Source organism: Leptosomus discolor, chromosome 3 (assembly GCF_034619465.1).
Source record: "Leptosomus discolor isolate bLepDis1 chromosome 3, bLepDis1.hap2, whole genome shotgun sequence".
Lineage (NCBI taxonomy): Eukaryota > Metazoa > Chordata > Aves > Leptosomiformes > Leptosomidae > Leptosomus > Leptosomus discolor.
This window is the reverse complement of record NC_141393.1, coordinates 74,933,655-75,055,084: the sequence shown is the minus strand read 5'-3', so window position 1 is coordinate 75,055,084 and position 121,430 is coordinate 74,933,655. Positions and strand designations below refer to the sequence as shown.

The window sequence follows — 121,430 nt, the reverse complement described above, 5'->3', positions numbered from 1 at the left end:
AGCTGTACGGTTAGCCAGACCATCCTCTGCTCCAGGCACAAGTTAAACATTTATTTACTCTGTGGACAAGGGCACTAATGCTGACACAAGGAATGGATAGAGCTTTGCTTTCTGGCAGTAGCAAAGCCTTAACCTGACTTAAAACTGATTATGAGAGTGCACCAAAGAACAGAGAAGAAGCCAGTATCAGCAATGAACCGTCAGCAGGAGGCAGTATCCCCAGGAACAAGGAGAGGCAGTGGACTAACAGTGATCAGAAAAAATTAATAAAGACCATATAGAGCAAGATGTCCAGAGCAATAGGTTATAGCTAACCCAGCTGCTCTGCCTTTTAATTCAAAAGGGGAAAATAAAAATACTGTTTAATTTGCTCATGCAACCATTTACCTACGCAGAAATTTAGCAACTGCTATGCTGAAAGACAACCAGCTGCAGGTAACACAGCTCCCAAGACAAGTTGAAGAGATGATGCAGCCTCCAGATACCTTGCCCTTGGAAAAACTGAAGTCCATAGGCTAGTTATCTATCTCACATTAGGAAAGATGCACAGAAACTGGTCATAAGAAACCAATGAACAGATACAATCAGTTTCAACAACCCAAATAAGACACTCTAAGTGTTAACAAGAAAGAAATTGTTTACTAAAGAAGAGGGGAAGAGACAAATACTCCAGTGAAACTTCTCACTGATCATCACAAACCAATGCTAACAAACTTGAGGGGATACAAAAAATTAGGCATTAATAAGAGGGGGTTTTGTACTACATCATCTAAATCCTCAAGTCTTCCATGTTCCTCACAGCTGTATGCCAACTTTTTTCCAAGTAAGTTTTTGCGAGAACATTTGGCTTGGAAAGCATTAGATTATAGCAGCGTGGTTTATTTTGGAACAACAGAGACCTGATTGTGCCAGATGAAATGGCCTAACTTCTTTTTAAAAATGGCTGGGTTTAATTCTCATTTTAGTCACAGAAGACTCCGGTCACCAAGTATTTTGATGGGTCTCATGAAAGACACACCCAGAGACCACGTGCCCACTCTCAGCTAGTGAAGTCCATGGAAAAAATTTAAATCTGGCTTTCAGAAAGCTTTGCTGCAGGAAAGAGAGCAGATAGACACACAAACCCAAAACCAAGACTTGTAGAAAAATGCTTTTTCATTATGTTTTAGCACTGTTTCAACTTGCCCTTTTGGCAACTGAATATGGATTTTTGGTCCCAGAGAAATATTCAACCCTACTCTCGTACACTGAAGGAAAAAGTCAACACAAGTGTAACCAGCAGTTTAGTATTAACATCTTAATTCCCAGCCTCACCTAATGCATCTGCATTTCTCTTTTATTAACTTTTATGGCACTAGTGGGTTTTATACAAATTAAATTAACTTCCTTGCCAAAAGACAAAGTAAAACTCTGGCAAAGTGATACTGAGACTCCCCATCAAAAAACTACCAGAAAAATTCAGACTAAGACCCCCTTTGAAGAAAGGAACCACAAGTCCAGCTTTCTTTTCAACCGGATCGACTGGACTCAAGCCTAAACAGGAAGCCACCCTACACAGCTTCAAGCCTGTCTTAAAATTAATTATTTATATATTCTATTGATGAAAAAAATGAGCTTAATACTCAGGACTTTGCTTAAGAATACAACTACATTAAGTAAAATCTAGCAACTGCAAGAAGTTGCCTTCCATTTTCCATTGTAGTTCTAAAAGAACAGGTTTGTCCTGAACATAAAGCCTTTGCCAATTCTAACACTTAACTTCATTCACTTTATTTATATTGCCCATATAAATCAGGATAAAGGATGATCAGCTCTCTCCATATTTGATCTGGGACTAGTAACAGCACTATTGGGGGCCTGTTAAGAAAAACATAATATAATATCCAAACACAGTCTGGATACTGAACTGCTGAAGAGTCAAAATACACTGATAAGCTCATACATTAACAGCATTATGAAAATATTTAGTGTGCATTTGCTGTCAGAGCAACACAAATAGCTAGAAAAGAACAATAAACCTATACAGAAGATTTTCATGTAATTGATGGGGTTTTTTAGGCTGATGAGCTCAGACTTCTCTTATAAGCATTAGGCTGTCAAAATAATAAGCAGCACTGTAACACTATCATGAAATTCTAAATATACATAGGCTTACACATCAATCCCTATGAAATATATCATTTTTCTGACATTCAGTGGTATGTCTGTTTGTATGTGTACAAATAAAATAATAATAATTAAAAAGCAAAGAACAGGAGGGAAACTCAAGATTAGAGCTCAAGCTGCATCTTTGGTCCATCCCACTATATTGCTTTCTGCCAGCACATATGGCACATAACGTCACAATCTGATCAGCTCAAGCACTAATACTCAAGAATGATTGAAGCACAGCATTAGCTTGAGGTATAAATGGAAGTAAATGAGTATAAGACCTTAACATTTCAGGTGCCTTCTACCAACCAGGTTTTTCCTGCAATCTTTTTATCTTACCCAATCTTTTCAGAAGAGCACTTGTCCACACCTGTTCTCCTTCCTTCCTGCCTTCTCCTTATCCACTCCTCCTTATCATCTTCCCCTACTTCTGTATTTAAAATTTGTTTTCCTCCTAATAAATCTACATCAAGAAAAAAACCCACCTCAAAACACAACTTCTTGCCACAAACCTGGCACATCTTTTCTCTGTAGTTTCAATGGACAAGACGTCCTTTAACAAGCTCTTTGGAACATAGACTACCTACTCCTAAATTTTCCAGAGAGGTTTCACTCTTGTTCTGTTCTTACTCATGTTCTAAGAACATGCCAACAGCAAGAATCCTCTCACAGTGTTATAAATATAGAAGACAATTCTTAAAAAACGAAAATATATATCTGCATTTATGCATATAAATATACTATTTCAGGAAAATGTTTATAAACTAGAAGTATCTAAAAATAGTGTCTAAACAGTCTTTAAGTTACCTCCCTTAGAAGAAATTTTAAATGCATATGCATTCACATGATAGAAAGTTAAAGTAAGGTTTGATATTCTGGAAAACAAGTAAATAGTGAAATTCTAAAATAAGCATTATTCCTATGCTATTTATCAGCTGAAATAGATCACTTGCCAATAGAATATGCATTTACAAAGCTGGGCACAGAATATAAAATCTCTAACTACTCAGAAATATAAGAAAAATATTATAGTTCAAATCTTAAGCATCACACAGAGAGCAGCGATACACATAAGGGGAGAAGCGATGCCTAATTACAAGTGTTGGTTCCCTGGCTTCAGTGACAGCTGCAATGCATATCCATAATCGCGGCATCTTGGTGAGCTACAGCACAGAAAAACTGAATGTGAAGAAGTAACACATATTTTAAAAGCTGGCTGTTTTACATAAAGTTATTTCACCTTTTAATCCACCCCACAGTCACTTACATATGCCTCTTGGGCCTGCCCAGAGGCCACTCCGGAGTTCCGCCTACACAGACCCCACGGGGGGCTCGGGGCCCGGTCAGTACCTAGTGGCTCCGTTTCTGATGTGCCCTCAATCATCTTCCAGTTATTCTCTATCAAAAGAATTTACAAAAAAAAGTCTATAGGCCAAATTTTTTATTACAATCGATTCCCACATGTTAGTGCAACTCACTGACACCCATTTTATCCTACGAGATTGCATGATTCACTATTTCAAATGAACTATATTGAACACATTAAGCACTTAATAGAAAACCTTCACCAAACTTCGTACAGTTGAACTCTATGAAACCTTCTTCTACTCCAATACATAGCCAGTAAGCATCCTCTTACATACTAGCCTTTTCTTCCTCACAGATTTTTCACTGGCTTGCCCTCTAGTAATCCTTTTTTTTTTACCCTGCTTAGATCAGCTGTTGCTTTAGAGCCACCACAGTAATCCTTATCTCACCATGCTTTAGAGGTGACCGGCAGAGCTCTTTGCATTCATCAATTCCTGTTCCAACACGCATACTTTACCCAGAGCAAGCTGCACCATGAATGCCACAAAGGTGACATTAAATTATGCAATACTTACATATTAAAGCGAAAAGGGGAGGCAGAAAAATAAGAAACCCAAACAAGTTGTAGACACTAGAAATGAATGCATTTTGACTAAAAAACCCACCCCCACTTGCTCCAAACCCACCCCCCCCCCCCCCGCCCCTTCAGGTGGTACCCCACACGAATCCACCTCTGCTGCTGAAAGGGTTCAAAACAACCGCACTGCTTAATTACACAGCGCCCAGCCTGAATTAGCATCTCGGGAATGTCAGCGCAGCACCAGCAGCAGGCAGGGCCGCAGAGGAGCCGACGCTCCTTTGAAGCGGCCCCGGAGATGGGGCACACCCCGCGCCCGCCGCCTCGCCCGCCCCGGGGCCGGGGCCCGGGCACGCACCGCGCCGGCCACCGCGGTCAGGCTGGCCCGGCCCGCCCGCGAATGCCACAACAAAGGGACGGCGGCGGTCGGGCGTCGCCGCCGCGCCGGCAGCCGGGGCGATGCTCCCCTCGGCGGGGGAAGCGGCGGCGGGGCCCCGCGCAGCACGGCCGTGCCCGCCCGCCCGGGACGGGGCGCGGGGGTGGGCGGCCCCTCCCCAAGGCAGCCCCAGGGTCGGCGAAGCCGCCGGGCAGCGCCCACCTCGCGGCGCAGCGGCCGCAGCCCCTGCCCCGCCGCCCGGCGCCGACAGCCCGCCCCGGGCCCGGCCCTCCCCTCCCCGCCGGGCCGCCCCCGGCCCCTTCGCAGCGCGGCCCCCTCGCCCTCCGACACTCACCTGAGGGGCCCGGCGGCCCGTTCGCGCTGTCACCAGCGGGGCGTGAGGGGAAGATGGCGGCAGGCCTCGCTGCGCGACGGGGCAGGGCGGGCCCGGGCCCGGTGTCGGGGTCTCGCTCCCGCTCCGCTCGGCGCTGCGGCTGCCACCCGCCCTCACGGCTGACTGCCCGGCGGCGCGGCACCCCAGGACCCTCCCCTCCCCGCGCCGGGGCGGGGTGCCCGCGCCGCTGCCTGAGAGGAAAGCGAAAGGGGGCGGCCCGGGGCCGGCCCGGCTGGGCGTCGCCTGCGCCGCGGGGGCGGGAGGGAGGGACAGATGGTGGCGGCCGCCGCGCTGGGGCGGAGCCCGCTTTGTTAGCGGCGGGGCCAGCCCCTGCCCGCCGGGGCCGGCAGCGCTGGTGGGGACCGGTCGCGCTCCCCCCCGCTCCGCGCCCCGAGGCTGAGGTAACCGCGGGAGGGACGGCGCGGCAGCCGGGCGGGGCCGCAGCTGCCAGCCCCGGCAAGCGCGGGCTCACCGGCGTCCTCCCGCGAAACTCGGCGGCGGCTCCGGGCCCGTCCCCCGCCGCTTTCCCAACCGCCCGGTGCCTCCCCCGCCGGCGGGGCCGGTCCCTGCCGCGGTGGGCTCCCTGACGGTGGGCAAGGAACGGGTTTCTAACGGGGCGGGGTGCCGTGGGGACAACTTGGAAATCCCTCGGGGTCCCCACACAAAGGGCCGACCCCGGGGCCGTGCGCCCCGTGCTCCCCCGTCCAGCCCCGTCCCCTCAGCAGCCCTTCTCCCCTCCTGCCCCTCGGCCCTCAGCGCTGCCCGCCAGGTGCGGCGTGAAAGCTGTCAGCCGGCCCTCAGGTACACACGCCGTGACCCCCCGCTCAAAGGCCTCCCGAAAAGTCACAGAGCAGAGGCGCCTTCTTCCCCTTTCGACGAGGGCTGCCAGCCTGCCATCGCGCTCTGCCACCGCCGCGTTTCCTTCCCTCATGCGGCGGAGCCTTATGGCTCCTTGGCAGCACCTTTAGTTACTGCATGAGGTGCTGCCGCGTTCCAGGCCAGCCCTGCGGGCTTTTTAGTCTGTTTTTGCGGTCTTCCGCCTCTTGAGACTGTTGAAAACAGAACGGGCTCTCTACAGAACTCATATGTATGCCTACATTATACATGCGTTTTATGAGGATGTATTTATATATAATTTGACTTTTGGTTACATTTAATGCCTTTTTGAAACTGTCAGAAGATTGTGGCATCTAAGAATTATCATGGTGAACAGTTAATAAGCTTTCTCTGTGTTTAAATACAGCTGTGAGATGAGATGCAGAAAATCAAGTTAAAATGCCAGCGCAGCACTTGGACAAAACCCCCGGGTGCGTGCGGCAGCGCGTTGGCAGGCCTTGTCAAAATGGAGATGGTGACAGTTTTCTGACAAAGGACATAGCAGAGACCAGGCTTTTTAATTTTTTTTATTTTTTTTTTTTTTTTTTTTTTTTTTTTAAATTATGCATGTGTGACATGCATCGGGGGTCCAGGGAAGGTTGCCAGGGATGTAACCAAAGCTGAACTGGATTCTCTGTCATGCTGTTGGTTAAAAATGTTAAGAACTGCAGTGGGTTCGAGTCTACTTGCAAACTGTTTTGCTGAGGATCAGCTGAAGGGCAGAGGCGAACCACGTTGTTCTCTCTTTCTTCTCTCTAAAAATGAATAGAGAAGTGTCCCGAAGGCCGTCCAGCGAGGAGTGACTTCCAGCTCCACAGCAGTGATGCTGCCAGGGATGAGTGAGAAATGTGGAACTTGACCAAGGTTCCTTCTGTGACACTCGAGTCCCAGCATCACATCCGAGGGGGCTTGATTCACTAGCAAAACACCAAATCCTTCCATTTACTGACAAAGCTATCACTTGTTGCTCAGTTGCCTTTGGAGGTGCTCATTAATAGAAAACTTAATGATAGAAATGAACCTGTTTCCCAATACATATGATATGATAGAAACGATAAATCAGAGGGAGTGCAGAAAACCGAGATGACTTTAGTTGTCTAAACAAAGCTGTATGCATAACTTTGCTGAACATACCTTTGGATAAGAAAAGTCCATTTTAAACTTTGTTTAATCAACAAAACTCTAGATAAACACACATATGCTTTTAAATTTATCTTGATTTCACAACGGTGTTGCTGTGGTTTACCTATCTTTTGTGCCATGGCTTTGTTTTCAGTGGAGGTCCTGAGATCAAATCTGTGAGACTACCTCTGGAGGGCGAGAGTTTTGGGATGACAGAAAGGTAAAGCTTCTCCCCAGTTATAGACCCAAAAGAAAGAGTAAATTCTGAATTTAAAATTACTTTGTTTCCTGCTCAGAATGTTGGGCCTTTCACAAGGAAGTAGCAAATTCCCGTAGTCTGGAAAGAGATTCCAAGAACCCAGTATCCATTCTGGGGAAGATGTATGGAAGAACAGGAGGCATTACTTGATGCACCTGCTTTGGAGGGCAATCACACTACTCTTAAATATTTGGTGACGATACACAGCAGCACCTAGTTGGAAGAGGGCAGCTGGAAGACCCTGTGGTCTGGTTGTTCATAACTTTTCGCTCGGGCGTAGAAAGACGTCCTTGGGATGGTCTCGGCTTGCTTGCAACTCCCTAGTCGTTATTGCGAGGAAGGTAACTCCCATGAATAGCAAAGCTGTTTGGTGCGGGGTTTAGAGAGCCTGAAAATCAGGATTCGGAGAGGAGGAGTTCTGCATTGCCTCGTGACAAGACAGGGCACTGCAGCCTGCGCTTGGAGCGCTTCAGAAAAGAGAACAGTAATTGTGCGACTGTCGTACAGCTGTCGCAGGTGGGCACGGAGCGTCGGCAGGGCTGGGCGCGTCACTGGAATTATTCCCCAGTGCTAACCTTGCACATGATCTGCCAGTGGAGTCCTGCAGTTCATGCAAAGCATCTTTGTGTTGTCATCATAAAAATGGGCCGATTCCCTGATTTTTAGTCATTATAACAGAGCCACTCAACTCTTTACATTTTATATTATGTTTACATGATCTTGTAAAAAATTGCAAAAAAAAAAAAAAAAATTCAGTTTAAAGCTTTATTTCCAGAAACAGTTTTCACTCATTTCAAGAAAGGATTTCCAGAGCTTGGGGGTGACAATTCAATAAAATTCTTGCATAATCTATAGGAGAATTGTTTACGTCACATCATAGCTCACTTTCAGGTAGCTTAAACAGGAAAAATACTGAGCCAAAGTATAATCCGGCTTCAGGTAATTTAAATGATTGCAGGCTTGTGGGGCCTTGCCAGGTCTCGTAATGCAGATATTTAGATCAGTGATGATGTAGAAAGGGTAAGACAGAGCTGTCTTGATGGAAAGCTTCATATTAGCTTTTAGTCTTTCTGCAAAGCTCCATTAACAGTGATATAAAAACGCCTACAGATACTACTTTGTATGTCTCTATAAAGTTCACATACCACTAACTGAAAACTTAAACACATCTTACACGAAAAAAATTCTTTCGGTATCTTGCTTAACAGATTTGTCAATGGATTGTGAATCTCACTAAGTATTTTATACAGCCAATTTTCAAAACATTGAATAAGAGCCCGAAGAAAGTTTTAAATAACCTTTTTCAGTGGCATGCTTAACTCTTTTCTACTGTTTCCTGTCCTTTCCTGAAATCCTAGCTGTTGTTAGCTTTTCTTATCAGAGGCAGTTCTGTCTAGTATGCATGAGTGTTATCCCTCAATTCAGAAGCTTGATAAAAAGCCTGGTGTTAAGAACTCCAACTCCCAGAGTTTGTACTGAGCTCTTAAACACGTATGTTGAATATTGCCTCCCTGCCTCTTACAAAGGCCAGTAGTTCAGAGCGTAAAACAGACACGGGAGAGCGTAAAACAGACAAGGGAGAGCGTAAAACAGACAAGGGAGCTGCTTTTCTTTCTTGCTAAAAGGAAATAAGCTATATTATTATTATTATTATTATTAGGGTTAACCTTTGCTGTGGCTGTCTAAATAAAGTGTATTTCTTTTTACATCTGGGTGTAAGCAAGTAAGTCTGAAAGTACCTGTCCATTTACATGTATGCATACTCAAACATGCTTCACATCTTTTTTCCTAAATGGAATAGTTTGCTTTGAAAAACAACTTGCTTATAAACAAATGAAACTCTGTGCCTGTTAAAAATGCCTTTTTTTTTTTTTTCCCCCTGACATCTAGACCTGGAATAAGATAATTTGTGTGGGTCTTTTGTTGTTGGTTTTAATTTTTTTGATTAATTAGAAAACATAAAAGCAGATGTAAAGGGCTGTGGCTGTCAAGACGGATCTTCACAGCCACAATTCCTCAAAATGCTTATTCAGCTCGTTAAATTAGTTCAAGGCAGCAAAGAAATGCTAATTTGCTACTTGAAAAGATGTAAGTAGTTAAAGGTTTACCCCTTCTGAAGCAGTGTCTTTAAGCTGCTGGAAAAAAGGGATCTGACATCTACACCTGATCAGTACAGCTGGATTTGAGAAACAGAGCTGTTTTTCACACCACCTTTGTGTGGCGATTGATCCAAAAGCTTAGGTTCCAAGTGTAACCAGAGATGATTATTCTGCAGTTGGCGACACCAGATCTCTGCCCCGGATCCCACAGCAGCACCAATTTTGATTCAGAAATTCTGCACAAGTTCAGACAGGCAGTACAGTCACATTCTGTCAAATTAACCAGGGCGTGATCCGAAGTTTCTCAAGTACGGCGTTCCTTGCTGAAGGAAAGGGAAGAGGAAGCCTGTTCTAAAGGCTGGCTGCACAAAGGCTGGGTTTAGATGAAAATTTTGAGCTGGGCTCGCCCCTGAAAAAATAACTTTACTGGGTGCAACTGGGTGTTTGTGTTCCAACATAATTCCTTGCTTGTGTCAGCCTGTTTGTGATGCCGTACAGGGAACCGATGGAGCTGGCTGAAAAATAACCCGTTTTGGGGGAGGAGGGAAGGCTACGTATTTTCATCCACATTAGCTTTCGATTCAGTAGTGGAAGCCCTACTATCAGATTTCCGGTGTTCCTGAAGCTGCCCTTTGAATAGCTCTGAAATGTAGATTCTTTATCTGTGTAAGTTAGCCCAATAATTCAGTCTGCCTGTTGACAGTGCAGTGATGTCATGTCCCCTTTCAGCAAGGCCTTGCCTTTGCAACCCAGCAGGACAACACAAAACCCCGAAAAGGCACAATTTGGACTGGAAAAAAATTGCTAATTTACAATCTGGAAAACAGACCTTATTTTTTTGGATAGTATTTCTGTTCAGGATTGAACCATTAACAAGTACAAGTTATTTCACTAAAAGTCGTATTCTTTATTAGCTGTCTTGATGAAGATAAGACTTCAGTTCCTCTTGAAAACCTGCCCATCTGAAGCAATCCTGCTACATCGACCAGTAAGTTCCTGTGGTTTTGGAAGAATGGAAGGTAACCAGGGTTATCAGTTGTCTTACGACTGTGAAACTCGCTTCTGAAGAGAACAGGGTAACACCAGGTTGTCCTCAAGAATGAAATGAGAAGCCTAATTCTTCAATAGCCTCCTTCTGATAACATCAGAAAGCTAGGTTAGATGTGAGAGTAAGACAAACAATGGGGAACAAAAGGAGAAATAAATATGCTGCATATTTCCTACAATTTTTATGTTGCTGAAATAGGAGAAGAAACAAGATTTAAACATTAATGTGAACTTTTTATCATTTCAGTTCATATTTAAATGTAAGAAAACCAAAAAATGTAGTTTTGGTGCCATGCTTTTATTTAAATGAAAGGAAAAAACTACACTGTACCACATAAGTAGCAATGACAATATTTTACAGCACAGCATTTGAAAAAATATGGAAGCTATGCTCCATAGAAGTGGACAAGTAAGCACACAATACACTGTACATTTTTCAACAGTGCCCATTAAATCATAATTAAATAGCTGAATTTGGCTTTAAACAGCCAAATAATAAAAACTAACAGTCATACTAACATTAAAAAAAAAAAAAAAGAAAAAGATTTCAGTAGCTATTATGACTGTTAGAATATGAAATTTTGCTCCAAAAACTAAGACGAGAGTTTGGCAATTCAGTCGTAGCAACAATAATAATACCCCTGATGAAAGCACCAGTGTGTTCTGAAAAGGTCAGTGATAAATACTGGCCTTTATAGAAAGCTTCCTCTTTTTTTTTTTTTTTCTTTTCTTTTTTTAAACATGATCCCAACCAAAGATCCACTGTAATTAGAAAATTTGCAGGCTTAAAAAGGAAAAGCATATCTAGCTTTACTTTTCCTGTATTAAGTAAAACTTTATACTGCGAGCAATGAAATTTTCAGCTGCATTATTCACATTCTGCTTTTAGACACTGCACAAATCTGTAACCTGTTGACAAACGTAAATTTCATAATACATTCAGATATATTTAAAACGACTCAAAGAACTCCTGCCATGTATTTAAGTTAACGTTGATTAGATCGATGCGTGTCTTTCTATGGTGTTGCAAATCTTCAGTTAAATCATAGTACAGATTTTAGAAATAAAAAGCCTCCCACGATAAAACTTCTTTTGAAGTTATTCACCATATGTGTATCAGTTAATTCCAACCTCCTGGTTTCTAAAATCACTGTATATTATACACAGTTTCATATTGTTATTCAAGATGTTCCCACAATGGTTATTCGTAGGAACTGTCTAACAGGCAGAATGTGCAAACCCTCTTTCCCATTTTTTAATATTATTTATATCCTATATACACAGTATGTATACACTTGAAATATAAGAGTTACATATCCTGGTGATATACATGCAAACAGTAGGAATCAGCTAACCACAAATAATTTTGAGCCACATACATATTAAACATGTATTTTAAAGTGTTTTTTCTTTTTTTTTTTTACAGTTTTAACAAATATACATAAATATAAGAACATAAATTACAGTAAAACTGACAGCATTTTTGAGAAAATGTTTATAACGCAGATGCATTGATGCCTAAGGCCTTATAATAATTTAAAAAAAGTACTGTTCTAAACTGCTTAATGACATCTCATTCCTGTGCATCTTTTATATAAGTAAATGAGCACATCGTAGTAGTGAGGCATCGTTTCTCTCAAAGCAGTTTAATGAGAGAAATATGAACATTGTTTTAGTCTCCCCATGAAACAGAATGGACTACGTACTTACAGCACAATACTGTCTTATGTTAATGTAGTTGTCACAACACTGAAACAGAACAGAATCACAAATCATTCAAGTCTTTTCCTGAGAATGAGATTTTTTCCCCCAACAAATCCTCTGGTGTACATTATCAAAATAGCCACAGATTCAGGGGAGGCTTCAAGTTTGTAGTTTCTTTTTTTTTTTTTTTTTTTTTTTCAGAACAGTGCTATGTTAAAAGCAAATTATAAGAGAAACAACACTGAAACGGAATAGTGATCTATAAAGTAATCCAACACTGTTTTGAAATAAAACGCAGCCCTTTATAAATAATACTGAAATATGCCTAGAGCTTGTTTTCTTAAATGGTCATATTATAAATTTATTGAAATGTCGTTTAAGCTTTTTTGCCATGTGTATTTAAAATTGCTAAGTGTCACAAGACATTGTCTGTTAGATGGTGTCAAGAAAACAATTTACTAAGATGCACTGAAAATTCTTATCAGATGCCTATTCCCTGGAAAACTGATTGAAGTCTGAGCTGGCAGATCTGAAGGCAGGAAGAACAGACAGTGGCCTGGACCTTAAAAATCAATGGGATCAGATACATGATTTCTGAAAGACCTGTGACTTAGTGAATTCTGTGATTCTTCTGTGTATTTTTAGTGTTCTGTCAGGCAAACATCAGGGATCTAGCTCTGAATGTTTCACAAGTTCCTATTTCTTCCTTGGAGAAGCAGTACCTGACCGTGTGCTCGCCCTTCATCTGGAACGATGCGAAATAATGCACATTTGCTTAAGCTGTTTTAGAGGTCTGCTGAGTCTTTTTGCTTTGCATTTTAATGGTATTATGAACACACACATGGTCAGTCATTATATCTCTGATGGTAACTTACTGAAACAGGAATAATTGCATCACCCAACTATACCCTGAGTTGTTGAATAATTCTTTTGAAGGAAGCTTCAAGCAGTTCAAAGGTTTTTCCTTTACCTTGTAGTCTATAAGCAAATCAGTATTATTTCATTGAAAAAGAATTATAAATACTTAGGGGAATGAATCTTGATTTTGTTACAGCACACAATAAAGATCTTGCAGAATAGACCCATTTAGCTGTTCTTCAGTGACATACAACTTATCATTTAGTCTTTACTGTAAGTCAGTATGTGAAGTTCAATGGTACTGAGAATATTGAGAAGTATTTCTTTAGTGAAAGAAAAAAATATTTCAAGACAAGCACAAATACAAACATATAAGGCAACAGATGTAAAAAAAATGTAGTTTGAGTCACAAAAGAGGAACATTCAGTGCTTCAGTGTATCTAACCAAAATACAGAGCAAATATACTCTATATATTGTATTAGCACATACAAATCTCCACACAAGTCAAACATTTCCGTAATCACTCATAATTATTCACCTAAGCAATAATCTTCTGCACTCCTAAACACTGTGTTTACATTCCAGTTGGACATGATAATAGAACTTGGCGTCCAGTTTTAAGTTCTAAGAGTCTTGTTGGCAACTAGAAATCTATCTCCTATAGGCAGTAAAGATGAAGTGCACGTTTATCATAATTGTCTGAAGCAAATTTTTTCCCATCTACTATGCCTTGGTGGGTAAAAGTTTCTTAGGAGTTACTGGTCTCTTGGTTTGCCACAAATGGCTGTGAATGGTAATTGCATCAACACTGGCAGACAAAGTTTTAGCAGGTATGTGGCTAAATTGCTTCCTGTCAGAGTTGTATTTATACAGTCCCTCTATCATTTTCTTTGTGATAGATTTGGGACCTATTCCCGTTAATTTATTGATTTCTTCAGTATCAGGGCAGTACGTATACAGAGATCTGAACTGGCAGCCTGAATCCCGGAACAAGATTAAGAAATTATTGGCATCGGATTTTTCCATTTCCTTTAAAAGAAAGAAAGAAAAAGATTCACAATATGAATTTTGCATTGTAGTTAGAAAACATTCAAAATCATTGGATTGTTATTTTGAATTTGTTTTCTACCAGAGCTGAAACTTGTGTCTAACTCTGTCCATTAAAAGACCTTATTTTCAATCATTAGAATTTGCTAAGCTTCCCCTATCTGAATTTTGATAAGGTAGCTATCTTTCTCAAGCAAAACTTTATTTATTTAGACATTTTCAGCTACACTTGTTTAGCTTTACCTCCAGAACAGGCATCCTAACAAATTTTATGTAGACCAAATAAAAATTCTTTGATCTATTTCATCAAGCAGGTCTAATCATTGCAAGTTTGGGAACAGGAAACTTAGATATGTCTAGATGTGCCTGAAAGATCCCCCAGTGCTAAAATGTGGTTTCAGTCATCCTTAAATCCATTCGAATTTGGTCAAACCATAAAGTCAGCCAAAGTATATTAAGCAAAGGTTGTTTATTAACTGAAATCTTCAGATTCCTATTCCATCCAACACAACTTCTACAGGACATGTGCCCTGAACACGTACAGCTTCTACCAAGTGACATGTGCTGTTATCCTAGAGTTAAGCATAACGCTTTTACAGCTGTTCTTTCCTGGGATTTGTGTGGGTTATTATGCTCACAGTTACTCAAACTGAAAGAGGCTGTTTTGATTTCTCACTTGTTATTTCCAAAAAGTAGCTGCAAAGACAGAGAAGGCAGCATCTAAACATGAATGCAGAAGAATTACGAAGAGAAGAAAGGCCAAGAAATACTGTTGTGAAATTTATTCCGGAAAAGGAATTAAATCCAGATTCCAAGTACCTGTGTTCTTTGATCTATTTAATCTGTTGCAGTTATTATTTGTCACAGTCGGTAAAAGGAACAATCTCATTACTCTCAACCCTCAGACTCCATGTTATTCCTTTTGCATGGAAACACACTGGTCCCTGAGTTCTCACCCTTGCAGTATTTGTGCACCTTCAGGAAGGTTTATACTAGCATGAGAGAAAAGGCTGGAAGGCACCTTTCTGTAGCAGAAAGTCCTGAATTTGCCCTACTGCTTGGAAACTGGAGAAAAGCCTAGGAAGGATGTATTTCAGTTCTTTCTGTTCATGAGAGAGCTGTGCTTTAGTTCTAAAGGTCCCAATCCGAGGATCTGTATAAAACGGATATTTTTCACATTAGGAAAAACAAGTTTGTAAGCAAATTATAGAAGTCTACATATTGAAGTTCCTACATTAAACAAGCAGTAACTATTAATTAACATGTCAACTAATTCAGCTTCCTATGCTGCACGTACAATGCAACAGCTACTGTTTCTACAGTACTAGAGAACCTTTCTGTCTACATAGGAGGCAAGTCACAGAAGTTACTCAAGCCTTTCACTAAGAGCTGGCATAACCTCAGAAGATGCCTTTCGATATCTGTATTCATACTTGAGTATCTTCCTAATGCCTGACTGCGGTTTGACTTGGTGTTTATGTTTTTAGGGGAAAAATACACTTACCTCCAGTATCTTTTTCTTCTGACCTTCATTTACTTTTCCAGCCAAGCAGCAATGTGCCAGTGCATTCTGAATTATATACTTATTGGATTTAGCACTGGGTTCTTTGAAGAGCTTTGGTCCTATGGAGGAGGAATGACAAATGAGGTAAGTTAATCAATAAGCCAACAAAGAGTTACTTTGAACGCTGTGAAGCACTTCTGGTATGGATCTTTTGCATGCATAAAAACACAAATCCAGGAATGAAATAGAATTAGGCTAGAGATCACAAATTTCACAAACAAGTAAAATGTCATTCTTTCAGCTGTTACTGAATTTGCTTACAAATGTGTCTTTCATTACTAAATCATCATTACTGGCAGTCTCAGTAAATATATTTTCTCTGAGGACTTTTTCCATGAAGGACAAAATGTTTTGCGTTTTCTGATTAAAATTTCAGTCATCCAGGAGGGAGCAATTCCTTTCTTTTTCTTCATCTACACCTGTGGTTTCAAGGGCAATAGGTACAATAATGAAGCTGATTCAGTGCTTAGACTAACTGTAGCCTATCCACCTTGGAATTCCAGAAATGTTTTATCCAAAACCAGGGATAGATGATCTGGCCTGATGCTACTCGGCTTATTCTGTCTGTAAAAAGACTTGATTCATCTGGGAACGGGAAATCTCCTCTGTTTTAATTTCTGAAATATATGCGTACTTGTATCAAGACCATTTGAAAAAAATCAACATGTAAGTACCAATTCTAAGTCTTAGAAAGGAACATAATATACAAGCCATTATCAACTAAATTGAAGGTTAAATCTCAGTTTATCTATGCTTTGTGGATAAAAAAGCCTAGAATCAACACCAAAAAGCAGTATGAAACCTGACTGACAGAGTGAAGGTATTAAAACGTGAAAAAAGCCTTCTGTTCAATTCCCACGGACTGTGTATTCCTTCATTTAAAAATAAGCTCTACATAATAATAATTAAAATACGATATTCAGCACTACAGGTCCTCAAGAGAAAACTCAGTAAGACCACCTGAAAAGCAAAGTCTCGCTGTCCCTCCTGTAACGTAATCTGACATGCGTGTGGCACAAACTGGCTGAAGTGTCACGGTTTAAAATCAGTAAGTACATTCTGATTTTCAGAATGAACATTTTGCCTTTCCAGACTGTAGTCATTTTAGCAGAAAGGAGGTAAAATTATTTTCAAAACAAACATTTGCCAGCACAGATAGAGCTATGCAGGCCCATCAAGTTTATTGAAAATATCTAACCTTATTTTAGTCTTTACCAAACTGATATTAGGTGGGCAAAAATGGAGCTTTTATAATCCCGATGATGCAAGATTTTTGCAATATCACATGCTGCATATTTGGAGAAAAGGGATGAAGATACATTATTATTTGATTCATAATATAATAAAGGATTAGAAGTCAGATTGTGAACTTTTTAATACACAACAAAGCATCTGTTTGGAAACAAAGGGTGCAGAATATTTAAATTCACATTACTAAGCAGATTTTTTTTCCTGTGGCAATTTGGTTTTTGCTTTTTGCAACTTCTAAATTGAGCTTAAATATCAACTCTTCTTGCCTTGCTAGAGAGGCTACTGAAGTGCACAGTGCCCTGTGAGCCCATTTGCTGTTCTGAGCCTAACTGCAGTTTATTCCGGTTATCAGAAATGCTACTGAGTCAGTACTTTTCTTTTGGATTTAAAATTTTAACCCTGTATTATTACCACCTATTTTAAAGAAGGTGAACGTAAAATTTCTATGAAAGCATCCTCAGTCAAGTTTTAGGTAACCAAATAAAGCTGAAAACTTTTCATGCCTAGAACCACTAATAAGCCAGGTGCTTCTCTGAATATTGTTGTCACTGACCCGTGTATTCCGTAGCAGAGGCAACTGAAGAAGTTGTTGATGCGTTTTCCCAATCTTTTTCTCCATTACGACTACCACACCGACTTGGAGATAAGAATCCTTCTACAGACTCAGACCTAAACATTAATTTTAAAATCTATTAAAAAAAATTTACAATGTTCAGCAGAGAAGCCTTCTAATATGAAAGGAAGGCAAACTGTGTTAAGGTAGGACACAATGATTCGAATTGTAGGCTATAAACATAAATGTACAATATTTACAGCAGAAATTAATCGATAACTGAGTTCATGTTCTGGATAAAATATTTTGAGTGATGCAAGAAGTTGGTATTTAGGTGAAGGGGATGTTAGTAAGTTTTTGGGGCTACAATTGAGGGACAGAAACCTAATAGATATTCCAGGCTGTGGGATGTCATTACTAAGTGGGAATTTGGGTTACTTTTAAGTTGGTACTAGCAAAACAATGTTCTCATTCTCTCATGTAGCAAACAAACCAGTTCTTGATAGAACGACGAATGTACAGTAAAAATTTAGTTCATTTATACTTACTACAACAACTGGCAGTGAGAACTGCTGTATTTAAGACAGTAAAACAATTTCCTTTCTAGCTTTTGTTTTCACAAGTAGTAACTTCTGGTGCTGTCATTCTTCAGGCTGTGCCTGCACTCAGATGTGAATAGTTTAAAGGTCTAAGCAACATTACCATGTTTTCTTAAATTATTACAAGATATTTAAAGTGGGGTTTTTTTTTGATGGTGGCTGCTGCAAAAGCCAGTCAAATCTTCTCGCTTAGAAAACCTTTCATTCCAAGCTGAAGAAAGGCACTACTAGCAAAGAATAATCTAAAAAGTGGTGTTATAACAACATTTATCTGCACACCAACTTCCAGTAAAATCAGCAATAGATGAAAATTAAATTTATATTATATCCTACACCTTTTGTGATCAGCATCTGCATCAAGGACACCTCAAAGGTATCACTGAAATTCACTCAGTGCGATCACCAAAAAAATTCTGATGCGAGGAAAAGGTGAAAGTATAGGTCTGGAAAGATACTGAAAATTTTTTGAACTCTATTTTCAGCAATTTGTATTGAGTATTATCATATTTTAAAAGTCTCAACCCCCTAAATCAAATCCAAAGCCATAGGAAGATGTACTGTTCATTACAAGCATAGTACAGCACAGCACAACTAAAACTACATAGACAGGGGTCATCTCCTGTAAAGTCTGCGAGGACAAGCAACATTGAGCCTTCTCTAATAGCTAATGTAACTGGAAGAAACCTCCCTCTCAATTAAAACTGATCATTTTTAAGAGATGACAAGAGATGTCAGGATACCTGGATCATTTTATTAAATTTTCTTATGTAATCACCAGAAAGTCAGTTCTCAAGACATCAAGGAAATCGAAAAGTCAACTGAAACCAGCTGCAGGCACGTCAGGGCTGATGAGTGATGCATAGTGACCACAAAAACATGACATGTGATATCCTAACATGTGGTACTCCTTATCAAACCCCTTTTCCTAGTATGTCTTTCTTCCCTACTTATTTTCTATACAATAAATAGTATTTCTCTGAATATAATTAAGTAGTTACAAAAACCCAGTAACCTTCCTCTGAATTCTAATACAGATTTTAGATATGAAATTAAGAATTTTCTGCTATTTTTGTCTCTTTTCATTTTCAGGTGATTTCTAATGCAAAATAAATTCTAGTGTTTGGAAAAGGCTGAAGTCCTAGTGAATGAACATTTAATACTTCCCTGTATGACTGCTAAGGGGAAAAAAAAAAAAAACAAAACCAGAAAAGCAGCTTCTGTGTTAAAAAAAGTAAAGAAGCTATGTAGCTGCACATAGCATACAGGTTTAATAAAATATCCAGAAGTTGAGACTTAAATACAAGCAAGTGGATTAAAGAGGCTGTGTGAATAGCATTTTGTTTTGACCTCATTTATAGCTGTGCAACTGGTGTATTTGCTAAAATACGAAATAAAACACCATGGCTTGGTTCCCTAATGCCTGACAGTGGAATCTATCAATGTCTCAAATCAGGAAAACCTACCTGTTCTTCGAGTACACAATATATACATGACCTCTTTAAAATTCATGATAGTTTTACATAGCTGATTATCAAATTTTATTAAACGAAACTGTTATTTTAGCTTTACCTTGGTGTTCTCTTGCCTGACTGCACACTCTCATTGTCCCCTGTATTCAGCGATGCCAATGAAAGACTAGATACTGAAAAAACACGATAAAGCTGTGAACCTGGATAAAAACAAAGTTAAGGCTTATAAACCTATGCAAGTAGTAGAGCCTGTTCATTAGACCCAACACCAGCATCAGAAAGTCAGTAAGAGCTTTTATACAAGAGACTCTTACACCCATACATGATATACCTGCATGCATATGTGGTGCGCTTCATCTAAACACTTGCTGACACCCAGCCATTTGCAGCCACCTGGGATGGTCTCAGACTAAGCATTAATGTGAAGCAGGGACACAGGAATATTGGCACTATGCAAATCAAAGAATGCAAGTGTTAGCAAGTGCTCCTGAAAGAGAGCTTAAGAGACTTAAAGCTTGGGATGGGTGCTTGGAAGGTGTTAAGGGAATACTTTAAGTTACACTGGAACATGGAGGGAAGCAGCTAGAGACTGTGCAGCAGAATAACAAGGCTATACAATCTGTAACAAAAAGGATCACTGAGCAGTCTGGTTACTTTTTTCTAATTTTAAATTGGCAATACTTCTTCCAATCATGACTGCAGTTATGTGACATCGAAAGGAAGGCTAAATTGTTCCACATGATTACCATTGCTACGTTCAGAACTATACATGCAGTAGGTAAGTGAGCGAAATAGAAAAAACCCCATGAAATAGAAGAATAATTTTGTCTGCATTAAGTGTGAGTTTAAGTACTCTTACCTTACAATCACCGTTTTATTTATCAATCCCTTATCTCCCAACTTTTATTCATTCTTAGCTCTACAGGTGCATGAAGAGATTAGTGAAGAATACACAGATGTGTATGAAACTTGCAACACACATTGGTGCTTCCTCATACAGTTAACCTTTTTGTTTGTTGATATATGCATGCATGCATAGCAGGTAAGTGACATTCATCTTTCCATTTCTATTGGCAAAATTTGCTTTCCAGTTTGGTCATGTGCAGCTTCAATTTAGCACAAGACACTAATAAATGCACGTGCTTGTTAGTACCAAAAACCAAGCTGGTGTTTTAGCATGAACAGACTCTCTTTCCACATGAACATTTGTTACCTGGTGGACCTTTGATTGGTGTCTTAGGTGATTCAATATGATCTCTATGAATAGACTTTGGACGTGGCTTTTTTTGTTTGAGTGAGAGGGAACGTGGCTTTATGACAGTATCCATTTCTTCCATAAGCTTTAGTTGTTTCCTTCTCATATATTCCTGCTTAATAAATTCTCGCCGCGCTCGTTCATCCTCCTTCTTCTGACGTTCTTCTTCTGTTTTGCGTCTAAAAGAATTATCAAATAAATTCAGCAGTAGAAACTTTGCAAATTAACAGTTTTAGCTAGCACAGTGACGACAAAACAGGCACCATATTTTTTTAAACTTGACAGTTCTCAGACATCAGTAACAGGAACTTGCTTTTTTTACAATTTTCAGACACTTTAAACTTCTTGGGATACTGTTACTAGTGAAATCAAAGCCACGTTTATTAGCTTGACTGCTATAACTGAGTAAGCATTGTGCATTTGTGCAGAAAGAAGCCCAAAGTGATATACTCTCCCTCAGAATATAAAGTGCAGGGCAGGGTGGTGCTCTGAGGAGCTTCACTCAGGCCAGCAGGGCTCATACATTGAGTCTGAGCCATAGACTGATGCCACCTGCTGATTTTGCAGGACCAGCTGGCATGTATCTTCAGCTGGGCTCCTCAGCACATCTCATTCTAGGATTAAATATCTTGGATATTAATATGTAATTTTTTGACATAGAAGTTACAGTTTTAACTAAACCAGACATTTTTATGTTCATTGTTACTGATCGTTTTGGTCAGGACATGTAGTTTTACCTTGTCTCTTCCTTCTTATGTTCTAGTTCTGCTTCCAGCTGCTGCTTTCGAAGCAGAGTCTCTCTTTCCCTTCTCAAACGCTTCTCCAACAATGCTGCTCGTTTCATTGCCATATCATTTTCTGCCTTTTGATCATCCTAGCAGCAACAGTATTTGAAGGAAAAGGACCCAAAAATATTAAGACCTCTGAATTCAGCAACTGATTTTGCCAAGTCATTAGACACAATACTGTACACTAGGTAGCAATATCCTAACATACTTTTGCAGTATTTGAAATAAGTCTTTTTTTCTTATATAAGATTTAAATAATATATACATACACAAAATCTTATATATAAGATTTTTCTTAAGACTACTAAAAGCTTTCCATAAAGAAATCTTTCCCTCCTAAGTCAAACAAAATTCAACACCGATATAAGAAAAGTTGCCAAGTGAAATATTTTAGTTGAGAGTCAGATCCCACACTGCATAAACTTCTGCATTCAGCTTTGGAAGATTCTATGTGTATGGAGATGAAGGTAATTTATCACAAAAAGCAGTAACTACTCAGCACATAAAGTAATTTCTGCTGATCAAGCTGGATGTTTTGTCAGAACTGAGGGCTTTGGAGGTGATGGTTTTCCAGACAAGCAAGTCTCATCTCCGATATGCGACAGAAGATTTTTGGGGTATTCCAAGATGGTAATTCAAAATCTTGATGGCTTTCAGTGTCTAGACCACTCTCTTACAGTGTGCATTATAGTTAAACGCCTACCTGAATATAACTCTTTAATAAGACAACAGGGAGTGCTCCCAAATACCGACTTCAAAAGCGAGTCTCAGAAGACTATGCTTCCTCAGCCAGCCAAGCAGGGAAAAAGGCTCTCCAAAGTACAACCCAGAGACATAAAACATTTTTAAAAATGCAGGCTGTTATGTACTTCAAACACTTTTAGTTAAATTTGAGGGTGGGATGTAAGCATTTTTAATTCAGGTCACCAAAGCTTATGTTAAAAATAAATTTACATTCAGCATGCATTTTCCTCACCAAAAACTCCGAGCACTCTTCCACAACTATGAATGGAAAGGGATACTGTGGCATGCTCAGGACTGCAGGATGGTACAATCTCACCACTCTTATGATGCCAAATTAATCAAGTGCAAAAGATATGTTGTACATTTAGAGTTGCAGAACCATCTGCTTTGACTTCAATGGAAAGTCATCACTGAAATCCATATCTGAATTAAGAAGTTCCCTTTCAAAGGAAGCAGATGTACACATTCACTAGTTCTCTTACCTTAAAAAAGAATCCACAACACACTTTCTGGTCATCCTCAAATTGTTCTCTATCACTCTCACCTTCGTATTTCTCAACAGATACTTCAGTTTTTTCTGGTGGCTTCAAATCTGACAGGGAAACCTCAATTAAGTTAGCTGTTTTGGGAGCTGGTGTTGGTAAAATCGTTTGGCTTAGCTGATCTTCATTTGGCGTGAGGCAGACAGTTTCCGTGATAGGTTGAGATAATACTTCAGAAACGTTAGATTCAATAGGCTTAATCTCCTTTTCCTCCAACTTCTGTTCACGCTGTTTCGGCAATTTTGGTCCTTCTTCTTTTGCTACCTCTTCTGTAGGTTTGACTTCCTTCAAAAGATTTCCCTTTAACTGAGGTTCACCTATATGTTCCCCATCATCTCCAAAGCAAACAAATGATCTAGTCTGAATGGGAACCTGACTTGGAGAAAATCTCCTCAAACGGGGAAGACTATCCACAGACCGTGGGGCAGTCAAGGTACGATTGAGAGGTGTTATTTTCAGTTCATTTGGCCTAGGAGTCCTTTGCATTTTAATGTGAAAAGAGGCATTCTTCCTATTGGAAGACTGTGGAGACTGATGTGTAGAGCGAGGAGATTCCTGTGAGAAAGGTGCAACGGGAGATGGAGCTCCCATTTGCCTTGATGAAGACTTAAAGTCCCGAATCTGCTTCTGAGGAGAAGGCTGAGGAGGAGAAATAACCCAAGCCTGTTGCTCTCTCATCTGCATCAACATCTCCTGTTGAAGGGATAGACGTTGCATTTCTTGTTGTAGGAAGTGTAGGGAAGAGTTTAGTTTTTCAATAGATTTTGTATATTCTAAGATATCTCCTTCATTAAGATTTTCTTCTGAGGGACTCGCTAAATTCCATTGCTTTTCAGCATCCACAGAAGTAGCAGGAGATTTTAACCATTTGCTATGAGAATTTTCAGGATTTTCTTTTATTAATTCTGAAGTCTTACTAGCTTGTTCATCTGATTTTTGAGTTTCTTTTTCTTTCGATCGATTACTGTCAGTGAATACCTTCTCATCTTCAGCTCCTGCTGCTTCTTCTCGGAGAGGTGATACACCATCTCCTTTCTTTTTCACAACATTAAGAAATGCTGTTCTACCCATTTTCTGCCGTTGCTTCGTGAATGCAGCTTCAACTTTCTTCTTCTGTGCTTCAATGGCTCGCCTCTTTTCCTCTAGCTTCATCCTAAGATGTACCATTTCAGAAGCCAGTAACTGTGTAGTGTCTCTTCCTGGAGGAACAGGTGCCTCCTCTGGAATATGAGTCCAAGCAACCACATGAGGGATGTTCAGCTCAGAACCTTCTGGTGTGGTTTTCTGAGAACTGCTTCCACTGCTTCTACTATCTGTGTGATTTAACTTCCTGAATTTCTGCTCTGCAAAGCTAGTCATTTTAACCCCCGAACTTGAAGAAGCACTGCTGCCTGCCTGTGATTTAGTACTTACTGAGCTGGGACAGGGACTTAATTGATCTCTGTGATTGCTAGCTCGCATGTCATAATCCTGGAGAAATTTAGATGGTTCTTCCATGTCAGAGTCCATGCTTACAGTATAATCTCTCAAAGAAGAATCCTCATCCATAGTCTCTGGAATATCTTCTGAAGGGACGTGTATTCCAGTATCTACTTCTGTATTGTCAGTCACAGGACTTAGAGCACCTTTTGTGTCTGTAATTATATCAGGGGTAGACTGATTTGGTTTAATGTTTGAATTCAAGATGCTCATTTCCTGATTGTGAAGAAAGAACCCATTTGTAATCTGGTCTGGTGGGATAACTCTGGGAGATTTTTCAGTGTCATGAATTATCTGCAAAGCCTCTTCAATGCTTGGTGTCTCAATCTGATTGCCAAAATCATCCAGAACCGCCCTGTTTTGCAGAGCTCCGTTTGGAAACCTGTAGTGGCTGCTCTCATTGGCATTTTTTTGATTCGTGGTAAGAGACTGACTGGCCTTTGTGTCCTTATGAGCTATCGTGTCCTTTTCCTCTTCAATGTCTTGATTTTCCTCTTCTCCATTTACTGGTTTGAAGGACAGATTTTTTCTAATATGTTTTGGCATTCGGCTAACGTTTAGTGTAAGGCCTTCATTGCTCACAGATCTAGTAATTCCTCTGTTTGGAGTTGATACTGGAATGTTTTTTTCTTTGTCAAAAGAAATGTCAAATGAAACTCCATGTAATGATGACCTAATAGAGATTAGAATAAAGGAAAAAACTGAGCAACTCATGATTAATAATAATGATGAAACATTCACATCTGGTTTTAAAATGATTTTAAGATTGTAGTATTAAAAGCAATGCTAGGCGTACTGTATTTTGCCTAGCTTAAAATATAATATAGTAATATAGCAAATATATAGAAATGCACATATTTATATATCTACTTAATATATATAAATATAATAAATTTAAAATGCACCATAAAAATAGAATATAACATCTTCTTCAAAGATAGCCAATGCTTTTTATTACTTCAGAATAAATTCTGTGGATTTTAGCAATATAGGAATTGCCACAGTAGATCAGAAGCAAGGTGTGAAGAGAGACACAATTTACACTTGCTGAATAATCACCACTATAACTCTTACCATTTTAACTTTAGTTTATACCCTACAGATTAAGAGATTATGACTCGTCTAACTGAAAACCAAAACATTCAGCCTGACTGTTCTGACTATCCACAAAATACAAGTTTAAATACCACTGAGCTCATTACCCATATTACTCTTGCCACTTTTAGTTGATGGCAACGTGTAGATGTGAACATATTTAACACTAACAATTCAAATATCTCAGATATACCTCATTTCAATGTAAAAAATAGATGATTTATTTCTGAAGTTTGTTTCCTATTACCAAATTCTTAGTCCATGATACGGTTTTCTCTTTCTTTTTCTACTTTTGCAAGTTAATTACAAGAACTCTTATTACAAGATTCTGAAAATCTGAACTACAATGAACCATTCATTACACTAAAATAATATTTTTTTAACAGACTTGTATAGTAAGACTACTTACCTTTTTTCTTTGGGCCATGTCCCTACATACCCATCTACATAAGACATCGATGAGGACCTTCTGATGACTCCTAAATGAAATGAAAACAGAACCCAAGGTAAGTGCTGTGAAAAATGCTTTTAACATCCCCTTCTGTTGCCTTAACAAATTAGTTTGCTTCACTCAGAACACTGCAATGGCAAAAAAACCTATTTTATATTGAGAATACAAGTAGAGCAACTGAATCAATTTCATCCTGAATATACATTATACCCCTCATCTCTCAAAGAATTTACTATTGAGTGAAATGCACTACAAACACTACTGAAATATACTACAAACGCTTGTTGTAAGCCATATTCCACACAATCAAAACAGAATTCAAATTAAAAAAATATACACAACATAAGAGGTACAAACACAAACTTCCCATGTGTGTATTTCATAAATTACAGAATTCATTCATTAGCCTTTTATGTAAAGCTCTCCCAGTAACTTCTGCATAAATAATGTTTGAATAAATATAAGCAAGATAGCAATTTATTCAGAAGATGACACCTTGTCTCACTGCCTCTTCCACCCACTTGTAAATTGTTACCTGGAACAGATGAATAAGGCTGCTGGGGTGTATGCAGTTGGTGAGATGGTGTATAAGTTGGACTTTCCAATCTATAAAGCAAGAGACATTAACTTAGATGTAATACATCAAAAGCCACATTACAAAAGGGCAACCAGACTTCATGTCCTGGGCCAACACAAAAAACAGATTTATTTTTTGTGACAGGGAAGACAGACAGGTGTAATTCTCTTCTTGAAATATTAATTTATTAACTTAAGAGAACACTGTCATTACCTTTAATTCGACCTAATGCAGACAGACACAAAAAGTCAAAAAGGTATTTCTTCTACAGAAATGGCCACAGAGCAGCATTAGTTTTGTTAAAATACTTGTTTCCTGATTTATTTCATCTAAATGTCATTATTAGAAGGTTCTCATTTTTAGACTGGATTTTAGCAAAAACCCCAAACACAAGCACGAACAAAATGAGGCAGCTCCTACTGGCCTCAAAGATGAGTGACTGCAGCTAATATCACACACTTCTCATGCATTTCTCTTTTCAGTTGCTTAGTCTGAAACTTCTACTTTGTGTCTGGACTGCAATATGCATTAGAAGTGAATAAAGGAGATTTTGTGATAGGCATTTATAAATACAAAAAAATATATTCACTACTGAAACAGATACTTTTTTTTTTGGTTCCTAGGGAAGGTCTGTAATGGACTAGCTGTGTTAATCCAGAATAGGATTAACATAATTCACTGTTTTGATCAAGGTGCTTCTTCATGATCAGAACAAAGACACATGCATTGTATGTAAAACAATTCTAAAGAAGTCAGACTTCAGAAACATGCTGGATTAAATCCTTTCATGTTTGAATTTTGTTCACTGAGTTGAAAAGCACACTCCCAAACTCCCTTTTTTCAATCAGTAATTTTCAAAATATTTGTTTAGTGCTTTTATAGTTTATATACAGTATGCTGTCGAGATGTTTCTAAATAATATTTGTGGGAAGGATATTCACGTCAATTTAAGAAGAATATTGTTTTTCTACAATCTACAAAAGCATCTTTCATAAGAATATATTGAATCTCATAAATTCCTGATTTTTTGTGTAATAAGACTACACTCTAACTCCATGACGTGTTTTAAACGGCATTTGAGATTTCTGTGAAAATTTAAAAATAGTAGATACGTCTGTAACTTCTCTTAAAACAAAAGCATGCTTTCAAAATTTCATCCATCAACCTGTGAAAATTTGCTACCACAAAGAAAATTTATACACTTCGTTTTCCCTCGAGAAAAGACTGATTTTGGCACCATGACTGTGGTTCCATGGCAACCTCAGACATTGTGACTGCTCGCTGCCACAGCCCTACTGCCTCCTCTGCGCTGGATTTGGCTCTCCACCCTATCCTCTGAGTCATTTCAACAAGCTAAGCCAACAGAAAAACATTCACTTTTTCTGACGGGTTAGATTTTTCTGTCTTCATGTACTGAAATGACAAAGTCGGACATTCAAGGGGGCATGAACGCCCCGTCAGGACAAGGAGGAAGGCCAGGACCATGACATCCTGCAGTCAGGTCTCTTGTGCCAGGGAACCTGCAGCCTGTGTGTCAGATTCCTACCATCTGAGGTAACTTCTTAGCCCCTCCTTTGTCCTACAATGCAGTTAAGCATCGTCAAGTTGGATGAAGTACAGTGGTTTAAGAGGAAAGACACAGCTCTTTCTATTACTCACGGATCGCTCTCATAATACCCCAACACAGAACTATATCCATCACTTAAGAGACACTAAAACAGTGTTGTGATGAGTTAGTACAATACACCATCCACTACCCATAAGGGGTTCACAATGATTTTTACTGAATCTGACTTACTCTGAACATGTCTAAGGAAATATGACCAATATTACAAAACAGGTTGGTGGCATCTTACAGATTTGATAGTTAGATTTGGAATGGCAACGGCACTAAGAAATGTAAAGGCTTTTGTAAATGTTTATTAATTGAATTCAGATGCTTATTGTAAAACTTCCAATCAGTTCTCTTCAGTTTAGAGGCCAAAAGCATCCACATAGACAAAATATAGACAGAGAAAACGTAGGTTTATTTGGATGAAAAAGATACTACGTTACTGACAGAATCTGTCAGAACAGGGGTAAATGCATGGTTAATGGCTTCAGCTGTGGGGACTTTTTCCCTTTTTTAGTTGGTTTTCTTTTTATATAGTCAAGGCTACAGACAGCGTTTGCTTGTGTTGTTGTCCAATAATTCATCTACTAACTTTCTTTACATTTAAAGAAAATCTTCTCCACAGTAATCACTACAGCACAAGAATAAGTATGGCACAGAACTCTACTTCCCTAGTTTAATTAGTTTTTAAGTATAACTGACCTATGATTTACTATCTCCACTGAATGTCTAAACGGTAAGTCACTGATGTTTCGTTCATGATGGGCTATAAGAGGGACATCAGGTTGGAAGCCACATAAAAATAGTGATTTTTACTGCAAACTTTTCTTTGTTCTGTAGGACAGTCAGTTAAAAGCCCTTTGTTGGACTCCTTGCAGTGGCTTTGCAAGGTGCCAACAGCCTTGGGAACTCCTGTTCCAAAAGATACATTCAAAACTACTATTTCTTGTTCTCCTGGCTTATATGCTCAATTTACACTAAAATAACTTCACTGTCTACAAGGTAAACACTTCAGATACATACAGGAAGAGAGAGATTTGGAATCACAGATAGTAAGAAATATTACTTCCTGATTAAAGTCAGCACAGATTCCTAAATCCTAAAAGAAAACAAATCCCCACACCAACCAAATGCCACCTCCTCCCCACTCACCCCAAAAACAAGAGAAAAGACTAAACAGGATTAGCTGGGTTATCAACCAACAATTTGCTGAACATCCAATTAAAATGCTAATTTCATCCTTCTCCTCTGTGTCGGTTCAGACACAATCAATAAACCTTTGTCCCCAAACTATAAATATAATGCAATGTTACCCCTCATTCACTATGTTCAGATCCGATCACTGGAAGACTTTCTTCACGCTGTCAGAAGAAAGATTAAAAAGATGGCCTAATGTGCAAATTCTGCTTCTCATCATAGATTTGTTTAGGTTGGAAAAGACCTTTAAAATTGAGTCCAATTGTTAACCAGCACTGCCAAGTCCACCATTAAACCATGTCCCCAGGTGCCACATCTACCTGCTTTTAAATACTTCCAGGGACAGTGGTGACTCCACCACTTCCCTGGGCAGCCTGTTCCAATGCTTGACAACCCTTTCTGTGAAGAAATTTTTCCCAATATCCAATCTAAACCTTCCCTGGCGCAACTTGAGGCCATCTCCTCTTGTCCTATCACTTGTTACCTGGGAGCAAAGACCAACACCCACCTCACTACAACCCCCTTTCAGGCAGTTGTAGAGAGCAATAAGGTCTCCCCTGAGAAATGAATCAAATGTCTGATCAGCTAGAGAACACAACAAGGGAAACAGGATATTTTTATATTGCTTCCAAATCTAGAACAGTAATACTAAAATTACTGTTTCACATATATTTACAGAAAATACAAATAATGTAAAACATATTTAATAAAGCAGTTAGCTTTCCATTCTTAATGCTCACAAGACTTGGGAAGTTCATCATAGAATAAGTATTTATTTTTCCTATTTGACCTTCATGGTACTTAAGTAACATAACAAACCAAACTAAAACCACCAGAGGTTTTCTTGATGTTATCTTAGTTTACCTTCTTTACCGCTTTTGGAAAATTTGCCACAAATTCTGGAAAAATAGCTCTTTCAGAACAGACTTGGTCAGCAGCCCCACATGAAATTGAAGAGGACAAGGAGGCCATGTGACACTTCTCAGCTAAACAGTGAGGGCTGTTTTGGGAACTCATAAAACAACCGCATGCTGTCCAAGTGGCAGACATGAACGGTACAAACACGAACATATTGTCCACCATGCAACAGGGCAGTGGAGGAAATAGCTGAACTATGAGAACTTGCACAAAACTCTACAGATTATATTTGGTAACTCAATTCTCGAGCATTGCAAAAAGGCAACAAAACTAAATAAAAAACTGTGTATGATTTTGAATAGAAAGGAGAAGATTGTGAAACAGCACTAGTGATTCTCGGACGTTACCTGGCTACGAAGTCGGAACCAGATGGGCCGTCCACATAATTTCTTCTGTTAGCATTCAAGCTGTGAGCTGAAGTGGCATCCTTCGTAGGTTCAGCTGCCAGGAAGAACAAAGCTCAAGTTATTGTAGTTTAGTATTCAGTTAAAATCCATAGTAGAAAAGCTGTCTGAAATAACCTGAAGTAACGTTTTCCAACAATTGAAAGAATTTTCATTGGCTCCATTATTTAGATTAAAACCCAGTCACTTCCTTTCAGCTTTACCTCCTACAAAGTTCCCATATTGGCACTAATTAAGAGAACGGAGAATGACAAAAATGACTAGAAAAGACAAGGAAAGAAATAATAAAGAAAAAATATGAAAAAGAGCCACAAAATTAAAAGCAAGCAATCTTTTTAGCAAACATAAATATTCTACTTCCGGAAGAAATTTTTCTGTTAAAATTTTTTCCACAAAACCCTTAGACTGACTTTTCAGCTAGAAAATAGTATCTATTAGGTAATTTAGTTAGCAATACGTAAGATCTAAATCAGATTTGTGTGTGCTATAAAGCATATAACTGGAAAAAAGGTATACAAGCCACACAATTAAAATCTCTTCCTAGCTCTTGGAAAGACAATCACAGCCCTACTGTATGAATGTTTATGTTATCGTGACTCTGTACGCATCAACAGATCTCACGATCTACCTAAGAGACGCATTTTTAAATTTGAGAATTTACTGATGAAGACTGTGCCTTTGCACCAAGGTACAAAATGCAATTTTACAATTAGCTATCTCTTCACTTTCCCCAGATGTACGTTCCTTTCTCTCGGTATCTTCTCCTCAGCAATACAAGCTTTTCAGGCTAAATTCTGTTCTTGGCTCCTTATTATGTTTGTAATCCCTGCATGGGCATAAATGGATTCTAGGCTTGTTTAGGCCAGGAAAATTTGCAAGTGATTATACCACAACAATTTAAATGAGTTTTTGGTAAGAGACAATAAAATCTAATTATGATTTATGAGATGAGATGAAGATTAACATGAGGAAAGTACTTTGCTCCTTCTTTTAAGGGGGCTGTATACCGCTAAATCCTGTTAACTAAAATATTCACTGTCTTTGTGAACACAATGGCTATCTGTACACATACATATTAAAAACATGCATATTAAAACCGATCCTTAATATAATTACCTTGGGGATGCCCAACAACACGAGGTTGTACAAATGATGGCTTCACCACTTCAAACCACCAGAACAATTCTGCCATGAACACCATGTAGTTGCTCTACAAAAAAAAAAAGCCAACCCAAAACAAGAGAAATTTATGTTAAAACACAAGCCTGAAAATAAATAGATTAAGCAGCATTTGGGATATGTCTCTGCATTTCATCCAGTATACTATCTCTTCTCTACTGATTTCTTTGAAAATGAGATCAATAAGACTGATCTGTAGCACCCTCTAATACACATAACTTGAACAGATTGTAACCATTTGGGTTGAAATGTTTCATAATAAGCATATGCTCAGGCCTGATGTCTTGCAGGCAGGGCAGAGAGGTACAGGATGGGTGGAAAAAGACGCCTGTCAAACAGATTAGCCATTTCCATTAAAAAAAAAAAAAAAAGTAGTGAAAAGCCCATTCATTGTTTTGCAAGGCTAGGCAATAAAATTTTCACAACTTTTTAACATGAAAAACTTCTGGTAGCCCTTAGTTTTAGTGTAGGAATTTTGATCTGATTTAGGCTTGCGTGTCCAGTATGTGCTTTTGCCACATTTGTGAAGATCTACCCAAAAGTACAGGTCTTTAATGCAAAAACCAAAAACCACCAGCAGCATTTGTTCAGTGCAGGTTAGAACAAGGTTTTAGCTCCAAGGAAGTACGCACACCTAATACATCGTTGATATGTCACCCTACCATATTTTCCCAGTACTCAGCTATGAAACATCGAAGTGCGGGTGCCATCAGATTTAACATAAGGCAAAAAAACAGTGAAAAGGAAGAAACAACAAAAAATTCAATAGACAGGAAAACCAGACAGAAGCAGTACCAGCAGTTTCTGCTGCAAGAGTATATAAGGAGTGCAAAAAGACCAGAAGGTTTGTTGACTGTGGAGGCAGAAGAGTTCAGAGGCCAAACGACTGTCATCCTAAGCTGCTACACCCATATGGTTCAGCACTTCTGCATATCTAGAAATATCAACTGAACAAGGTCAACAAGGGTCCAGGCCTGAGCTGGCTCAAGCAGGTGCACAGACTTGTGACACCAGCCACATGAAGTCTGAAAATATAAACAATACAAGTTGTTCTGCAATAAAACCCAATAAAGTCTACCTAACAATACTTACAAAAGCAGGAGTCCTTAGTCACTTTGTCCATGTCATTCAGATGGAGTAATTTCAAATATCTGGTTTATTTTCTGCACTTTATGCTATTTTGATTTAACATTTTGTACAGCTTAAATGGGAAAATATAAATTAAATTATTGGTTTAACTTTTACAAACTAACAACAACATCAAGAGCACTGGCAGCTTACAAACTCATGTTGAAACCCAGAAATAATTTTTCCATGTGATATCTCTTAAAAATAAAGCTTTTTTAATATTTGGTCCTATAGAACTTTCCATACTTGAGAAAATAAGCCTTTTTAAACTAAAATATCAGATACTACTGCTCCTTTTATTTTTCTTTGAGAATGAAATTAAGTGAACATAGTCTCTCACAGAAAGTGGGAATTTATTTAATTATTTGCTTCAGAAAAGAGTTTCAAAGGAAAGCAACATCTCTTCTGAGTTTTGTAGTAACCCAAAAAATCAGAGTTGATTTAGAAAAAAAGCAAACAACTACCTAATTTTGGGTTTGTTTGTGTCCTGCCCCCCTCCCCTTTTTCCTTTTAAACAAAGACGGGAAAATCTGCTTACAAAGGACATTAGTTGAGTACATAACGTTAAACATGGCATGGAACAGAATTCTTAAACCTATTCACAATAAAACCCATGGCTTGCCCTGGTCTTCTGTACTTGCTTTGACTTCTGCCATTGCCCAACTGTTGAGGGAAACAGGACACGGTGCCTGATGGACCTTTGGTTTGATCAAGCACATGTGATCTCTTGACCAACAAAAATTGGACAAATTCTGAGAAAGTAAAACCAGTGGTACACTGTTTCTTTTTTAACTTTTTGTTCATCCAACGAAAAAATTTTCTGGTTGATTCAGGCATACATGTCTGCAAAGTCTGTAATTCTTCTGTTGTCAATTCACCAGCTAGAGAAGGAAAATCTAAGCAGAAGCGTGAAGCTTTCTGTGATCCAGTAGGAAAGAGAACTGCTTTGTATTCTGTGATGGACCCATTAACTTTCCACTGCTTAACTACACAGGCAGACAAGACTGCTCACATTCAGACTGCTCATATTCAATGTTTAACTGTATATTTGAGCACACCTGCTGTACGCCCACAGAGATGTACTCAAATTAAAAACTGTATCCAGACTATTTAAGACTTCCATTTAATACTCCTTTTGACAGCTTCACTATGTTTTCAGTCCCTCAGATGTCAAATTCCATTGTTGCACTAATTTTGTTGCCTTAAAAATGTGTACGTCGAATCTTGGAGTGTGAGCAAACATTTGACAAAAATTCAAATGTAGTTTTATTTCAGAAACAAGCTACAGACATTAGAGGTGAGAATATATTTTTAAAATAAACAAAAATTTACAGCAAAAATGTTTAGTAATAAATGAGATAACGTCAATCTGTATTAGTAAATTTGAAAATATAATTTTAAATATCTGTTTGACACTTGATTCAGATTTTTCCTGAACATTTCTAATGTAGATAAGCCTTTACTCCAGCAAAGTGATACTCAGACTGAAAACTGCTCACACACTTTAGTATACGGTGAAGGGATCAACCAGATGTTGCCATAGTTCTTACATACAAGCTATAAATAGCCGAGGAAAAACCCCTTCTCTGCTTAGTCACCACAACAGAACTGAATGAGGAAATGTTCCCAACAAAATCTTTTCCATTCAAACCCAGTGTTAAGCATAACATTCTTGTATCACACACTGATTTCATTAGGAAGCAATATACATAAAGAAAAAATCAGATGTACTTCTGAGACAAACACAATTTTTTCATACTATAATTTCTAAATATTACAATTTTTCTCTTAAAATTTCCCCCTCCCCTTACCTCCCCTCAAACTTTTACATTTTTAACTTCATTTTTTTAGCCACAAAAAATAACTTACAGGATGTTCTAAGCATAGATTTGTCCTAAATCTAATCATAGTATTTGTATTTAAATACTCCAGTTTCTTATGTTTATGTTGAAACACTGCATTTAATAGTGTGATTATCTTACGAGAGATGCAAATATCCCTTCTGAGAATATCTTCTACGCAGTTCTGTGCTACTGCAAGACAGCTTGTTTTTCCAAAATCACCAAAGCAGCATTTACTGAAGTAAAAATGAAACTTCGCTGCACAGCCCACTTAGATCTGAGGCCACTTTAGATGTTTGATGGTGAAACATCATGATGGAAACTGCATTTTCTCACAAGTTATTTTTAGACAGAAAGGAATGTTAATAAAAATGATCAAAGGGGAAGACTGATGATCAGTAACTTAATTTTTTTGGGAAAAACTAACTGTGGGTTTGTAGTAATCCTCCTACCTGGGGCTAGAAAGAATGTAGGTATTTCCACAGATTTTGCTTTGATTAAGCCAACAAAAGTTCTAGTAGCTCATCACACAAATATCACATGCACTTATACACAAAAATATTCAGAAGCATAACAGTATTTTAATAGTACTAAAAATCAACTAAGCCCTGAACAGTTCAGATTGGCTCAAAACCACCAAACAGCAGATGGCAGACTTGCAGCTTCATAGATGCTTTTATTTGCTAAACATGCTGATTTAATTTTTTCAGTTTGATATTTGCAGACTGTTCATTAGTGGTAGTCAGCTGTATTGCTGGTTATGTTTTACCTATTGCATCTTCTGGTACTGTGCAATAAAAATCCTTCTGTTTAAAATCTGAAGTCAAATGGAGATATAAGCTAGCTTGTTTTATAAAATTTTATACAAAAAAGATAAATGATTTCCTTTAATATCTGTATTCCCCCTCCACAATTTGAAAATCACAATTAATTTTTTAAATCAAATTAGCTAACAGAATTAGTACATCCAATCTTATCATTTATATAAATTATATCCTTCCAATATTTGCAGGTTTTAGATTGCACATGTATAGAATAACAACTACAAGATTATATATACAAATGATACAAATAATTTGTAATCAGGCTTGAATCCACTAAAATTGAATGCAAAAGCAGCCATAGATGTTTTAATGAATTTTCTCAAAATGAACATAAAAATAGACTGTAAAATTTATATCATGATGCACATTAAAATCTCTGTTCAGTAGGCCAGGAAAGTAAGTTACCTCAAATGCAAATCCATAGTTTCTATGTCGTAAAAGTGCCAACATAAATGCCTCACAACTGAAAACTGAAGTGTTTCAAACTCCCTGGAAAATGCCCAATTACAGCTGTGTATCCATGCACTACCAGTTTGTCATATCTCCTGCCACAGGTTAACAAACGCTGCAACAACTCAAGTTGAAAACTCCAGTATGTCTTGTTTCAGACCAGAACAAAGTAGTGGGAAAACTGGCCGATTAACATCAGTGAAAGCAAACCACGCTGCTTCCCTTTAAATAATGAGTCAGGAACACTTGTTCCCCCTCAGAAGAGAAACGTTCTCTTAAAGAACCATTCCCTGGTTGAATCTCCCTTTTCATTCCTGATCCTGAGTCCTTTTAAACCAGCCAGATGGGAATCGAATCCCTGGCCCGACGCCCACCATACATACCGAACTGCCTCACCAGACACAGCCAGCTGCTCTCCCAGGTCACTAAGGAATCCATATGCACACTTAGAGGGACTTCAGCTGCAAATTCAGGCACAGGTTAGCAGCCTGATTGGCAGTGGGTTTTTTCATTGAGATTGGAGGGAAAGCTGTACAACGCAGGTGGTCATCATGTAGCCTTTAATTTCTATGATTTACCTGTGTGACACATTTGAACGCTATTTTCCACATCTCGGAGGACATGGTGCTGATTACAGCTTCTGCTTATGTTGTTTGCAAAGTCATCATGAACATTACATCAGAAAGTGCAAGTATTCAAAACTGCTCAAGTGCAATAAATATTTTTAGTATAAAAAAAATCCTTTAGGTATTATAGTCTCCTGTTCAATTCAGCAGTGGGAAAAAAAAAAAAAAAAGAAAAAGGGAAGTTCTGGAACCAACCAACCAACCTCTCCATCTGGCCTAGCGGGCCTTTGACAGTGCTATTGTTTGTTCTGTCTCCTCTGGCTAGTAATGAAGTGCGAAAACAAGGTACCTATTCCACGTGCTTGGTTGTGATTCTGCAGAGTTTAGAGCCTGGCCCACATTCAGGTCAGAGGAACGCCCTTCACAGACAAGAGACAGCAATCACTTCTCAGATTTGCTCCATTTCACATCCAGAAAGCTTTCATTCTGAATAAATGTGCCTTCTGCACGAGTTTAGGTGAACAGACTCTACAGCTATCAGAAAACAGCAGCCAAAGAGAGGAAGCATCTGTGCTGAGGGGCAGCACAAAAAAGCCTCGCAAGAACCAAGAGGCTGCAGAGGCTCGTGGCCGTGTTGAATCCCAGAACTCACACATTCAGAACAGCAGCACTCAGTCAGATCTCTACAAGGCCATCAGCACGTGCTAGTGTCAGCAACAGGTTGTATAACCCTAACCATGCCCACAAGGGCAGTAGCTGTTACGTGCAGACAAAGAGTACACGATTTCGTGCATACACACAGCTAAAGAGACAAGTGAACCCCTTGAGAGACTTCCTGGACACCTCCCCAAAAGCCACTGGTGGGCCAGTATGATCCTTTACTTTTGGGAGGCCACTGGGTGTGGGGGTGTGTGTGTGTTTGTGAACTGTGTGAGCAAATGAATGCATTGTGTGAATAGTTGTCTCCAATTAATAATGGTTTCAGTCTATCAATAATAGCAGTTGAATTAATAGAAGGTGTTCTAATATTGCTTGTGATCTGTGTCTCGCCCTGACTTAATCTTCTACCAATGAAAAGGGAATATATAACAATATGTGTAGATTAAATGAGTGGCACAACTTTAGGATCACTATTTAAAAAAACCACCCACACATTTTTGAATGCTCAGAAAAAGGAACACAGTAATTAACTGTGTGTCAATCGACTTAATGCCAAGTTCCTATGTGAGCTCTCGAATCATGGCAAACATCAAATGATTCAAGCTGTCTGTCAGCACCCTCTTTGACAGTTAACCTCATAAGTGACTTGTTCTTAGGTCTGAACCCTATGGTCCTGCTAGAATAAACTGGCAGAGAATGATCTAAAAATATCAAGAATATAACCAAATACAACCAAAGATGTGGTTTTCCTCTTTTAGAAATACCTTCAACACATATCTTACATGACAAATGTAACATGTGAGGTGCATTTTTTTCTTTCTATTCAGGGACCACACATGTCTCTTACAACATCCTTTCAGAAATTACACATTCCATAAGACTTTTATTCAACCCACAAACGCTACATACTGACTACTACATTGCCATGCTAATCCACTATTGGGCCAAGCAATAAAGAAGTCTTTACTGTTCTGCAGGGGGGGTTTGTGCTTCCTGTGATGGCACTTCATGCAAGTTCTTCTATTGCTACAAACTTGTTCTTTGGATAGGCAGAACATGTGTATGTCAAGACCCAATAAAACAGCTCTTTCAGTTCTATGTAATTTCCCAGGCACAGGTAAAAACCAAGGTATTTAAAAAAAAAATTCCTGTCTCAGGATAAAACTACTTACAGGAGAGGTGAAGAGGGAGGATCAGGGCAAAAAAGAAATCTGCACCACTAAAGAGAAAACTGAGATTTTCTATTCTTTCCTCTTGTTAAATATGCAGGGAGGATTCAGAAAATATTGTGATTATTTTTACATAATCTCCCTCTACTTGTGTTTGCCTGTCTCAAATGAAAACAACCAGGAACCAGTACAGTCCCTTGGTGGTGCCTCAAGCATCCACGGAATGCATTCAAATATTTTTTTTCTTTAACATCAGTAGCCTTGCCTTAGTAAACATCTTACCAAGAACTTCACAAATGTATTTTTCTTAGAGGAAGAGAAATGGGCAAGTGAGGATCAACGAAACTTACTTTCTGCTTCATTTGATTATGACACATTAAAGCTGTCTAGAAATCCAGACAAAGCTTATTTCTCCTCTGTGCTAAAACAGAACTAAGCCCACAGCTTCATCTACTGCAAAATCTGAGAGCCTGTATCAAAGACTCTGGATGCTTGTTAAGCGAAGTTTTAAATTAATCTGACTTTGTTTCTGTGCATTTTGATAGGAAAGCCAGAAGCGGGCACAATCACTTTGGTCTAGTCCTGCACTAACTATCTGTATCAGATACTATCTACAACCTACCTTGATTTAACATAAAACAGGACAGTGCAGGACGTCCAGTAAAGAAAGTAAAGTATGCACTTTGCGCTTGATCACTTTAGAAGAAAGAAGCTCTGTTCCCTTCCTTCTCAAGGACTAGTATGAAGCCAGGATACCTAGTGTAATTTCTAGGACCACACAACGCACAGCACTGTCATTCCAAAAACTCAGCTGTAATTTTTCTCTTGAGGCTTTTTTCCAGTAAGGTATCAGCAGTTTGGTTCTTTTTAGTCTTTCTGTCACCACTATGAACGTAACAGACTTTTAACCAAAAGCACAGTGCCACCTACTGCGCAGCATGAGTCACCCTGAAAACAAACAAATTTTTGCTGATTAACAGTGATAGATGCTTCTATAAATCCTAAAACTTGATACTATATAAATTTTGTAGACTAAGATAAAGGTGACTTCTACTAACCAGTTTAATTCAATATGTAATATTTAAAATACCCACTGAGAATACAAGTTTTTGCAAAGTGACAATTAAATTCTTTGGAGAGTATGTACATTTATTAAAACTTACTCTAATCAGATGCACTGGAAAACTAAGAAAGAGCTCCTTTAATTGCGAATTTATTTTGAAAGCAAATTAATTCTTAACACTGGAAAAACAGAGTTTATAGCACTAGCCAACGTTTCTGTGCCAAGTTTCAGAAGAAAATCTTGGCAGCCTTTCTTTGTAGCATTTACATCTAAATAAGTATCCACACCACAGCAACTTGTAAAAACACGATCACAAAAGGGCTTTCTCAATTCTAGAAATACTCTAAATCTTTGAAAGAAACCTAAAGCCCCTCTAAAAAACAGTGTTCAAAAAGCAAAATTCCAGAGACTGTAGCATTTAAAAAGTGTAGTCTGATGCACTGGGATATTAACAAAGTACTTTATATAGTTACTTTTTTTAAAATGGAAGCATGATAGTGCATACTGGCTTGAGAAATCATTCAAACCATTACTATAAAAACCGGTACGATTAATTGAATGAATTAATGAAACCGAAGAATAATGAATTCCATTTATTCCATGTATCTGTAAGCAGAGAGGAACAACCAAAATGCAGTGAAGGAGTCCTACTCAAGATCATTGAATATGGATGTAGGACCATATGTTGGGAAACTATAGGCGAGAGAGACTGCAATGCAGCAGACTTTTTAGAGGTATGTAGGTAGATTAGTGTATCTGAAATTTAGAACACCAAAATCTGACTGAAAGCAGTCACTACACAACTTTGCATACACAAACCAGCAACAGCTAAGTAGTCTAGACTTAAGTCCTATTGCCCTTACTCACCCTGGCACCTCATTACTTATTTGAAAAGGATTAGGTTCAACCCTATAGGAGACAACAAGGCTGTATTCAAGCTCTGGCCTCTGACTCAGCTTGTGAGATTGCCATAAAGATCATAAAAGCAGTGACATGACCCAGATATTTAGAAACCAATTACATCCCATCTGCAATGGATATGCTGACTCCATAAAAGTATTTCATTCCCTAAAGGCAGACCAACAAGAATCTCAAGCAAACGAAGAGTATTTTTATATAGAAGAAAGTCTTAAACACAAGAATGAAAAATTAAAAGTTACGATTAAGTAAGAAATAATTCGATTATTCCTTGGCTTTCCACACAGGTTCAAAAAATATGATAGAGTAAGCAAAACTTATTTTCCTCTTTCAAAAAGAACAAAATTTTACAATGACTAAAAATGCTTAATTGCTTATTCAAACAACTGTGTGTGTTGGAATAGTGTTCCTGCTTGTATTCCAGGCATAAAACCATTAGGTTTTTCAATGAAATTAACTCAAAAGTTTACATTTTCACAAAAGTGAAAAAGCTTTAAGTTTAAAAACCCTAAAATTATTGTGTACACAGAAATGACTAAGAAGCATGAGCAATAATTCCATAAACAGCTCTTCAATAGCTTGTCCTTTTTTTAAAGCCTTAAATTTAAACTCATGCAGATCACTATTACATTTTAACAGAAATGTCAGAATTACATGCTTTAACTAAAAATTATTGTCAAAGTTTTGCACAAATTCAATTTTTTAATAAATACTTTCACAAGTGATTTTTAAAAAACTTTGAAATTACTAGAACAGAACTGCCAAAAGAAGGTGTTTTTACATGCTGCTGAAATGTGTGTTGCATGCTACACCACATGAGATGCAACATGCTTTTTTCATATAGCTCTGTACCAGAATTACAAAAACGACTACATATATATCAGCAAAACAGTCCTGTTTACACTGCTTGCATTTTCATTTAAGTTTTTTTACCTTTATTGAAGAAGCTGCATAGAGCATATCCTCAAGACTGAAATGGCAACACTGGTTAAGGTATTCCTGACAAAATTCTTGAATCAGCTGTAGATTATACAGGCTGTCAGCCAAAGACATTGTCTCTTTCAAACAAATATCTAAAAATGAAGAATAGAAGCAAAAATTAGATATAGTTACAGATTTGTAAAAAAGCACTTTTTGCTTTGCTGGCTTCTGGAACATTTTCTGGATAAATTCAGACTTGTTTTTTTTTTTTTTCCAAGAAGCTTTTATTTTTCTATTTCAGAAATTTAAGAAATGACAACTCCACATTTATCTTTGCAATTTCGTCTCTTTAGATATTTTTCTAAACATGAATTTTACCTTGTTCACAATTGACATGTTTATTTTTTTTCTGCTTTGCCTTTTGTGAAAGTGGAAGTTATGCTCTAACTCCTGCTATTTCCATATAATGAAAACCCGTATTTAATCACTAATATACATTTTTCCAGTTAGATTATCTGTATCACAATGGCAGTAGGAAATGTAGGCTTCTTCCCAAAGTTCTCCATACATACCAGTTCTCTGTCTTTGCATAGGGACCTGAGAGTACATTTTAATGCTATTAACCCCGAATCTTCCCAAAAAACCAGCACTAGTTTAGTCTTACATATTTATTTTTGTGGATTTAGATGTTTGATGTGAGATTTTACAAGGATCTGAAGCTTCTGATACATGAATTACCATTATCTGTTTGAAAGTGCTATTTAAAGACAAAGAAGTTGTAGCAGTGAACAGACTACTGTAGTTACAGTGTTCTCTGAATACTACTCACGCCCAGCTAACCTCCTGTTCTCTTTTCGACTGCTTCATGGCAAATTAAGTAGCTATAATAACTTCCTAGGAAAGAGAAGGTCCCTATAAAAAGAAGGACTGAATAAAAGAAAATTAAATATACTTCCAGAGCATGCATTGGATTTTATTCCTAGAGCAACAGTGTATGACAGAGCTCCACGTAAGTTTTAGATTGTTTAGGATAAAAGGTTTCTTCAGACAAGGAATCTACTTTGATCCTAGCAGGATAAGGATTCCCATCCAAAGGAAATCAGACATATTCCATCATCCCAACCCCACTGATAATCATCAGTGGAAAAAAATATTTGACTAAGCTGACCAAAAGAGGATTAAATTTAGTAATGCAAAATATGAAATCATGCATTGGGATCTGATAAAATTCTAAAGTGATTCACTGTTTACAAGTGATATAAAGTAGGAAGGTATTGTGTATTAGTCAATGTAAAGATGTTCATGAGCTTTCAGCATCATCCAGCTACAAAAAAAGCAGCAAACATGACACTAAAACATATCAGAAAATTTACTGCCACTAGTGACAGAGCAGCACTAGTGTACAAAGCAGAAAAGAGATGCCAGTCTGGATTTCTGTGTACAGTTATGACCATCCATATTCAAGAAAGATGAACAAAACTGGACTAATGGCAGAGGAAGACTATTGAGAATAATAATGAGAATGGAAATCCACTTCAGAAGGGGAGGCTGAAAGGGCTTGGTTCAGTAGCCTGGGCAAAACAAGGGAAAGAAAATACATCAAAAAGGTAGACATCAGATTAGGAGAAGCTATTCAAGCCAAACGGCACTGCTGGAAGAACAACAAAGGCAGGCAGACAGGCCACATTCAGGTAGAAAACGAGAATAATATTTAAAACCATGTAAAAATGGAGCTCTGCAACAGCGGGTAAGAATAATACCGATTTTGAAGAGCTAGACAGTTTTAAGATGGAACATGATAAATTCATGAAAGGGTTTATATAATTTCAGACAATAGCCAATTTCTTGTCTCACTAACATAGGGAGTCCTTTTAGTCCTGTATTCCTTGAAGGAAACCTAGATTTGAAAGTTAAAGTCTTAATGAGAAGAAACAATCTCTTTCAGACTACAGAGAACTTTAGATTTTTTTTTTTTTTTTTTTTTGGTTAATGCATTTTTAAGAATTTTTGCATATGCATCTTTGTTACCTGCTTTCCTCAGTTCCAATACAGAACCAAATCTCAGTGAAATTCAACATGCACCAAAAATTATGTTATTTAAATACAGGGAAGATGGGCAAAGCCTTTCAGAGTACCTTTGAATTTACTTCTGAGACAATGACACGCACATTTATATATCTTTAGGGAAGATGATGTCAGGACACCTAACAAGAATGTTAAAATTCAAGTTCCAAAGATGACATGTGCCTTGTTTCAACTCAGACGCTGGAAGAATCTGCTGGAATGTGGTCACGTAAGGTACACAAGATCTTTTGGACTGTCCATATTTTCAGCCATGCTAAGACAGTACGAAGGAAGTAGGTGTTACACCCATTTAACACTATCTAAGTTTTAACTCCTCCCTAATCGCATAAAATAGTATATATTTGGCTGCAACATTCATGTAAATTGAAAGTCCTATTTTTCAAAATTCACAAGCTGAAGAAGAATGGTGAATGCCTGGATCTTAGCGTCTTTCATCTTCAACGCCTACTGTGCTGGAAGCTTCCTATAAAGTGTTTGTGTACATGAATTCCAGATTTCAGTCCTTAGCAGGCCTTATACTCTTGTTCGTATTCCTGTATTTCTCAGGAAGCTTCTGTGTAAGTGTTCCCACGACATCAAAGGTATCATGGATAGAAACAAGCAGAAAATGATGGGTGTTAGCTGCCAAGACATTTTGCAACTACATGAGGCTCTTAGTTGCCAAGAGGAAGATATGACTTTAACCAGGCCACTGAGCAAAAAAAACCAAGATGAAGCTGCTCATCATCACAGATACATGTTACAGAACAGCATGACACCAATACATTCTAGACCATATATTTTCGTTTACTCTAAATGACAGAGGTAACCATCAGGTGAACTAAAAGCCCAGAACACAGAGCAACTACTTGCCATGCCATGTAGCTATGCAGAACTTGACTAACTCAAGTCTCTTCCATGTTTCATATCTGTAACTGCTCAGATTCACAAGGAAGCACTTATGCAGCTTCAAAAATAAGAGTTTTCCAGGTGGTTTGAAGTTTCATAGCACAAAGGCAAATGTGCTGCCCCAGTAAGATTTGGAATATGTTTATATTAGCACAATGACATAAAAGTAAGCACAATATGGAAGGACGCCTTGGTTCCTTGTATTTAAATGTAAAAATAAATAGGCACAAAGTTAATATTAAACCTACCATACTCAAATTATGCCTCTTGTATATCATATTTAAGCACCTTCTTTTACACAGATAAACAGACATTTAAGCTTTTACGTCCATATGTTTACAAACTGAAAGTCACACTACATACGACATACCCTCCATTTTAACAATATCTGGACAGTAGAAGTGGATCAGGGCTGCTAGAGCACAACCATCTGTACCATCTTTCAGCAGATTCTCCACCAATGGAATGCAGGGCAGCTGTTTAAGCAACGTTTGCTCCTTCCTGTAACGAGCCTACAATATAGAATGAACAAGTTTAGAGAGACTAAGGCTCCAAAACACATCAAGAAACAGTTTCATACTGTAGGGTTTACACCCTGTTAGTGAAAAAGTGGTATACAATAAATAGCTGAATATTCTCAGTGTTAAAATTTCTTATGACTATTCATGTTATGCTGCATTTTGAATGGCATAATCTAACAGGAAATGAACCTACAATGGTAATATTGAGCCTTTCCTTCAAAACTACCAAATTTTTATATCTGTATAGCATGCTGAATTAAATAACATCATACCTTAATTAACATTCAACACTCATTGTTATACAGAAGCGAACTGTGTGTAAACACAATGAGACAAATCCTTAGCTGGTGTAACTTCAGTATAGTGGCAAGTCAAATGACTGTGAAGTTAACAGACCTAAGAATCTTGCCCAAAATCTCATTCATAGAATGGACTTAATGACAAATTCAGAAACAAGGAAATCTGCATTTGATCAGCTCAACTTTTATTACTAGATGTGTCACTATAAGGAGTTGCAAACATAGACAAGCATTAATGGTCAAGTGTTATGACCATGCAGTGGCCCACTTTAAAGAGGAAACATTTTGAAAAACAACTGTATAAAGATATCATTAGTTCAGAATACCAAGATAACATTTATCTGCAGTGAATATATTCTTCAAGGGTTTCCCTTTTTTTTTTTTTTTGCCTTTTTTTGGGGGGGGGGGGAATGGGGGCAGACAGGAAGCCTTTCTTAAAATGGTACTCATCATTCATAGTTTCTTTGCACTTCTTCCTGGGAAAACAGATGGAGGTGGAAGAAAGTGATACAGATTTTAATTTGTTAGTGTTCTTTACTAAGACTTATTTTTAAAGCAGCACTGAGGGATTACTTTTGTATTTATACCACTGAACTACTTACGATGTCAAGAGTGTTTCTGAGTTAATTTTATGCCATTTTCATTCATCTATACACACTAAACTGGAAGCGTGCCTATAGGAACTCTGAGAAGTCTTTGCAGATGTTCCTCTTCCCAGCAAAGTTGAAGCTGACAGTTCCTGTCTCCTGCCTTCCACCTTTTTGCTGTGCTGGAGCAATTGCTGACTGGGCTGCATGGTAAAACCATTGATCCAGCTACAACATCTCTCTCCTCCTTTATTTCTGCAGCAAATGAGTGGGCAGGGCTGGAGGTTTTATGGGTGGGGTGGGAATTGCTTAAGTTTTAGCTTTTTTTTTTTAAATTTTATTTTAGCTCAAATTGTTTAGCTTTGCTGGCAAAAGAAGTCTGTGGAACCACAGACTAACCCTGAAGGCTATACTTACTGTCACTTGATTTCTGTCAAGGATCACATGGGATTGTCTTTAGTGAATGTGTGTCCTCTAACTGGCCCGAGAAGTAAGAGTCTAATCTGGCAACAGCAGAGACATCAGCTCTAGAAAAACAGAGGGCTTGTATTTGGCCCAGAGAACTTATACGTTAACCAACCTTTTGGTTTTAAAACCCCTGAGAGTTAGTCTTTGTTTCATACTTGAAATGTACTGGTATTTGTGTGTCAAGTATGCTGTATAGAAATGAAAATGTCATTTTTGCATGCTATGGGAAATATTCACCAAAGTCATGTTAGTATTTCATGCATTATTAATATTCTTTTCCCCATGTTAGTTACAGTCCCTCCTATTTCTAACGAAATAGGCCAATTATGCTTGCAGTGAAAGTTTGTGCTTTTTCACTCTATGGCAATCCAGTAACCCACTATGATGAAAATCCTTTAAGTTTCAAATACTATGTTAATATGTCCATGTAATTTCAGCCATTTTGAGGAGGAAATAAGCCTATGAAATAATACAATTTAATTATGAAATAGTTATAAAAGATACAGGATACAGATGGACTCTAACATCATGGTCCAACAAGCCCTGTGTAATTTATATATTATTTTAAATAACGTATTTTTAATCAAGTGTTCAAAAATATTTGAAATTGATAATACACTGGTCTTGCACAAAAAATCCTGTGAAAAAGTCTGTCACTTTAACGATGCCTCCTCTGTCCTTACGAGCAGTGCCTGCAGATGCTGCAAACATTGTCATATCATTAAAGTGGACATAGAAAGAGGACTTAATTCATTATAGAGAGTATGCCAGGCACATTACTTCAGGAAAAATAAACTTACATAACCTGACAGCTAGGTTCATTAGGATATAACAGGCATCGTGTTTCAATTTGGTTGAAAAGATAAAAGAAACGATACTGAAAAATAAAAGACACTGGTAATTGCACTGCATTTTTAATAAGCTTCCATTTGAAGAAACTCTTCTTATCAGTTGCAATGTCTGCTACTAAATATGGATGCAATAATGCAAAAGATTAACCTCTACATTTATTACAAAGCTCTAGGGCCAATTCAAACAGAAACGCTAATGCAGGCATCTTGTTTCTGAGATCCTAAACCAGCCTGTTTTAGCATCTTTGAGCTTATTCCACTTAAATAAGTCTAGGTATAGTTGCCACACTTGCATATAAACAAGGTTAGCTAAAAGATGAACCAAAAGCACACTAGCCAGCTACTCTGTCCTAAGTGCTCATGTATATTCTGAGTTAATCATGAATACTAAATACTTTTATGCATTTGCCATATAGTAGATAACATGTTATAAACTTACTTCTCAGAGTAAATTTTCAGCTGCCTGTATGCTCAGGAGTATCTATCTCACTATGAAACACCTGCTCTAGGTAAAGGGAAAAGATCAGAAGACTGGTTAAACTGTTAGAGCAGCTTCAGCCACTGCCTTCCAACTATATTATCAGTAGCATTTGGGTTTCAATTGAATCTCTACTACACTAACAAGCTCAAAGTAACACAAATACCACTAGTTCAAGTTGTTTATGGACAACTGGCAGGCAAAATGGAGTCAGCTTTTCAATAAATTTAATATTTTGTATTGTAATATAATTTCTTATGCAATGGAAGAGAATCATTAGTAGATATGTTAGGCAAAAATAGAACAAAACCATATTCTGAAATTGCTTTGAAGTAGCCACCTCATTTTGTAGAAATGAGATAAAAAAAAAGGTGCTTACATTTCTGATCAGACAGACCTTTTTTTTTTTTTGCATTATTCCCTCCATTTAATTACACTATCTTAATTCCAAAACAAAATTAAAGTACTACACTGTGAAGAGCAGTGTATCTGTGTGTGTCACAACTGTAAGAGATAGCATTATACAGAAATTGCCCATATAGCATTAACGGATTTGAATACCGATTAGAGTGCTGAAGACAGTATTTTTAAACTGGTTTTCCAGACACCAAGTAATTTCTGTTGTTGCCTACATGCAACTACCTTGTCATTTTTAATTCTCTTTGCAATGTATGAACAATCTTTTACTAGTTATGATAACAAATATCTGAGGGACTGCTAGAACAGTTATTTGGTAATCCTTAGATCAGAGATAGAACAGAATTAGTCCTTTGGAATTCAGACCAGAAGTATGCAATTTGCATATACCTAAACAGCTGACTATTTTGTTCCCAGCCAAACCTGTTGTAGAATAAACAATCTGAATGTATTTCAGGGGTGAAATACTATAGAACAGAAGAAAGTAATGATAATCCCAAGGTGACACAGCACAGAGAAAATGAACTTTATTATTATTGCAGGCCTGAACAGTTATTTTTCATTGCTTTTAGTGAAATTCTAGTCTCACTAAGTAGACTGCGACTGCTTTGGATTACTTTTTGTGGGGAGAGACTAATAGCAGTCTTCAACCAGATGAAAAATGAGTGGACTCCAGACAAATGGCGTAACGATTGCATATTGTTAAGGTAAATCAGAAAATTTCAGTTTCCATGTAGCATCAACAATCAAAAATTATTTCTGCAAGTCTCTTTTAAAAAGACAGTCAGTATCAAATAGCATCTGTCTACTGAAGGCTTATGAAAAAGTAATTTGCAAAAAACCTGATTATTTGACATTAGCTAATAACACGTAACACTTCCTTATCCAAACCCATAGAGAACTTGATTGCTTGAAAAGTAATTCCATATCCAACATCCTATCTTACATGTATTTTGCACAGATTACCTTGCAAAATAAGCTTCTGTATTATGCACACCTTTGTAGAGCAATCTCTCATAAAATTATCTTGTAGAAAGAAATGAAATGAATGATTAGACCAGCATGACATGGACAAAGCCATTCCCAAAATAAGCTATTTGATCGAAGTGAAGCAGTGGGACAAACTTACAGGAACCAGTTTCCAAAACCATTTGGTAGGAGACTTCAGAGGAAGCAGTAGGAAAAAAAAGAGTAAAAGCAAAAAGCAAAGAAAAAAAAAGGAACAATTTATCAGATTTCATAAATCACTTTTACAAAGCAATTTTCTTTAACATTCTCAGTTTTGTATAACAGTGAATTGTAGTTTAATGGTAAGCATTAGTGCACTGTAACCTCTGCGTATTAAGCTAATTAGCAGAAATAACACTGGAGAAATGTGTCTGCAGTCTTTGTAGATCAACATTATAATTTTCCCACATTGTCAGATGAATGCAGATTTATTTAATGCTTTCACACATCTAATTGTACCCTACATATGCAATCCAACTGAAGAATTCATTTGAGACTTGAAGTCATGATATCACAAGTATCAAAATGAACTCCAGCAACACATATGGGGAAGCAGGGAAGCTAAAGCAATGAAAAAAGGTATAAATACACTGTAGTACCGTACAATCAATTGCAGTGAAGTTTGCATTAGTTACTTCAAGCCAAACAGTTATTTGTAACATTTAACAGTGTTTTTAAACAAACATACAACAGTTTTCTGAACAACAAGAGGTACAGGCAGTTATATTTTTGCAATGACAAATCACATTAGCATCAGCTGCATGATGTGCAATGACCCGAAATGTAGATGGAGTTTTGGCTACCGGCAGAGAAATGAACAGAACTGATACACACAATTCTAAACTCATACACAATCAAAAAATACAATAAATTATTAAAAAAAGTTTTATAAATACAACATTTCACTTAAAAGCTTAATTCTAAGCACACTGAAGTCAGCGAATTTTTTCTGTAACTATATACTAGTCTGGCATAATACTTCTACTATTAAGAAAAAACATGGTGTAGCAGTATTATAAACACACAGAGAAAACTTCACCACTATTGATTTCATTGTAGAAATTAAAAAAATTCAAACCCATTACAGAAGTGCAGGAATTTTTTTTAAAAAAAACAATTACAATGGAAAAAACTGCTACAGAAGCTTATTATTTTATATAGTTGCGAAAATACTGCACTTCTATAAAACCCTTAAAATAACTGTAGTAATGAAACAAAACTTTTATGGGAGAAAGCTATTGTACACAAAAGGGTGTGCATTAGCAACATGACTATTCTCAACACTCTTCTCCTCGATTTAACTGGATTACTAGAGTGGACAATCCCAAAGCCGCTCAGAAGAAATTAACTATGAGGTGCATGTTCACGTGTGGCTCCTGACACTTCAGTCACACCCAGCTAAAGCACTTTCCATAGGGTTCAGTTTCTCTTCGCCTCACTGAAACATACTCAATGTATGGAAAAGTATGTGAAATAGAAAACAAATTATCTTAACGTTCAACCGCCATCAGGAGTTCTAGACCACATCATAAAGCAAGGTTTTAGGGAAATAGACTGAGATCAGACCTGGGCTGCCTGTCATTCTACTTAACGCTGGAAAAAACTTTCTTTGATTTATCAAGGTGAAGTATATTTCAGACTTGGACTCAGGAGGTCCATCAATATCTATTTAATGACAGGCTGAAGAACTTCTCTTCAGAAAAAAGCATACATTTGTTTCAATTCCGAAGACTGGCTCTCTGTAACAGTACAAACTGAACTCAAGACTAACAATCCAGTATGTATTTTATTTGTCCACTTGGCTGAAACTATGGTTCAGACAACTATGAATATGCTTTAAGAGGCTGAAAGACTGACGATAATCAAGTTTAAATTCAAACATACAATAAGATTTATAAATATATACTTTGTAAAGGCACTTAAAGAAAAGAATTAAAGAAAAGCTGAAATCTCTTGGACAACATAATGGGAATTCAATGGCTGCTGAATTGGCACTTTATATCAACAGGAATAAACTTTTTTCCCCTGGAATTTATTAAAAATCAGTCATCACAAAACAAATGGACCAAAGAATCCTGACTGACTTCTCCCAATGTTTAAAAAAACCAAACCAAGCACAAAATAAAACAAAACCCAAAAGAACACCCACAGCTTGAGGGCTTACACATTTCCAAGACAACTGTTTAACCCTCCCTAATAAAAAGGTTTAAACATGACTATGATAAATTTAACTCAGTATAAATGCATCCTATGGTGCCAAAAAATGGTAGCCATGCCCTTCATTAAATACTTGTTTCTGCCGTCTTCCTTGCACCATCATTTGTGTTCATGCAGCTGTGCATTAATTACATTACTTGGATCAAGAAGCTGATCCTGCTACAAACTCTTCTTCTTGACAGGTTAGCTTTTGCTAGCAGTGTGGATTTATGACATATTAAATTGAAAGTGGAACTATGGCGTTAGTGTTTTACCTTCACACACAAAGTTGCACTGTTTAAACTAATTTTAAAAAACATTTAAGAATTCAGGTCTTTGGATGAGTACTCTTACATCTGTTTCTCTCATACTATTTGCATTGATTTGTCTTAAATCTGTTAAGACTGATTCAGTCTAAATCACAAAAGCAGATGGAAAAATAACAGGTTTTGAGAAAGCTTTGACTACATTGAAAATCAGTAGTTTAACCAGTGCAACCGTTATTCAACAGAAGCCTGAAAACCAAAGCTATTCACTACAAAACTTGAAATCCTAATTCTGAAAGAAGATGTAGAGACTCTACCAGAAAAGGACGAGGTTACCAGAAATCACCAGCTGATCAAGATCCACAGAAGACTACCTGGAACTAAAAATCACACATACTCCTTCCTCTCTTATCTTCTACAGGAAGCTAGCAGCAGAAGAAAGCGAAGGAAAACAAAAGCAATCTCACAATCTGTTAATACTGTTTTTATCTATCCAGAAATAGAAAATACGTATATCTTATCAGTTGTATCATTTATTAATCTGTGTATATGATGCTTCCGATTGTTAGAAATGTAGATATTTACTATTTATTGCAAAAAGGTTCACTGCAGATTTGTAATAAGATAGCAAAACATTAATTTGTCAGGCTTGAGGATTATGCTGAATTTATTTTTCACAACTGATAAATTTATTAATTGATCACAGTTGGAAATAATAAAATCATTAAAAAGTCTACTCATTTATTTTGTTTGACCTTTTAGGTACGTAACTTTGCTGCTTCTTGGCCAGAACTTAAAATCAAAGAAAAGCTTTCCCTAATGACTAGAATGATCTATTCTTCCCATGTTTGTTCGGCCTTCTCTCTAAATCAGCAGAAGAGGCATTCTCAATCTAAATTCAGTTCAGGTTCAAAACCTGACCACATCTCTGAAACTTAAATATCCAAAGGTGTGTGGCAAAATACAGTTGTTTGGATATTTCATATCCTAGACATTTTCTAGAAGCAGATTCAATTTTATCATTGTTTTCACTGAAACTTTAATGTACAAATTCTATTTTGTCTCATTATCCAAGTAGTTTTATCTCATTTTTCTCATGTACTTAAATGTGAAGTATGGCTAATTTTCCAATTAAAATTTCCAACTAGCCATTTAAAAAAAAAAAAGTCCGCAATAAATTTACTGTCCGAAAGAGACATCTAGGGGTCAACTGCGGCCTGAGGTTTTGCCCATGCTGAAATTTTAGCTAATAAAGCCATGCTAATACAACCTCCTAAGCATGGAGTACTTTGCTTGACAATGTAATTTATGCAGCTAAATCCCGCACTGATGCAAACAACATAACATGTACCTGGGATAATAGTATTGAACATTCATTGTATAGAAGAGAAGACTTTAATTGAAAGTTTTTCCATGATACGGTAACTGTAGCATGATTTTGCTATTTTGCAAATGTATTTGTACATTGGCCAACAGAACAGGGCTCTGATTGTGTTATAGCTTCACAATTTCTATGAAAAACACCACAAATGCATATGCCATTTTGATGTGTTTTACTCCACTGGGTCCATTTATGGGATCAGAGTTGAAGTTTTTCAACAGTTGATTCAAGAATGGTGACATTCAAGATAAATTATAAGCTAAAAGTTTTATCCTGCTATTCCTGTGAAAATAAACATTACTGAATTTTTACAAATACAGATAATTTTATGGCATTGCTCTGATAATAACAGTCTCTTTGATATATCTTTGTTTACCATATTAAGACTCTCATGCACTTTGTATTTTAAAAATTATTCTCATCTTTCAAAGTGACCTAAAAACCACACAAAACTTCCTACTATAATGGGGGGGGGGGGCGCCACGGAAATCACTAGAGGACAGAGGATCATAGGTTATCTCCCCACCCTCCATTTACTTTGCTGTATCTAAATTTGAGAAATGGACTTGTCGAGGACACCTTGTTTCTCCAGGTTTCTGTGCTATTATCACTATTGAACACAGATTAAATTTTCCCTATCAGGATATACGCATGGGGGTCACACTACTTTGTAAAAAATACCATTTTCTTTGGCTGAGTCACACACTTACTAATTAGCTGTCACCATTCCTTATATTTATGAAGAAGCCACGAGCGCAAGGACATTCTTGCATTCATGCTTTTTGAAGCTGAACTTCTAATCCAGTCAGGTAACCTGCTACTCCTTCAGAGTAGCATTGAAAAGGAGATAACTGCTTACACGAAAACAGACCAGGAAGGCAACTGGGATTACAGCCCTGCAGTAGCTGGGAAATCTGTTCTGCGTTCAAGTGCAGGGATAATACCAAAGTGTGTACAAGCTGATTACCAATTCCCCAGTAATAATTATATCACAATAGGATAAATGATCTCATTCTGAAGCAAGCAATTTTACATACTCTGGAACTGCATGCTATCCTTCCATATTTTGATGGGTATAATGCTACTTAATTAACTGAGCTCCACAAACAAAAGGAAAAAAATCCTGTTAGGGAAGGGAATCAAACATAATCTGTTTCTATTGTATATGCAGTAAGACCTGTAATCAACCAATATTTTGGATCATAGCCAGAGCAATGCTTCCCATGATGCCACACACAGATCTCTTTTGAGATGCATTCTATTCACAAGGACAAAATATTAAAAATCATGAATAAAAATGTGCTAGTCTTTCATATCAGACCTGACTACAGTTTTAGTTCAGTCAAAAGTATTCATTAATCTTAATAAATTCCTTAAGACTAACATAACAGAGGCTTCCCTGCTATCAAAGATTTATTTGTCAAAAAGGACAACTGAGAATAAAAAGTACAACACTATTAGTGTTATATTTAAATAACTATTTTCATGGAAATGAAAACTAATAACAAAAAATTGAGTACTACAAGTTTTCTTTCTTTAACAAGCAGTTAAAAGTTCAACGTCTGCAAATGTGTATTTACCTATACATACTACATGCAGGTTTTGTTTGCAGATAAATGCTTACTCTTATTTAAAATATTTTAACTCCTACACCTACCTTCTGACCTCCTGCAGATTCTGCACTGTGATGCTCTTTCAGTTTTTGTTCCTGTTCCATTATGTCTTTCAAATGTTCATTTACCTAAAGACAAAACAGTTTATTCAGTGGTCTAAGAAACAAGTCCTACAAATGTTAAGTTCTCACAAGGTCTATAAATCACTACCCAAGTTAACTGAAAAGATTAAACTAAGACTTCACACTACAGCCCTGAAGCATAATCAGCAAATGTCACTGTCAGATGCAGTCTGAGGTCACTAATTGTCAGCTTGACATTGTACAAACTAGCCTGCCCCTTCTTATGCTTGATCACATTTGATTAACAGTGTATCCTTGTTATTTGATTTGATTATGCAGTGAAGGTAGATCACTTCAAGCAAGATGTGTTCAAAACCAAACAGAATACCTCCGTGTTGTTAAATCACGATAAGTTACACAGTAAGACAACAACTCTTAGAAGAGCCAAAAAGACACTCTTGAGCAGCTGTCATGGCATCTCAACGTAACAGTCACTGCTACTATGTCATATGTAATGTGTATTGTAGTATTGTGACTTCCCATTTATTTGGTTCACATAATATGTTTAACTTATTTCCACAAACTTTGCTTTTTATTATCCACAGACAGCAGATGAAGGACCAGTCTTTATCACACGCAGTCTTGATATACCTACATGCATGCATATCCTACCCACTCATCTCTAATCGAATCATACAGACTACAAAGAAAATCACAGCTTGCTCTTCCAGTACTCGTACCTTGTTTATCCAGTACATGACAGCATCCTCAATGTCATAAGGTAGATCTGTAGCTTGGAAGAAGGAGGAATACTGCTGAGTGCACGCAATCACTTTCTCAACGCTGACCATCTCTACAGTGTAAGCCATCATAAGAGTATCTATCATGGCCAAGTGAGCACTCTACAAAGAGAAGAAGCAATACCTCATTAGTCTGCAAATTAAAAGATCACTTTTGTACATACCATTTCTGAATGTAGCCACACACATGCCAAGGCCAAAACCTCTAAAGGCCACAAGTTTTCCGTCTGGTTGTCAGTTTTGGAATGAAAGGCAAATGAAGACACACGCATGTAACAGATTTGAGAATGCAATACAAAGCACAGGGACATTAATTCAAAAAAATGCTTATTGCAAGTTAAAGTAACTCCTATAACAAAACTAACATCAACAATAAAGAACTGGAAACGAAAACAATAAGTAATTTTAATGATTCAATCATTACATCACTTCTTATAGAGCTAAAGAGATCTTTTAAATTTGTCACCCTAGCGCAAACCAAACCCCCTGCCTGATCAGTCTTATCTGTACTGGAAATAAAAGCTGAGGCTGTCTGGTGAACAACCTTCATGATCATGAAAATGCTGCATTAATAAGTGGAAAGTTTATCTATTTTTAAAGTCATAACCCAGGAAGAAGACACAATTATACTAACCTTAAGTAAACAACCAGTATTTCTTTTTATTCTAGTAAATGATCTTATGCAGATGCAACTACATATGCACAACTAGGTTTAAATAAGCATATATTGAAAAATAAAATATAGCTTATGTTGAAAGAGGAAATATGGTTCTCCCGATGTTGTTACATATTGAAAGAGACAAAACCAAACATACAACCCCAAAAACAACAACAAAAGACAATGACAACCAGGATTTACATTAGATTCTTGTGCCTGAATTAGAAAATGATGGTGGTTTGTAGAGGCAGTGCCTACAGCTAAACAAATTTGTTTCTGCTTCATGATAACAGCTAAGTTTTAAGCAACATCTTCCACAAACCAGAACAATTTCTGAACACAGTATTTTTTAAAAAATTGCCTTTAAACACATCTCACAATGCAAACAAAGATCCCAAACACTTGTTAACACCACCACTCCAATTTTATAAAAAATATTCACATAATTGTCTCACAAGGTAGCTGTAACAGCCATGGCAACAGCAGTGAACAACATGAGTCACACAGCAATACGCCATCTAATCATGATAGTTAAGGTAGTACATGCACATCACTTATTCCAGAACTGCCAGCAGGAAAAAAAAAAAGATAAACAGATCCAGACTTCGTGCTCCCCTTATTGTTTGTATCACTGATGAAAGTGATGCTGCTGCCCTCAGAAGCAGGCAGCAGCACACATCCTTTTTTTTTAATGCAGTTCAGTTCCTTTGTTTGACAAAAAAAGCCAAACTGTACTTACTTTATGTACTAACGAAAGACACTCACAAAACCATTCCTGACAGCCAGCCTTCCTGGGATAAGCTTATTCTCTTCGGACCCTGGATGTGACCTGCGAGCCCCCTGTCTGCCCACACTCCATCCATGCTCCTAGCTCAAGTAGTGCAGGTAGGCTAGGAACCAGTGCCTCTTCATTCCTGTCACCATTGACAGACTTACTCATAATAATCTCTTTTCACCATATTCATCTGCCTTACTAATTTATTTACAGACCTTTAGTGGACAACTACCGATACAAACTCTTATGTGTGAATGAAGTAAAGAGTTGGAGAGCTGAGTTCTTGCTGCCTGAAGTATTTAAGAAGGAAAAGATAGTGTTGCCTGTGACCAGCCTCCTGAGGAACCTGCACTCCAGTGTGAAATATGGCAATTCTATACGTAGATACAAAACGTCACTCCTTTGTCCGCCCAGCAATGCAGTGCAGAGGAGTTCAGAGTATCGCATTAACTACTAGTAAAGTCCCAAAACCACGTGAGGGGTTGCAGAGCCTGGGTCAGCCGTACAAATCCATGCAGTTCTGCAGGTTGCAGAAGGATAGTTTAGCAAGGGCAAAACAGGACGGAAGAACTTGGACCATCTCTGACATGCGGGGGGGTCAATTAATGGTCCTTCCTTGCTGTATCTGTATCGCCTAGTCTGAATGACACCAGCATCAAAACTTTGTGCCACTTCCAGAACCTCTACAGAAAATGAGATTGTGAAATAGCAAGAAAACGCTAGATTTGCTTTAAGAGAAGGTAGGGCACAAAACTCATTTTCTAGCCAGACATAAGAGCAGCCTCACAGGGTGCACTGCCGAGTGCTCCGAGTCGTCTGTGCTGATCCAGAACCACTTGGACTGCCTGCTGCACGAGAGTATTGTTTTCATCCCCTGCCTGTGGGGTGGACATGGCCTTCCAGTTTAGGTCTGACAACCAAGGAAGCTCCAAGCAGGTTTAGAAGCAGAATCTTCCCCAGCTGTCGATCCCCAACTAGTTCATTGGCTACTGTGCCTGTGCTCTAAGACCAGCCTGCAAGAAAAGCAACCCCTGGCAACTCTCCCAGAGGGAATGTAGTAGCCTTTACCTCCCATGTAGGGTCATCAGCTTCTCTGTAAAACTTGATCGTGCCTATGAAATGGATAGCCAATGGAGAGAGAAAGCCACTGAAGTGTTGCTAGAACTGTCAATATACTCAATATATTATAAATACATTAAGAAAACTGAATTATTTACAATGAGTTCGCTGAATCACATTTTCAATGTTGCTAGCAAATGATTAATGAACTGCAAACTACTTAAGCAAACAGAAAGAACAATGAAAGATATGACCTTAGATAACATTCTGTACTATCAAAACCAAATGTAATAAACTTTTACCCGCACTGACTGGATCCATGTCACAACTCTATTTTATATAAGCTATCAAATACAAGCATCTTCAGAGTCTCAAAAGTGACTCCAAATTACTATTTTTTTAATCCAAGCAGGACACTCAAAAGGAGATTTTTTAAAAAGAGTAAATAATAAAAAGAATCCGACTCAACTTGCATCTACTATACTGAGAAATAAACTACAAAATTGTTATTCTTCTCAGACAAACTATTTTATACATAATTTTTTTCTAATAAAAATATTTAAAACTATTAATATCTATGGATTTTCCCCAAGAAAATTGCAAGCAACTGAATAAGCACATAAGGTAACTTCTACCTAGCCGCTTGGGGTTTTTTTGTTGTTTTTGTTGGTTTTTTTTTGTTGTTTTTTTTTTTGTTGTTCTTTTGGTTTTTTGTTTGGTTTTTTTGTTTGTTTGTTTTGTTTTTTTTTTAAAAAAAAGGAGGTACGGAAAGAAAGAGAAAACTATTTAATTCCACATACAGCTCTACTGTTTTCTTCCATTTATTCCGGAAAGAGTCAGACAAGCTGCATTCTTTTACATCTTTTAATTCACTATGCTCGACAAGAAAGACTAAATTAAAAACTGCACTACAAAAATAGTATCCTACTGTTCCAAATACAGGGTTTATCAGCATAACTGCTGAAGTTCTCTAAAAAAACAATTTTTGAGAAGTTCTACTGATAGTAAATAAGGTTCCATTTTTTTGTACATCTCACTGAATAGCATGTTTTAGGTACAGTTAAAAGAAGCAAGAGGGAGAAGTCACTTTTACTAGTCAGATCCACAATTATGAGTTATGACACGAGGAAGTAACCCTTCATATCTGATGAGGAAACACAGATACCATTCCGAGCTGGGCAGAAATTAGGGTCAGCTGCTCAGCAATGTCATCTTTCTCTGGACAAGCCTGCAATACCACGCCTAAAGGAGCTCCCCAGTAGCTGCTGCTGACTGGTACCAAGATGGTACTCTAAATGCTGCCATTTCCTCCAAGATGTCAGCATTCTGACATACAGCACAAAAAAAAAAACCACCCAGGCAGGATTTCATGCTGTCACATACCTCCCAAATCCAGAATTGCAGCAAGGCATATTTGAATAAGGACATGATTTCAAAGAAAATAATTTTTTAGAGAAATAGTTAAAAAAAAAAATCACTAACATTAAATTACACAGAGTAGCATACAAAACCATTAGAGAAATATCTTAAAAAAAAGATCAACACAGCAGCAGTTAACAAGAACAACAGCAACACAAGTCATACACTGTTTTATCAGAAAACTTATGCAGAGATTTGGCTTAAGCCAATTAAAAAAAAATCCTTTCATTCTTTGATCACTTCACTACAATGGTGCAAAGTACTAAAGTGTTACATGGCACACCACAAAATACTAAAAAAAAAAATGCTGCATTCTTAGAGGTATTTTATTTTCTAAGACACAAACATGGTTTTGTCTTTCCCAGCTACACCCTGCACAGAACACAAGAGTTTTAATTTACTAATCTTTACAATCTCATGTAATTACTAGTCAGTTTCTGCCCTATAATGTAGGTTCAACAGCTTTATTTTGTACTGCTGAGTAGTTCAGTAAGAAGCTTACTAAACTGCAGAAGAAAAATTATTCTGAGCATGACTGCCAATGCTTTCTCTGTCTGCCTAATCTTTGATTATGGAGTTTACTCCACCTCCCTCGAAGAACTGCAAACAACTTCATTAAAAAGTGTATTAAGCAAAAGGTGTGTATGATACCGTACATGGAGGTACTTATGGATAAATACCACAGCTTATAGGCAGTTCATATTATTACCTGCTACTAAGGATATTTCTCATACTCCATTAAAGGATATTCAAGTCATGAGTTCTCTTTTGACATGCTCCTTTAGACAAAACCATTTGCCACTACAATGCTTGAAGAAAGGGGCAGAAAGAAAACAGAGGATTTAATTGTTCTCCTGATGCTAAAGCAAACAAATAAGTGACTCTGGCTCCCAGTCTTTCATTGAAAGAAAAAATCCCCTAATCTCACTCTGCTTTGGAGAAAGGATCTGATCATTGACAGAATAATGCTTTTGTAAAGAGGAATATGTACTTCTGTTCTTATTGAAGCTGGTCATGCTTCAAAAATCTTTTGACAAGAATTTTGTGAAGGAATTTGGTTATATTTAATAAAAGTCTTCACGCTGTGATTCTCACTTGTACAATAAACACATATATTTCTAGCTAAATTCCCTAAAGATTTTGCCTACACTGGATCAGGCACTTGAACAAAGAACAGAACAGCTCTCTACAACTAGCTGGGAGAGTATTTATAGCACCTTTGTATCAATAGTTACACATGTAACTGATTCTGCCTGCTGAAAACAGATACTTCTCACAATACAGTAAAAACCAGTAACTTGAACCAGTTACTTCAATTAATAGTGGTCAGATTAAATCCTAGGGGCTTGATGAAACTTAGTCTGAAGACAGTACATATAAGTAAACACTAAGATTTCAAATACATTGAATGTTTGGTGCATTCCTAAAAATAATTGATCTGTTAATGCTAAATGTAAGTAACATTTCATCAATTAAAAGTGAAATTCCCATTAATGTTCTGCCAGTACATACTAGTTCTTAATGTTATATTTCCTTGTATGATTATTACCAGAGGTTGATTGTTATCAAGACAGAGCAAAGATAACTAGAAACAAAGAAAGCAAGAAAGAGAACACAATAATTAAGACAGAGATCATCCCCACAAAAAACAGGCACTGAATTTGTAACTGCTAGAAGGTATTATTGATCACATGGAATAAACATTATAGGACACGTACTCAAAGAGAAAACACATCTAAAAACAGAGTGCTGACATACAGAGTAAAAGAAAGACAGTAGCAGCAAGTGAGTAAAGGGATTAAACATACAGGACAACTACAGCACAAGCATGTGCCAAGAGCAGTGGGAGGATCTCCTTCCACACCATCCTAACCCACGTTTCTGAGTCTGGCTTTCTTGCAGATTCTGTGAACAATGCAGTTTAAGGAGGCTGAGTAGCTTTAGCTCCCAGGCATCCTTTCCCAAGGACTCTCCCGTAGATAATCTGAGTCCCAAATGAATCTTATAGCATAATGAGATACCACCTAAATTCCAAGCCTCAGCTAAGAGGGGAAAATTGCAGAATTCCAGCTCAGGGAAAGCATGGGCCAAGGCTTGATGCAGCAGGAGGTGAGGAAGGAATTCATAAGCAGCGCCAACAGGTGATAACCATTACAAAATTCAAAGCTATTGCTCCATTTCCCCAACATCCATATAGTACAGTGAAGAAAATTCTGATACTACAAAGAAAACAAAAGTTTTAAAACATTTCAATCAACAAAATGAAGCAGTCTGAAGCAGTCAGTTCTGCCTCATTTGATAATTTTTGGACCCAGTTCTTCCCTAACCTCACACAGTACTTATGCCTATCACAATTCTAAAATAAGGCCAGTTGTCTAGTTATTCTTGTTCTGCAATGGAATGATCATGTTGAATTACCTCCTCACTACATTTTCATGAAGAACAAGCGCTTGACTCTGATAAGATGCTTGTTCAGCAAGAACAGGCATTACTGAGTCATGCTAAACACATCATAGCAGGTTCTGCAAGGTAGAGTGAATGGTTTTTACTTTCAATATTTATTATAATCTTCTGCATTTGGTTAACTTTTAAACTTTAGTAATCAAATATATATATGAAATATCATTACCTGACTGACTACACACATCTGACATAGGAAATGTAATTCACTTCTAAAAAAAAGGATTTGTTAAGTATAGATAATTGCAGAGTTAAGCATTTTCATAGCACTCCTAAGTTCTACCCAAGGTTTCCTCATTATGCTTGTTAGAGAATTTAATTATTTGATGTCTTTAACTCAATCCTAACTAAATACTTAACAGATTCCCAGATTCTTACTGAATCACATAACCAAATGAGACCTTGCCCCACTCCAGGTCACAGTGAAACAAAAACACCTGCACAACATACATCAAGAACCAGCAAATGATGCTCATCACATTATTTTTATTTTGTCATATTTTACAGTTTCACACTACCTGCTTTGGGGTTTTTTTGGTTTTTTGTTTTGTTTTGTTTGTTTGGTTTTTTTTTAACATACTTAACAATTACTCTGGAAGTTGCCTGTATCCTATGTATTGGAAGAATCAAGTACCTAATGGTAAAAACCACAAAGGCACTTCAGTGCCTTTAGGCCACTTACTCTATGTTTCTAAAATAAAACATTTGTAGTTGGATAGGTTAAACTAGAATGAGAAATTAATGTAGGATAACTGAGAACGAGATCGTTATACGCATTTAGATGAATAAATAGCACCAGCCTCAAACTTCCCCAGAGTATTTTGTTTTTGCAGATAATTAAGGATTTTCTTAGATCACACTGTCAAATCCCATCCAGATAAACTGGAAACAAGAATCCCTTACAAACATTTATATTCTGTTACATATGTGCACTGCCTCCTTGTTCTTACACTCTGGACATTTAAACCAAGAACAAACAGTAATTATATAAAATACCATCTGAATTTCTTCTGTCACAACAATCTCCACCAATCTTTGATGAATACAGGAGTGGGAAAAAGAGATAATATAAACCAGCCATATCCACATGTTAATAAAAAGTAGTTCCTTCTTCCTGACTCACTCATACCTGCATAGTAATTACATTAAAAGCAGTGGTTTAACTTCTCCAGCAGCTCAGCTAAAACACCTCCAGAGGCAGTTATCACCATGAAGTATCCATGCCTGTTCTGTTCATCTCAGAATATCTGAAGGAACACAGCCTTAGGAGCGCTGGAGAACTGCAGGAGCAGTGACAAGACAAGCTGGGTTGCTACAGAATTTGAGGTGAAGAGTTCAGGTTTGGGTGATGTGCTATAACTACATAAGGGAGGAAGTTCGAAAAGGAAAGGGAGAAAAGAGGCCGAGGTCCTGAAATAAAAATGTATGTAGGGCTGGGGTACTAATTCATAGATAGGAGAGTGGAGGACGAAACAGAGGCATGTCTTCTCCAGTACATGATTTAGTCTGGCACAGTGCTACAGCATGCTACAAGTCCCACCGACAAAGCTGCTCAGAGCCACTGCTCAGGATGTTATCAGATCAGACTAGATTGGAAGCTTTGCAACATAGATGTCTAGTTAATCCTCTTCACAGGTCAATATCGATATCCCTTTCTGAATGGCAGCTTTTGTGCTCAGGTAACTGATATAACATGCTTTCCGACTAATCTGCATTTCTGTTTTACCTTTTTCTAAGTATGAAACTAGTTAGTTACTCTCAACACTATCTCTCAATCCTTACAAGATTTCAAGCATTGAATGAACATAAAAGACCCACCTGGTACAAATCATGCCATCAACCTGGTATTACAAGAATAATTTATTAAGATTTTGCCTGAAAGTAATACATAAGATGAAATCTTACGTAATTGTCAACATTTAAACACACCTCCTACTGCCCAGAATCCAGTGGCCTTGGGTTCTGATGAATTAAGTTCTAATAATGAGCTCTTCCACACATAGTACTAATGAGAGAGAGAAAAATGGTGCTTTAATTACAGTGATGAATAGTACAATATACCGGTTTGTTCAGTTACTATGTTTGACACAACAGAGACTGGAAGGTTGATTACTCATTGCAATTTAGGATGAGTCTCAGTTTGAGACAGAATGGAAGGAGTTTTTCATTTTCTACAATTTGCTGGAAAGGAACTCAAATAATATTTGAAAAAAGAACATAGAAACGTAGAGAAACTTAGGCAAACGCCATTCCCAAAGCAGGTCCAACTAGCTCAGGTTTCTCAACGTCTTTTCCAATCAAATTTTAATATCAACAAGGACGGAGAACCTACAATTGCTTTGGGCAACCATGTAATATCTTCTGTCATGGTAGAGTTACCCGGTATCCTTCTGAGTACAAAATCCGTGCCTCATGGTAAATAGATGGCTAAACTAAAATGTAGAGAAAGACTGCAGCTTTCATTTGCTTCAAATACCGAGCTCTCAATACCACTATATTTGCATCAAGCTTTTTTTTTTTCTTTTTTAAATAAAAGGTAAATATAGAACACTGCTTTCCTGCAAGAGGAGAGACAAAGTCAGCTGTGGTTCCCCCATTTCTCAACCAAAAAAGCATCAAAGCAGGGCCAAATTATCAACAGAAACCCCCAACTAAATTCCAGGATCATTGCTAAAAAGCCTGTGACTCACCCAAAGTCCAGCTGAACACTGCAAGTTGCCGTGCTGCTCTGTTACAATATAAATCCAGAATACGCTCAATAAAAGCAGAAAAAGATTCAGACTTTAATCCGGCATAATTCAGTGTACCACATACAACCTACGTTGTTACAAGACAGCGTGAAAAGTTGAAAACAAACGGGATGCCATCTTTCAAAGGTGGGAAACAAGCACAAACTTCTGCATGAAGAGCCAATATAAAACATTCTACATTTTCATCTGAACAGGCTCCTTGTAGTTTTCCTTCTTCTTTTCTATGTATACCCTTACATGTCATTTTTTAACGCTTCATTTAATAACATTATGGTGAGATGGCTGCATCTGCACAGTTCTGGGACTAGCTTTCCAGGGTAAGGTTTTAACTCCTGCATTCTACTCTATTTCCTCAGGAAGCGTGCCTCCCAGCTGCAGCTTGTGAGAGACTCTTGCCAAAATACAATACTGGAAATAGAGACTGAAATTACTCAGGGAAGGCATTTTAAGAACGACTTTTCATTATAAACAAGAGATTTGGCTTTTTGTTGCAAAACTCATCTTCATTTTTGAGCGGTGACCATCCTTCTTGGTACAAATTTGTATTTTTATTGTATGTTGGGAAAAAGGGTATCTTCTAGCGTCTTAGAGAAAACAAATTCAGTGGTGAAGCTAATGCCTCTGACACATAAGCACCCAAGATCTAGGGGCAACTTCATTTTGTCACATGTCAAATATCACCATATTTTTATAAAGCTGCTGCTCAAGAACACATGAAACATTTCTGTGATTTTTGTTAAACTGCTGACACAAAAAACCCATATCTATTTTTAGGACAGAAATACTAGAACCTTTCTTAGGCTTAGCTTTCTTTGTTGAGCTAAGAAATCAAAACCTTATGTCTCATCATTTCAACATACTATCTTTAAAAAGAGGAAAACTAGCTTCATTTTTTAATATGAAAACATAGTACGAAATCATCCTGCATCCGCATATGAACAGGCTCCTGGTAATTTCCTTGCTGCTTCTTTATCAACCATAAAAAGGCCAGAGAAACAAGGTCATCACAGTCATTACTGTAATCACAATTATATTAAGAATATGGGTTATTTGACCTTTCATCAAAGGTTTATAGGAGTATCACATTTACAGACTATAACACAGCACAGTAAGACATGAGAGGGAAACTGACCACGCCAAACATTTTCTTCTAAAATAACAGCCAAAGTCAAAACAAATTTCCCAGTCTCCTACTTAAATGAACTCTATCAGCAGCATTAAAGAAATTAAAACAGACACAGAAAATTACACTGATCACAAGAAACCTGTTTCTCTATGGCTGTTACTACAGTAAAACCTTGTAAGTGACAAGCTGCTGACTAATAGCATTACTAAATCAGACAGCTGACCAACAGTTTTGCATCTACTTATTAAAGGATTGAGACAGGCCAGCCACAACAGTGGCTGCTAAACATGGACATGGTCCACAGTGATGTTATAGCAAAAGTGGGATGTTACGGTTCTTTTGATAAATATATTGAAAAGTCTTTCCACTTGTTTGGTTAATTTGGACTAAAAAACAAGCTTTAAGATAGATCTTGAATCTCTAAAGTAGGGTTCTTCAGAGAAAGACTCATACATACGCACACACAGGCACAGAACAATTATTTTCCTGTAAACTTCATGATCTGGTTTTTTTGTTTTCCCAACTCCATACTCATGTATAATTTATACTTAAGAAAGAGCAATCTGCGTGCCTTCACAGAGATCCTGCTGTACCAGTAATCCTTTTTAATAAATTACTTGCACCCAGGGATGTCCACTTCATCCATTGCTGCAGATTTTTGCAGGACATCTGGCTGTAGCCCCCATCGCTATTAAGCTTCTGCCAAACATAGGGCCACACAGGCTACGTCTGTGTCAGGAAATGCTGTAGATCAACAGGAGAAGATTGGTAGACAGAAAAGGATTGGGCTTGCGACGGGATACCTATGATACAGACTTCTGTTGTCCATCATCACCCCACTTGAAAAATAATGTGGAAATTAAGCAGCTTACTAGTAAGGCAATGGATTGTCTTTCTATCAGCTTTTCACAAAAATGGGAAGGTCAGTGAAATAGTAGCTAAAGCTTGTCTTAAAAGTTACTTTGCTAATGGTGTGAAAAACAGTTATGGATATTATACCATCTTCAGTACATTTCCTTTCCAAGACACTGTCTTTTTAAAAATGAAAAGAGTCATTAGCTTGTGGCCTGCACATAGAAAAGACTAAAATGTTCTTTTCCAAACAATTAAGATAGAATAGGAGAATGTTGTGAACTGGAGACTACTTCTTGGTTAACTGGCAACCTAGGTAAAACAATGCTTGTTCTCATCCTTTACCAGTATCTGTTTGTAAACTGATACTTTTTATGGCATGAAAATGAATGAGAAAAGTCTCTCTCCTCCACATCCCTTTAGTAGTGAAATAATGGCCAGTTCATAAGTCTATTTAAAGATTAAAACAATAAAACACAATCATGTTCTCATTCCTTATGCCCTGCTGGTTCATAATGTTATTCCAGGAGATGCTGCATAATCAGTAGCTCTCAAAACAGTAAAGGCAATTGCAGCAACCACCTATTCCATTGTAGTAAACAACTATTTTCTTTGGCAAAATATCACTCCTCTTCTCCCCAACTAAGGCAAGCTGAGTAAGAGGGCTGGGTGACAAACAAAACAAAACAGAAGGCAGTTGAGCAGAAAAACACAAATACAGAAATGAAAAATGGTAACTCCTATCCTTTCCTTTCCAAGTAACACATTTCAATGACTTAAGATGGCAAGTACTAGAATGTACGGATTTGCTGTGCTTCTGAGAACAGCAGTAAATACCAATAGTATTACTGCTGCTATAAGCACAAGATACTGTCAGTGTGTACTGTCCAGAAACCACACAAGTCCTTCGCGTAACGATGGAAAAGGAATGATCCCCATATATGAACCTCAACTACTAAATCACCTTGTTAACGGGGAGGAGGAAGGGAGAAAAAGGCAGAGAAGGAACAGAAAAGGAGAATATTTTATAGTGTCCTTAAATGATGGATTCAGAGACCCACAGCTGTAAACATCGAGCCCCATCAGCAGTGCCACATACTACCATGGAAGGATCAGTGCTGGCCCTGGGCAAACGACAGGGAGGGCTGCAGTGTGTTTAAAAGCATGCGATTCCTGGCAAGTCAGGCAGTTTGACCGATTGGCTACACTATTTTGTCAGCCAAAAGGGTACCCCCACAGAACAAAAATCTTTGCTGGGCAATCTGGGTGTTGAACATTTGGAGGAACTGGAAACAGTTTTGTTTGGAGGAGTTGCAGAATAAGGTCGTGGAAATAGTAGGGACTGCAGAGGAATGACATCAAGCCAGGCCAAAGCCTCTGGAGAGGTACCATCCCAAGAACTTCATTGATGTTCTTCTTGACTGGACTAAATAAAGCAAAGAACAGCAGAAATTTTTATTTCCTGATTTTTTCTTAATTTCTGAATGCCTTGTTTTGCTGTGTTTTAAGTCTGTGGTTTGTTTGGGTTTTTTTCTATGCTTCCTTCTTAATAAAATTATAGATTGACTGACATATCTTCTTTCTCTTCAAGCATCCAAACTCCATAATTCCATAATCTTTAAATGGGAAGGGATGAAATTTGAGAAACTTTTCTGAATTACCTGTGAGAAACATTATTGGACATTTTAGCAACCAACTTAAAATCATGTTATATCAGAACTGAAGAAAGTATCTGTAACTCACATTACCTAAATACTTAAAGTAAAATCTTATCAAACCTAAAAAGCTAGTTGTCTGCATAGACAGGTCAATCTGTAGTATTTAAAAAAGTAAAAATCAGTATTGTGATAGTACCAAACAGAATGGACACTATTAGAAAAGCTGGTATATAATTCTCACTACAGAAGAAATACCACAGCACATTTATTGGTCACAGCTACAGGCAATACACATTACAGTATTTACCTGATCATCCCAAACACGATAAATCCAAACTGGTAAGCAATTTTGCCAAAAAAATTCTTACAGTACATGTTATAAATATGAAACACTGGGCAGAAGAACTTATCTGTATTAAAAGTTAAAACTTGTCTGTATTTTAAAGAGTACTCTAAAACACAGTTTAGACAATTTGACATTTGCCATATAGGAGGTGTAACAGTAAGCTGAACTGTTGTTGCTCAGTTGTTTTCTCATTTCTCGATATTTTACTCTATTATAAAACAACGAGGATTTTTATTTGCTTATTTCCTGTACTTCCCACAGCTGGCAAAACTGGTTAGCCTTATAGTCATTAAGTAATATGAACCCACTCCCCAAATATCGTACACTTGCACACCAAGTGATACAGGTTTTGATGCTATTCAGTCCTTCGGTGCATTCGTCATCTGCAGCATTTTCATGGTGATCAAGATTACAGGAAATGTCACAAGAAAGTGCTAAAATTACCCATTTTTTTAAGTTGCTATTAAATATTCATTCCAAGCAGAACAAGAAAACAGGTGATGTTACTCTCCAGAACACTTTTAAATTCATTTTTTCACCTCAACTCTTCGCTGCTTCAGTTTATAAAGGTTACTCATTATAATTGCTTCTTTACTACCATTCTCTTAGGTAATTTCCACTTGAATAATAAACTTTGCAGTATTATCAGTCATACATTCTATATTATCAGAAACGTGATTACCAAGCAAACTATCCTGTACAGCTACCTCTTTGGCGCACGATTTTTCCCTACCATTCTTAACAGTATCTACTGTTAAGAACGCATTTCCAAATGAACTTCTGTTATCATCTTTCCACTCTTCACATCCAGGCATAATCAAAACCTGCCAAAACATTCAAACAGTAGATTTTAATATATTTAACCTGCATTGAAACTAAGCCACACCATTTGTAATTATTTTTCAAATCATTCCTAATGTGGACATACAGCTTACTGTGTTCATCCTCAAACACAGAACAGTTGCTGTTTTGAGACACATGAAGAACTATGACAAAAAGACTTTTCCAAGTTATATGTTGGATACACAAGCACACATACCAAGCAAGGCAAAGAGGCACTATAGCGCCCCAAGAAATAACACAGGCTAGACTAATGCCAAGCCCACAAGAGAATGTACATGTGGTTTCTCCCTGAACAGAGGGCCCTGTAATATTTTAGCTTCTGGTAAGTAATGTGTACCTAGTGTACAAAATGCAGTTACAGCAGATAAAATAATGCTTTAAATTAATGTATTGTCCCACAACAGATGAAAGGTACAGAACTGAGGTATCTCAAGATGCCTGAAGAACTATTTCACAAGCTTATAATTATTGATGGTGATCAATCACACACGCATCTGCAATCATCACTTTAAATAAAGTAAGTTTCACTTCACAAAGGCAATTTCAAATTTTCATGTTGCTGCAAAGAAAAAGGACAAAGACAAAACCGATTAAGATGAACTGATAGGAGTATTCCTATTGGTACACATGCTTTCTACTGTGTCTGGCACTCTTCCCATTCATCCTCTTTGCACTTGGGTGCAAAGTAAACACTGACCATCAAAAAGCATATGGTGTAACACTTGCTATATAGTTCAAGTACTTCAAAAAGAAGTATCAAATCCAAATCATAATTTTGATTGTGCCTTTGCAGATGAGAAAGTCACTGCTTAATGCAAGTTACTCGTACTGAAAAAAAAAAAGATAAAATCAGTTTTGCACTTCAATGAATACGCACAGAGACGTTCAACCAGAGCAGCTCCTACAGACCGGAGGAACATTAACATCGTCACTCCTTTCTTCTCCGTGCATTACAGCCTGCAACTTGCTCACACCATGCCAGATGTGCAGTCATGCAACACGAAATGTGCTTCCAGCTCCATCCTTCACCCAGGCTCGAGCGCCGCAGGCCAGGCCGTATGCTGGGACGTGCTCTGAACACAGTCTGCTGTTCAGATACCCGTTCCCCACACCCACTGCAGAAAAGGCTGCAGGCTGGCTGGCAGCCAACTGGACCATACTGATCTACCAGCTTTGACTATAACTATGAAGTGGTTCAAAATAAAGAAAAGGCATGATAATAGCGATTCTCCAAACTTTTTACTTGGATACTATTCAAAATACTTCTATCATTCATTAACATGACCTTTACAATGGCTTTCGAATTAATCCCTAACTGACTACACCGGGATTCTCTTTACATAAATTCTTTTGGCAATTCTAGGTATCTCAGTGACAGACTACAAAAGTTATTCTGAATGCTGTCTTTATCTTAACTGTTTGGGTTTCGAACAAAAGTGAAAAGAATGTTATAGCATAGAATGTGAAGATGAATGGGAAAAAATAGGTTTTGTCCCTAACAAAGCAAGCATGTACGTTTTAGTGACTACTAATCTGAACAAGCCAATATAAAATCCAGGATTCCTTAAGTCTCACCACTAAGGGTATGCAAAATATCAATCTGCAAATGCTTCTATTCTATCAAATTATGTACACTGCATAAGACACCCTACTACTCAATCATTACTCCATAAAATCAAAGAGTACAGATCCCCACTGTGTCTACAAGTTGCGATGACTACTGAAGTGCATGCTCATCTAACTCATGCAACAGGTTTTCAGATCCTGTTTTTATTGCTGTTTTAAAATTATGATGGGAGGGAGAAAAAAAAAAACCATAAAAACACCTCATGACTTTCTCAGAAGTCCCCTAGCAGCCAGATGAATGCTCACAGCTTCACTCCTACGTTCAGTAATTTTGTGATCTTTAAATTCTAAATACTTGTCTTCAGTCCGTCATGTCTGTCACAGTAGGAGTGACACCCCATTTTACAGCCATAGTAAAAAGTCAATAGAAGCCAGTTTTAATGTACTAAAAGTGCTACCTAATGCTAAATGAACTAAAACTCAAGGCTCTTCACATTCTGAATGCCTGATTTCCCTACTTGTCGATTTGGCCCAATAACACACTTTGTTTATATATACAAATTTACATACACACACAAATATATCTACAGGAGTAAGATGTCAGAGTAGCTTTGCATGCAAATACTGTTACAACTGGCCTTAAACAGTGAGAATGAATCAGTCCTTCAAACAGCTTTATCCCTTTGAGATGTGAATGAGACAGGTTGTCATTGTTAGAGACTATAATCATGCTTTTGCCAGAGTCCCAAAACTACAAACGAAAATATCACTGGCTTTTCCGAGGTTTCCAGTATTTGGCATTGCACACTTTTTATTTATTTATTTATTTTTATTTTTTTTAAATTTTTGCACATAGATATAGAAATAATATTCCCAGTTTAGTTTTTACAGATACTGTTGTCTATATCAGAAAACTGTTTTGTTTTAAACAGATTATTTTTATAGATTAATCAGTCATTATAAACACTAGTTTTCTGTTGTTCCAGACATTGGCTTAACAAGTCTTGTTCAGCTCTTTATAAACTTAGGGCCTTTTCATTCCACTGTTACCCTGATGCAACATGAAAACTTGCCATTACACCCTGGTATTTCAACAAGACACTGGATGAAACAATTTAAACTCTCTCCTAATTACTGACAGTGAATGTACAGCCAAGATATAGTAGTGAATGTATTCATATTTGCAAATATACCACTATATAACCATGGTAAAACACACTGCTTGATGAGATGAAGACAAACAATTCTTTCATAAAAATAAATAAATAATAAATATCTATAGGCCTGATATTTATAGTCTTCTCAGTTTCCAGCTTTTATTCTGTATTTGATTAATTTAATAAACATTTCACTGAAGTACTAAGTAGCCCCACCTTAAGCACTACCTGGTGCATATTGAAATTTACAACAATCTAATCCAGGGAAAACCAAGTGATCTATCAAGTTTTCAAATTTCACCACAATATATCATTTAGCTTTCAACATATAACCAGGTTCAAACTGTTTATGCAAACGCAGATAACTGCATCCTCTAAAAGGGCATCTGAAATATGTAAGAGATTGCAAAAACAGTTTCTGTAAATATATAACTGAGTCTACTGTGACAGGATTTTTCACAGCAGCAAGTACAAAAGTCAACCTTTGAGACTGAATACTGGATTTAAAGAAGTAGTTAAACAATTAATAACAAAAACTAACATCTAAAACTACAGGATTAAAATAAACTTCCACTCAAAGTGCATATATCTTGATGGCTCCAACAAGTTAGATTACTAGGGAAAATGTGAGATTTTTACATGTGAGAGGGGAGTATAATCGTTTGACTAATTAGTTTGTGACATCAGTTCCAGATAAAAGCCTAAGTCACTTTTTCCCCTTTTCCGCCCATTACATTAGGGAAGAGTCATTCCAATGGTGTTATAAACCTAATCTTTTGAAAAATTCTAAACCCAAGAGAAACCTACTTAAAATAGTTTGCAAATCACTGATTAATATCTAGTAGCATCTATCACATGCTCAACATTATCTTGATGTTGAAAAGAAACCCATCCTGAATCACACAGCTCACGCACTAAGACTGAAGACAAAAACAGCAAAGTTGACTGGACAGTATTTTTTTTTTTGTATTAACTATATAATGTATCAAATTTAAATGGATTTTGGACAACAAAAGAACCTAAATTCACTTAAGTGTGAAACAGTTCTTTCAATGAAAAATGTCACAGTTTGGGATGAAAAGAAGAGAAAACAAGTGAAATTCTGGGGTAGATGTTATAAAGGAAGAACAGCCTCAACATCTAAGAATTGTAGATGAATCTCTTTGAAATTTCTTCTGCTAAAAATACTGTAGAAGGCAGTGATTAGCATGTAGTCACAGTATTTGCAAACATTCTAAACAAGAACGAAAACTTAATTGTCAATTTCAGTTGGAATAAAAAGGGGACAAGCCATAAAAGGAAATAACCTGGTATGTTGTTTTAGTAAATTCCATCTACCTAAAAACATTCCGCCTTTTCAACTGAAAACTGAGTGGCAGTCTTAAAGTCTAGGTGCATTGTACAACTTTGTACAATTGTTAAAATACTCGTCACATCAAAATGCCAGACAAAATACAATTCTGTTTTTATTTTTACATTACTTCTTCTAATAGTAGATCTCATTTGAGAAGTTTGGCAATATCCATTTCAGGTCAAATATAAATAAAATCTGGGATATACACTCATCCATATTTTCTAGTATATTCAAATATCTCAATACAGATTTACATAACATTATTTTTTCTTAGGAAAAATGTACACCCTGAGACAGTATCTATTATATTTGCAGGCTTCAGACAATGTTTAGTGAGAGGGAAAAAACCCAACTTACTCCCCACTTGAAGATTCCCCCCACCCCCCACCTCCCCCATACTCAAGCAATACTTTCAAGATGAAACTCTGAAAGCCCCTGACACTCTCAGTAAATATTTCCACTTTGAAGTGTCAGTTATTCTGTAAACAGAAGCCTTCCAATCAATCTTTCCTGCATGTAGACCTGCTATTCTAATGAAAAGGGCTTAGAGAAGAAGAAATTGTGACCCTGATCTGTTACTGTTTTAGTTACAACACTGTTGGCAGTGCAATGAAAGAAAGTTTTGAAGATACTTTACTGCCAAATTCGTAAAGAAAAGCAGTTTCCTTGTTCTGTAGGTCCTGTACTTTGCCAACTAAAAAATAAGAATGAAGAAAAGGTTTTCACTCCCTCCTATAGTACACAGCAAGCCAACACTTTTGAAAGGAATGACTTGTGCACCACAACTTCATTTTCACCTTGCTACTTCTCAAAGCTAATCTTTGCTTAAACACTTTATCACTGAATTCCATTTGAACTTAGTGTAGTACTAGTAACTGGTATCAGCTGTCAGTTTAATGTATGACATTAGGTAATAAAGTTCAAATAGACTAACATTAAGTAATAAAGTTCAAAAAGTTGAATTATTGTAATCCATAATTTTCTGTAGTATTGTATGTTTCTATTTTAATCACAATCCACTATTTTTCCCCCAGAAACTATGATAATAAGGTACGAGATAATGGGATGTCTAGTCACCAACAGATTAGCAATGTATTATTTTAATCCGTGAAGTACCATGTACACTGATGCCACTGCAAGAAGCAGAGGAGTAGAGGTGGGAGTTATCCCGTGGGAGAAAAAAAATTATCATCCTTCTGGAAGAAGATATTCCTGGCAATAGGCTTTATCACACCATGCCTACACACAGATCTGGAGGTCTCTGCTTTATTGGGGTTGTCACAAATTGATGACAACCTTTGGATAGTATAACTGAAGCACTCTCAGGAAGCACCTCCAAGCACTTGGCTCTGGTTATCTTTTGGTAACAAAAAGGAGGAAAGTGGAAAGAAGGTAAGTTGCTCTACAACAGTGAAGCTTTGTGGATTGATGGACTGTGTGCTCCATTCTCAGGTGTAACTTCACTTCTCCTCCCACCCAGACACCACTCTTAAGTCTCCTCAAAGATCCAGTTCCCACCCTGAGCCTTCTAATCTCTTCCATTTTTCCCTCAGACCTACATCCTGAGGGCCTTCTTGAACTATTCTCAGTATGTGCTGACTCAGGAAGGAAGCTCATCAGAGTCCATAGCTAGCTGGTGTGCACTTCAGCCTTTCCTTTGGCAAAGGAGGGAGTTTGGCTCGCTCTCCTCTAATCCAGCAGCTATCTCCAACATGCTTGTAAGAACTTGTACAAGAAAGAATTTGTAAAATAAATAATCAACAGGAGATAGATATAGGCCATCTGTAAGTGGAACAAAAGACAAAAACAAAGTATCATTTGACTAGGATTAAACTTGCAAATTCAGATCATATTTTAAATTCTCTTCAAAGAACGGTTGGGAAAGGTACAGAAGCATTGCAAAGAACAAGTAGTCAGCAGTGTATACCTTCAGGAAAACTTAAAGGCAAATTTAGTCAGTGGTTATACTGGAAGAATGGTATTTTTCTAGATAAAATAACTAGGGGAAAGAAAAAATCTAGAAGACTACAGTTTGGATAAGACAACAAATGTACAATATGGTCAAAAATTAATATATTTTAAAATAACATGAAAACAGTCTTGCATGATTTTAACTGTAATTTGGTCATCAAGATGGTAGCTAAGATGAATATTATCTAAAAATAACTAAGACCTTCATACATGAAAAAGTGATGGAACTGGCAGGAGAGACACGTAGTTATCACCCCAGTGACTGCAGCACCTTTTTTAAATGACAGTAAGTGTTGGTAGTCTTCAGTGCTGCTGTCCAAGGTTTCAGCCTTAAAAAGGTGGCTAATAGCTCATTTCTTTGATGACTGAGGACACTCGTGTTTAAGAAATAATGGCCTACAGAGAAACATTTCAATTTTATTAGGAGTATACACAGTGACCTGCAAGCTGATACTACTATCTTTCACTTTTTTCAAGAGAGTTCTAATTCTGTCTTCTAAAAAGTGTATTAATTATTGATAGCCTTTGGATTATCTGCAAGTGTGCCAATTTCATGCATAACCTACATTTTCATCTCAGAGTCTAGAGCAAATAAGTAGAGAAAAAATATTACATTTTAAAAATTACAGAATGATTTAAAGATGAGTCCTCTGTACATATCAAGCTATTCTTTCCCATAACTCCAAGAACACTGGGGACATTCCAAAAGACTAGAAGAAATGAAACGGTGGATTTTTTTTTTTTTGAGAATCAGCAGACAGTACAAATAATTTTAAGGCCCCATATCCTTCTTCTGATCTCATGCAAAATAATTTCACCAAACAGCTTGATTTCTAAAGAAAAAAAAGACAATGCCAATTAAATCATGAACTTGCAGAATATAAGCCACTTTTAAAATTCACTTATAAATGTAACTGAAAAGTCTAGAGTGCCATTATGAGTGCAAGGCATCTAACTTGATACTAATACATTCTGACTAAATAGAATTTTTAATGCTGGATACATTGAACAGATTTATAATAACTGTAAGCTGAAAATGCAACTCTGAGCATGGAATCAGCAACAAATAGGTGCATTTTCCAAGAAACAGCACAGGGATGAGTTGTCAGCTCACTACCTCTTACTATTTTTACCAATGGCCTAGGAAAAAACCTCACCACTGATCAGGTTTGAAGAGAACGCAAAGTTTGTGTGAAAGGTAGCTAAGGAAGAAGATTAATCAGAGGAGCAGAGCAATCAGTTCTCCCTCTAAATTCGGGAGGGCAAGAAAAGAATCAAACAAGCCACACTGAAACAGAAGGTTCTACCTTAGCTAAAAAAAAATGCAAGCTATAATAATAAGAAAGGTACTATCTTCTCAGGTAAAGGAAAGATTTGAAGTTGTTTGAGAAAAGGAACCTAAAATAATTGACACTGTAGCCATATGTACGATAAGAGCATAATTGTGTTTAAGTCATTAAGACATCAGATCTTGTTAGAACAAGCAAGGCTGCATTATCCTTCTTCCTCCTCCATAATCAGTACAAGCCAATAATACCAAGCCACATGTAGCCTGTTACATAAGTTCTCAGTTTCCCTATGTTCTGGGAAAACCAGACAAATTATCCCTCAGTGCCTAGAGGCACATGGGCATTATTTTTTGTTGTCATTGTCGAAAGTACATAGTACTTTAGTAGGATTTTTTTTTTGCCCCCCCACAAAGCTTTGACCTGGAAAAATAAGACTTCTCAGGCATATGCATATGCTGACTTAGAGAAAATGCAATTCACGATGCTAACAATAAAGACAAAAAAAGAACTGGAGAGTACCCGGGGACACCATGACACCTTAGAAGACACTGGAGTAATTTGACTGATGCCATTATTGTCCAATTACTACACTAAAACTGATTGCAAGTTCAGTAAGTAAGTTAACTGAGTAGGAGTTTTAGCATCAGGATTTTCTTCTCTAGCAGTTCTTTCCTAGTGTCTATACTATTTCTTTATCGACTCCATCATTACCACACTATTTTACTTCCCAATCCTGTAAGTTAAGTTTTCTCTGTATTTCTTCCTGTTGCTGAAGAAAAACTAAAAGCAAGAGTTTGAATAATCTCATTCTTTGCAGACACCTACGTACTAGATACATTTCACCATAAAGAAGTCAGCGATGCAGAAGTTACGAGGCTTCCCTAACAAAACAATATACTGAATTACATTAACTTACAGTCTTTCTATGGCAGTCATACCTTTTTTTTTTTTTAAACATCTTCACAGGGAACTTCTAAATATCATTAGACAGGTTTGGTTTTGCTTTTGGGAGTGAGTTAAGCAGAGGAGTAAGAGGGAAAAAAAAAGTAAAACTTGTTCAAAATTGTGAACTGAATTTTCTTTCCCTCAACGTTTTGTCCATGCCATTGTTTCCCTGTTACATATTGGGATGTAACCCCACATAGTCCTGTATTTCACTCCAACCCCCTCTTTTTTTTTTTCTTCCCCACAGAGCATCCAAGGTGTTAATGTAACACAATGCTTAAAAGTGAATTGAGCTCCTTACAAAAGTCTGTATCAACCTTTTGCATCAGGGTGGATAACACCTAGGTAAATCGCTGATCAGACGACACAATCTGAGGTTAGAGTATAATCACCCGAATGTGAGCATACAATTAATGTCATCCTGCCACAAGAGGCAGCTGACATACAGGTGCACGTCAACTGCAGACTCTAGTTTGAAAGACTCACACCATCATGTGTTGTGCCCTCCAAGCCTTGACAAGGTCCCAGTTAGAATCCTGGGTCCAGTTTTCAGCAAAACCTGTCAAAGATTGGCACCAAATGGAGGACATTTGGAATGAAGGTAAGGTTTGGGAAAAAGTGTGAAGGAGACACTACCTCCCCACAGATAAAAGGCTGCTACAAGAAGGAAGGGAATAAACTGTTCTTCATGTTCATAGTAGACGCAGCATAAAATAAGGGGCTGATACTGCAGAAAAGATTTAAGAAAGAAATTTAAGAAAAAGACGACACTCTGATGGAAGGGTTCTTCCAACTGATGATATGGCAAAATAAAGCCCCCATCGCCCCCAAACTCCAGAGGCTAATTTATAAATTATAGGTCAGCAGGCCAGTGTCAGTAAAAAGGATGTAACGTGGTACAACTTCTGTAACTAAACCTCTCAACAAATGCTGTTGATAATACAGATTGCATTTTCTAGCTGTTTTCAACAGCACTTAATTGGCACCTACTGCAGTAGGCTTGCTGCCTAAACGCCACTGTGCAATTTACTTCAAAATATATTAATATCCTTTAATAGTGTAACAGATACCTCACTTTCATATTCAACGAACATAAGTACCCCTATATAATGAGATTTGCTATTACACACTACATACATTTAATAATTATACCAGGTAAAATTAATCTGATCCACCATTACATGCTTACCCAATATCTACGTATTCACTCTGTTTTTCTTGTATATTTTCTTTCTTTAAAGCTCAGAATAATTTTTAACTTGCTACTTCTTTAAAACCAAACAGTTAAAAAAATTCAATAACCACTTCACATTGTAAATACTTATTTCATAAATATTGACTGCTAAGTGTTCTAAATCGTGTTCCAAACAGCCAACTTAAAGCCTATAAAGAGCTCTTGCCATTTCAACTTTCAAGAGATGCCATCAGTCTTGACAACTGACTGATTTGGATCTCTAGATACTGCTAGATGATTATATAAACTGTGATAAAGATAGCTCTTCCCAATCTTCTAAAAATAATTAAGTTGTAGGACCTCTTCCTACAAAGACTTTGCTATTTATTCATTGGTCTTACATTCATGGCTCAGGAAAGCTAAGAAATATACGGTACGGGGAGACATCCTTCTTAATAACCTTCTGATGGATGGGGGAAAGCTGAGTCTTCCACATTTATAGTAGACAGTCAACTTGAAGAGCACTATTACAGTGAAGTTATAACTAAAAAGTTACCAGATAATGTTTTAATACAAATCTTAAATTGTTTTATTTACATAGGACCAATTCTATTGGATTTTACTTTGGATAATCTGAAGATTTATTTCTGCAAGGTAATAAAATTTCCTACTAGGTCATATAAATCCAACAGTTCATAGAAAACCTACCAGTTTATACAAATGACTGAAGTGCACTGCTATTACTGCATTTCCCTAAGCATCAAACAAAAGACTAGACATACTATAGAGACCTTACATTTTGTTAGTTCAACCTCAGGAAAAAAAAAAATCCCATAGTGTTAAATTCCACAGAGTTTGTAAGAACAAAAATTTTAATGTTATAATCCATCTGCTCTGATGACAGAGTGTGCTCTTTGCTGGTAAGTGAGGGCAGACTGCCAGGTTCATGTGTGCAGATTAACAAATGCAGATTAGCAGTGTTCTTTTGTACTATATTGGAGCAGCTGCTGCATTATGGGGAGTACAAACTGTATTCCTTCCACAGTCGGTGTGGTTTTGTCCCCTTGTTGCTGTGTGTGCGTACTACACAGAGCTGGTAGTGAAGCTCTCCTTATGTTTACATGACTGACCCACACCTCCCACTAAAAGCAGCTCACTATTTTCCATAATAGGAAGAAAGCAGTGCTCTTAACCAAGTAACTGCCTGCTACAACCATGCAAGATTTTTAGCTTTCCCCTATCCAGCAGAAGGGTATTAAGAAAGATTTCTCTTAGCATAATTTGAATAAACTAACTGATGAAGAAATACCTTCTAGGTAGTCTGTAAAATAACTCACAGATTCTTCTTTTTCTAAAAAGCTTAGTTACTATACTCCAAAATATAGCCAACCTAGAAGAAGTAAGACCATTCCTAAACATTTATTTAAATAACCTTTTTCACATATTTAAAGAGATACAAAGAAAATTCACAGCAGCAAAGCAACAGCCAAAAGCTGAACCACACTACTTAACAGTGGTGTTGAAACAGGAAAAAAAAAATGTTCTTGAACTGTGTTTTACAAAATAGTATTTCAAAGTTAATGAAAATACTTCCTGACTTGTCTAGAAAGCATTTTCTACATGGTACCTGGCATTCTTCACAGATTAATTCATACCATCTTTCTTTCATAATTTATACCTCCTTTTAACTGTTTTCACTTGTTGGGCTGCAGGAGTGGTTTTTTGTGGCCTGTTTTTCAGTTTGTTGGGCTGTTTGTTTGGATTTTTTTTAATTAAACACCCCCCCTTTTGTCTTTTTTCCCCCAGGTTAGAGCAACGTAAGAACACTAAGAATACAATCAAAAGCTCTTTGGTTCAAAACTTTAGTTTTCTCAAGGCAGAATACCAACTATTTTTTTCAGCCCCCACAGCACTCCACGCCACCTAATTACCAATGAAGTGAATCAGACAGACAACAGTCAATAACGACGCACTGCTTTATTGTCTCATGAAAGGCAGGAGACTTGACTTTCAGAGGTACTACCTTCTCTTTAGGTATACGTTCACTTTATTTCCTGTCATCATTCCAACAGCAGCAGTTTGGTTTATTTTGTGTATTATGTATCTCGATTGAAAGATGTGCTGCAATATTCTCTCCTCATTTTAGTAAAACATTAAATGTAACTGCCACAATTTTCGTGTAAAATAAACATGAAAATGCACTGCTATTTCTGAACATTGCCTTCTATGTTCATCTGGCAAAGGCAAATGTAAGGCCAGTTCTGTATAGATCCGAGAACACACTTTCAGTTCAATACAAGCAGCACAGTCTATTCAATAGCTCTGCACAACTGAAATGAATCCTGTAAGAGCTGTTAAAAAGAACAATCAGATTTTGTTATTTTACATGTAAGGATTCATAGTGATACAAATTCGAAATGCCAGCTACATTGCTGGAAGCATGAATAGGACCAAAATCCTACATACACATTTGTACTGAAATTAAGGATGCAGGAAGAAAAAAATTACAAAAATGAAAATTAAAGTTAGAGAAATATAGGCGGCTTTCAGTTTTCTTTTGTGGGGAGAGTTGCAAACACGAAAGCAAGCGGACAGGATCAGGTTTTTAGCACTAGAGTTGCTGGAGAAGACCAGTAAAGAAACCCTACTTCGCATTCCTTGCAGACATAACTTTGGTGTCAGTACCTCTGCTACCTTCCACACTAGTTGCTGCACTTGATGCACAAATTGAGCAGACAGCATTCCATGAAAACCCAAAGGATGTTGCAAGAGACTTTGTGGTTACCTGTGTCATCCACAGATTTCTCATACAGGTATCTACATTACCTTTTGGAGTTAATTCCTACCTTTGTTTGCAGATAGTCCTTGTTAAACAGATTTCAAAACTGATGCTCTAAGAATAAATGTCTATCGTTTCCCAAGGAGATCTTTCTAACAAATAATAGTCCTTTACTACAATTTTTCTTTTCAGCTATTCATAGACTAAGAGACATAAAATAAAAGTAAGCACAGAACAACTCAATTATGTAATTTTATTTCATCTGCAGTTTCTTTCAACTGGCTCAAAGAAACACAGAAGTGACTGAATTTGACTGCAGACAAGCTAACCATTTACAGTGCAAAAGAACGGCATTAGTAGCAGATAACCAGCCATAGAGCTCAGTTTCAGAAAAAGAGCAGGCCTAGATTAAAGACACTCTTCAGTCCCAGAAAATTACAGAAATAAACAAAACCCTAGTAGACTCACACTGATAACCTGTATTTGTTTTGTGCACGCTGGACTCTAGCCAAACACACATAGAACACATCCCAAGTCACTGCTGCTATTTACATGACACAGAAAAAAAAATCATTTTCTACATACAAGACAAACACAATTAAAAACAAGCGGCAGGCAAAACAAAAGCCCCAGGCTATGAGCCAACATAAGCTGCATGAGAAAAAGGACACTAAGTTACAAGTTAGAACGGCAAGAGCAGAATAAACTTTATGAAGAGTTATAGCAGTTGTCAAAACCAAGCGCAAACCTTGGGCTTGATGGAGCTTGGTATCCACGTTGCTTTACTACATCAAACGATGTTTTTGCAACGCTGACTGAATTGTGATAGCACATCTGACACAAGACCAGCAAAAATACTGGATCACTGTTTCCAAGCAAATGAGAACCTTACAATGAATGTGTGTGGAGATGAGTCTAGAAAGAGCAAAAATTATAGAACATCTAAAGATTACATTATCCCAGCCCAAAACCACAGCTGACTGGTTCTGTGGCACATTAGACCAAATACACTAAACTCAGACTCTGTTTCACCACTCTATTCGCTCATTATTTTAATCTTCTGTGAAACATACTACTATGCAAGATGCTTAAATATCACAAGTCAGTTAATACTAGAATCTGGTGTTTTAACTAACAAATTATGGTATCTATGGGCTCAAGTCAAGTAACTGCAAATTCTTTTCACGTGTCCTCATCTAAGAAGTACTTCACAATAGCACAGGAATGGAAACTTGTTACATCATGCCTAAAACCAGGAAAAAAAAAACTTCTTCAGGGCAGAAGCCACATCTTATTTCTTTGTTCTATGAAGTGTTTAGTGTACTTTTTGTTGCTTTACAGAGTTAAAGGAATTCTACAGCGTGAAAGCACAGAGGCTGCAGCATGTAGCTGCAAGCTAACTGGGTGAGCTGCTGAGTCCTTCATCAAGGAGAAATACTCCACTGATGAGAGGGACTGTCATTTCAAATGAATGCAGTCTGTCAGAAAGACCAAGAATCTGGATTGCAGAATGAGTTAACCACTTACTGTCTGCCATCTTATTCAGAAGGAGATCCAGATTCTGGCTAGGAGTACAAACCCAGAACTATCAATCCCCCTTCCTTCTGAGTCTCACTGGCTAGGACTAACTTCACAACTATTACTGCACAACAGAAAAGCAGAAACTGTGCAAAGGTGCCAGCAATCACCTCTACTCCCTTCTCAGGTGATTCACTTCCATCAGGTTTACTCTAGTCCTCTGAAATGAGTACCCCTGGGCGAGTGGGCTACTGTAGGTGTGGTCCTAGAGCCCACCTTCCAGTTTAGCTGCTGAAAGAAATTGCATTCGTGCGGAGATGACTCCACAATGCAAATCAGAAGTGCAGTAACTGGGAGAAATATGGAGATTTACCTCAAATGGGCACTCCTGATCACCACTAAAAAGCTAATACAGGCAAACCTAATTATACCTCAGTTACAGCCTGGACTCATGAACTGCTACAGAGAGAATTATTGCCAGACTTCCTCACAGAAGACATCTTCCAGGAAGAAGGTAATTTGCAAGTAAATGGATAGACAATTTGGATGACGGCACACTACTTTTTATAATAAGAACACATACGCACAAATTGCGTCTCAGGGAGGTAACAGTTTTTAATCCAACCAGCTATTATGGACTTGTTGCTGGGATTTTGCTGGAGCCTCTCATTCCCTTCACATCTTGGCTGACAATTGTATGGAGGATTTAAGTATTTCTTGATTAGTGACAGTACTTTTAAAAAATAGTTATACATGGGTGTAAGTTTAAGGTAGCTGCTCAGCTGGTTGACATTTGTCTGTAACAGTATTTTTCCAAATTAGAGTTCAAATTTTAACAGTTAAACTTTGAGTGCATTATGCTTAGTACATTTTTTTATATTTTCCCATACTGAGAAGGTAATACAAAGAAATATTTAAAAGTATGGCATATTTTCCTGGAGATAGTATTTACATACAGGGTATTTACTAACCTTTTTCTGGTCACTAAATTTTATTAAGAACTTTTTTTTTTTTGCAGAAATATTGCAAGATAGTAACTTTTTTTTTTTAGTCAGATGAAAAAGCCCTATCAGTGCATAACAAAAAGGGCAGGAAAATACATTTTTGGCACAGATCTGGTAATAGTTTGTAACATCCCAGAATCCCAGGAGTTGGAAGGGACCTCTGGAGATCATCTGGTCCAACTCCCCTGCCAAAGCAGGTTCACCTAGAGCAGGTCACACAGGAACACATTCAGGCGGATTTTGAATATCTCCAGAGAAGGAGACTCCACAGCCTCCCTGGGCAGCCTGTTCCAGTGCTCTGCCACCCTCAGATTACTGTATCTGTACACCCCCCAACACACACTGGTTTTAAACAGGTATTCGAGATTTGACATTATTATCCCTCAAGCTTGAAGTTTAGTTGGTTTTGGCCCTGCCATATTAGGGACAGAGCCCAGGCAGTACAGAAGTCCACAACTTGGGTAATTATACAACTTCACTGCAGAGTATCAGGCAGCAAAGAAGTAAGATGCTGATTCTTTACTCCCTTCCCCCCACAGCAGAAGCACATTGCAGGGACTTGGGGGAAGGAAAGCATTTCTTAACTCCTCACTGAATCTGTTTATTCTTCCCACCACTTGAGGCAAGTTGCAAGAGATCAACACAGGAATACAAAATGGCCAGCCTGATTAAATATCAGAATTCTCGTAAAGGACTTGGCTTGTCAAATACATTATTCAGTTGATATAAAATTATTGGCATAATGCAGAAACTTGTCTGAAAGTCTCTTCTGGTTCATCCTGTAGGAACAGATATAGATAGATAGATATGTTTTCTAAACAAAGAAACCAAATATGTATTTGGGAAAAAAATATGAAAAAATCCAAATTGCCTTCCTCTTGTGTACCAGGCATTTGAAGGTTTAAGTCAGTTTGTCTCATGAAGTAAATATGAAGATTAAAAAAGATAAATCAACACGGAAATATAAAAGTTAATCTTGACTTGAGCAGTGATCTATGCATATTATATCTGGAAGCATTAAAACAAAATTATTGCATAATTATCAGAACCATGCTGAATTCTTAAGCTATTTCTGATTCCTATAGCCTGTCTAAATCCCACATATGATTTCCATAAGGAAGTGCCTGCTTAAGACAGTTTTGGTTTGTTTTGGTTTTGGTTTTTTTGGGTTTTTTAATGCAATTGGAACTTGCCAACTGAAGTAAGTATCTTTGCTCATATTTTTGCAACTTAACTTTCACAAACTTTTCAAGCATCAGGTAATTCCTTTCATACTCCTGACCTGAAGTATAATTTTCATTAGATAAATACTCTGGTTCCTGGTTCAACACTGTTTCAATTCCAAGCTCAAGACTATTTCTGCACTGTTTGAAGTCTAATGTAGCAGAGCCAAGACTATATAAGTTTCAACCTGGAGAGTAATACATGGTATTTCATTCTTTTGCTCCCTACTAAAAATAAATGCAACAGGATGATCTTATCAAATAAGAACAATTTAACAAAAATAAACACAGAATTAAGTTTTAACGGCTTGCAATACATGGAGAACAGAAACAGAGGTATCAATGAATAGTTCTATAGTGTTATCACAAGATGCAATCTCTCAGGAACAGATACTTTCAATTACAAGTTCAATTCAATTACAAATTAAATCAGAACAAGCCTAAAGAAAAACCTAACTTTCAATTTTACCAGAAAAACAAATGTAAGAAACGTGGACAAACCAAACATAAGAAAGACTAAACCAAACCAGACTCCACATAGACTTCCCTACCCCTACACAGGGGAGGCTTTAACAGAAGCCTTTGTTCCTGATCCTGTGTACTAATTTTGTAACTGTCTCTTTCCTAATCCCATTCCACTTGACAAAACCAATTTTTAGATGTACATACATCTATGTACGTATATTCCGATACACACAAACACAAGAAATCACAGCTTTTCAAACTAGATATTAATGCAGCCAAGTCATGACTAACAAGGAAACTACATCTATCCTGACCCCAGTGGATAAACACATACACTCATTTCCTAGGCTTTTTGAAGACTTTAATGTATAAAGGTGCTTGCTAGAAAAATGTTCAGGTATAGCTACTTAAGAAACAGAGAAGACCAACATTTGACAGGCCTGCTTTCTAAGTAGTCACACGTGAAGTAGATCAACAATTAGTCACCACAGCCATCACAGCTACAAACATACAGTACAAGGAATTCCGAGTCTGTTGACTACAGCTACACGCGTTAACGCACAAGTAAGATGACAACATTCCATACTCAAATCTCTTTCCATAGTTTCATTTCATAATATAACTCACTCCTTTTCAGCTATAGAAATGTAGTACATCTGAGCAGATAATAAATGTCCTCTAACAAATAACATCTTTCCCCTATTTATGGGGAAGATGGGCTAGCAAAGAGAAAGACTACCATGCTATTTTCTATTAAATTATTCTTCAAAAGGACAGTGAACATAGGTGTAACACAATCTGGTCTACTAGAGGAACGTATGAGTCAATTACATATGCAAACTTTCTATTCTACGTAAAAAAATCATACCAAGCTCTAGGGCAGGTTATACATCTTACTTTGTAAGACTTGTAGAAACTGTGACATACAGAACACTAGGAAAGGTACTGGGAGACATCAAGAGGATAATTTTAAGACTTGTCAATACCGCAACAGCCGGAATTGAAGTTCTCTGCCAACTTTGATAACTGTATAATGAGGATGAAGGTTAAGACTTCCGAATTAAAATGCAGCGTTGCTGCTTGAAACTTGCATAGGGATGTAAGCTTAGCACAAAGAATTAAAATTCTTGGGCTCAGAATATTAGTTTTGAGACTAGTTTCACAGTCATTTCTTTGGAACCAACTGCTTTAGACATGGCCACCCTTCTGCCCAAGCCAGCTGTGTTTCCACTCTGATGTTCCCTCTCATTGTCACAGCCCAGCTGCTCGTGAACTAACTCAGCAGCACCAGTACAGTCATCTGTTGCTGGTACTGGAGTAGAGACAACTGACCTGAGCAGAGTAGAAATCTGGGGATGTCAACTGTTACAACATTGATACATTAATAACTCCTTACTGGACTATACCTAAACAACACAGGAAAGAAAGACACCAACACCCAGTCAAGCACAAGGGAAATACAAAATCGCCATTGAAATGCATTTTAAGCAACATTAATCACTGAGTTAAAGATCAGCAAACCAAACTAGAGCATACTGATATTTTTCTCAACTGACAACTCTGAAAAGAGATGCCTCTTACAACTACTCTAGAAAGGGATTAAATTAAAATAAATCAAAGGGGAAAAACATAGTCTGGTAAATGCAAGCAGGTAACCTTATCTTCCTTCAGAGACAAGAAGGGAATTAAGTTCTGCAAAAACATGAACAATCAGGAACTTTGTTTCTTAATACCTTAAATGCTTTGACTTGTATGAACATTATCAATGCTTACTCCTAAACTACTCATGACTGTTTCAAGTGTCTTGCAAATTTTGTATCACTTCAGTATGTCTTACTCGCTATCCACAGCCACTTGTTTTTTGCTGAGCTTTCCTTTTTAAAAAGGCTATCAAGATCAAAAAAGAGAGACTGGCAAAATTTCAAGTTATCTGCATTCCCTGATCACAGCTTAGTAATAAGGAAAAAGTGTCACAACTAGTTTTATTACTATTGTTGAAATATTAGGCCTTAAGCATTCTATGAGCAGGAAAGAATTTTCAAATAAAACACAAAGTGCATGTACAGACTTCAGTCTTTATATCACAGCAACTGGCTACTGCCCCTTCTAAAACACATTTGTGCAAACTATGAGGTCTAATACTTCTTGGCAATACTGTATGGAAGAAATCATTAATTACTAATTAGTAGCTTTGATGGCGCACCTGTAAAGCCCTGTAACTTATCACTTGATACCAGCTGATCAGATGAGAGAGTCTCTAGTCATTTTGCCAAACACTTATCAGGCTTCTTACATGTTAGTAAACACAAGTTGCTAATAAGCAGATGATAAAAATGTATCTGTATTTGTCTTCACACACCTTCGTTCTAGCAGCAGCTACAGGTCACAGACCATAAAAGTACCAAAGGACCTAAAACAGAGCAGTCAGACAACTCCAGAGGGTAGACTCAAATAAAAAAGAGCCTGGGAAAAATCAGACTGCAGTCTAGATTCAGCTAACAGATGACAGAAAGTTTATAGAAGCCTTCTCTCTACTGGACATTTTATTCCTTGTGTCCAATGTATGCTAATCTAAAAAAGACCAGATTGTGCCACGAGTACCTCCAAGTATAGTATAGCAGCAACAGTAGTTCCATTGATATCACAATATCTTGCTTGTGATTTCAAATGAGCAAGCCTAACCTCCGTATTAGAATGGAAATAATCAGCTCAACCTTTGTAGTCTCATACTTTACGCTTACTAAATTTATCTTCTATATCTAATATTAAACAATAAAAAGGTAAAAATAATTTTAAATACTTGACTTTAAATATAGCTGAATCTTATTCTATCATACTGTCATTTTATAAACATCCATATATTATAGATAATTTTTTTTAAGTTGGCTCCAAACAAGGAAGAAAATTCATGACTTAGTAATAGAATTATTCATCTGTTGAACTAATGTTTTAATTAGCAGTTGTATAAAGCTATAAAACATTATTAAAAGTCTCCATGAAAGAATATACCATTGTTGCGTGTTCTACATCCACTTAATATGTAACTGGTGACTATTGAATATTATTGGGTTGAATTGTCTATGTCATCAAAACTTTTTTTTAAGCTTTAACCAAAGATTTCTATAAGGAGGGGAAAAGAAACCCAACCTATTTTCAAACACAGAAATATTCACTGACAGTCAGTGCTGTAAAACTGAAAGTTATCATATTGTCACTGCTACATTTAAAAAACTTAACATTTGAACTAAGTAGAACGGTAGGTGTTTCTGAGCATTAGTACAGAGAAAATATACCTGTACTGACAGCTATAAGCAGACAGAAAAAACAAACAAAAACAATCAAAAGCCTCCCTGTAATGAACCACATTTAACTGAAGAAAAATACTTCAACATAATGATGCATGTAAAAAGACAGATACGTAGTTATTGGGAGCACACAGAAGAATAGAAAAAACGTAACATACAAGCTTTAAACACTCACCATCTGAATTGGTTTTTTGTGAAGATCTCGTTCAGTCACCAACTTTTCTTGGTCAGTGACATAAAGGCCTTTTTGTGCCAGGGCTTGTATAACAGCATCATGACCTAGAAGTGGCTTTGCAGCATCACTCTTCAGAATAAGGCTCCCAGCACGACAGTAGAGTTCTGCAGACAGCAGCAAGTTAACAACAGGTGGTTTAATGTGCTCCTGGTCATACTGGTCTGTGTAAAATGGTTCACGTAGTTCTTCTGGAACATTTTCTACAATGACAAAATAAAAAGCATTAGTCGATATCAGAAAGGATAGATTATAGCATTAGGGGTTTTTTATACATATTAACTCAAAATTATGTTAAAGAAAGCATATTCAAGAGAAGGCCAGTCTTTACCAGTCATCATGATATAAAACACCGGGGAAAACTGCATACAAAGGTAACATTTGAACTATAAATAGAAACTTGAGAAAAATGCAAAAAATAAAACAATTTAAAAAAAAAAAAAAAAAGTTCCACACCGCAAAGGCCACATCAGAAAGCCAACCTGCGGTTTACAGCATCATTGCTTTAAAACATCTTGGCTTCTGCAAATACATGTCCAAACATTCTTATTTCCTTTAGTGTAACATTATATAGGTCAGACATATAAAGGCAGAACTACACCCATTTAAAAACAAAATCCTGTCTCTATCACAATAACAAAATGGAAATGGAACATTGTATTTTAGACACAGAATAATCTGAGATGAAAAGGGAAACTTCCACTCAGTGGCCTCCTAGGTTTCATATATGCAAGAGAAATTTGATTACTATACTATCAAAGGTCACATAGCACAGAATGATGACAATCCAGCAGTTAGGCATAAATACATGGATGTATTACTGGCATTAAAATAATGGAAAAAGGACAAAAAAAATATCAATTTCCTCCTGAGAAAGTATTGAATTCTTATTTGCCTATTTATGTTACTGACTTCCCTTAAAATTGTGGCTTTTCTCCTTTTTCAATGAATTGGCTTAGCACCCACAGAAAGCTATGCAAGATTCAGTCAAGTTTATGCTGAGGTTTTAACCCCAAAATTAGCATACCAAGACAATCTAACAGTTTTTCCAAATACTTTACACAACAGAATACGGGCAGACTATATTTACAATTGTTCATCACAAAATTAATTAAATATGGTACTAGATCAAATTAAATTAAATCACCGGTGAAGTGGAAAATAACATGGTTTCAGACTTCACATTCTAGACATACACACTGCAAGATGCTCCGTTTTCCCTGTGTAAGAATTTGACTCTCCATTATTATAAAATTAGTTAAGCTAGCAGCATTTACAGGATAAAGAGCATGTGATTCTTTTCCTGAGCCCAAATGGAAAAGCCTATTTAATTGCTACAAGGAAAAAAGTGTGTAGGAAAAGTGTGATGTAACTAGGTTCCTACCCCCTTTGCCTTCAGCTGGACAAATGGCTAAACAGCCAAGGTTTGAAGCAGAGGGTGGAGTAAACAGCCCAATAAGGGTGGAGCAGAAGAGAAAGAACGAACATGCCATCACAAGATAATGACAGATTATCTTCTTCCTCATACATATTCTATTGCAGTTCACGTATTTCCATTATGGGCTTTGGAAAAAGAGCTAGCTGCCTTCTAGCTGTGAAAGGAGAAGATAGGCATTATAGAGTGCAAAAAGGGAGAGAAACATTAACACATACTTTCTAAAATGTCATACCGATGTTAAAAACGGATAAGATAATGCTTATTTGCCAATTCAGAATATCAAGGGGAAGCGAGGTATAGCTTACAATTTGCTTAAACCAGGAGCCTAACTTGGCTAGAAAGCTGACAGCTCTGCTGTAGAATACAGATCAAAAACATGCTGTCAGCAAAACTACTTTGCCCTTTAAAATACAAGCCTAAATGCCTAACAACGTTATCTTTTTTTTTTTTTTTTAAAAACAAGAGAATAATAAAAATACTTTAAAAAAGATTACCAATCCCGGCAACGATATTGCAATCTTTCCTTGCCACTTCCCAGCCTCAGTTACAGACTCTACAGGACCTACCGTCAGTCAACACTGTAAAAGGCACTTCGAATTAAGGAGCTCTATGAGCTGCTCAGTACCTGCTTCCTGAGGTATTATTTCCATTCCTCTCAATTCTACCTGTCCTTTCTTTTCCTTGTCTGTCCATACAGTGTCTAATTAAATATTAAGCTCATTATTTCTGAAGTCCCTCATGATCAATCTCTACCTCAGAATCAGGAGCTCAATTCTCATCATGACTTGATCCTCTATAATTCCAAATGCCCACTTTTAAAGCATCTTCACACTATTTTGTCAAGCTAGAGAGCATCAGAAAACATTTTTTGTAAATCTCTCACTAAGCAGAGGGAGCAGATTTTGCCTTTAAAAAAAAACCCCACATCCTCTCTTTTTGAATCACATGGGAAGTAGATAGGGTAGGGGGCAACAGGGAGGAAGAGATTAAGCCATTTGTAACTTCTTAGGACACCTAAAAAAGCCTCATTCACATCTGAAAAAAACTCTCGAGGCAGGAGCAGTTACCTATGCACAAACAGAAGTCACATACTCTGTGTTTTAGATTCACTGAAAACAATGACAGATTTAAAGTCTGAAAATTTGAGCTAGAAGAGAAATCCAAAGACAGGAAATAAACCTACCACTTGTTAATGAGTAGGTTTTGATCTTCTGTATCACCAAAACAGACTCTAAGTGACAAGACAAGACGCAATAAGTGCATTTAGCACGAGAGAATGACATCCACTACTGGGGTTTAGTAATTAAAAACTCAATACAAAACAAATCAAGATGGTAACATTCAAAGGCAAATAGAATTATTTATAAACAATATTTCTTCTTCTGGAAAACACAGAAAAGACAAAATGGGATCTATGTCTTTTACTTCATTGGTGTTCACAAAAAATAAATCTGGAATAGAAACTTATTCATGTTCTTAAAAATAAGAACAGAAAAGAAATTTATTATAGAATACAGAAATAAAGGACTAGGAAGAGAAACTGTGACTACAGACATATTCTGAATTTATAAAAACAAAACACGTGAAAGCATACAAATCAGGAATCCCTGCTGCAACAAGATCAGAAGCCTTTAAAAAAAATTCCCATCAGAGTTCCCTTCGCACAGAAGAAACATATGCACTTTTCTCCATTAATAACATATATCAAAATGATACCAGAATAGATCTTGATAGAAGATTCAAACTGTGTTCTCATTTTTGTTATAGTTTTTTTTTTTTTAAAAAGAAAAAAAAAAAAAGAAAAACAAAACACAACCAAAAACACAGCAGCTAGACACAGAGGAAACGCTTCCTGTTACTGATCTCAAAGTAACAGCCCTTCCAGAACCGGCATGCATTGCCTCTGCAGCTCTGTGGAAGGGAATTTCAAGGCTACATGCAGTTCTCAGTAGATTATCAGAACAACCAACACTGTCAAAAGCTTTTATTAACAATTTTGGCAGGACTGGAAATTGTTAAACAGCTCTGTCAGGCTGACAAGAATCTTAACACTAATTCCCAATATGTGCATTTTACCAGTCCCTTTCCTTTGCCCGGCTGACAAGAGTTTCTCAAGATTAAACTCTGAAGTAAATGAACAGTTTTAAAATAAATACCTTGTTGAACATACTGCCATAAAGTACCATTTGACCTTGAAATTTGTGGCAAATTATGTTAGAGAGATATATGGTGACACTGAGTTTGCAGAGCTGAGCCTATTTCTGCTGGAGAGGCAGTGGGAAGATCTAACCGCGCTCTTCCAGCACCCAATAGGCAGGTTTCAGAAAGGTGGACTTGGACTGTGCAGTGAAGTGACAAGAGGCAGTGGTCACAAGCTGCCACAAGAGAAATTTCAACGTGATATAAGTAGAAAATTGCCCACAGCAAGAGCAGCAGAGCACAGGTTGCCCAAGGATCCAGCTGCAAAACCACCATCCATGGGGACTTCCAAAACTTGAGTGGACAAAGCCCCAAGAAAACTCTGCTTACTTTGAAGCAGATTCTTCTTGCAGCAGGAGATTAAACAACATTATCTCCAGAGACTGGTTTCACCCTACTTTTTTTTTTTCCTTAAAACTGTCAATGGGACCCCAGGTTTCAATTTTGGAAATCTTTTCTTGGCATGGGTTTAAAAAAAACTACCAACCAAACAGGCTGATATTTTGAGTTTTGTAAATATTGAACTGTGAAGAGAATACATGAAGCTAATGTACAAGTTCAACACACAGGGAAAAGAACAAAAAGGAAATACCACATTAGCCCAAAACAATAACGTAAATTTAAGAACAAGGCCAATTTTAAAACAGTATTAAACATATCTTCAGGTAATTTTTCCATAGATTATAATGGACTCAAAAGTCCTGTAGATGCTCTCTTTAAAGAAGAAAAAAAAAACAACCCAAAAACTAAAGGACATTCCCAGCTTTAAAGCAAACAAGGGATTATTATTTCTCTCCACCATGAGACAAAGTTGTAACTTAACTTTCCGTTTAAACAGACCATTTCAGAGGGAAGAAATAATCTAAAAATAATTCATGGCTAACACACATGAATTTACCTTTAAAATCTGTTTTATAAAGAAAACTCTCTGCTCAGGTAAGGTGAATTATCCCTTGGAGGATAGCATGAATTCCTCCTTTGGAAAAAATCACTTGTATTAATTAACACTTTCCTGAAAAACAAAATTTTTTTGCTAAAATTTCCATACTTCCACAAAGATTAATACAATCCTTTGAGTTACACGACTATCGAGTTTTTCAAGTTTATAAGGGTGAACAAGTCCAGATTTATGAATGCTTTCATTAAGGAAGTCCAAAAACTTAGAAGTCTTTGTCAACAAGGTCTCTTTGTGCTTTTATTCCTGAGAATAATATAAACAAGTTGCATTATTTCCACCATGGGCTTTCTAATTAAAACATACATCATTCTTGGGAGCCACAAGGCCACATTAAGCCTCAGCCTAGAAAACGTCCATCTCTACAGGTTACTGCCATCAATCAACAAAGATACTCTATTTGTAGAGATCTTTGAGACTTAATACAGAATTATTTAATGAAAACTCTGACTAATACCTTTAACCACTTCCTAGTACAAACCAGTAGTTGAATTTATGCGACATCTTAATGGACTCAATTACTTGCCAGTTTTCTGCAGGACAGCAAAAGTGTGCTTTTGCCATAAGGTAACAGTGATAAGTTACTTCATTCAGATTCCCACTTGCCCACGAGGATTCTGGTGCCACATTCGCCATTTAGGCACAAGAGAGCAGATCTTGCATGGAAGTCAAGAGTGCGAGGACTGAGAACAGGTCAGAGAAGCATGATTTATATTATTTTGCTTTTGATGAATTTTTGTAGTTGCCTCAGTAGAAGCGGGAAACATTTCAATTTGTTGTTTTAGTTTGGAGACACCTTTAAGGGCTCTGATTTGTACTCCAGTTTTAAGATTTACAGTAGTTTAATAATCCATGGATCAAACGGATACTACTGAAAAAAGAAAAATCATTAAACTAGTTTTAATCTGGAAGCAGAAAACTAAATGAGACAGTTGATATCAAAAGAGAATTTTTACTTTTTGGTTTGTTGAATCAGCCTGCCACTTACGTTGTTCTTGGCTAGCAGGCAGTAGGCATACTTCTGCCGAAGGGCAAGTATCTGAAAAGTATCTTTGTAAATTTATGGCAGACTGAATTTCAGTATCACAATTCTTAACTTTGTTCACCTAACTAAACTGAACTTGAGAGATTCTTGAATTTACCATCACTGAAGTACTACAAATAAACAGACTCTACCCTCCTGCCTCTAGACGCCACAAAAATAGACCACTACCCACTGCTTCGATAGCAGTTCCACACTTAGAAGGGATTCCTTATTAAAATAAAATAATAATAAAAATATCAAAAGCCAAAACCCCAAAATATCCAAGGAAAAAGCATTCATAGACTCTACCTTCACAGCCCACCCAGACTTCAGTTATACTTTGAACACTAAGAATCACATAAGAAATGCTCTACTGGGTCACACTAATTGTCTATCCTATCCAATATTCTGTCTTCAGTAGCGCAACAGGAAGCGCTACTCACAAAGCACACAGAATTTGTCTGGTAGAGGCATTTCCTACTAAAATGGGGGAGCTTAACATCTACTTTACTGAAACCTATGTATTGATTCAGGATTTGATAAGCAAACTAATGACTTAGAATTAACCCTGGCAACAAAGGTGTCAATTCTCATTAGCATAAATGCCTTCAGAACTTATTTTTGGGGAAGGTAAGATACAAGAAATATAAAGATAATAGTATAGTTACAACCCCATCTTACTCAGCTAGTGCTCTGATGACTGTTACGGTCAAGATACAATTTAAATAGCCTAAGAGATAGGGCAAAAGATTGTTTCAGAAATGTAGAGTAACACTTATTTCCTGAACTAATATAAGACTATTAAACCAGAGAAAAATGCTTGCCAGCTGTAAGTAGATAGACATGAGCTGACATCTGCTTTGGTGTCTGGCTTACAGGTTCTCTTAGGTTAAGACTGCTTCTAATTGAAAAAAGAAAACACATAGGAAACAGCTAGAACTATGTAACTCTTCCATTAGGCAATTAGTTTTCAAGCACTACATTTCAACTACATAGCAAGAAGGTTTATTACTACCATCTGATCCAGTAATAATGTATTGTCCAAGGGTAGTGGGGAAGGTGTGTATGTGTGGGGAAGAAGAACTCCCTCTGTTTTTCTTGCCAAGTCTTGAAGGTTTTTCACCCCCAGCCCCATTTTCCACAATGACCAGCAAAAATGTTCACAGAGAGCCCTGGGCTTACCAAAGCAAGTAGTTAAAAGTTATTAATTTCAGGAGTGGAATGGTACCCAGTTGTGCTCATTAAAATCCACCAGCTAGCTGTAGAAATGAGACTACATAACATCTCATACTGGAAAGGTGATAAGTTCCTGATTAACAGCATATAAATACTCCTCAAGCTGAATGAGAGCCACCTTTAAACATAGAGTCATTAAAGTAACCCAACAGATTACCCTAAATCATGTCAGGAGGGAGAGGAAGTTAAAATATATCTGCAGTAGTAACTGCAGTGGTCAAAAGATATAAAAGAAACCAGGTACAGGTAGAAGAAATACATCTAATCTCATCACCTGCGACAGGTGAGCATTTGGCTACAGTCTCTTTGTCAGATCCATTACATCCTGCAGAAAGGCACTTCAGTTGTAAAGACAAATAGGCTCAATGCCATGAAGTCATTGAAAGAGCAGATTATAAACTACCCCACCTCAGGTCTATCACATAGTAAGAATCCTGACAACTGCTAACTTACTAACTGACCTTCCTGTGCTTTTGTACGTGCGCAGCCTACAACCTCAGATGACTCTGCCAAACCTAACAGATCCAGAAGCTCATACAATTTTACTTATTTACTTTTTTAAAGTGATCTACAGTCAAACCATGTTTTAAATGTGTTCTACAGAAAGGAGCGATATGATCAAGCAGACGATCTCAGTAGGTGATTAGACCAACCAACTCATTTTAGAACGACTGACCAAAGTATCAGTTTATCAGTAAATATTTTAGAGAGGTGATGGAAAGGAATCTATTAAAAAGAAAAATTTCCTCACAAGAATCTCAAACACTTGCTTTTATACTCCAAACTCCTGTGCAAGTTTTTGCTAGCTGCCATACTGACTTGACTAAAAGTCAAGAAATCAGGTCTGCTAGGAAAAGATTAGAAGATGTTCTGGCCTGCCACAATCAACAGGTGAGAGTATTTAGTTAAAACTTGTTTCTGTCAGACACACAATGTTCATTTCTTCCCTTCATGGTTCCGCTGGCAACATCTGCAAACAGCAGTAAATAGCTCCATATGAATTCCAAAAATATTTATCATCAGGAGAAAGCTATTTTTATGTTTCTTGGGTAACGTTTAGTTGCAGATGATGCAATTTGTAATCTATTGCTTCAGACACCCGTAAAGGATAAATTTAATGTTAAAAGGTGGATAGACTATTTTATTTTGACTGCAGAAAACAACAATGTTTAGGACAGACTTGCACAGCTTCTATTTAGTTTTTAGTTTATTCCTGTCAAAAACACTCATGCTAAACCAGTGAATTTTATTACTGTAGCAGGATAATAGATTGTACAGATAGCAGAACGGCAACAGATTTACAGACTTTAAAACTGTCCCCATAATTTTCTGAGAATCAGACATGTCATGGATAGTCCTAACGTGGTAACCAAACACTGGATGCAAACCTGGCTGAAAAACAATCTTCCAAGAGTACTCAGAGGTCCCCTATCAAATGGCAAGAACATGTACTTCAAGGTTCAAGAATTAGTATTTTTGTTCATACTAGCTGAGGTTCTAGAGAAGCAATTCCAAGCTACAAAGGGCCTGAAAAGCATTTTGGAGGAAAAATCTATAATTCAAGATAATTTTGACAAGTGGAATAAGTGGTTTGAAAATAAGATGCAGTTATATAAGTATAGCTGCAAAGCAGGAACCTACAACTGCACAATTACAAGATGGGAACAACTGAGTAGGCAGCAGTTCTGCAAAGAAAGATACAGAGCTACAGTGAATCACAGACTGAATGAGTCAACAATTCTAGGCTGGTGCAAAAATGACAAACGTCATATTCTAGTGACTAAATGAGAGTATTACAGGTTGGAAAGATGAAGTAATTTTTCAAACCTACCCTGCATTGGTAAGGGTTTAGCTGGACCATAATATTTAGATTTAAGTACAGAATTCATGCAAAAGCGACCACAGGAAAAAATATAGAAAAAAACCCCACCAAAAACCAAAACGCAGAGTCCAAAAGACCCTGACTGACAAAAATGATGCTGGAAAAACGTCTGTTTTGTTCTAAACAGCAGAACAGAGAGGAGACACTGTTTTCCTGATGTGTAAGGCGTTACAAACTTAGAGGTAAGGTGCCCACCACTTTCACATCCACCAGGAATAGGATAAGTAATGGGTAACAGTGTAGCAAAAGACATCAAGATTATTATGCTATTCTAACATCTAGAGATAAATAAGGATTCAAATTGACTAGCAGACATACCGGGGAATCTCTATAATTACAGATTTTCAAAAAACAGGCTAAACAAACATCTGTCAGGAACAATGTATATTTAGCTCAGCCCGTCCTTAGGATGGCGGATGGATAACAAATTTTCCAGCCACATTTTCTATGACTACAGTAGAGACAAAAACTTCACCCCCCAAAATAATGAAATCTGCTTCTATTGTTTTAGAAATAACAAGGACACAGACTAACATAACATCAAGACCTTTTTAAAGTAGGTCCCATTATAGTTCTAAGTCAAAGCATATAATATCAATACAGTTCAACCACTTCTTTGGAAAGCAGTTTTTCTATACTGAAATGGTTAACTCCCAGCATTGGGAGTTAACACTAAAACATAGTGTTTGCAGATTTAATGCTAAGGTCAAACATTTCCAGTTTCATACTACACACTTCTTGGTAATTTTTCCCCCCTTTGAGTTCCTCTGTGTCACTTAAATAATTTGGTTATTATGAAACATTTAACCTGACCTGTCCTAACACTGACACGTTTTCTTGCAGCAAAACATAAAGGCACAAAATCCTATACTCCCTCAACACTTAAATATGAATGCTGTCTTCAATTAGTATTTCTTAAAAAATTCTTCACACAAGATGCCTTCAACATGACTGTTGCTGTACTCTTACTCTCGTAAGACACCTTACCAACAAAGCCAACATAAACTTGCCTGTGGGCCAGACTCTATTCTTGCAGCTTCACTGAGGACAACAGCAATATACCATTGGTCCCTCAGTTTTCGGATTCAGATATCAATCACGAAACACCAGAAGTCGCTACTAAATTTTAACGAACAGTACCTACTTCAGAGTCTTTTTTTCAAGAGAGAGTTCTCTTCACAACACCTAGACAAGCTGTATCCACAACTTCGATTGTATTAAAATATACTTTTAAGAACACGAAATATGTCCACTGAAAGATGTGCCCATTAGATTTCTTCAATGGATACGTGATCACAACAACTTAAGCTTTTCATTAATCAAAATAAGTGACATTAATTTATTTCAGAGAGGGTGGGAGAAAATCCTTCACTTCCCCTATCCACTTAAGGAACTCCAGGATTTCAGGGATAAAAAAAAAAAACGAAATGAAACGTAGTATCCATAAACACACTAACTACCCTTTGTATTTCCTCTGTACAAGTGTATATAGCAATAAGTAGAAGACACAACTGAGGTTGTCATCTGCTCCAAAGAACTAAATTTAACAAACCCAAACATCCTTCCTTCTTAGAAAAGGTGAAGGTCAGTTCTTCTGTTTCACTCCAAGTATAAAGGAAGCGTTTGTATTACAGACATGCGAGCGCTGTATGCTGTTTTTCCCTACTTCAGCCACTCTTCTTTGAGGCTACCAGTGATATTAACCTAGTGGAAGAACTGAGAGATCAGAAACACTACAATTGTGTATGTTTACCTCCCTACCTGCTATTACATTTTGGCATTATTCAAAGGGCAGATAGAGCTGTTACCTCCTCTAATCATGTTACATTTGTGCGTCTCAGAATGACCACAGTAATGAAGAGAAAGAATAAAGGAATTTGTTTTGGAACACACTTTCTGTAGAAAGTAGCAGAAAACTACCCTGGAAATTGCTTTACATATCCAATAGAAACTCCACCAATATAAACCAAGACATATCAACCACGGGCTGAGAATTTCTGCTCCAGCAGAAAAAGGTTTTCAGGTTAGAATGCTGGGTTATGTAATTGCACAAGCACTGTACACCCAGAATCCCATGAGCAGAGCCTACAGAACAAAGCTACCTAAAAAGATAACGACCTCTGAAAGTGTTGAATAAAGTACTTGCAAGAATTTTCACTGCTATTTTACCTCTCATGTCTGCAAAGCTAATAAAGCTAATATATTAAAATATTATATACTTGCCCAGATTTCACAAAGGAAAACAACTAGTTTATTGACAAATCTTTATATGGAAACAGTATTTTGACTTTTTTTCTTTGTAAAATGATGAACATCCACTTTATTTCAGTAGCTACTGACCTTACTGAATTTTCACTAGGTTCAACCACTTCAAAAGTAGCTTTTTGGAAGCACCATGTCAAATATCACCAGTTCCCAGAGGCATCATGAAGGTACACCTTTAACTCTGTTCAAATACATAACAATGCTCTGGCCCTAAATGCAAAAGGTGCAAAATTCCAGAAGGAGAAACCTTTTCCTATTATTCTACAAAGAATAGGGATAAAAACACTGACTGTTAATACCCAACTTGCCTTTCAAAAAAACCCCACAATTTTTAATCCACAAAAACTTAAGTGATTAATATACTATAGCTATATTTAAAAAAAAAAACAAAAAACAAAAAACAAAACACCACAACACCACAAAAAACCAAAACCAAAAAAAAAACCCCACCCAAACCAAAAAATAACCCAAAAAACCAGCTTGGTAAATTTTCACAATGCTTCCCTCAGAAGACCTCTGTAAGTCTGGTATTCCTCAAGGCCCAACAATATTTCAGGCATAGAATAATAGGTCTGGTATTCCTCAAGGCCCAGGTTTTCAAAGACAGAGCAGTAATGCCTTTCGGAGGCATTACAATCAATTCCATTTACGCTTACAAGCAAGGAGAACCTGCTGTATTCTGCAAGCCAAAACCTGGCATTAAACGCTCTTTTTCCTGAAACCCTTCTTACTGCTTAACCACTCAAATGGCTGCAGGCTACTGTCACACATGTCAAAGCTAACAGCACACATCCATTTCCATTGCTAGCCCCCAGTTCGGCTCTTAATATTAGGGAAAATTTCGAGACGACAAACATGGATTGCTGGTGTTTGTTTGCATTCTAGAAGTGTGACGCGGCGAATAAATAAAACACCATTTACAGAGTTCAGTTCCTCAAATAAAATTGTATTAGCTGCGACACACAAAAATTACTTGCTAATGGAAATAGGGGTACTACTCCAAAAAGATTACAGGTAATTAATTAAAAAAGAAAAGAAAAACACAAAACCCCACAAGGTGTAAGGGAACCCAAAGATCAGGGAACAGACCAAAACCATTTCCTACGCACCTCCCACCCGCCCCTTCGCAGCTCCTCAGGGAAGGGCTCGCACGTCCTCAGGAGCGAAGCAACCAAGCAGGAACCAGCATCAAAGAAAGGGAAGAAGACGACGCCACCTACCTGTCCCAAAGGCTTTGGCGACCAGCCAGGCGAGATTACAGGCGATTTTCGCTCGGGAAAAATCATAATGGTCAAAAGGTTTGATGGCAGGAACAATGAAAGTCTTCCTCATCTCCCTGGCGTCTGCGGCATCCCCCATCTTCTCACAGGACCCCTGGCAATTCGGAACTTACATGGTTCTTCCTCCTCCTTCTCCCGCGGCCGGGAGAGACGCCTGTAAATACGCCGACAGCAGCTGAGGGCAGCGCTGAACCCAGCTGTCCGTAAAGGGCTAACGCCGCCTCCCGCCTTCCTCTGCACAGGAATGTGGCAGAGCCCGAGTGTCCTCTTCTTCTTCTTCCTCCTCCTCCTCCTCGTTCTTTGTCTCAATTCACTCACGCCGCCACCCCCCACCCTCCGAAAAACGGCCCCCGGCGGCCCCAGCCCCTCCTTCCCTAGGGAGACCCTCTGGCCAAGGCTGGGCGCCCCAGGCCGCCAGCCCCGTGGCCCAGGGCGGGAGCCGCCGGCAAGGCCCCCGCAACCGCAGCGGGCCGGAACGCGGCCCTTCCCAGCACCGGCGGAGGCGCCGAGATGTCAAAACGCCGGCGACCAGCCCCAAAACGCTACGCCGCCCGCCGCGCCGCGCCGCCCCGCCTCAGCGGCGGCCCGCAGCGGGCCGGGAACGGTACCAGGTCCCCCGGCGCTGCCCCAGCCGCCCCTCAGCGAGGCGACGCGCTCCCGGCTCCCCCGGCAGCTGCCGCTGCGGTTTTCCACCCGCGGCTGCCGCACTGGATGGGCGAAGCGCGGCTGCGCATGCGCTACCGCCACGGCCGCCGCCGCCGCCCCCCCCGCTCGGGCGGGGCGGGAAGCGCGGGAGGGAGGGGCGGTCACGTGGCCGCCCCTTCCCCACCAGGGGTTCTTGGCGCCGCGCCGCGCCCTCGCCTCAGGCGGGGCTGGTCGGGGCGGGTCTTGCTGGCGGGTGGGGGGGGAGGGGGTGTGCCGAGGGGCTTCGGGCGGGCTCCCAGGGACTTCGGGCGGGCTCAGCCCGGTCCTAACCCAGCGGCAGCGGGAGAGAGGGGCGGAGTGTTTCCCGCCGGTAAGGGGGCGCCCGGCGGTGCCCAGCTCTGGGAAGGAGGGCGGTGTCCTTCGGCCGCGGGGCCCGCCTGCTGCCGGCGTCGCCGCTTTGCACCGCGCACAGCCGTTGGCCTTCGGCGGCGTCTTCTGGGAGGGTCGGGGTCAGCCCCCGTGGAGGTGCCGCGACGTGCCTCGCGTGGGGGGGCTGGGGAGCCTTCGGCCGGCCGGCTGCGGGGGGCCCGGCGGGCCAGGGCCGCGCTGAGGGGAGCAGGGAGCGCTGCCGCGGGCGGGCCTCCCGTCCCTCCCGTGGGTGTTTGTCCCTCCTGGTTTTAATTGCGGCTATATATAACTTCCTGAATACTCGGGTGGAAAAATGACAGAGCCCTAAAGTGTTTCAGGGCCTGTTCACGTAATAACTGTAATAACAGGCAGTGGGAACAATTTGCCCTAGAGACCATCTGCTGTCTCGCTCAGAAGTACCTGGGCTGTTTTGGGGAATGCATAAACCCACTTTAACAGCGGCCTGTGTGGAAAGAAGCGTTAGTCACAGCAGGAGCCAGTAACTGGGTGATTAGTGACGAGCACTCGGGCAGAATGGGATGAGTTGGCTCTGGATCGCGGGTCTGAGGGTGTGGTGTGCTGGTGGCTGGCCGGGGCTGGCCTCTCCTTCGCGTGGGCGGTGTGGAATTGGGTGACCAGCAGCGCCAGGGGGTCTAAATTTGTGCTTTTTGGGCAACAAATAGTTACCCCGCTGGTGTAATGTAGGAGTGTGCCCACCCTTCCCCACCAGCCTGGGTGCTCTAGCTGCTCTGTGGTGAGCCAGTTCGAGAAGCTGCTCTGTTCCAAAATTATTAGTTTCTTTTTGTACTTAGTTTTTTTAATCTGGCTTTCTTGCATCGCTAAAGGACCACTCTTCACAGTAATTATTAGCTAACCTTTCTTTTTTTTTTTTCCCCTTTGTGTTAATTTAGCAACTGTCTTCCCAAATCGTTGCAGTGAAGGATGGCAGTCTGAAGTAGGTTGATTTTGGGTGAGTTTTTTTAGCCCCACTGAGTCTGGAAAAGACCATTTAGAACAATCTTAGCATGACACTGTAAGGTTTCAAATAATATTTTATCCAGACTGTTATTTTTTTGTGTTTGAAGTGGACTATGAACTGATCTGGACAGAGATTTTCCATTGTTACATGGCTATGTACGCTGCTGCGCTTCGTGTGCACAATGATACAAATGTGATTATGAGGCCATAGTGTGCTTTACAGTTTTACTGACATAAATCTGTATTTACTAGTAATGAGTAAATGCAAGGGTTGTGGAGATTGATTACTGACTATCTCCCCATGTGTTCTCTGGGATGGGATTCCCAAACTGTCATGCATACCACTCATAAGTGGTACATAGCTAGCTACAAAACTAGGAGCTGCTCTTGGTGGTATTCAACAGAAGGGAGGGGAGGAGGAAAGTTTAGAAATCCTTGCTTTAGCACACTCATGACTGAAATTCTCAGATCCTCTACAGCAGAAATAGGAATAATAATGCCAAATTGACATACAGGTGTGACTTGGGAAAATGTTCTCTGTTCAGGAAGAGTATATGCTTAGTTTTCAACAACTAAAGTAAAACCTGTATTTGCACATTTTCCTGAATTAATTTTTTATATATACTTTGGAAATAAGTTATATTAGATACTTAACATTATTTTAACTACTTTTTTTTTTTTTTACATTGCTATTAGAAAACTAGTTTAATTCTTCTTGCGTATTTAACAACAAACACCTGGAATTTGTAAGCTTTGAAACCTCAAATGATTAGAACTAGAAAAAATATAGATGTCATGGATCCCGACTCATTTGTTTCTTCTATGACTAAGAAAATACCTAGAAATGAGATCAACCTACAGGAAGATGTGTTCAGGAAAACTATAAGGCCATTATTTAGGTTTGATGGATATAGGATCCACTTTGAGAGGTCAAAAGATCACAAACTAGTCCCTATAAAATAATGTGAAACTTTCAGAACCAGCTTTTTTACAGGAATGTGGCATAATCCATATAAGGATATCAGTTATATTTAATGTACTCCTGTATTTACCATCTGTTCCTATGCACCTGCAAAACATCACATATACGTATGTATTGTACTATACACCGAGACTAGTGACACCTGAAGCAAATAAAAACGTGGCCTGATCTTCCAAAATTCTTGCAATTGTGAGTCCCTTCTTAAAGAAAAAGAGTGAATATTGTTTTAGAGAATGGCAGTAGATACAATTATTGATAGGTACGTACATAAACATTGCTACCAGTCCAATTTAAAATGCAGACATTCTTGTGGGTACAGCCTTTGTGCTGATGAAACCTGTTCAGAGTCACAGAACAAAATCTAAACAACTGTGTTGTGGTAACTGAGAATCAAAGTGGTTTTTAATTTGCTCAACGCTCTTAGAAGTGAATGCTTGAATATAAAAATCTAGTATGTGTAAGTGAAAAAGAAGACATCGCCACCAGCTGCTGGAGCTCATGTGCCGGTTCTACTTTTGCAGACGTGCCAAAATGCGGTCTTGCTTATTGCATTGTCAGAGATCTCAACCGTCAACATGGAAAATGATTAAAATTTGCTCTAATTGTTCAGAGTAAATAAACAGAAGAACTGAGTAGGGAGTCATTCCCTTCTGCTCTGTTGCTGTTTATCCATCCTAAAATATTTTAAATAGTGATAATCTCTTCTGTACACAGTCTTTCTGCTGCAAAGTATTTTATACTTCAAAGTTCAATCCAAGGGGAAGAACAAAGTATTGAGGATTAAAACAAGCAGCTCAGATTTTATTTTTTGCCTTCGTTCTCCCTTCCTTTCCCCTCCTACCCCAAATTAGAAACTCATTTGACTAGTTTTGCCCGGTGATTACATCATAGGCCTGATTCTTCACTGTCATGTGTCTAGCCGTGTACACAGTGGGTGTACCAAGCCTGTAGTCGGTGTCAGGCAACAGGAACAAATACGACTGTGAAGCTATGAATAATGGTGTGGATGATGGTTGTTGCTAATAGTCTTAACCTTGCGAGATAGTGGCATGAGCCTTGACTAACAATTTTATACCTCTGTTTTTTTCACTGGTTTTAAGATTTCCTTGGCTTCTGAAGAGGTTATGCATAGAGCAGATGCTCTTAGACTAAATTCAGGCTAGCACTAGATTACGGAGAGTGTTGAAGGTAGAGTAAGATTTCATGCATGATTTCTTCCTTCACAACACCTGATGATAGAGTAAAATGTTTTAAATTAGCAATACCATTACTGGTTTTGCTGTGGCCATGTCTATAGCCAGACTCGGTGCTAGTGAAGAGACAGCTTATCAGGCTGCCTACAAAGGGGGTAGTAAGAACGTTCCCATTTCAGATTAGGTGGTTGTATTAGGGCAAATCCACAAACACGGCAGTTCACAGCAACTGTTGTACCATGTAATGCTTCAGTCTCGATACTGGAAGAAGGCTCGCAATGGGGATATTATCTTTAATTGCTGATACCCAATTTGCCTATTTAAGATGATCCCATCTGTTTGCCTTAGCTTAAAGGGTATCAGTCATGATAGAAGTGGTAATGGCTGAGAGGAGGGGTGTGCCCTGTGGCCTGTAACTGCTGGCAAAGAGGCAGCATGCACAGCTTGATGTGGTGCTGTCAGACCGTCAACATACAGACCGAGAACCAGTTGTGTCCCAGTGTGATCTTTAAGAAATGTGCTTGTTGACTTCAGCGGGTTTTGTGTTGGACAGGTAATCTATGAATGATTCTGTAAGGTTATTACAGCCTAAGGATGACTTGTGAATTGGTATTACTGACATTCCAGCCTCTCAAACTTAGTTCATTAAATATACTTCTTTATAAGCAATAGTAAAATCAGTGAAACTGTGAGTTAAGAAGTTATATTTTGAAATAGGTATATTTTGAAATAGGTATTATCAAGTGAGTGAGTGTCTGAATTCTTAAACTTCTTTGGCAGTATTACTGAAATGCATTTATGTAGTTTCTGCAAGCTAGGAGTTTTCTCAGAGCATGATTTTGGAGGGGAGTGTTGTCTTCCTATTTCAGGATGAACTGAAAGTACAAGAATACTTGCATAATTATTGTCTTTAAAATTATTCTATTAATTTGTAATCAGAAAGTGCTGAGGCATTTAAAAGGGAAGAAAACAGTTTACCAACTTTACAGATTCTAGTAGAGTCATGAGTCAAAGGGAAAATAAAGCTTTGTATGACGTTTTACTTGGGTTGTCTGTGGCTTTTGATATGGTTAAGAATTAAAAAAGGGAAAAGGTGAAGTAATAGCTACTTTAGCTCTTTTACTGCTGAAACCTGCACAACCAAAAAGCCACTCAGTGAGAATCAAATATCGTACCTAACAGTCACTTCTCTTAATACTGGGATGCCACTGGTTTCATTTCTTGAACTTGTCTTTGACCTAATGTAGCTCTGTGAAGGGGTGGGGGGCTGGGAAATCTCATCTACCTGCCGATTCCACTCGCTACCAAGCAACAGATCTGTCCCTTCCCTGTGGTCTGTGAAAGGCAAAAACCTCTCATCTCCCTCAAGACTTGTGGCTGGTTGGTTGGTTTGTCTTTTTCTCTGGTTATTTTGGTGTCTTCTTTTTGGAGATTTTTTTTTTTAATTTGTTTTAAAATTTTTGATCTGGTTTTCACACTGACTGCTTTTGTGTTTTGCCTGTCTCCTAGAATCGCACTTGTGCTGGGGGGTTTTAGGTGATTTTTCTTCCCAGCTGTGCTGTGCAATACTCCCGACTTCCAGTGCTTTCTCCTTCCTGATATTTCACTGTTGACAGGTTGTCTGTGAAGGGAGCAAATGCCCTGCTATAACTGATATTTTTTAATATGAACTTTAAAGCATATGGAATAGATCCAACCCTCTTTCATTAAGTGAAATCTGTATACTATCTCTTTTATGGCCACCTAGTGCCTGTCATGTTTTCTAAGGAAAATCCTAAGTGTGATTTTATGAATATGAACCTTTAGAGCTAGCTTAACTGCACTGTAAAATAAATGTATGGTGGGAAATTTACATTCAAAAAGTGACTTTGTACTAAAGTAAAATGCAATGTTGGTACCATTGTGGTAGCTGTTAGATAATGCTTTATTTGTACTCCAGTTCAGAGGAAAATGGGCATGACTAGTTTCAAATTGTGCATTCAGGTATAACTTTAAGTCCATTAGTGAGACTTTCTCACTATATCTGAATACTTAGTGTTCACTAAGAGTGAATACTAAATTGTGCACTCTTTCCTGTTGGACTGTACTCCATTGAAGTGACTGGCTCATTTTTTTTCATTCTGCTTCTACATGTGAAGAAAGATCTGAACGTTCATAAAAGCTCATTTGTTTTGAGCTTATACGTGATTTATTAACGGAGCATGAATAGACTTCAGTTTCCCATCTTTTGGCTCTGCTTTCAGTTTCCACTGAAGCCCACGTGTGTCTGAATGAGACCAGCAGTAAATAGGAGAGAATGCTCTGTTAGAACAGGAAAATTCTGGTGTCTTTTAATCACAGCAGAGTTATTTTTTGGAAGGGGTGGTAGTGAAGATAGATGAGGAGAGGAAAGCAAGGGAATAGCATAGGAGACTACATGATGAAGGGTTTTTTTTCCCTGTACATCTTCTTTGAAACATCATCAACCAATTTTACACTGATTTTTTTAGGCAGTTTCTCTGTTTCCCTTAACTTACTGAGAAACTGCATGTTATTGAGGGACTTTTGATGATTACATTAGGGAACAGGTGTAAATAGCTGGTACGCTGTTTAAAAAGTGTCTGTGGAAAGTGTATATCAAATATTTTTATTGTAACCATTTATACATAGTGACCCGTGATGGCGTTGGAGATTTTGATTATGCATGCATGGTAAGGTCATCACAACCTGAGTGCATAGAAGTCTGGTGGATTTAATTCTCTTTTGTCATAACTTAATTTGTTTATAGTACTTTCTGAGTAGCTTTACAAGATGTAAGCCTTATGGTTCATTTGAAAACATTTTCAATATACGAAAATGTGTAGTATGTCTAAGCCTCATTTAGAACAATTTGATTTAAATACTCCCCTATTTCAATATATATTAGAAACATGGAAGGAGCAGCAATTATTTTAATAGTTACCTTAAACTAAATGTATACATCTATTTAGCAATAAAAACTTGGTTCCAACTAGGATTTTTTTAAGCTTTAGGTTAATCCTATGTGTAGTTCCCATTTGAAATCACTGGTACTAACAACATGATTAAATTTAAGTGTGTATATAATTGTGCTTCTAGATTAAGGGTGTCATGCAGAATATTTGTGTTTGAAGAAAAAATCTGGATTATTTCCTTCTAGAAAGTCTCAAAAGAGAGGTTACTCACAAAAGGTTTGTACATCTCTGTCCTCATATGGTATTCTTGCTATATAGTATACATGGCTCTGCTGGAGCCTAGGGTGTTACCTGGGCTGTCTCACCTGGGCGGGGAGCAGTCATGGTTCCACTTGTTGGCACAAAGAACAGAAATGTCCATCATCATCACGGATGTCAGAAAGAGAGCCAGTGTAGGTGAAGGAAGGGGGCAAGCAAACTGAAACTTGCTGTTCAGGGAATGTTTGAGCCCTACTTGTGATGGCTGCTGCCCTGGAAGCAGGCTGAGACAAAGTACACCTGGGACCCCCACTTGTGCACAGTACTGCGTAATCCCCCGTAATCCGGGGTTTGTTTTAACAGTCACAGTACAGTCCTTATGGGTGATAATTTACTAAATGAGGGAAGAATCAGGCTGGGGAAGAGTATGCTAGTGGGCACTGTGTTGAATCAAGGGGATTGTTAGATGAAACGACAAAAGTAACCCCTGGAGATTTTGCACAAGAATGGGGACTTGCTAGGGTATATACCTATCAGTTTCCACTTGGTCTGGCAACTCTTCTCTGTTTGTGTCAAGCTCTTTCCCCCTTTTCTATTTGTTCTTAAGAGGAAGGAAGCAATTGCCTGATAGGAGAATGTAGGGCAATGGAGCAGATTTAATTACAATGAACCCCTGTGTTGGTATAGGTCCAGCTTGTTCAGCTGAGCGAGTATTTTGCTATACATAGGGTAAGTGTTGAAACTGGGTACTTGAGAATCTCTGTCCCAGCTGGTAATAAGCTCTTTGAGAAGTGGGAAAAGCAGTAAGTCATGGTTGCCAGAAGAGATGTGGACACAAAAACTGCCTCAGTAAGAAACTGTACCCAAGGTAGAGGGCACACTGCTATGTTTTACTCTCTTTTGCCATCAAGGTCTTAAGTAGTATTGTACTGGTATAATTAAGAATACTATTTTACTTCTTTAAGTAAAGAGATGAACTGGAGAAAAACTTCAACAGAAACAGATGAAAAAACAAGAATAAGTGCTATATATGTCGTAGTAGGTCACAGGAGTTCTAGTCAGAGTCCAGGATATCACAGTGGAAATGCAGAACAAAGGAATGAACCGTTTTAGTTCAGAGTCAGAATGATAAATTTTTAGATATTGTAAGACTAGGCAAGCACTAACAAAAAAGGCTTTGATATTATTACATTGCTCTGATTTCATTATTTAAGAGAGCCCAGTGCCACAGAAATATCCTCACTGCTGCTAGAGAGCAGGTTTCCTGTGTATCAACAGAAGATTAAGAGCCATCTGCATGGAGATGCTCTGCGTCTGTGCTTCTGCTGGCTCTTTAATCACCGAAAGAAGACATGTCATGCTTCCCAGAGCCAACACCCTCTTGTTACCACTGACTACCTTTGTGGCTTCTTTCAGGGCAGGCAGTGTTGGTAATGCAGAAGCCTTTTCACTACCTTGTCTTTTTGCTTGAAGTTCCACTGATCTGGTAGGAGCTCTTTGTTCTTACTTGTCTCTTGTCTGGCTAGCCATGTTTTTTCTTTGTTCAGGTTGTATAGTGCAGTACTGCTTTATTTTTCAAGTATTTGCATCGGTAACGTCAAGGGGAGCTGTTCCCCTGCAGCTTTAGTTTACTCTGGAGCTGAGCAGAATGAGAATCTGAGTACGGTGACTTACTCCAGGTCATACGAACTCCTCAAGAATGGTGAAGTCCTTATATACCCTGCATGTTTGGCTGAATTGCAAATAATGTCAGGGGAACTGTAGTTTCATAGCATTACTTGATTTTTTGTTGAACTGTAAGGTAGGGAGAGATATTCTGGGGGATAATGTGCTCTAGGCAAATTTTCCTGAGGGAAAACCCAAGTTAGTCAAGAAAATGAGCAGAAACGTTTCTAAGCTACTCTGTCTCCTGGTGTTTTCTGGCCCTGTTCCTTCCAGTGTTTCCTTTAAAATGATCTCACCAGGTATATTCAGAACAGTTTTATAATTTATTGATATATTTTGATTGTCTCTTTCAGTTTTGAATTGCTGGGAGGTTTCTTCCTTTTAGGCATAAACCTAAGCCACTACTTTTTCACAGCTCAGGCAACTATCGTAGCCTTCTTGTGTCTTGACACCGGGCTATTGCCTGAAAGAGAGCTTCCTTAGCTCGGGCTGCAATCTGTCGTGCCTGAAATCTAATTTCTATATATCTTGTTAGTTGCCACAGGAAACAATATTGCTTTGGCAAGGAACTGTACAAAATGACCTTGTCCTAATGGGTCATGTGCCAAAAAAAGAAAATGGGAACACTGAAATTGGACTTTTGCACGTCTCAAAGCTTTGAATAATTTGGGTAAAAACAAAACAAAAAACAACCCCACATAATTTAACATGGAAATTCTAGGCTTATCTTTTGTAAGAATGGTGTGTTAAACTGCCAATTTTTCACAGCCTGGCCTTATACCCAAGTCAGCTGAGTAGTATTAAGAATTAGCACAGATTTAATCCACTGAATTGTTTAGCAGATAGAATCCCATGAGTGCTTCATATGCATTTCATACAGTCTTGTTTAAAAAGAAAATACGTGTCAGTGGAGTCTTGACCATACAGCACAAAAGTCTCCTTTCACACTGTGATACTTCAGACTTATTTAATACCAAAGAGTTGGAAAACACGTAATGATCTGGGGTGCAAACTTGCAAACCAGAGGGTTTTTTCAATAAAGCAACTAAAAATATATATGAAGTGCTAAATTGTTTACCTTATTTAGTGCAAATTTAATTTATTTCAAAACTTGAAAATGTATTTTAAAGCTTGTAATCTGAATTCTTTTGAACCGGGCATTATCATGCTGGATTTTTTTGCAGCCAAGTTACAAATCCCAGAAAAAGAAGGTTTGCGTGGAAAGTTCTTGGCAGATCTCTCTTGGAACAGCACAGACAAAACTGCTTAACAAGGAGGCATTCATGATTTCTGTCTTGTTACTCTCTGTTGTTGCAGTCACCAGCTGTAAGGTTACTGGCATCTTCAAATCTCTGTAATAAAAAGCATAGGGAGCAGTCATTCAAGGGTGGTAGTGAGAGATATGTTGCATTTTTGAGGCTTGCTTTTTTTTTAATAGCTGTTGTGCTATATCAAGCTGAGCTAATGCATTGTCTGCATGTTCTCACAGCAAACAAAGTTTAGGAAACTGAATTTCAGAAGCACAGATCTGTTGGTTTAACTTTAGTGGTCTGTGGTCCTGAAGTGTGCACTTAAACTACAGATGGACAATGTGGTGTCACCATGTCATGACAAGTGGAGGTTTGTCTGCTTAGTATTTGTAACAACTAATTGATAAATACTGCAAATGATTCACAGAAGCAAAAGCTCAAGAGAGAGTTAAAGGATTTATGTTTCTTGAACATTGTGAAGTATTCTCATCTCTTTTGGTTATCTTGAATAACATAGTCTAGTATAATTGCTGTTTATTAGTATTTTCACTTATTCAGTGCTTTCAAATCCTCAGTTTTATCACACCTGGACTGTATTTGCTGGTATTCTAGCTTAAAACAGAAACCAAAACATTCTCTCTTTTATGCAATAAAATTTAATTACACATTGTCGTGGTTTAACCCCAGCCAGCAACTAAGCCCCATGCAGCTGCTCACTCACTCCTCCCCCCTCCCCAGTGGGATGAGGAGGAGAATTGGGGCGGGGGGGGGGGGGGGGGGGGGGGAGGGGAAGTAAAACTTGTGGGTTGAAATAAGAACAGTTTAATAACTAAAAATAATAATAGCAATGAAAAGGAGTATAACAAAAAGAGAAATAAAACCCAAGAAAAGACAAATGATGCACAAATCACTCGCTGACTGATGCCTGAGCAGTGATCCACCCCTTCTGGCCAGCTCCTCCCAGTTTACATACTGGGCATGATGCTCTATGGTGTGGAATAGCCTTGTGGCTAGTTCGGGTCAGCTGTCCTGGCCATGCTCCCTCGCAGCTTCTGTGCACCTCCTTGCTGGCAGAGCGTGGGAAATTCAAAAATCTTGACTTGGTGTAAACACTGCTTAGCAACAACTAAAACATCAGTGTGTTATCCTTGTTATTCTCCTACTAAATCCAAAATACAACACTGAACCAGCTGTTAGTAAGAAAATTAACTCTATCCCAGCCAAAACCAGGACACACATTCTGAGTTTTAGATGTATCCCTTAAGACAAAAGTTCTTCAGTTCCATATTTTCATATTTAATAATATACTTCCTTACAGAGCTTTATAAGAACAACATTTATGAGAAAAATCCATACAACATCCAGTGTTTGGTACAGTGCCATTCTTTGACTGACCAGAGGAGCTGGGCCATGTGCTGAGAATGTCTCTTCATCTCATTTTAGGTAGGTGAGAGTTTGGCTGGGCTTATGTGAGGGGATGGAGGGGAAGCTGTTTTCAGATGAGTCATCTTTACTTCTTATGATTGGATTTGTGGGGGATATTTTTAATTGTTGTGCTGGTAACAGCAAGGGCTGATTTAGCTGGAATTGATCTAGGGGTTCAGTCATTTTGTCTGAACTGGGTTTCTCAGAAGAATGTAAATAAGAGAGCTACCTGAGAAACCTGTAAGTAGAGCCAAGCTGTGACACAGTAAGTATTCAGAGGTGGGCTATTAAGACTTAGGGTGCAGCCATCATAAGCACATATTGTGTATTACAACTAATATAGTCACGCTAAGATCAGATCCAGATTGCTTCTTTACCACTATGTTATTTGCTAGAGCTAATGAAAACATGCCTTCACAGGTGATAGAAAAAAACTTTGGACTGTTGCAAATGGCTATACACTATTTAGTAGAGAGGAACTGGCAGGAACCTTAGCCTTGCTTTTCCAGCTTCCCAGGTTTACGAGTTTGGGAGTTTATGAAAAGGAAATGACGAAGAAAAAATCATTAACCATAGCAAATGTTAACAATCTTTTCACTCATCCTTTTCTATGCATAAGAGAAGTAAATAGGGAAGAAATACATCTAGGAAAGGAACAGTGAAATTGATACACATATTTTGGAGATAAAAGAAAGTAAAAAATGTTTTTCCTTTTGAAATTAAAGCTATCCGGTATACTTCTCTGTTAAAAAAAGTCATGGGCAAATGGCCTACTTGCTACTTGGTGACCAAGTATTTATATTGCATTACAATCCTTTTGGAAAGGATTTTAGCCAAAGGTGTAACTTTTTTTGGTAACTGTCACAATTCCTCTATCCTCTGTTTTGCTTAGCAGTCATGTACAATGTCTTTTTTAGCACATGACAAAGATCTGTGCTAGTGAAATTCATACCAAGTGTGCCACAGGTCTGCAAAATTAGTATTGGAGACCTGCAGTATGAGTCAATGGAAAAAAATATCCACAAGGTGTATGTTTTTAATTAAACTGCATTGAATACTCTGTATGCAGAGAGTGATGTTTGAGGAATTTGAAAATCCGTAGGCTAGAGCCCAACAGTAACAGTTGCTTAGAGCAGTGGTGAAGGCTGACATAAAGGAAGCTTTTGAGACCTGAACCTTGGAGCTGCATAGCCGCCAAACCCGCCACTAGCGGAAAGCACAGGAGCTGGAAGGATCCCCTGTTTTGTAACAGCTGCTAATGGCTTCCAAAGGCAATAGTCACCAGTAGTCACAGCTGGCAGTCGCTCGGTAGCGGGGATGTCCCAAATTTGGCTTCTGCTGTGGCAGCAGTGAGTTGGCTTCTTGTAGATGCAGTTCTAGCTTTTCCATGTCCTTTAATACTTTTTGTGTGAGGGGATCAGCTAAGCCAGTTTAAGTCCTCGTGAAGAGACAGATGAGGGACCAAATGTAATGTAGGGAAGTTTGAAGGTTAAACCAAATGATTAGTGTTGGCACAGATTTTAATGACTGGTAAAATGTCTAGTTTCCAAGAGCTCTCTTGCATGTTTTCAGACCGTTCTTAGTACAGTGGTTTCAAAACTTGCAATGCTGGTAGGAGCTTTAGAGGTGGAAAGGGAAATTTATTATCCATTTACTCAAAAGGATTATGATGTAAATTTTTCCTTCAGTCTGTCACGCTAATGGATTATAACTCTGTGCTTCTTCCACCTGTCTCCCTGTAATACAAATGCAATGTGCCAGAGCATAAACTGTTACGTTTATCATGCTTGTTGGTTAATTAGAAAGGTCTTCATCTCTTAAGAAGTGATTTGATTGGGAGTTTATTGCAGGGGCAGGTGGTAATACACATCGAACACCGGTCATCTAGCAAGCTGGAACTTAATGATTCCTGTTGTCTCTTGTGGATTTTCTTTTCTTTTCTTTCTCTCCCGTCCTTTTGTCTGGGACCCCGGAGGCGGGGGAAAAAAGGGTTTAATTTCAGTAAGTGCATGTTGTAGGAGCGTCATCTTGTTCCTGTGCCTCCTATGCATCTCCTGATGCCTCCGAACAGCCTTAGTAATTGGAACACAAATCTAAATGGCAAACTAGAAAGCACCTTTCAAATATAATGTTTTATATCCTCTCAGAGAGAAAAATAGATTAACATAAAGGAGAGAATTTTTAATTCTTAATTCTGCACCCCTAAGTTAGATGTCAAGATATATTTAATCCTGTTAATTTCTACCTGAATTCTCTAAGAATTTGGGTTCTGGCTTACTGCTCACTAAAGTCCCTGGAAATTTGCAATTGTCTTTGCAATCTTTTGGTCAAATCCTTGTTCTGTAAGTCTCAGAGACCTAACAGAGATTTGTAAGTTGGTTTCAATGATTCTCATACCCTAAAATCATTCCTTTTAATTGGAAAAAACTACTCTGTATCTTGTACAAAGAAGTTGGTAATTGTATTTGCTGTAGTTTTTAGAGTTGTGCTAAGGTTATGGTGATATTAAATTGGAAAGTCTCTCAATTCTCAAAGTAAATCTTGTAGGCAGTATTTGAGCATATAATCATATACATTAATTATGTTCATAATTTTTGCATGATTTGCCCTGTACAGTTATTTCCCTATGGACTAGTAGCATTTAGTGCCGGAGCTTCAGGGCAGGACTGCTGGGTTGTTTGGTTTTGTTTTTTTTTTCTAATTTAAAAAACCACCACAGTAATATGCTTTAAGAATTCAGATTTAATTAGATTTTTTTTTTTAATTCCGATTTTACCACAGGTTTCTTTAGAGACTGCCATCGACCAATATTTTCTTAGAATGTGGCTCTTCAAACAAAAAGAATGCTCAGGAAGCCTGAAAATTTTAGTCCAAGACTTCTTTTACTGGTTGTTTACTTTCAATAAGCTTAGGAGCTGCCTGTTTGGATCAAGCGAAATTAGAAAAGGTAGACCTCAGAATAAGTATACTACATGCAGTATCTGCACTAAATCAGGACATTTTATATGACTGTTAGCAGAATTGGCTAGTTAATGATTAGCCACCATTATTTGTTTTTAGATTATCTGGATTTTTCCTGTGTGGTTCCTTTAAAGCTGTAATTCTGAAACCAATGGAGTCATTGACTCACTGTTCCTTCAATCAAAGAACTATTCATAAAGTATGCTTTGGGTTAGAGCTGCTGTTGACTGCCTACCTACAAATCTGCTGAGTGGCTTCAAAATCCCAAAACATGAAAGAAACGGAAAAATATTTCGTTTCATAGCATCAGGTAGAGCAGACACAGGCGCCAATCCCCAAGTAAACATGCTTTGATTTCCATGCCTTTTGAATGAAAAGACGTTCCCTCTTCCTTTCACCCAAGCAGTGGATGTTTTGTTAACTCCAATTATACGTGTTGTGGCACACTTTTAAAAAAAAAATATTCAGGGAATCATTTTTGTTCTTTAAGTGACATCTTCATAAACTCCATGCTCTTCATCCATTATAACACTAACAAACAGCATTAAGGCACTGGAATTCCGAGTTTAGAATAATGATGGGTAGGATACATATTGAGATAATAAAAAAATTAATAGCATAAAGAAAAAACAAAACTATTCCTCTTGAGGCACGTTTTAATTTTCAGATTTGTCAGTACTGACACTCGCCACTTGAGGGAGTGATGCATTGGGTGCTCTTTGGACTCTTGAGTCCATTCTCGGTAGTTTTGCATAGCCTGGGAGCTCACTCTAAGTGGAAAATTTGGACATCACATGAGGGTATTTTGGCTACAAAGGAAACTTAAAATGCACTGTATTAAAATGTTTTGGACACTTACCCTTTGGGATGTATTTATCTGTTAATCGAATCACTGTGTGGAACTTGAGAACACCTTGTTTGCCAGATTCATGGAGAGGTGCCTACAGGTTGTGTTCTGGTACAGGTTTTAATTAACAGGGTCACTCTGGGCGGTATCTCTGTGGAGAGCTGAGGCATATACTACAGTCAAGCAGCTCTTTGAAATGCTTGTGATACTGTCTCTGAATTAGTATGCGGAATGCCTGTTTCTTACGGGTTTAATGTGCCTAGGAGTAGAGGGATTTCAGTCTCCTGCTTTAATCCAATCTTGCTTTAGTGAATTATTTATTATTTGCAATTGATGGGAAAGGTTGGTTCATGCTTCTAAAGAACAGCTGTGAGATGTCGTAAGGGCAAGAGAGCCTGTTTTTAAACTGAGGGCAGGAATCCAAGATGCCATGCTTGCTTTCTGTATATTTGATATAGAAAACATGAGTGAATATGGAAAAAACCTTCTTGATGTAATTTAAAATAGACCAGGAAGTGGGATACCTTAGTATTAATAATTTGTGCTTGAATTATTGTTTTAATTATTTATTTTTACTTTTAATCAATAGTTGCTATCCTTGTTGTTCTAACAGAAATTTGCATAAAGTTGAAATAATCTGTTGCTGTATATCCATGTAGCAAATCTATGTCGGTATGTGTTAGTCCTTTTGTACGTGCGGGTTTCTGTGTGCATTGTTACATTTCTGTAGCTCATAATATTTATTTTAGAAGTTACCCAGAAGAGATGTATTAATTATGTAAGGACTATGTTTAAACAGGGTTTTCTAATAACAGTACGTGATACTTTCCTAGGCAGCTATTGTACTGGAACACGTGCAGCATAGACAAGATGAGAAAATTGTAAATTCTTGATGTTTTACCAACTAAAGTAAATAACAATGTGGCTACACAAAATACAGATGCTACTTTGTTGTTGTTGTTGTTGTTACACGATCTGGAAATTGTAAGGTTTTTCATTATGATATACCCAGATAAATTGCCCAGAATGTGAAAAAATGACTGTCCTAATTGTTCATGTTTCTAACAGAACTTAAACCCAACTTTATTCAGCCAGTGCTTGAACTGACTAGTTTTTAGAAGGAAGCATACAAAGACGAGACCCTTGTAGGATATCTGAGCATCTTGTCTGGGGACTTTTTGTACAATCTGGTGAACTCTAAAAGTACAAAACTTGGAGTTAAAAAATCTTCTTAAAATGTCTTTTGCCTCAGATCTGATTAGCAGCATCAAGAGCTGAGAGGATGGGAATTAAATTCACCAAGGCTATCTATTACTGTTACATATTTCAGCATTCTAAAAAAGCTTAGGGAAATGACTGGACTAGAATGTTTATGCTTTATTCCAGAAAAAAAAAAAAAAAAAAAAAAAAGTATTTATTTAGTGAGCTCACAAAGCACAGTATCTGTTCCAGAAGAGTTTTTAGCACATCTATCTTGATTAACTTCTCCATGTAAATAAAGAATAACATACTACGTTATGTGGAAGCTTGCAGTTCTTTTTAGTTGTAAGCGCTTACTATAAAGCATATTACAATTTCGTATTACAATATTACGAGCCTTTTCACACCTCTGAATATCCATAGAGTCCTTTTCTAAAACTTAATTTCAAGATCTACTGTAGTGTTTCTTAGACAAGGGGAGTGAGTTTTTCCTTTTCATAAACTCCCCAATTACGAGGAGCATTCATGCAAATGAGCTGTCAGTTTATACAGTAACGTTCTCTGTACCTTTCCTGGTATTTCCTACCATGTAACTTTGTTTTTTCCAACTGCTGTTACACACTGAGCTGATACTTTAACAAAGTTATTCCTCTTAATCCTCAGAATTGCTTCTGAATATGAATTGGCCAATTCAGAGCCTATCATTCTGTGCTCAACGTCAGGACATCTGCCTGTGTACCTGGGTTTGTATTTGTCTGTCTGAATTTTACCTGTCATCATAACCAAATCCTCGAAGGCTCTTGTGAAGCTTTTCTGTTGGCCCTTGTGTTAAGTATCTGAGATATCATTGCCAGCAAACTTTCTCGGTCTTTAGGTTGCCATATCAATCTACAAAACAGTACCAAGTTTTGCAGAATTCACTGGTGACTTCCCTCCCTCCACTGTGGGACCCCTTATTAGTGAGTCCCTAATCTTTCTTTCCTGTATTCTCACCAATGGTATGTCTATGCAAGATCATGTCCTTTTACCCCGCATTTTTTTAGTGTCCTTAAAACTTCAGGTGAGGAATGTCTTAACAGCTTTTGGAAAGTTGGGTGTTCTGTGTCAGTGACATTTCCCATAATCAAAGAGGTGTCAGCCTTTTCTGGTAATAGAGAAGTTTTTTATTAGGTATTAATGGTCATGCTTATTGGACAGTTCTTTAAGGATTCCTAGGTGATTGATGATGTAATGAGGAAGGGGGAGGCTGCTGGGTTTTATTAACAATCTTGCAGACTGTTTGATACTTGGTTTCTTTCAGTCTTTAACCAGCTTGAATAATCTCTGTGACTGCCTCTTTACCGCTGTGATGAAGTCTGAGTTCATCTTCTGAAAGACCATTGTATGCTAAAGAAAAGAAAGTTACTAGTGTGTATGGTGAACAACACTAGAGGCAGGTTTTCTGTTTGGAGAATGTCAATTTGTGTTGCATTTATAATAATTTTTATATAACAATGATCTTATAAAATGCAACATGTGTATCTTCAATGTGATTGTAAACAAACAAAAAAAAATCAGTACCTAATTATAAAGTGTTCGTTACCAACGAAATAGTGTTCTCATGAAACAAATACACAGTAGAGCAAAAAACTGAAAGTCACGCATCCTTAAGTGAATCATGGAATACACCCACTGACTACCTTATTCCTTCCACAGAAATGCATCTGCTAGACTTCTGGATTTTGCAGCTCAGAACATCAGGGATATGTAGGATGAACAAAAATCCTAAGTAGCTGTATTACAGTATGGACAGCATTATTTAATCTTAAGAGTTTGAATGGGTCTGTGTAATCAAAGCGTGCAAACACTTCTCTCATGGCAGGTGAGGGCAGAATGGTAGCTTTCAACAAAAGGGCGTTCTTACCATTATAAAAAGGCACGTTAATTTTCTTTAGATTCAGTTGTTTCCATTAGATTAATATTTCTGTCATAGAAACTGACTGTTAGCAAAAAATAGAAAAAGCTGATACATACAGGATGTTTGCATTTCGGTATATGGACTTTATAGAGTATGAAGCATCTCATATCATATTGAATATTGTTGAAATACCAGTCCTTATTTAGCAAATGATGTTTTGAATTCCAGGAAATGCCTTGTAAAAATGGAAGTAAGAAAAGGAAATTAGCTGATGTTAGAGACTCTCTGGGAGGGAAAATGAAGAAAAGAAAGTCAGTGCTAACAAAGGGGAATGACAGGGGCTGAATCAGAGAAAGGTGGGGATTTTCACAGAGATTGAGGAATGTATGGAGTGTGGGTGAAAAGTGCCTGACAGTTTTTCAGGTCTAGAAATGCCCACTTAATCTTTCCAGAAGCTCAATAGTCTCTTCCAATTGTACCAGTTAATTAAAAATCCCACACAGGCCACAAAACCCCCTCTTTGCACTAACTTTGTCTTGCTGCTGTGGTAACCTACTAGAGAAATCCAGCATACCTCAAGATAGACCATGTTTCAAGTGTGACTGGACTTGAATGTTACAGAATGCCGTGGCCAGCTGCTCAAAAGCCCCCAGCTTTGTGTCTGTCTGTATTATAACCCATTCCCACGGGCTCCTCTCTTCCTCTGGACTGCCATTAAGCCATGTTTCCAAAGGGGCTGCTAGTATTTATGGATTTTCTCTTTTAGCAGGAAATGGTGGTGGTGACCAACAAAAGTCATGAGCCAGAAAGAAAATGGAACTCCATCAAGGTGGATGCTTTCAGACTAACGGGATCAATGTTGGAGGAGGAGGAGGGAGGTAAGGTACAATCTGTTTTGGAGTATCTGGAGTGCCTGGGAGTACATCAACTCAGATAGCTCCAGCGATATCTTTCCTGTACACCAAATCATGGTGGTCATACGGTATACTTTTACTTTGGGAATACTCTGGTCTTCCTGGCTGTGCTCAAAACCAGGATCTCCTGCAAATGATGCAGATACAGTGACACCACCTCGAGGTCCTGGTATTGCAAGGGGGTATCTGGGGCAGGTTGACTGACCTCCTGGTGATGCGAGTCCTTTAAAAGAAAGGGAGTAGCAGTGACCACCCTGTTCGCAATGGCCACGCAGCTAAAACCATCAGCCTTCTCAGTGGATGTACGTCCAAGCCTTAGGGCTCTTTTCTGTTAACTTCGTTTGCCTGGGGCAGTGGTTGCACCCAGGCGGTCTTGCAGAGCACAGGTTGGAGTCAAGTCTGAAAGTCTCTTCTGCCCTGCAGTGAAATGTGATAAATTCTGGTGTTCTCATGCATTGTGATGTAGTGTAAATAAAGTATGCTTACTTATTATTGAAAATAGTAAAAATAACTCAGTTTGCAGTATATGAACAGCTCTCATCATGGCCTTCCAAGCGTTTTAAGTGGGCCAAGGCATGTCCTGGGCGTACCTTACGCCTCCATCACGGGCAGTAATAACATGTTTTTCTCATGTGTGCAAACGCTTGTGTGTTTGTACCATCTGGCAGCTCGGGCTGTACATACGGGAGTGCCGGGCGAGCCCGCCCCGCAGACCTGAAGAGGGTCACCAGC

The 121,430-nt window shown here is 38.0% G+C and overlaps 1 protein-coding gene across 2 annotated transcripts; it reads right to left on the bottom strand.

Moving 5' to 3' along the window:
- Positions 1-10,491: 10,491 nt before the first annotated feature.
- On the bottom strand, positions 10,492-101,263 carry CAMSAP2 (calmodulin regulated spectrin associated protein family member 2). Of its 2 annotated transcripts, none has more exons than XM_086463482.1 (18): positions 101,104-101,263; positions 88,828-89,087; positions 54,897-55,058; positions 54,139-54,222; positions 48,760-48,792; positions 44,380-44,521; positions 41,049-41,188; positions 31,434-31,527; positions 30,259-30,354; positions 26,145-26,177; positions 25,568-25,637; positions 22,525-24,736; positions 21,248-21,384; positions 20,469-20,689; positions 19,356-19,428; positions 17,188-17,303; positions 15,324-15,442; positions 10,492-13,801 (listed from the first exon to the last, which is right to left on the bottom strand). In XM_086463482.1, exons 1-18 carry the CDS (start codon positions 101,240-101,242, stop codon positions 13,496-13,498), a joined length of 4,437 nt encoding a protein of 1,478 aa, XP_086319608.1. In that variant the 5' UTR covers positions 101,243-101,263; the 3' UTR covers positions 10,492-13,495. The 2 variants fall into 2 exon arrangements, with proteins under 2 accessions (XP_086319608.1, XP_086319607.1); XM_086463481.1 differs by having other exon boundaries at positions 19,356-19,455; positions 26,145-26,215; positions 30,261-30,354.
- Positions 101,264-121,430: the final 20,167 nt, after the last annotated feature.

Bases quoted from the DNA above. Each gene is read 5' to 3' on its own strand.
- CAMSAP2 (XM_086463481.1), bottom strand. From the start codon at position 101,242: ATGGGGGATGCCGCAGACGCCAGGGAGATGAGGAAGACTTTCATTGTT. The intron at 19,456-20,468 runs GTAACAAATGTT...GTTTTTATCCAG, and splicing joins ACCAATCAAAGGTCCACCAG to GTTCACAGCTTTATCGTGTT. The intron at 13,802-15,323 runs GTAAGTGTATTT...TTTCTTTTAAAG, and splicing joins AGAAGAAAAAGATACTGGAG to GAAATGGAAAAATCCGATGC.